The sequence below is a fragment of the Rhincodon typus genome, chromosome 28 (assembly GCF_021869965.1).
Source record: "Rhincodon typus isolate 14 chromosome 28, sRhiTyp1.1, whole genome shotgun sequence".
In the NCBI taxonomy this organism is placed as follows: Eukaryota; Metazoa; Chordata; class Chondrichthyes; order Orectolobiformes; family Rhincodontidae; genus Rhincodon; species Rhincodon typus.
The window spans coordinates 29,210,452-29,325,802 of NC_063359.1; the positions used below are offsets into that span (position 1 = coordinate 29,210,452).

The window sequence follows — 115,351 nt, forward strand, 5'->3', positions numbered from 1 at the left end:
GCATCAGAGGAGCCGGAAAGCTGACGTTTCAGGCCTAGACCCTGATTTCTGAAGAAGGGTCTAGGCCCGAAACGTCAGCTTTCCTGCTTCTCTGATGCTGCTTGGCCTGCTGTGTTCATCCAGCTCTACACCTTGTTATCTCTGTGTAGATTTTAAATCTGTCCTTTTTCTACATTCCACAGCAGACAGGTAAAGCACTTCCAGAACGCAGCATTACTTGTCTGGGAATGGGCCTGTCTTTTCCCATCTGACTGACCTGTGTTTCTTTCCATTATGTTCAGATATAATTGGGACAGTGAAATAACAGAAACTACTGAAGTTCTGATGGTGAGTTGTTTCATGTGTCAATTGTTCAAAATATGAAAATTATTTTCAGAGGTATTTGGTGTCAAATGCATCACCTCATCCTATGGAGTAGGCACGATACATAAACCTAGGACACACCAGTGGAGTTTTGCGTCAACTATTGTGATAAAGGATGAGATTGTGTATTAAATACAGTATTCAACAATTGGTACTCTTTTTGGGAATTGTTATTTGAAAGCTAAGCTTGTAAAATGTTTAGTAACGCTGATGTAATTCTCTGAGCATTAAGTTTACAGAAGAAAACCATTTTAAATCATTTTATCCCATCTTCATTTCCTATATACATAGAAACAAAGAAAATAAATAGGAGCAGGAGGAGGCCATTCAGCCATTTTAGCCTGCTCTGCCATTTTAATATGATTATGGCTGATCATCCAATTCAGTACCCTGTTCCCACTTTCAACCCATACTCTTTGATTCCTTTAGTCCTAAGAAATATATCTACATCATTGTTGAAAGCTTTCAAAATTTTGGCCTCAACAGTTTCATATGGCAGAGAATTTTACAGGCTCACCAGTCTGAGTGAAGAAATTTCTCTTTGTCTAGGACCTGAAAGGCCTATACTTTGTCTGTGACCCCTAGTTCTGGACTTCCCAGTCATCGAGAACATCCTTTCTGCATTTGTCCTGTTCTAATGTGGATAACTATCAAATTAGTCCACACCATGCTGCATCTGTCAAGTCTTTGCTCACTCACTTAATCTCTCCAAATCACACTGAAGCTTCTGTGCATTGTCCTCACAGCTCATCCTTCCACCCAGCTTTGTGTCATCTGCAGACTTGAAGATATGACACATGTAGTACTTCAGAAGCATATTTTGTACAGTTGTTTTAGACTAACCATCTCTTTTTACCTGGAAAAAAAAACTAAACTTATAAAAATGGCAGCCATTTAACTAGCCACCTCCATTGAATTCCGACTTCTGTTTTTGTCGCTGGTTGTCTTGAACTGACTGACTGACTGGGCATTGTACACCCCCAGACTTCATGTATGGGAGATCTGAGTTTGGTACTTGGGGTTTTTGGATTGCAATACTATTTGCTACACACTTGACCAATTTAGGAAAGTGTCCCCAGCAGACCTTCTGGTGTTATCCCTCATGACTGTATAAGTTAAGCTTCTGGCTTGGTTTGGGCCTGTAGGTAGGACCTCCCAAAAGGCTTATGGAAATTCTAGATCCCATTAGTCTTCCCAAGGTCACTGAGTCAAGACTAATTGCAAGATATTGCTATTTAAAATATTCTAAAAATTCTTTTTCAGCTCCATTATACAGGAAAAAGATAGATATGTGGCTGATGGTATCCAAAAGAGAGCTAAATACATGGGGAGATGGGCAATGGATGCCATGGACAGGCAATGGAATGATGAAGCATCAAATACCCTTTAATGGATGGTAAAGTATAGAAGCAGATGTGTGTTAAGACAAGATAGGCTGCTTGATATAGTGCCCCAGGGTGTCATAGAATCATTGAATGCCCACAGTGTGGAAACAGGCCATTTGGCCAACAAGTCCACGCAGACCTTCTGAAGAGCATCCCACCCAGACTCAACCCCCTACCCTATCCCTGCATTTCCCATGGCTAACACACCTAAGCTATACATCCCTGAACACTCCTTCAGGAAAGCAAGAGAACTCCACAGTACAGCACAGTGGCTCACTGGTTAGCTCTACTGTCTCACATTGCCAGGGACCTGTGTTTGATTCCACCCTCGGGTGACTGTGCAGTCTCCACACAGACGTTCTCCCCTGTTAGTGTGTGGTCCAAAGATGTGCAGGTTAGGTGGATTGGCCATGCTAAATTCCATTATTCGAACTCCAATGCAGCAGAGGGAAGCAAAACGTAACAGCACCAGTTCCACCCTCTAGACAACTATTCAACTATCACAGCTAGAATACCAGGTACAGAAAACAGATACCAAGGATGGAATGTAATTAATGGCCTATGAAAGTTACTAAGTGATTTTTAAAATATCTCCACAGGTATTAAAAACAAGAACCTCAAAAATCCACAGACTCTCCGAATTTATCAGGTGAGTGTATTAATTACTCTCTGAATGGCAGAATTTATCCCATCAGTGTGGGTTTTGTTTTAATAACTTAAAAAGAATGAAGTGTGAAAAACATTCAACCCCCCCCCCCCCCCCCCCAAACTCATTCCTTCCACAGACCACATGCAATCTATCTTGTCCTGAACTTTGACCCATTTATTACCTTGAGAGATTACTATTTAATTTTGAAATGACCTGCAAAGGAAATCAAGCAAGAACTCTAGAATATCAGCATGTACCTTCAATATTAATATCAAATTGGTTGTATTTGTATAAATGGATAAACCTTTCATTTGCCAGTAAGATAATGAACTATCATATGCCAGACTGTATTTTACCACCATTAATTTCATAATGAATAATTATTGTGGATTTTCACAAGTGTAGTTAGTTTCTCATTCACTCAATTAGATGTTCCATTTAGAGATGGAACAAAGAGTGAAGAAGAAAACTATCAGAATTTTGGGATGCCACTAAAGGACCTTTTAAAGTGTATAACCATGGGGGGAAAAGTCTGCATAACTTTTTGTTTTTATGACGAGCACATGATTTAGTTAACACTTTTTAGAAATACAGTCTGAAGTGAATCTTTAATGTTTAATCATTAAAGCTATTTTCAGCTGGACAGAACAGATTAACTTAATTCCCAAGTAAAAGGCTTTGGGCTTTCGATGCAGAAAGCTATACATCTTGTTCATAAATGTTTAAGTGCTTCACGAATCCATTCTGGAGAAGTCTGTAAATGACCATTTAGATTTCCATACTTCCATTTACTAAAGTGAATTCTCCATTTAAAAACATACTGATGCCATAAGCATTATCATGTATTGGTAAGCAGTGTTTTGAGCTGAGGTCCTGAAGTTACTGCCTCTCTTAGAGGATTTACTCGGTTGCAAATGGAACAGGTTTGGGAAGCAAATGGACCCGCCTCTGTTGTAAGGAAACCAGAGATTGGCCTCCTGAATGATCTGTTAGTTACACAGAACTTCAGGACCTAAATCATCCTCCCGTTTTGATGGTGAGCCTCTGATCACACATCTGCATTGTCACTAACACCACTTATTTCTACCTATTACAATCCTGCCTGACTCTCCGCTTACATAACGCTGCCTGACTTCTGGAGTACTTGAGAGGATTCAGAAAAGATGTCCCAGGATATTGCTGGGAATGAAGTGTTTGAGTTATAAGGAGAGGCTGGATAGGCTAGGACATTTTTTCACTAGAGTGTAGGAGGTTGAGATTTATAAAATCATGAGGTATAGATAAGGTGAATGGCAGGTGTCTTTTCCCTAGGATGGGGTATTTCAAGACTAGGGGGGCATATTTTTAAAGTGAGAGGAGAAAGATTTTAAAAAAGAAATGAGGGGTAACTTTTTTTTTAGTGGTTCACGTGTGGAATGAACTTCCAGAAGAAATCGTGGATGCGGGTACAGTTACAACATTTAAAAGTCATTTGGATAAGTACATGAATAAGAAATGGTTGGAGGGATATGGGCCATGTGCAGGCAAGTGGGACTAGTTCAGTTTGGGATTATGATCAGCATGGACTGGTTGGACTAAAGGGACTGTTTCCGTGCTGTTGAACTCCGAGTCTCTGCCTGTGAAATGCTGCCTGATGGTGCTGTTGTCTCAGTTTATCTATTGCTGAAATCCTTGTCCATTCCTCTGTTTCTTTGACTGGCTTCCTTTTACCCTCCATTGCCGATTATCCTTACTTGTACCTAAGCCCCTGTAAAGGTCACCCATGATATGCTGACCTACATTGGCTCCTGGTGAAGCTAACAGCCTGGATTTTAAAATGCTCAACCTTGTTTTCAAATTCCTTCGTGGTCTTATCCATTCCTATCTCCTGTAAACTCCTTGAGCATGCAGTCTTCCTGAGATCTGTGCTCCTTTCTTTCATTCATTCTTGCCTCGAAATCATCCCTGATTTTTAACTTGTCCAGCATTACTGCTGGACCTTCAGCTGCCTCAGCCCTGAGCTCTGCAATTCCCTTCCTAAACCTCTAGGTGTCTTTCTTCTCTTCTTCAAGAGACTCCTTAAGACCTACCTGAAGCTCTCAGCCATATGGACTGATTGTTGCCTTGTGTGGCGTGGTGTCAAACTTGCTTTACAATGTTCCGGTAATGTACTTTGGATGTTTCATTATGCATATACTGTAAACTCTTGCTTGCTTTTCTCTGCCAGATCAGTTCATCCTTTTGAAGTTCCTGAGGTCATAAGCATTTTGGTGGATCAAGGCAATCCTTTATACTTGAAATGGATAGAAGAAACCGTGCCTGAAGATTGATTGATTGATTGATTGATTGATTTTTACTCACAGCCTTAAAAACAAACTAGTTAGGCGTGGAAAATTACAGGAGTACGTGGATGGCTTGCCTCTCGGAGAGAAAGTCGATGTGGTCAGCTGATTGGCTATATAGAAGCCCCATCAAATGCTATGGGTAGTTGAACACAGCTCGTTCTGCCCCTGTTATTGAGGACACCCCCACCCACCCAAACAAAAGGTGCCAACAGGTCCCTGACATAAATCCATGAAAGCCAGTATTCTGTCACCAAGTCACCTTTCACTTACACATGCATAGTACATAACACTGACCCAGGTAGCACAGAGCCAGCTTCTAGAGTCAACAGAACCCCTGACCCTCTTGTTCTTATCAATCAGCCAGGGCTCCCTGATTGGGGCTGTAAACCTGGTCCAATCAGGGAACTCATTTTCAATGAATCTATGTGGCTGACCATATTCCAATCACTATATCCTTCCCCCTAACTCCTGGGATGTAGGCCTGTAGGCATGTGCCCAGAGCGTCTCAGCGGAAACTCCTCATCACCAGGTGGTAACAGTGTCAAGGCTGTGATATCTACCACGTGAATCTTGTCCTCAGAGGTTTCGTCAACACAAGGTGGAGGGGGAGAGCCCATGAGTTCTGACAGCCTTCTGGATGTTCAGAGGGGCCAGGTATGTTTTGTTTCTGGCCTGTTTGTGAGGTTGCAGCTTTCATGTAGCTCATGCGCTTGTTCAGGACCACCTCAACTACCCGAACTTTGTATGTCACAGGAACTTGCATCACCCATGCCTCTTACCCATGCAGGCCAATCCCATGATTTTGACATCAAATTTTGCACCCTGAAGTAAACTGCCTGTCTTGCTTAGAGGAGTTCTGTGGATGGCATTGGCATTCCTGATGCCATTTCATTTCCCCCTCCCTGTCCCCGGGTGTAGGAAGATCAGTTTAACCTGATGCGAAGTCTTATCCCCATCAGCAACTCTGGAGCTGTCCTTGTCGTTGCATGACGGGTGATCCTATAATTAAGCAGGAAATGGGACAGTTTGGTATCAAGTGAAGCTGTAGGCTTTCTTTAAGCGTTTGGACTGCTCTTTCCACCAGACTATTGGACGATGGATGGTATGGAACTCTTCTTATTTGAAGTCCGTTTGACTTTAGGAAATAGTCAAGTTCCCTGCTGGTACTCGAACTGCCGAGTAAAGTGGGTAGCGTTTCGGAATTAGAAGCGGCTTGGGATCGTAATACTCCTTAGCTAAAACCTCTTGCAAGACTTTTAGTATCTGGTATCTCGGGGAAAGTTAAGCTTCTAATAACTGAAAAAGCTGTGGATCCACAAGCTGTCAGGAGAATTACTCACTGCTTTTTGTCTGCCCCAATGCCATTTGCCCAGAAAAAGTAATGCATTCTTTCTACGTACTGGGCCCAGTCTTCGACAGCAGGATTGAATGAGTCAAGCTTCCCAAACAGCAGCATGATGCCAGAAATGCTTACCCCAATTCAAAGATGACTGTTGGAAGCAAATCTCTTCGGGGGCATGTTTTTCTCTTGTCGCCACTGAAATAACTCCAGGAAGGCCAGTATCCTGTCACTAAGTTACCCTTTATTTACATGTGCACAGTATGTGGCACTGACCTGGTTACCACAGCCAGCTCCTAGAGAGACCAGAACCCCTGACATTCCTGCTTATATCTGTCAGCCAGGACTCCCCAGTTGGGACTGTTAACCTGGTTCAATCAGGGAACTCCATTCTGTGTGCACCTGGCTTATTCCATTCCAATCACTACATCCCTTCCCCTTAAGTCCTAGGACTTGGACGATGGCTTAACCTCTTGATGTATATAACATGCTACCTCCACCAAAATAGAGTGCAGTGGGGACATGTAATATCAAGTTCTGGAGTTTGGTTTCTATTAGTTGGTTTTTTTTTTCTAAAATGGGTGTGGAAATGAATTCTTAGCTTGTTTTGATATAAAAATATCGTCGTAACAACCCCTAATGGTGAATACAAAGAACAAACAGCACAGGAACAGGCCCTTCGGCCCTCCAGGCCTGTGCTGACATGTTTTGCCCTTCCATACTAGAAACTGTCTTCACTTACAAGGTCTGTATCTCTCTACTCCCTTCCTATTCATGTATTTATCTGGGTGCTTTTTGAATGCTGCTGTTGTGTCTGCGTTCCAGGCACTCATTACCCTTTTGTGTGGAAAAACTTGCCTAGCACACCCCTTTTAAACTCTCTTTCCCCTGTTTTCCTTCAAATTGTTTATGTAGATCATGAACAGCAGAGATCCCAGCACTGATCCCTGTGGAACACTACTAGTCACAACCCTCCATTCCAAAAAGCATCCTCGCATGGTAACCCTCTGTGTCCGATGACTAAGCCAGTTCTGTGTCCATCTTGCCAGCTCACCCCGATACCATGTGACTTCACCTTTTTGTACCAGTCTGTCATGAGGGACCTTGTCAAAGGTTTTACTGAAGTCTATGTAGACATCAATCCCTCATCAATCATCAATCATCCTCATCACATCCTCAAAAAACTCAATCAAATTAGTGAGGCATGATGTCCCCTGCACAAAACCGTGCTGTCTATTGCTAATAAGTCTATTTGCTTCTAAATGCGTATGGATTTTGTCCCTGAGAATCTTTTACAATAATTTCCCTACCACTGACGAGAGACTCGCAGGCCTGTAATTTCCAGGATTATCCCTGTTACCCCTTATTTAACAATGGAACAACACTGGTTATTCTCCAGTCCTCTGCGACCTCACCTATGGCCAAAGAGGAGAAATAGATGTCTGTCAATGCTCCAGCAATTTGTTCTGTTGGCTCCCTCAATATTCTGGGATAGATCCCATCAGGACCTGGGGAGTTATCTACATTAGTACATTGTTCTTCAGGGAAAGGATGTCTTTACACTGTATAATGTTATGAATGACCTTGTCATTTAGCTAAAAGAAACAGAATCTAAAACCTCCTCTTTCACTGATGTGCAAAACATAAACATTGACTTTTCTCTCATTTCCAAAACTTCAATCAAACAGATAAGCTATGCCCTGGCTTTCAAAACTAAGATACTTGCACAACTTAGACACACTGAAATGAAAGAGTGCCTGTAAATGTAGCCAAATTGTCTGTAAACTTTCATTGAATATTGTTTAAAATATTCAAATTCACATTTGTGAGGTGAGAAAAGGTTTGTGAGGCTGTAGAATGGGTAAGACTTTTTTCTGTACTTAGATTTTAAAGTCATGCTGGTGACAGTTATAGTCAGACTTATAAAACAGTGAAATATCTTAATTGGATTGGTAATCTCGTTGAATTTTAATTTTCAATACAAAAATTCTTCTATATTTAATGTTTTTGTTTTAGAAAGGAGGTAACTTGCCAGAAGTTCAGAAATGGATTTTTTTTTTCAAAAGAGCTGTATGCCACAAATGCAACCTAATTAAAACCTTTGTAATTAAAATAAACACTGGAGTATTCTTTTCCTCTCAGCAAGATCATTTTGATTATTCACGAGTTTTAAAAATTAAGTTATCCAGTCTCCTGTGGCCTTGCACATAGCTATTGAGGTGATATTGCAGTACAGGGTTAAGAATTTGTATAACTTTGTGTGATGTTTGTTGTTCTCTAACTGATGTGTGTAACTGGCTTAATGTGTTGATTTAGAATATTTTCTATTGCTTGGGAAGGTTCTATGAAATCACCAGCTTTCTTTTAAAGTGCAACTTGGATTTCTGAAAATGTAACAGGATGAGACACATTAAATGTATGATTGAATGCAGCATCTATAATTGTTAATTTTTTTAAAAATACATTTTGTGTAGCCTGAGACATGGACTGGAAAAAGGGAACATCAATAGGAGCAGGAATAGACCATGTGCTGCTCCCTCCCTCGAGCCTGGTGTGTCATTCAATACAATCATGGCTGATTTTCTACCTCACTTTAACTTTCTCAAACATTCCTCTTATCCTTTTAATTTTAAAAGATTCCTTTTAAAATCTGCCTATTATAAGTTATCAAATGTATTCAACAATAGAGTATCCACAAACCCAGGAGACAATTCCAAAGGTTTACAACATTCAAGTGAAGATGTTTCTCCTTGACTTGACTCTTAAATGTTGACCTACTACTATGAAACTGTACTCCTGTGTTCTAGATTTCTCATCCCCAAGGGAAACAACCTCTGATTCCAGCCTGCCAAGCTCATTCAAAATCCTTATGTATGTTTCAAGATACAGGAATGCAAATCTGTGAGCAGGTAGTGCAGCAGGTGGGCAAAGTGAGGGGTGGGATGGTTGAAGCAGAAAGTAAAAACAGAACCAGATTCCTAATTGCTGGCAATTGAAAGCAGCACATTCTTGGATGGGGAGTGTTATTCCTGGGGCTGAGGTTTGTGAGCAGTCAGATTTCCTACTACCTAATGTAGCAATCTGCACCATTTGCGTCAATTATTTATTACCCATCCCATATCTGAAGATGCTTAAAAAGATACATGGGAGATTTGCCAACATCTTTTTAAAGGCATAGGTTATTCAACCCCAAGGGCCTGTTCCACTGTTCACATACCTCCTAGCAACCAATGTAGAATGGGTATTGGGAAGAGGTCCAGGAATAATTCAGTTGCCAACACGCTCAGCTGGAGAGTGCGTAGTAGAAACAAAAGAGGGAGAAAAGTATAAAAATATATCTGGAACTGTGATAATAAAAGCAAATTGTTTCCTGAAATTACACAGTAAAAGGTAACCGATCAGTCCACTCTAAATCACTGTAAAAATTGAACTTGAAGTGAAATGCTGGTTCTCAAATTGAGACAAAATCAGATAAATCTACTCCATCTTGTTCCTTAATTCTTGTTGATGTAAGCACTAGTATGATATAGAAAACTCTTTCCTTTTAAGCTAATCAAAACATCCTGAGTTTGTCGACGACAGGATCACTCTACCTTCAGTTAACAATTGGAAGCCTTGAGGCATGTGTACTGTTGTGAGAAGGCATGCCAGTAATTAGAGTGTGGTCGATGGTCCAGTGAACGAATCTGGGCTTTTAATTTTAAATAAAACACCACCATCAAATCAGAATCTGGCTTGCTTGAGGATATTGTCTAATCAGCCTATTCGGAGATACCTGGAGCAGGTAAGATAGGAACCTGGACCTTCTGGATTGGAGGTAGGGACATTACCACTATTGCAAGAGACCTGTGCGAATAAAAAATCTGGATTTGTTTTCTTAGATATGTAAAAGTGTTCTTACACAAAACTGAAGATTTTTTTTTTATCTCCTCCCTCTTTCTTCCACCAATCACTGACTTTTTGTTTTTAAACTACTAACTGCCTCCAGTAAATCACCATGTATATGCACAGGCTGTTAAGGGGAATGCAAACCACAAACGTGACAGAGAATGGGAAGGGCCTATGTAAATGGAAAATCTGGGCTTGTTTACACATTCAAACCTTGCACCTATCAAAGCCATTTGTTCTAATTTCTAATGTGAAGGTATTTTCTGATCATTACACACCCCCGGCAGAGGTGAGACTTGAATCTGGGTCTCCTGGCACATAAGAAAGGACGCTACCACTGTACACAAGTGCCTTTAATTTCCAGTTTGGACAATCCCAGAAAGCTGGGATTATTGCCCATTTAGCACATCCAATTGTCTGCAGAGTTGTGTTGAAATTCTGGAGATGGACAGCTCCTTGTTTCCTTTGTTTTATTTTAAGTTCGAACAACAAGCTGATCACCAACCTCTTGCCGTACACAGGCATTTCTGTTTTGTCGTGGAACCAGTATTGACAAACGGTCAAGTTGCTTGTATGAACACACAAAAATCTTTCGAACACTATAACAATTTCATCCTAGTGAACTACTATTCCAATGCCAAACACAGCTTCTCCACTGAACTCCTTTCTGTGATTGGTGGGTCAGCCCAAACAAAAGTAATTTATGTTGAGCTTCCAGCTCAAATGAAGGATTGCTGCCTGCTGAACTACAAGATCCTAATGACAGCTGCTGACATGGTCAAAATGTCAAACCTATTGCCCCCTTTTTTTTAAATGCAGATAATCAGCACAGCACATGCTATTTTTAAGAAATCACCTTTTCCAAAGCTCTTCTGGGGAAAAGTGTTGAAATTGAGAAAGGTGACAACAGCACAGGATAAGAACCCAAAAATTTATTGCCAATTGTTTTGCATAGCTGGATAATACAGAAAAGAATACTGACTGCTTAAGACAAGTACATGTTTCATTACAGGGAAAAGGGTAATTATATACTGTGCTCACTTACAAATGTACAATGTTAAAGTAATACTGTGAAACCTGTAATGGTTATGCAAATCACATTGTGTAGGTAACATTCGTACAATGATTGTCATGTCAGATTTTTCTCATGTTGGAATTGATTTTAATCAAACACTTTGGGAGGCGTAAGAGTACCAACAGCAAGATGGATTACAGTGCTGGAGACTTGGTACAATAACAAGCATTCACCATTTTAAGTTCCCCTTGCAACCTATATTGCTCCCAACAGTCATACTATACTAAAAGGTTATGGGGCCAAATTTGAAAGTCACAGCAATTGCTCAATTCTGGTTATTGTCAGTTTAATCCACAGTGCGATAACTGTTATGCCATAATGGTAAAACAAACTAAAAATGAAAAGTTGATTGTCTGCATGTTAAGCAATCTTGTCAGCAAAGTAAGTTTTACGTGCTGCCTACTCAGCAAAACATTTCGGTGATTATGGTTTCTGAAGTAATATTGCTATTTGCAAATTCATTTTCTTTCCCACAAAGATTATTAAAGCAAAGAGCATGGAAAGGAACTTTGTAAAATAGACTGAACATTTTATAGCCACAGTAATGGAAATTTCTGTGTGTTTTCTAAGCCAGGACTGAGCACTATGCAAGTCACACCATCACTGGAAAGCAGAATTACCCTTAACCTACAGAACCTGTAAAGAGAAAAGCTTTATTTCACCACAGCTGACAGGCATAGAACTTATTGGGTGAATTTCTGTACGTTTGGTGGGTTTCATTTCAAGTTGCAGTGGGATGCGCAAGGTGAAACAAGCAGACCTTACAAAGGAAAGACCAGTAAAACTTGAGAATGGTGTAAACTAGTCCAACTTGTCTTGTATACCTCAAAATTGAGGTCCAGATATCTATTTCCATGAACTATAGTTTTTTTTATACTGGTTTTTCCACGTGGCTCAGATCTCAGTCTTGCACCACTCAGCTTTTGAGTCTGATGGTAACAGTAAAGCGCTATCCACTCAACAAAGCAAACTATGAAAACTGAACGAGGAACATACAAGGGAGGAGAAACTGAATGTTTGTCTTTGTGAAATCAAACTAGAAATTGTGAGAAACAGGTGAAGCCAGATAAACGAGGCACTACTGCTTAAGCATATAATTCCACTGTTTGTTTGCTTTAGATTGCCCTCCTGGGCAGCTGATCTGAAAAGTGGCTGGGTTCATATGTAGAGTGCCTGGGATGCTGAACTGGTTTCAGCCCATCTTTGAGCATATATCTAGCAGCACGTTGTCAGCCCATATCCGAACTGGCACCAATTCTGGATCTGGTTTATCAGACATTTTGGCAGAGTAAGACATTGATCCATAAAATTGACAATTTCTAGGTGCATTATATCCACACAAACAGGCAAAATAAGTTCCAATTTCCTCCTCCTGTGTGCAAGCTCAAAGGTAAAGATTCCTACTGGTCTTCAACAGATAAATATTCCTTTCATGTCCATTACTACTGGGTCATAATACAAAACTGGGGATAGCAAACAGACCAAGTGTCTTCCATCACATCCCACTTATTAAAAGTGAATCAGGGCGTTTAGCTCAATCAGCTGTTTTACTAGCTCCTGTTTCTTTGTCTCCCTCATTTCTACAGAATTTATTGGTAATTTTATAACATCTTTTGTCAATTGGAAAATATAGCCACAAAAAACACCAAGTCTTTGGCTAGCAGGGCTTATTTTTTGGAGTCTAAAATCACAATCAAATTAACCTCCAAACTGCACACATGAAACAGCCACACAGATTATTGTTTTGTTTTGGCCACAGTCAACATTAAGAAGGTGATGTGTCTCCATTGGAGACTTCAGGCAAGATATTTTCAAGAACAGCATTTTTTGATCCACTCAATCAAGTTGCCAATTCTCTTGAAAACTGGATTTGAATGAACAACCACTAATGCCAATTTCAGTCCCACACAGATCAATTCAGAGAAATAACTACATTTCTCACAATTAAAATACATCTGTATTCATTGAGAGGAAATGACAATTCACTGACATTTTTAATCTAGTTAAAATATACCAGTTTGATTTCAAACTTACCTAAAAGAGTTCATAAAACCATTTTAATTTTAAGCTACATGGGACCATAACATCTTTAGCAACAGTTAAACATGACAATATATATTATCATACACTTTGATTATCAATAATAACTAAAATATCCAAGAATTGCATTTGCAACACAGGTTGGTACATTCAAAGACATTAAAGCTCAACTTCTGAGATCAAGCAGAATTTCTGCAGCTTTCAAAGTGCACACCCTTTCTTTCTGCAACTATCTGCAGAAGGGGATTATTGAAGCAGTATCAGATCCCATGATTGCTCTGTTAGTGCATAGATAGTGTGGAGCTGACTCCGGCAGAAGAGGGATGTCCCTAATTTGATCCTTGCTTCTGTGGGGATCTCAGCCAAAGTTGGCTGTGAGACATATTACATTTGGTTTTGGGAGATTCCAGGACTAGTTCAAGGGTCAAAATTAAAGCAAATCCAATCTGATCTTGCTCCTGATCACAATCCTGTGATTCCTGCTAGAAAGTGTACACATCAGCTGAGGTACATGCTGAGATCAATGGCTGGGATATTTGGACTAAGCAGGGGTTCTGCTGTCGGAGACAGAACAGGGGCCCGGTGGGTTGTGGTGGCAGGTTTGGGGTAGGGGTGTGCAATTTACTTCTCTGCTGTTCTATAAAAGGTGGTGCATTTGATAGAGCTGCACCACACACTCTTGATCGTTGACCGGTGATGTGGGAGCAGATTGCCAAGAGGGGAGGGGTAGGCAGATCAGAGGAGCTCAACAGAACTCTGCAGGTGGGTCTGGCCAAGCCACAGTGGAGATCATTAGGGATGACTACCTGCCTCTCCATGTCCAGATATCCATGAGAAAGAAGTGTGCAGTATCCACTCATACGCTTCAAGCTTTCTGTGCACACTGAGCATCACAGGGGCTGGAGTGTATTATCGCCCCCTGGACTGAGAGAGGTTTCCAATCCCAGGAGGACAGCACTTTTTACTTAGCTGTCAACCTGTTCACAGAGGTGGCTTCTGCTGCACCGGTAAAATGCAAACAGAGGCAGCTCCAGGCTGTTAATTCAACTACTTAAGTGGTTCACTGCATTCTGTGCAAGTGAGCTCTCTTTCCCATGGCTGGCAAAGTGGCAATAGAGCAAGAAGTCAGGGGGCACACCGCTAAATGGCCTCTTTTTGCCAGCAATCCTGCCGCTGGATCTGTCCTCAAAGGCTCCGTAAAACTTTGCTCTACTGCAAACTTTGCCCCCTGTGGTTGAAAGAAATTTATAAAATCATGGTCTTTTCCCCAGGGTAGGGGAGTCCAAAACTAGAGGGCATAGGTTTAAGATGAGAGGGGAAAGATAAATAAGTGACCGAAGGGGCAACTTTTTCACGCAGAGGGTGGTGCATGTATGGAATGAACTGCCAGAGGAAGTGGTGGATGCTGATACGATTATAACATTTAAGAGGCATCCGGATGGGGATATAAATAGGAAGATTTAGAGGATATGGGACAAATGCTAGCAAATGGGACTGAATTTATTTAGGATATCTGGTTGGTATGGACGATTTGGACTGAAGGGTCTGTTTCCATGCTGTACATCTCTATGACTCTAACAAACTGCTAAAACTCACCTGGATAAAAGGAAGATCACTGACAGTCCTGTCAGTTCCCCAAACAATGGATTTGTTAAAATGATTCCCCACTCTACCCCAGATTTTTGTTTTAGTCAGAATTACTGTTTTTTAAGCTGAAGTATTCGAAGTACTGTGTCACGACTTCACTTTCTTTTCAGCGTATCAAATGGTGGTGTACAGGACACTTGGTAAAGATGGGAGAATTGGACTTGGCCCCTCAAAGTCTGTCAAAACCCAACACAAAAGTTAAAGTGCCCACCAACATAACCTTTGAAGGAATAAAAGTGAAGTGACAAAATAAATTTCCAACCAAAGCAGGGCAACACAAGAAATAATCTAACACAGTGTGACCTGCACACAGTGTCACAGTCAGCAATTTGGAAGTAAAAAGAAAAAGGTTTGTTTCCTTTTACAATTCCGCTGTTGGCAGAGGATTGTCAAGCCTTTTCTTCAAAAGGGTAAAAACTGCAAGGCATGTGATTTCTACACAAATAAGACAGACCCACAGAGCAAGAGCAGCAGCTTAAATATCTGTCCGTTCACATTCTCTCAAGCATAATTCTATGTATTCTCATTTGAAATTCCAGTCCCAACAGGGAACATATTGGTACCCTGGCATAGGGTACTCTAGAGCAGCAAAACTCAACTAAATATTACATCATCCGCTGAAGCAAGATATTTCAATCTAATAAACAAAGTTTTCTTTTTGCCAAAAATAAAACTTTTAGCAAAGCTGGCTAATAGGAAGATTTAAGCAGTAGAGGCCTGTGAAAAATACAAAAGTCTTTCAAAAGCTACTTGTAGTTTGATCAGTTACATAGCAACTGGCTACATAATGAGCTAGAATAGTTGTAAAGCAGAGCTGTGCACGGAAATCTATTATTAAAAAGGAGTTAAGAGTGCAGTAGGTACAGTGGAGCCTACGTAAAATCAACTTTACGAAGGCTTAATCCCACTTTTCGCAACATTCTCAGTATACAATACAAATTTCCACTCACTGCAACATCAAACGTTGCAGTTTAAGTCTGTAGAATCGAAACATTCACATCTCAACCTGACACTTCAGTCACTTGCAACTGAATTGCCTAATGTCCACTCCAATGCATAAAACCTCCTTTATTTCACAATTTTAAGACTCTGAGGACTGCAAACCAACCCATTAGCCACTGAAATCAACATTAGCAAAACAATCCAAATTGAATATTGGAAGTTAAGAAACGGGAGCAGCAGTAAAATAAACAACTGTCGAGCCTGTTTCGCTGTTTACATCGATCATGACTGAATTTCTATATCGACTCCACTTTCTTGATGTAACAAAGCAGACGGTTTCATTGCTGTTGATTTGAGAGATAGCAAATTATATGCACAGCTCGATAACACTCGTGCATCACTCATTCTTTGCCACTGGATAGCTAGAATGGTCTGGAAATGTTCTTCAACCAGATATTTCCTACATAAAATTTAACTACCAACAGCAGCAGAAAGCCTCATCTGTACCATTCTTAAAAACAATATATTAGTACAGCAGGCACCTAATAAGATCTCAAATCTTCCACTGAATGTTTGTTTCTGGAAACTAAGGTAGCTCTGCTGTAGTTGATTGTAATTTTTTAAAAAAAAAACTTCAGGAGACAGTTTATAGAGGCTTGCTCAGCTCTGGTCTGCTGGTTGCTAAGCAGACTAAATGGAGTTCCCAATGTGATTCAATTCAATAGGGGGTGGCACCTTCCCATTCCAACAGGTACTGCACTTTTCCGTCCAAAGTCACTCTCCGAGCAAGCACCTGGAACTTTTCACCACAAGCCAGCCTTCCTGCAGCACCAAAGTAATTAGTAATCGAGGATTTAAGATGCGAAAGGGAGGTTTCATCATCACTCATACTATCAAAGGTGTGGCCATTAATGTAATTATTATCCATGGGTTGTTCTGTCTGATCCACTCCATTCTCTGGATGGCTGTAGATGCCTTTCTTCTGTTTGTTTCTGTTGGTCAGTGAATACTCTAATGGTGCTTTCCTTTTACGACTCCCCATTGTCTTTCTAAGAGCAAGAAAATAAAATAGAACAAGGAAAGTCACGATAATAAATAACAAAAAGATCACAGATCTGAAACATTACTTCTGTTTTCTCTCCACAGATGCTGCCTAAACTGCTGAGCAGCAACTTTTATTTTTGTTTCAGATTTCTAGCATTTGCGGCTTTTTTGCTTTTACTGCAAGCAGGTTAAGGTACAGTTGTGTAGCTCTTTAGGAATTCTCTCTTCAAACCCAATTGTAGCCGAGCTCTAATGCAATATGCCATTTTTGATTAAAATTATTCTTACTGCCTGTTTTCTATGGGTCAGAACTGTTCTTTTTGTAAGAAGGCACAAAAACAAAGACTCAGTGGCAGACTCATGCACAAGTAAACGATTGTAAAACACAACATTGAACTTACGGAGAGTCACAGGATAAGCTTGTTGAGGCTGAGCCAGATGTACTTGCAGCATCTGTTGAGTCTAGGTCAGAGTAAAAGGTTCCCTCAGAGCGATCACTGAAAGCAAGTAAACAAATGACAGAAGTAAAATCTTGAGAGGGAAGAAACAAACACAATGACAGGGGGTTTTATAATGTCAGGAGATGGTGATGCATCTCAGAGACTAGCCCTAATAGAACTTATACGGATGTTACTGGGAGGTGCTGATCAGAATCTTTCCCAGGACAGGAGAATATCTGAATAGCTGTAATACAATTCAGTACAACACAGGAGCAGGCCTTTTGGCCCACCAAGACTGTACCAATTCCAATCCTTATTTAGACCCGCTACTTCTTGCCCATGAGCTGTTTCTATCTCTCTGTTTGCTTCCCATTCATGGGTCTATCAAGATATGCTTTGGATGTTGCTAATGTGCCTTCTTCCACTACCTCCACTGGCAGTGTGTTCCAGGCACCGACCACGCTGTGTGAAAAATTTTCCACTCGTTTTTCCCCTAAACAATCCCCCTCTCACCCTGAACCTGTGCCTTCTAGTAGTCGACTTTTCCACCCTGGGAAAGAGCTTCTGACTATCCACCCAGTCAATGCTTCTCATAATTTTGGAGACTGCATCAGGTTACCCCTCGGCCCCTGTCTTTCCAGTGAAGACAATCCGAGTTTATCCAACCTCTCGTCATAACTAAAACCTTCCAGACAAGGCAACATCCTGGTAAACCTCCTCTGCACTCTCTCCAAAGCATCCATGTTCTTCTAGTAGTGTGATGACCAGAACTGCACAAATGTGGCCTAACTAAAGTTTTGTACATATCTTGCCAACTTTTATATTCAATGCCCTGGGTGATGAAGGCAAGCCTGCTGTATCCCATTTTGACCACCTTATCCACCTGTTATGGCCAGCTTCTCCTACCTATCAGTTGACTTCAGGGAAACAAGACTGCATGACCAGAAGCATCTTTGGAGCCTGCCCTCAGAAGTTTCATCCTGTTCTGTCACACCATGCGCATGTCTAAAACCTTTTCCAACATACAAGCTGTTAAGTTGGGAACTCACTCACCTTTTCAAACTCTGAATGTCATCTACAGTAAAGTCAAAAATGTTCGCCAAATGGTAGCTGGCACTTTCAGCAGTTGAGAAGTCATTCTACAAATGGAGAAAAGTCAAATTATGAACAACAATTGGAATATTATTTGCAAATTACTACAATTATTACTTATTAAAAGCCTCATTACTTGGAAATGTTTAAATATTTCACGCAATGCATTTCTTTATTGGCAAAATGACGAACACACGCATGTGAAGTCCTACAATTAGCAATGAAAGGAAGAGCCAATTTCTGGTACAATGAGTGAGGGAAGAAATTTAGTTAAGTCAATGGAAGTTCTTTGCAATCTTCTTCAAGTAGTGCTTTGGAATCTTTAAAGTCCACTTCACCTAATAGACAGGGACTCAGTTTAGCATCTCAACCAAAGGATGTAATCTTTCAAATAGATTTCATTGAAATTAAATCGGGGAGAAGGTCATTTGGCGCAAATGGGTAATGTTGGTCTGTAAGCTCCTTCTGACCCATGATTCTCTAACCACCTCTCTACATTGCACTCTCTCAATATATTTTTCTGGTCTTTTCTCCTCATTATGGGGTCAAATCTGGCAATATGAAGTCAGAGGCAGAGGCAACCACCCTATCACCAAGCTAAGCTTAAGTAGGAAAATCCATCAACGCATTCCCTAAAACGAAGGCAGGATACTAAAGAAACAGCAGAGTTTCAGACACTTATGTCTGATCATCAACATCTACTGCTTCCATCATTTAATCATGAGGAGAATATAGGTTGCCCACTATTCACCTTCCCACTCTTGATTTTTGCAAAGGCTAAATTCAAACTATGAAACTAGTTCCAGAAGAACTCCCATTTACTTCTAGAATAAAATCAGTTGTTGCTGCCATCACTGTCATTCCAAAAATAATGTAGTTAACTCTCATAAAAGGGCTTTAATCAATGACACAGATTTTGTTCCCTCCTGAAATTGTTTGAAAATCTTAGGAGGTCTGGCAGCAACTGTGGTGAGAAAGCACAGTCAATGTTTTGGGTCCAGTGACCCTTCTTCAGAGAGTTGTGAAGGAGGAACGCTGGAACCGAAACCTTAATACTGCTTTCTCTCCAAAAATGCTGCCAGATCTGAGTTTTTCCAGCAATTTCTGATTTTGTTTCTGATTTACAGAATCCATAGTTCTTTGGTTTCTCAGTTACTTTCAGTGCTATATTGGAAATGGGCTCCCATGGCTTCTGGAACTAGTTTACTGTGTATCCTCAATACAAGCCCCGGTAACAGACAGGAAAAGGATTGGTCAAAATTTGAAAACCAAGTTGCACGATGCCAACACACAGCCAATTCTTTGGGGGTGAATATTGGGTATCAAACTATCCCACCATGGAAAGGCAACAGATTCATTAATATTTTTAAATTCGGTTGTACTTTGCAATTAGAAGCAAATGTGAAATTGACACATGCTGTTCGGGTTTTCTGGGAGTCAGGAAATTTGGCAGTGAAACAAAGCAGGGACCTACCATCTTCCCAAGGTAAAAGGGGCTTTTTTAACACTCGGTTAAGGACAGGAGAAGCAGGAGTGTCCCCACTCAGGTACTCGGTCTTCCCCAGTCTGGATTTCCAGCCTCACGCTCCCTTCCTCCTGATCACTGGCTGCATCCCATCTCCAGGATGCCCATCGAGCTGGAAACTGAGTGGAAGAAGGACTGACCGGATGCAAGTGGGGGACTTTGAGCCCCCGGTTTTTGTCAAAGTTCTTTTGGCCTTGCTGACTCCCTTTCTGTAAATACTGAGGCCACTGTGTTCTCTCCTTTAAGTTTCTCAACAGGGCGCTTAAGTCTGGAAGGAGCCGAGGGTTAACTCAGGCTACAGCACAGAGAAGTGAAATTAACCATCAGCTGATTGCAGATCACAGACTAATTTATGGCAGCCACTCTTTTGCACTAAAGCCCAGGGTGATTTGTGGTGTCTGCATGCCAGCAATGTACAACAATATCCTTTTGCAAATAAATTTAGGGAAGTCACTTTCTGCAGGAGCACAGGCAATAAGATTTGTCAAAATGCTGAAAGAATTAAAACCACACAGTCCAGTACAAAGGATGACCCATCTGGCCCTTTGAGTCTGTGTTTGCTTTACTTGTTCAGGTGATCTGAGCATCACTGTCAAGGACAATATTTATTGTTCACCCCAATTGCCCTTGACAAGATGGTGGCAAGCTACTTGAAATGCTACAGGCCATACAGTGTAGGTATGCTCAGAGTACCATTGGGGACAGAGTTCCAGAATTTTGACCCTCTGACAGTGCAGATATATTTCCAAGTCAGAACAGCACGTGGCTTGGATGGGAACTTGGAGATGGTGGTGTCCCCATGCAGCTGCCACTCTCGTTTTTCTAGATGATAACAATCACAGGTCACCCAGAGAATGGTGAACCTGTGGAATTTGCTACCACAGAGACCAGTTAAGGCCAAAACACTATATGATTTCAAGAAGGACTTAGATATAGCACTTGGGGTTAAAGGGATCAAAAGACATGGGGGAAAGCAGGAAGAGGCTATTGAGTTGAATGATCAGCCATGATCATAATGAATGGTGGAGCAGGCTCATAGGGCTGAATGGCCTACTCCTGCTCCTATTTTCAATGTTTGGAAGGTGTTGTCAAAGGGGCGTTGGTGAGTCTTTTTTTGCAAAGAACAAAGAACAAAGAAAATTACAGCACAGGAACAGGCCCTTTGGCCCTCCAAGCCTGCGCCAATCCAAATCCTCTATCTAAACCTGTCGCCTATTTTCCAAGGATCGGTATCCCTCTACTCCCTGCCCATTCATGTATCTGTCTAGATACATCTTAAATTACGCTATCGTGCCCCCCTCTACCACCTCCACTGGCAACCCGTTCCAGGCACCCACCACCCTCTGCGTAAAGAACTTTCCGCGCATATCTCCCTTAAACTTTTCCCCTCTCACCTTGAAATCGTGACCTCTAGTAATTGAGTCCCCCAGTCGGGGAAAAAGCTTCTTGCTATCCACCCTGTCTATACCTCTCATGATTTTGTAGACCTCAATCAGGTCCCCCCTCAACCTCCGTCTTTCTAATGTAAATAATCCTAATCTACTCAACCTCTCTTCATAGCTAGCGCCCTCCATACCAGGCAACATCCTGGTGAACCTCCTCTGCACCCTCTCCAAAGCATCCACATCCTTTTGGTAATGTGGCGACCAGAACTGTACGCAGTATTCCAAATGTGGTCGAACCAAAGTCCTATACAACTGTAACACGGCCTGCCAACTCTTGTACTCAATACCCCATGCGAAGAATGAAAGCATGCCATATGCCTTCTTGACCACTCTATCGACCTGCGTTGCCATGTTCAGGGTACAATGGACCTGAACACCCAGATCTCTCTGTGCATCAATTTTCCCCAGGGCTTTTCCATTTACCACATAGTTTGCTCTTGAATTGGATCTTCCAAAATGCATCACCTCGCATTTGCCTGGATTGAACTCCATCTGCCATTTCTCCGCCCAACTCTCCATTCTCCGACAGTCCCCTTCACTATCTGCTACTCCACCAATCTTAGTGTCATCTGCAAACTTGCTAATCAGACCATCTATACCTTCCTCCAGATCATTTATGTATATCACAAACAACAGTGGTCCCAACACAGATCCCTGTGGAACACCACTGGTCACAGTTCTCCATTTTGAGAAACTCCCTTACATTACAACTCTCTGTCTCCTGTTGCCCAGCCAGTTCTCTATCCATCTAGCTAGTACACCCTGGACCCCATGCGACTTCACTTTCTCCATCAGCCTACCATGGGGAACCTTATCAAACGCCTTACTGAAGACCATGTATATGACATCTACAGCTCTTCCTTCATCTATCAACTTTGTCACTTCCTCAAAGAATTCCATCAAGTTGGTAAGACATGACCTTCCCTGCACAAAACCATGCTGCCTATCACTAATAAGCCCATTTTCTTCCAAATATAAATAGATCCTATCCCTCAGTATCTTCTCCAGCAGCTTCCCCACCACTGACGGTCTATAATTACCTGGATTATCCTTGCTACCCTTCTTAAACAATGGGACAACATTAGCAATTCTCCAGTCCTCCGGGGCCTCACCTGTGCTCAAGGATGCTGCAAAGATATCTGTTAAGGCCCCAGCTATTTCCTCTCTCGCTTCCCTCAGTAACCTGGGATAGATCCCATCCGGACCTGGGGACTTGTCCACCCTTATGCCTTTTAGAATACCCAACACTTCCCCCCTCCTTATGCGGACTTGACCTAGAGTAATCAAACATCTATCCCTAACCTCAACATCCGTCATGTCCCTCTCCTCAGTGAATACTGACGCAAAGTACTCATTAAGAATCTCACTCATTTTCTCTGACTCCTCGCATAACTTCCCTCCTTTGTCCTTGAGTGGGCCAACCCTTTCTCTAGTCGCCCTCTTGCTCCTTATGTATGAATAAAAGGCTTTGGGATTTTCCTTAACCCTGTTTGCTAAAGATATTTCATGACCCCTTTTAGCCCTCTTAATTCCTCGTTTCAGATTGGTCCTAATTTCCCAATATTCTTCCAAAGCTTCGTCTGTTTTCAGTCACCCAGACCTTATGTATGCTTCCTTTTTCCTCTTTGCTAGTCTTATAATTTCACCTGTCATCCATGGTTCCCTAATCTTGCCCTTTCTATCCCTCATTTTCACAGGGATGTGTCTGTCCTGCACTCTAATCAACCTCTCTTTAAAAGCCTCCCACATATCAAATGTGGATTTACCTTCAAACAGCTGCTCCCAATCCACATTCCCCAGCTCCTGTCGAATCTTGCTATAGTTGGCCTTCCCCCAATTCAGCACTCTTCCTTTAGGACCACTCTTGTCTTTGTCCATCAGTATTCTAAAACTTATGGAATTGTGATCACTATTCCCAAAGTAATCCCCTACTGAAACTTCAACCATCTGGCCGGGCTCATTCCCCAACACCAGGTCCAGTATGGCCCCTTCCTGGACTATTTATATACTGTTCTAGAAAACCCTCCTGGATACTCCTTACAAATTCTGCTCCATCTAAACCCCTAACACTAAGTGAATCCCAGTCAATGTTGGAAAATTAAAATCTCCCATCACCACCACCCTGTTGTTCCTACATTTTTCCATAATCTGTCTACATATTTGTGCCTCTATCTCATGCTCGCTGTTGGGAGGCCTGTAGTACAGCCCCAACATTGTTACCGCACCCTTCCTATTTCTGAGCTCTGCCCATATTGCCTCACTGCTCGAATTCTCCATAGTGCTTCAGCATAGCTGTGATATCCTCTTTGACCAGTAATGCAACTCCTCCACCCCTTTTACCTCCCTCTCCATCCCGCCTGAAGCATCTATATCCTGGGATATTTAGTTGCCAATCTTGCCCTTCCCTCAACCAAGTTTCAGTAATAGCAATAACATCATGCTCCCAGGTACTAATCCAAAGACCAAACCCTGCTCCTTCCCCAGAGCTCTGAATATTTTCACTCTTCAACAATATCTGGTTCCCTTTCAGACAATAAATTCTCAAGCTTTTCTGTTAAAAATAAAGTCTACACCATCTGTTGGCTAAGTTAACCTCCAATCAAACTGCTTTCTCCATGTATACTCTAGCAAATCCCTACATAATTATAAACACATCCATCAAGTCGCCCCACAGCCTTTCGTGCTCCGAGGACAGCAATCTCAGTTTCTCTTGACATATCTGAATTCTACACTCCTGGTAAATGTCTAGTATATCTTATCTGCACCCTCACCAAGGGATTGACATTAACCTTGAGAAAACCAAAATAAAAATCGTTTAAAGACTCCAGGTTGTTTGTGTTACCAACATTTCCACACTGCATCCATGGTTTTGCAGCAGAATAAACTTGATTTACTGGTTATAATTATTGGCTTTCATACAGAGGAGTTTTTCAATTCCCAGCTGAAGCAAGTGGGAGTGTAACTAACCTCTGGAACAGCATCCTGCAGAAACCAGTTTGACTTCCTGCACTTCATGCCCCACTTCAACGGGAGCCTCCGCCTGCGAGGTTGAGGCACTTCTGGTAGGGGACTATAATACAACAAACAAGACTGGGTCAAAGGAAAGATTAGATGCAACCATCTTAATCTCAGGTATAGATACAGACTGGCTATAATAAACAAGGTCAATCTCAACAGTTATTATATTCTCATGACTAAAGACACTGAGGGTTTACTCCAATCACTACTTTTCAATTATCTAACATATTTATTCGATTGACAAGACATGTAGCTACAATGCAGTCAGTCTGTAAATGTGCTTTGTACTCACCCATACTTAGGTGCAAAGACCAACATATTCTTTCCTCTTCTCTTGATCTCGTTAGAAGCACTATCAGTCAACTGACCAATATTCTCTGGTAAAATAATATTCGGAGGAACTGGAGGTACTCGAGTACGGAGACGAAAAATACATTTTTTCTTTTTAATTTCTTTACCACAAATAAACCTTTAACACAAAAAAGGTGAGTACATTAAAGCTCTCTAATCAACATCATCTGAGATTCCCTTTGGTTTGGAGTCCAATGCACATCCCAACATTACATACTTTCAACTTTAAGCCACTGAGTGTTGGTGGAAAGTTATATCATTGTAAAAATTGTGGTGTTTCTCATGTGAATAGAACTCATGAAATTCTTTGCAAGACAGTAATCCAGATGTTAAATAGTGAACATACAATAGAACAAAAACTCAGTGCTTGAATACAATCAATGTGAAGTTTCTTGTTAAGTCATTCATCTTTCTTCCTCTTGCTATGCCACAATTCTACCCCTGATTGTGAATGCAGTCTGCATGCTTGTCCTTAGACTGCTGACAATGTCTCCCTATTTATTTCCACAATAGAAACACAGATGTTGAACCGATAGACTTCGAGCTATGGACTGACACCTTCCCATCGGAGCAAGAACAGTCACCAACTCACTAAGCGTAGGCACGAAGCTAATTAAGATGCAATACTGTACCACTAAGTGCCTTCCACTGAGGATGAACTCAATTTTATAACATGCGCAAGTTCAGAAGCTGTAAATGGGTTTTGGATGAAGCCACACAAGGTGAACATATCTCCCTTCTCACACCAGATATTAATTGCAAAATTGACCTCTGGCAATTTGAACTCTAAACTGTCAGTGAAGGAGGCTTCTCGGTGAAACATCTACTTCATTTTTAAATAGCATGTTGTTTGATTTTTTTTACTGCCCATGAAGGGGAGGCAAGTGTTTCAAGATTAACCAGGGATTAGCAATAGCCTTAAATAACAACAAACTTAGCAGGTCTGGCAGCATCTGTGGAGAGGGAGAGTGAATTAACAGTTCAAGTCTGATATGATTGTTCTTCATAACTGAAGCACTTGAAGTGAAGAACCCGATTCTGAACAGTCATACTAGACTAGAAACGTATACTCTGTCGCTGTTTCCACAGATGCTGCTAGACCTGCTGAGCTTCTCCAGGAGTTTTTTTATATTTCAGATTTCCAGCATATGCAATACTGGGACCAGCCTTGCCAAAAACTCCCACATCCCGAGGTTGAATATTAAAAAAACACGAGGATAGGTTTAGTGATCGTGAGTCAGAGTGAAGGTCTTGGTTGTCATTTTCTCATTTTAAAGTTATGCATTATAAATCATTCATGTAACATGGAGGTATGTTCTAGAATTTAATTTGTTCCTTCAAATTCATATCCTCACATCAGTCACTGAGGTAAAATATAATAAAATTCCTCACAGGCTTTGATTCAGAATTATTTTTAAACTTATTTTCTCCACCCTCTGGTAAATTTAGTTGTACTACAACAATGCATTCTGAATATGAGAGAGAAGCATTAACTAATTGTTGCACATTAGGTCAGTGTTAACTAATTATTTCTCTAATCAAATATTCTAGTGTTTATGTGATTAATTGAATATTCAAAGTTGACCCACCAAGGAGAAGTGTGATTTACAGATAGTAGGAACTGCAGATGCTGGAGAATCCGAGACAACAAGGTGCAGGGCTGGATGAACACAACAGGCCAAGCAGCGTCATAGGAGCAGAGAGGCTGACGTTTCGGGCCTAGACCCTTCATCAGAAAAGGGGGAGGGGAAGGGGGTTCTGAAATAAATAGGGAGAGAGTGGGAGGCGGATAGAAGATGGATAGAGGAGAGGATAGGTGGAGAGGAAACAAACAGGTCGAAGAGGCGGGGATGGGGCCAGTAAAGGTGAGTGATTTATATTTATTTTGTATGATCATGATTAAAAGCAGAATTACAGAATTGTTATGGCACAGGAGGAGGCCATTCAGCCCATTGTGCCTGCACCAGCTCTTCAAATGAATATCATTACCTAATACCAATTCCCCTGCTTTTCCCCATATCTTTGCACACTATTTCTATCCAAATAATCATCCAATGCCTCAAATAGAAGAAATATAACATTACAAACAGCCATGGCAGAAGTCTTAACTTTCCATCATGACAAGATGCATTAGCAGCCCTGCGATAGACTGCTTATGCCATTGTGAAACAGTACAATGTAGGGAACTGGTTGCATTCAATTAAGCAAGTTCAGTTCAACTGACCCTTTCTCAACACTAGGGTGCATTTAAATATTTTACTACTTTGGTTTCCATTTTTTACAACCCTCTGTCAGTGCTTCCCAAACTGTTGTCTGATGTGACCCATTTTAACACTTGAAAATTACTGTGATCTCAGATGCCAGCAAAAACAAAGCACCATACGAACATTCAATTCAGAATTATTAAAGTTTACACAAAATAATACATCACATAAACACAAAATCTGTTTTAAAGTACATTATGAAATGTCATTGTTTTACATACTTGTGTGGGTCTCAGCTAAGTTCTCCATTTTTTCCAGTGGCACAGTGAATTCTGGCTCCCCCCAGTCCACACCAAAACAGCAATCAGCTACTTTTGCATCACTGCACCCCATCCAGGCCCATACCAAAAGTTACCAGGCTGGGACACAAGACTCAGAATCTTAAGGAACATACACCAAAGCATGTGCAAACTATTTCACAGGTTTGAATTTTTTATTGCAAAAATATACTTTATTCATAAAAAAACCTTTATAAGAAAACCTTTATGTACATACTAAAAGTACATACGTACTAAAGCACAGTATAGTCTTTGCATAGAAGAGAGAAAACAAACACTGGAATTTGACATTCTCGCATTTTCAAAACCCAAAAGGCATTCCTACTCATGCAAGACCCTATTTACATACATTTTGAGGCAAAGAGAGGGTCTGAGAACTGAATGGACTCTTATTACACTTTGGCAGAAAGACCTTAGACAGTGGTCTTCCCTATTGCGTCTTGGCAGCAGCTACCCAGGCTATAGTGTGTCCCTTAACATCTAGTCTTGGACGCTGGAATGTGCCAGTTCTGCAACACTCGATTGAGGTCAAATCTTTACACTGGAAGACCAACAAGTTTTGAGCAGACCAAACAGAGTCTTTCATCAAGTTGATGGCCCTCCAGGATGTTGATGGTTCTCTTGGTGTATGTCCTGGGGAACAGACCATAGAGCTCAAGTCCTGTGTCATGGTGCTATTCGGGATGAACCTCGACAAAAATCACTGCATCTCTCGAGACCTTCTTCACAAAGGCACATTCTGCTAAATGACTTTGACAGTCTGCTCAGGGAACCACACGACAGGACTAACCCCTTTCATTTCCCGCAGGGTCTCAAGGGCACTACATGCTGACCACTTCCTGATGGACTTGTGGTCAAAGCTTTTCTTTGCAAATTTTTCCATGAGGGACAGGTGATATGGAACAGTCTAACTACAGCGCTCCACGGCACTGAGGCCAGACCCATGCATCACAACATTGGGGACAGGCAGAATTTCAGTATGCAGCCACACACAAAGGTGACCAGTGTGAGGGCAATGTTGGGTTTATTCCTCCCTCTCCTTTGTTCAGAGTTTTGTACCTGGTGTCCCTGCAGACGCAGTCTGTCTTTGACCTCCAGGTGAAGTAGAAAATGGCTCATGTGACTGCTAAGGCGCAAGTTTGGGGAATGGGCCAGACTTGTTCTTCATGCAGTAATACCTACATATACATGTTTGAATGTCTCATGTCTCTGAATGGTCTGTTCTACAATCTATTCACATGAAGAAAATAATGCCAGAGGATAGTAGAGCTACAGCACCATTTAGTGGTTGCAGCAAGCAAACACTGTGTCAGAGGACCTGTTTATGTTCGAGAATTCCATATTAACTTCCAATGCTACAAAACGTCAAATGGACATTCACAGATTGGTGGTATATGCAGACAAGCGGCAGATGAAATTTAATGTAAATAAGTGTGAAGTGATTCATTTTGATACGAAGAATGAGAAGATCCTAATATATAAAGAGTACAATTTTAAAAGGGATTCAGTAGCAGAGGAACCAGGGGTATAAGTGCACAAATCAATGAAAGTGACAGAAAAGTTTGAGAAAGCAGTTAACAAAGTATACGGGATTCTGAACATTATAAATAAGGGCACGGAGTACAGAGCAAGGTGGCTATGATAATTCTGTATAAAACACTCGTTCAACTTCAACTGCAATACTGTGCCCAGTACTCTAGGAAAGAATTAGTGAGCATTAGGGAAGTGCAAAAAAATTTTACAGGAGTGGTTCCAGGTATGGAGACCTTCAGTTAAGGAGAACAGAAGTTTAGAAAGGAGATTTTAATATAGGTGTTCAAAATCATAAAGAATATGACCAAATTAGATATGCAGAAAGATTACAGAATCAGAGGACACTAACTTAAGGTGACTGGCAGAAGAAGAAATATCAAAATGAGGGAAACCTTTTTACGCAGTGTATGGATCTGGAATGTGCTGCCTCAGGATGTGCTGGAGAATTGAATAATCATCCAGAGAAAAATATAGCAGGGCTATGGGTGAAGAGTGTGGAAGTGTGACAAATAAGTCACTCCTGCACAAAGCTATCACAGACACAATGGGCTGAATTATACATTTATAATTTGGTCTCATTATACATCGTAACCATTATACGAATATATGTTTTTTGTATCAACATAACATCATGAAAAATTGTGAGAGCAGGTAGTGAAACAGAAACTGCATAGTTCTCAATAAAATATGTTAGTATAGATCTTCATGTTGTAAGCTAATGTCCTTCAGGAAAAGCAAAAGATATTTTTAACAATTACACATACTGCAGTTGGAGTGGGAGCAGGATTCATGCTTAGGACCCAAGGATGAGATATTTTTTAAACACCTTGTTCAGAGTTGTTATTAAACACCTCTGGAGCAGGTAGGACTTAAACTCGGGCTTTCTGGCTCAGAGAATGGGACACTACTACTGTACCACAAGAACCATCCAGATAAGATTGACAGTTAGTGGTTTAATGAACTGCATGTGTTTTTTTCATGATTAAGTCTCTCTTTAATTGAATTAATGAAATAAAGATGTGCCTTTGGCAATTGTGTTAAATGTTACACATAAAGCACAGATAAAGTCTTACCGGCTTTTGTAGCTGTTTAAAGCATTGAGGAGATGCTGCTTTCGTTCGAGCACTGTGGTTTCTGTCAGCTGAAGAGAAATAAGTGTTTATTCAGTACTGAAGCAGTGCAATATTTCAGCAATATCTACTGAGAGTTTAATCTGTAAATGGAATTTAATTGATTTTTTTTAAAAAATGCTGCAGAACTACCATAGAAATGTTTTTGTCCAAACTTGACAACAGAATTATTAACCACTTTGTTTTTTGTCTCAACAGCTTCCTCACTAACTCATGCGAGATGAATATATCACTGTCACCCAGCATGCTGGGTACATGAGCTAACCAAGAGCTGGAAAACTCAATTCAATACTGATGATTAAGATTAAATTTCATTCTAGGCTGGAATATAGACCGAAGGGTTCCAAAACAAAAAAGTATTGTTATCATCTAGTAGGATCTGTCAGGAATAGCTGAGACCAAATGGAACTAGGAAACAGGTGATGGTTATATATTAACTTTAGGACAATTGGGTGATAGCTGGTATATACACATAACATAAGTCTTTTTTAACCATGGGGAAACAAGTTATCAGTTGGGAGTTCGTGGTGTATGAACTAGAAATAAAATTGATGAGATAAGTATATGACTAGATTCTGTCTACCCACAAAAACATAGAAAATAGGAGGATAAGTAACTTATTCAGCCCTTTGAGCTTGCTCCACTATTCATTATGATCATAGTTAATCATCCATATCAACAGCCTGTTCCTGCTTTTCCCCAATATCCTGTTAGCACCAAGTGCTATATCTAACTCCTTGAAGTCATACAATGTTTTGGCCTTGACTGCTTTCTATGTAGCAAATTCCACAGGCACACCAATCTCTGGGCGAAGAAATTTCTCCTCAACTCAGTCCTAAATGGTTCACACCACATCCTTCCACTATCACTCCTGGTTTTGGGGACTGCCCTATCATTGGAAACAATTCTTCTTGTATCTACCCTAGTCTTGTTAGAATTTTATAGGTTTCCATGAAATCGCCCCTCGTTCCTCTGAACTCCAGTGAATACAATCGTAACTGATTCAACCTTACCTCATATGTCAGTCCTGCTATTCCAGGAATTGCTCTGGTAAACCTATAGCAAGAACATCCTTCCTCAGATAAGGAGACCAAAACCACACACAAAATATTCCAGGTGTGGTCTCACCGAGCCCCTGGATAAGTGCAGCAAGACAGTCCTGCTCCTGTACTCAAATCCTCTCACAATGAAAGCCAACATACCATTTGTTTCCTTGACCCCCTGCAGCATCTGCACGTTTACCTTCAGCAGCCGGTGTACAAGGACATCCAGGTCTTGTTGTACATTCCCCTCTTCTCAATTTACAGCCATTCAGATAATAATCTTCCTGTTTTCACTCCCAACGCGGACAACCTCATATTTATTCACATTATACTGTATCTGCCATGTGTTTTCCACTCACTCAATTTATCCAAATCACATTGAAGCATCTCTGCATCCTCCTCATAGTTCACCCTCCCACCTAGCCTTTGTGTCTGTATTTTAACCTCTGGAATTTAACACATTCAGCCTGGATTTCACCCTCCTTCCCTCATAGTCATTCCCTTTGCACTTGGGAGTCACCTTTGCTGCCATTCACTGCATCTTCCGATGCATTCTGTTCGCAACATGGTCATCAGAACTGAACCCATTACTTCACCTGTAGCATTGTAACCAAAGGCACTGCAAAACCTATTCCATTTCTCTGACCATTCATATCAACATTAGGTTTGTTTTCATTAACTGCTTTGGAACCTGGTTTTAATTTCATTATTCACAACTCCCTTCACAAAACTCACTGTACAGTATTAATTACTATACAGTTGTACAACTTCTGCACCTGGCAATTCAAAGTGACTTTTTCTGTGCCAAATAATTCAAGTTATCCTCTGTTTAAATGGTAGATTTTAAATACCACAGCAAAATGGGAATCAGTGGCCAAATGGAATAATAAGATAACTCAAATCAGGTTGAATGTATTTCTATTGCAGATTTTTCACCAAGTATGAAATACTTTGTTATTCTTCAATTTATTTTTCACTTGTCTCTCCAATTACTTAAATTTGAAGTATCACTGGGCGAATGTTTTAATTCTTCCAAAACCCAACCACTTAGGAAGAACTTAAATCAAGCCTTTTGTTTCTATTGTACTCTTATAGCAGGATGGCTGGTTTGCAATGCAGTGACATCAACAATATGGGTTCAATTCTTGCACCAGCTGAGGTTATCGTGAAGGACTCTCTTTCTCAACCTCTCCCTCAGCTGAGTTGTGGTAAACCTCAGGCTAAACCACCACCAATTGTCTCTCTCTAATGAGACAGTAGCCCTATAGTCTGGTGGGACTATGGCAACTTTACCTTTTACCCCTTATTTAATTTCAAGTTCAAAAATTGGCAATCTTAGAATTGATTTCAGTATCCAAGACATTTGTGTGGAGTATCCAGTTTTAGTGCTTCATCTTTATGCACCAAGTTTTGTAGTTTAAATGAATTAGGAGTGTTTTATCACCACAATTCTCACACTCTCCCAGTCCAGGGAGAACAGAATTAAAGCTTAGGGACTACATGCTTAGCTGATGTTTTTTTTTGGACTCCACATGTCCCAGCCTGATTCCCACCCACAGTTAAAACCAGGGCAAAATCCAGGAGATAACTAGTCAAGCTGTTCCACTTGGAGGGTTCTATACAAAGCAATAGGTTAATTGACAGACTGAAAACATCTTAAGAAAACTAATTTGAGGGTTCACAAAGCAATTAAACACTTGTAACTTTAACATTAAGAACTGCATTAATGTTCTCAATGTCTTTTCCACAGTTACTGAAACCAAGCCATAACCCCTGATCGTATTTAGAAAGTCCTGGCAATTATGATTGTTTCTGCAGAGTCTGAATTTTACATTGAACCTCACATCCTTTTGAATATTTGTTCTTCTGATTTCACATTTTCATTCTAAGGGCTAAGAGCCTGAAATGAGTTGGTTTCAAATGACAGTAACTAGCAGTGAGGTCCACTACTTAACACTTATCAAACAGGCTTCAAATCAAAGATTATTTCAAGTATTTCTCCAACTATTGCTCGAGACAAGCCAGTTTTAATGTTATAAAAATTCTTTGATGTAGAATATTATTTGTACTTCTGTCAGAGCAGGCAAGTGTTGCACTATACAACAGCTCAACAGTAACATGCAGACCCACCTTTCCAAGCTGGAGGCTCAACCAGTTTTGATTAATAAATATTAATATTTCCTCTTCAAAATCAAAGTATTTCTTTTTTCCACGGACCCCTAAATTGTATAAAACAAGGTGCACGACATCTACCCTAAAAACAAAAGGACAAGATTTTAAAAAAATAACTAAGTGCTTCCAAATATTCAAATCATTTACTGACAGTGCAGTTATCAGAAGTATGGAAATGGGGCATTTGGAGCTTGTGTGTGTGGCATCTAGATTTACCGCACTTTCATTTGTCTCTGCAAAAGGAGGGAGAGAATGGGGTGTCTGGTGTGTCTCTTTGTCCATTTTAATGCTCTCAGCCATCACCAGGATACCATTTGCAACAACGAGAACCTAAAAGCTGCACAGAGATGGACTGGGCCTGAAAAATTCAAACTTGCATTCCAAATACTGTTGACCACAAAATATTGCAACATCTTGCAGTAAATGATAATATGTTTGTGTAAATATACACCTGCAGTACATTTATCCATATTATGTATGCAACACATGGCTAAAATGTGGTTTCCATGGCCACATCTGTGGGTGGTCAAGAATTTCTACTGGACAACACCTCCATGGAATATTGGGGCTTATACATCGATCATAATGAAAATCATAACCATCAGCAAAGTTCAAAACTTAAACATAGGCAACATATTTTTGAAACAGCTTTTAACAACAACTAAAGTCATAATTTTGATAGGACACAGCGTTGCTATAACTCACGCAGCTTTGAGAAAAAATTGGTGTAGAACGTGATAAGCATCAATCAGATTTCATTACACTGAAATATCTCTGTGGCCCATCAGTGCCCATCTTAGGGGAAGGGGAAACTACAAAGGTAGCTTTAAAAATATTAATGATGTCTTTATAATAATTCCACTGCTTAACGGTGATTCTTATTTTATGGAACTACCTTCTTTCTTGGGAAAATACAGAACTATGGTAGCTGCGGAAACCGCATCCTTACCTATCTGTCAGCAAGCCTGCCCTGATCTTCTCAGAATCAAAACATTCCTATTTTTGTTCAATGTTTTCCATTATCCTTGAATGTATTGTCTCATTTTATTAGTAATTTTGCATTGTGGTTCACTGTGAATGATTACCTCCACCTCTGCCTCGTCTTCACGAGGAATCTGGTTTTTACCAGAGTGAACTTGCTGTGGTCAGATTGAGTTAAGGGACTTGTTCATAACTTGCTAAAAGGCAGCTCTTTTTCTCCCTGCGAAATGACATGGCATCACAGGAATAACTACATATGCAGATGGATCATGACAGCCATTTTTAACAGAGGCACCCATCACCTACATTGGGAACACGCACTCCGTTTTTATAAATAACCTCCATTTTAGAGAAGATTTTCACCTGCTCCTCAGTTTTATTTTTGATGAGTGAATTTTTATGTTAATTAAACAATTTGCTCCTCCCCTCTACCCCCTCCACTTCTGGGAATGTCTGGCATAATTTAAAATGCTAGATCAGAGTACTTTTTTTATCTTGAATTGATATTGTGAGCCAGCCTAAGCACAGAACTTTCAAAATCCATTAGTGCAAATTTACACTCCTCACATCTGAACGTCATTCCTGCTCTGCACGAGACTGCTTGTTTACTGTCAATTGGTGCCGAGTGTGGTTTCATTGTCAAGCTATGCCTACTTGAAACTGAGCTAGGTTTCGCAAATTTAACTGATACAAGATCAGCAGGAAAAAAAGGCGTTTATCCCAACTAACTTCAAACACGAGTAAAAGATGACATGCTAACTCATTGTAGAAATCAATTCACCATTTAACGATCTTTCTAACAATACTCCATACTGAAAGCCAAACATATTTTTATACAGTCATACAATATTAATAAAAGCTAATTAAACAGGGAACATTAACAAAGACAATGAACATGGTTTTCCTTTGGTTGAACTTCTGATCATACCATTAATTCATTGGGTACAACTACAGCATGCAAATTGTCCCCATTACTTCTGCTTTATGTAAATGGATAATTCACACATAGCATTGTTACAGCCTTTAGCACCATTAATCTCAATCTTGATCTATGATTATGTCTATTTTTGTGCTCTTTGGGGATTATCTTTCATATATGACTGGGTCCTCAAACATGTACTATGCTGTGCTCACTCCATATAGCGAGAAACACCAAGAGACAAATGAGCAACAATGTTAAGACGCAACAAATGGAACTTGCCTTGTGTATTGTGAATCAATCTTTACATAATTCTTTCAAAATACCTTTGCATTACTTGCTGGGTTCAGTTAGCTCAGTTGGCTGGATAGCTGGTCTATGATTACATACTAACACCAACATTGTGGGTTCAATTCCCATACCGGCTGAGAATATCATGAAGGACTTTCCTTATCAATCTCTCCCATCAATGGGGGTGTGGTACCCTCATGTTAAGCCACAATCAGTAGTCTCATTCTAATGAGAGAACAAGGCTATGGTGACTTCACTTTTCTATTACTTACCATCTCAGGGGCAGGCGTTTTATATATTCGGGTCCTTTATTGCACACTGAGCAGACAAATAAATAAAATCTGAAAACAGGAGAACAGAAAATGCAGTCGTTTTAATAAGATACATTGCACCTTAGGCCTATCCATGAAGTTTTCACAACATACAAAACAAAAAAACGATCCGGAACAAAACAATGCTGCCAGACCTGCTGAGCTTTTCCAGCAACTTCTGTCTTTGTTCCTGATTTACAGCCTCCGCAGTTCTTTTGATTTTCAAATAAATGATCTGAACAGGTTGGCCTTGGTGCACCCTATTTATGAAGTTGCCGATAAATCAAATCTTAGCACACGTGGAACTGTAGGAATCCTGATGTGCTTATTTAACTATGAAGGTGGTTTTGCAGCAGGCAATCGTACAGTACTCTATGGCTGATTTCTTAACTATGTCGTCAAGGAAATTAAGTTAATTTGACTGAAGAATTTCTGAAGAAGGGTCCAGACCCGAAACATCAGCTTTCCTGCTCCTCTGATGCTGCCTGGCCTGCTGTGTTCATCCAGCTCTACAACTTGTTATCTCAGACTCCAGCATCAGCAGTTCCTACTATCTCTAAATTAATTTGACTGCTCCTTTTCAAAGTTGAACTTAAGCACAGGATGAAGCCCATCAAGATGTGTAAGAAAATATGCAGGGGGTAGGAAGATTAGCTGTCATCTATTGAAGTCATGTTTCTCACAGAAGATATTTGAAAGACAAAAGTAAAATACCATGGGTGCTGGATATCTGAAACAAACACAGAGAATGCTGGAGAAACTCAGCAGCCTAGAAGCATCTGTGGAGAGAGAAACAGAATTAACATTTCGGGTCTCGTATGACGTCTTCAGAAGCGCAAGGTGTTGGAAAATGAATTAATTATATTCTTCTGACAGAGGTGGAGGAGGAGCAAGGATGCAAATAGTGTAGAGGCTCAGTGCAAAAGACGAAGAACTGTTTACTAGTGGTGGAACAGAAAAAGAAGTGTAAAACTGGTGTAAATTAAGGTGTGAAGAGGACAATATACAATCACAACACAGGATCCAAAACATGCCTTATCTAGCCTACAAGCTATTAACAAAATTCACTGCACCACGGAATAAGGTGATCTTTCACAGACTGCCAATGGCCAGGACAATTAGAAAGTTGACATATTTTACAGACGATCACAAAAGGAACTAATACTGGACAGCAACAAAATCTTGGCAATGCTGTGTGATGAGGCAGCCACTATACACAAAAGGTAAAGAACCGTGATTGGATAGGTTATTTTAGATCTGGTGCCAAGTGGATGCAGACACATTGCTGGTTTAGCCTCTGTACCCCAGACGTCTCAGCATCAGGGTATGTTCTAGGTAAACTGCTAGTCAAAGAATTTTGTTCCAGCCATAGTTGGTGTCTCACAAAACGGGTGTGATGGTACCCTCTTATTAAATATGTCTGAAATAAACATTTGCTCATTCATTTATAAAGAAAGTAGTGTAGTGTTATAAAGCAGAAGCCGACCCCTCACTCTGATAACTAAAACCAGAGATGCTCGCCTCGCCCTATAATCTATTAAAAGAAGTATGAGAAGTGGTATAACCTGCCTCTCGCTCCCAATCTGTTATAAAGGAGTTGTTAAATGAAATAAACTTCTGACACTCACTCTACAACCAACAAGTAACTATTTATCTAACTCTTAACAGTGAACAAATTAACTGAACTATTAGCAAACCAAACAATTCCCCTCTAACTACCAACTATTCCTGAATAAAACAAAATTCTAATGGCATGCTGTTTCAATAAATACAAGTCCCACTTATATAAAACGAAATTTAAAAAAAATAGAAGTTCGTCTCTCGAAATTGCAGCCAGGTTACGTCTTCTGGTATGTTCCGTGTCTTCTCCATTGAATTTAGAAGAAGATCATAGATCTTCTGTTAGGAACACTAACTAAGAGTGCCATGATACCTTTATTTAGATGATACTTTCTCTAAGAGCTGATCTCTTAGCGGATGGCAGTTCGCTCTCGCCGATTTTGCAACTGTCCCCGTCTTTTATACCCTTGGTAACATATCAATTTCTTACAATAGGATTGGTCCTATGTTGTCAAAACCATTAGATACTAAAAACCAATGACATTTAAATCTAAGTGCCTGGTTTAAATTAATTGGCTAAATCAAAACTTGATGTCTTGATAACAAAACAAAACTGTGGCTTGGCCTGCTAACCATCCAACCTTTTGATATAAATGTTACAATTCAGGTGCTCCATGTACCTGCAAACCCACAAACTGCCCACACGGACATTGTTTTTTAAATCTCCAAGCCTAGAGAAAGCACATCATCTTTTAAAAGGACCACACACTGCTTTCCCCCCTATCATTTTATAAACATCAATATTTTACAAACACCAAATTCCTGCTTTCAATCCACAAGTACTCTACCCGACTTCGCAACAGTAGCAACAAGGAAAGAAAAAAACATGCCAGTTTTGTGACCTTGAAGTAAATGTGGATGTGCCAATCTCAAGAGTGTACTGTCAGCAGAATGCATTTCATTTCATGGTGTGGCAGTGAGTCAAAGTATAACACTCAACAAATACTTTCTCCCAACCCAATTGTGAGATTTATCATGTATCACTGTATTAGGAAGTTAAATGAATGTGAACCAACCTGTCTCCAAACATCATGGCCTCATTCAGACACTGGGTGCAGGCTTCATGGAACCACTGCTTACATCTGCAGCACTGGAGCATCTTCAGGTACCACCTGGTGTTAACAGATAAGAGGAATCACATTTACCTCAGTGCGAAGTATCAACACACTTACACTATAACAAGGCAACACATTTTAACCTTTCCTAGCTGATACCACACATCGTCAGTTATAAGCAATTTCTGACAACAAGTAAACTGCTGAAGATGAGGTAATAAAAACTCTGAAGTTTCAAAGCAGGTTTTCATGTAGAAACATCACATTTACCATTTTCCTGGCATTGATTTCAGAAAAATTAATGAACTACATACCCCCAGTCTCTTGTGAAAACTGTCCTTGGATGTATTTCCATGGTTCTGGCATTGCTCCAGTACCTCATCCAAATGGTTACACTTTGCAAATAAATCAAAGTGTAGCAGACCATGAACAGCATCACGGCTAAGCCAATCCCATCATTATCAAACATCATCACACTCTAGATCTTTCCAGCAGCAAGCATGAATCCCTAGTTAACTCACTGTAACCCCTTTAACGCAAGGCTAAGTGCTGCTCCTCAGTGTGTTTGCCCACTTGCTCCGAGTTCACCAGACTACTATAACAAAAGATTGACGTGGAAATATGATTCACTAGACCTTAGCACAAATAAAGAATTGTTAAAATGTCACAACACTATATGATATAGGACAAAACTGGTCTGTCCGTTTCTCATTATAGAGAAGCGGAGTGCTAGAAACAAGGTGAAACTACATTTAATGCTCCTTCCTATCCAATCATTTTTGTTATTGTGTGTAAAGGTTCAGTTTTGGAGCAATAGGTAGTGATCAATGCAAGCTTCTGCTTGGTGAGCTCTAATCAGTTAATCAGTTAAGGAGGGTTGTGTGAAGGTAACGTATTAATTGATGTCATTAACATTTATGACTTATGAATGTAAACATTCAGAGCTACAACATGTCTGTCACTGATTCATCCAACATGGAGGAAAAAAGTAAAGAAGTGGACATGCAGGCAATAGAAGAAGCTAATCTGATGGTTCAGTTCATTGATGGCTATCACATGACATTCTCAGATGAATGCAGGATCAATACCTCTGACATGGCCCAAACAGCAGACACAGAAAGTGAGAGAACGAATGTGAGAGAGAGAGAGAGGGCAAGAGTGAGAGAGAGGGCAAGAGTGAGAGAGAAGGCAAGAACGAGAAAAAGTGAGAGAGAGGGTGAGAAAGAGACAGAGAAATCGAGGGCGAGAGTGAGAAAGAAATTGGGGGGGAAAGAGAGAGAGGATGGGGTTGATGAGGATGATGATTTGCAGAACTGAAATAAATAGTATAAGGAATCAAGGACTGACTTTCGAAGTGATCATGAGCTAACAGCACCACAGACCTTGCCATACTCCCACAGCAATGATTAACAATTTGATTTAAAAATAAATCAAACTGTACTTGGGCATTGTATAAATTTCTTAAAAGCCAATCCGTTCTCCCTTCCCCTTCCCTCGAACAAACTTTTCATTTTCCTTCAGTAGTCATGCTCTTTATAGCCTATGCTGGATAGTACTTGCCATGGAAATTCTTGTCAGGAAAGAAACATATTCTTTAGGCCTAACTATGCAAGGGCAGCGGAATAAGAAATATTCAAATTGTTTTTCTTATAGGTGGCAGGTAATATAATGGAATTCATTTAGCAGTGAATTGTAGCTCTTTTATAGTCAAACTTGGCTAATTCACAACTTTTCAGTTTAATAAGAATTCTTGAAATGTAATAAATGGGTTCTACCAAAAGGAACAGGGGAGGGTCAGAAGATCTAAAGAGAAGTCTCCCTGTTCCAGTCACACTGGATGTCCCCAAGCAACCATTCAAAGAACAGGAACGAGCACCAAAGGTGGTGGAAGAAAAAAGTTTGGAATGTGTGAAACTAAAAAAAAAAATCTATAGTGTAAATCTTACTCTCCAGGTCCCCCACAGTAGCAGTAACACTGCTGTAGGTTGGTTCTGTGCAGAGAATCCCAGTTAAGTTCATCCATGTTGTACGGCAAAACTCGTTTGACACTCTGCAAAGCTTTAGCAAGCGGTCCCTTTTTCAAAGCACCTCCTTTCTGTTATGAGGAGACAAAAACACAAATCCAGTGTTATCACACAGGCATCATAGTACCTCAGTACTCACTACAATTCCATTAGAAGCTGTGTACAACAATAGTGCTCAATATGAGGACAGTGTACATCATTGTTCCCTTGCTGTCTAATGACCAAGCCAACCCAAACAGACTACTGTCTTTCTTCATTGTCTTTTATTCCCGCATTGATCAGTAGGTATCTAACTTAAACTCAGGTTTTTCCTCAATCTCGGGTTCTTGGTACAAGCAAGCTATCTGCCATCACTCATTTTCATCTCTGCACTATGTGGGTGAATACAGGTTATAGGTGAATCAGCTTTGCTGGGAACCAGTTTCCAGCATTTATATTTTACTTTGGAATTTAGATTTACTCAATTCTTTTAACAATTCATCATTTGCACCAAATTCGGTGCTTTATCAATTGTTTTGGTTTCTTTCGCAAGTAGTACATCAGTTAACTTGAGTTTCACATTTGTTCCTGATTTATGAATATCATATTTGCTATCAGTTAGCAGCAAATTACAACTGACTGGATGGAAAACTAACCAAAAAATGAAACAATTTAATAAAAGGCATGGACAAACAGGAATAGCAATTAGCCGCTATTTGAACTCAGGATGTAAGTGGCACAGTGGTACAGTGGTTAGCACTCCTGCCTTACAGTGACAGGGACTGGAGTTCAATTCTAGCCTTGGGCAACTGTCTGTGTGGAGTTTGCACATTCTCCACAAGTTAGCATGGGTTTCTGCTGGGTGCTCCAATTTCCTCCCGCAGTGCGGATTAAGAACAAAGAACAATACAGCATAGGAACAGGCCCTTCAGCCCTCCAAGCATGCATCGACACATATTTCCCTTCCAGGCTAAACTGCTGTGTAGTGTCCAGGGATGTGCGGGCTAGATGGATTAGCCATGGGAAATGTGAGGTTCAGAGATGGGGGTGGTGCTAGGCCTGGGTGGGATTCACTTCAGCGGGTCGGTGCAGACATGATGGGCTGAATGGCCTCTTTCTGTACTATAGAGATTCTATGTATCTAACCTCAAATTCCCTCAGATCTCAGGTAATACCTATTCAAAACAGCTATATTTTGTGACATAAAAGGGAAATACAGCAGAATAATTTATATACATTACACAGTACATGATTGCCTTTGGATGAGAATCATACAATTTGTAGTGCACAATTTCACTGGAGAAGTGTTACTCACTGAAAAAACAACTGAACATCACAGCAAAGTTGTTTCATCACATCTTGCACTGTACAGCCTGGCATAATACTGGGTGTGGTGGCAAGTGCTGTGTTTCAGGGTTGAATATTCAGATTTTGTCCCGGTCATTTTTAATACCAACAATAGCATTTACACTAAGAACCATCAATAATCAGGCAGAGAAAAGAGCATTTTCACGGTTTTTCAGGGTTCAAAGAAATAGGAAGTTGTCTCATCCAACATCCTTCCTCATTCCAAATGAGAGCGGAAAAGAAAGTAATTCACTTCACTTGATTTTTGTGGGATCTTGTTGTGCAATAACTGGCTGCTCTGTTAACGTCAAAACCAATGGTGACTATGACATGCAATAGTAATTCATCAGCTCTGAAATGTCTCGGAACATCCTGAGGATGCAATAAGGCATAATTTAGGTTCCTCATTGAGGGAGTTATGATAAGCATATCAAGAACAGTGTCACATTGTCTTTGTAAGGTTGATATACCCTTCACACGTGCACTGAAGATCACAGAAAATCACCAGCAACTGGGATTATAAAGGTCCGTAACTCTTGGCCAACAATGTATTATTTACTTCTTTGTGATCTACCATTTAATTCCTTTTATCCAAACCACTCTTTTTGAATTTTATAAATACACACCAGTAGTTTTAAGCTCTTTCCTGAATCCTAAATATTAACCAGATTATCACAAATACTCTTCCTTCAGCACTACTTTTCACTTGCTAGACAACCTGAACAAGCTTATAAGCATGCACTTATAGTTTTAATAGCACACAGACAGTTTTTCCCCAAGATGTCAAACCCACTAGTTACTTAACCAAGAATTGCTCTTACCCTGACAGCCAATGCAAATATACACTGCCGACAAAACCAAGGTGAAGTGGATACATTTGTTGTGCTATCTACTTTTGGATTGTGGCATTGCTGATGGTAACCTAAAGAGAAACAAAGATTTACTATTCCAGTTGAACTTAAATTACATTAGACAGCAAGTGACAAATAACCTGCAATACGGTACCATATGTGAAAGTGTAATTGCAACAAGTAAACCAGATTCATAAGATATTAGGAGACAAATAGGAACATTTTGTGCTCATTAAAATGAGGTGTTTTTTGTTGGGAATTAAGTATCTTTCTATTTCAGGGATCCAGGGTCAAAATTGTGCTAAAGGCATAGACAACATATTCTTATCGGACCATATGTTATTAGAGAGAGACAGAGAGATGATTGGTGGTGGTTTAATCTGAGGGTCACCACACCTCAAGCAAAGTTACAGGTTGAGAAGGGGAATCCTTCATGGTATCCTTAGTCAGCACAGGAATTGAACCCATACTGTTGGTGTTACACCACATTGCAAATTAGCCATTAAGCTAACTGAGCTAAATCAACCCCACTCACTAGTCAAAGGGATATAATTAGCTGTGAGATGCAGTTCATTTGTACAAGATATTTCATCCTCTGAGGAACATCCCTTTCTGTATCAGTGTAAGTTGTTATTGTATACCATAGTGTCATATTACCTCATGCTGAATAGCGCTGAATTAGAAGCAGTTCTGAGCTGCAGACCTACGTAGGAGTTGTTTGAAGTGCCCAAATTCATTTCACATATGACCCTGAAATCAGCTTTCTATTTTACTAGTTTCCAATGTGGATTCATTGTTTGGAAATAAGGCATTAACCTCCTTTAATCTAATCAGTTCCTTCTCCCCTTAGAGTATAGTTACTTTATTCGAGCATTTATTTCTGAATATACTAGTGCAGAAACACTTAAAATATATGAACATACTTAACAGTGGAAAATAATATCCTTTTCTAAACAAAGTTAGCAAGAACTGCAGGTGCTGGAGTCAGAGATAACACAATATGGAGCTGGAAGAACAGCTGGGACCCAAAACATCAACTTTCCTGCTCCTCTGATGCTGCCTGGCCTGCTGTGTTCTTCCAGCTTCATACTTTATCTCCTTTTCTAAATAGACTTTTTTTTAAAATCAAAATGAATTATTTTCAGCAGACAAGATTGGTATGTCATCTCCACATAAAATTGGAACATTTGACATAAAAGTCAAGAGTTTTCGATAAACTGACTTCATTAGTTAAAATATTCTCTCATGTACAAGATAACAAGATTGTCCATAGAGTGCCAAGTACAGTGATCGTCAGTTATTGACAAGACTAGGGAAGCTGGGATTGTTCATCCTGTTTATATCCCTCTATTCCCTGCCTGTTCATGTGGCTGTCTAACTACCTCTTAAATTTCACTGTCCTATCTGCTTCTATCTTCTCCTCTGGAAGTATGTTCCAGGCACCTACCACCCTCTGTGCCTCGTACATCTCCTTTAAACTTTCCCTCTCTCACCTTAAACCTACGCCCCCTAGTATTTGACATTTCCAATCTGGGAAAGAGAGCCCAACTATCCACCCTATCTACACCCCTTATAATATTATATACTTCTATCAGATCACCCTCAGCTTCCTATGCTCTTGTGGAAACAATCCAAGTTTGTTCAACCTCTCTTTATATCTCATATACTCCAGTAATGGTAACATACTGGTAAAGCCTTTTTTACACATTCTCGATCCTTCCTATAGTGTGGCGACCAGAACAGTGCAAAGTACTCCACATGTGGTGTGACCAAAGTCTTATAAGTTGCAACATGACTTACCAACTTTTATACCCAATGCCCTGAGTGATGATGGCAAGCATGCTCTATATCTTCTTTATCACCTTATCCACTTGTGTTGCCACTTTCAGGAAGCTATGGACTTATGCCCCAGGATCCCTCTGTATATCAATGCTCCTAAAGGTCTGGCCATTTACTGTATACTTTCCTCTTACATTTGACCTCCCCAAAATGCGTCACCTCACACTTATCCAGATTAAACTCCATCTACCATTTCTCCACCCAACTTTCCATCTGATCTATATCCTGCTGCGTCTTTGACATCCTTCCTCACTACCCACAATTCCATCAATTTTCATGTCATCTGCAAACTTACTAATCAGACTACCAACATTTTCATTCAAATCATTTATATGTATTACAAACAACAGAGGTCCCAGCACTGATCCTTGCGGAACACCACTGATCACAGATCTCCAGTCAGAAAAACAACCCTCCACAACTACCTACTTTCTTCTACAACCAAGCCAATTTGTATCCAACTTGCCAACTCATCATGGATCCCATGCAACTTAATCTTCTGGACCAGCCTACCATGATGGACCATGTCAAATGCTTTAGTAGAATCCACCTAGAAAACATCTTTCTCTTCTCTTCCCTCCCACAGCAGCAATAGGGACCCCTGGTCCTCACTTACCATCCCTCCAGCATCCACATCCAAAGGATTCTTAGCCACCATTTCCACCACCTCCTTTGGGCTGCCACTACCAGACAAATATTCCCCTCCCCTCCCTCATCAGCTTTCCACAGGGACAGCTTGGTCCACTCCCAACATCTCCCAGCAACCCCACAGCATCTTCCCATTCAATCACTGAAGATGCAAAACTTGTCTGTTTACTTCCTCCTTCCTCACTATACAAGGCTCCAGGCACAACTCCTAGGTGAAGCAGAAATTCACCTGCATTTCACTCAATTCAATCCACTGTATTTACTGTTCACAATGTGGTCTCCTCTATGTTGAAGAAATGAAGCGCAGATTGGGTGATGGCTTTGCTGAACATCTATGTTCAGTCTGCAAAAATGACCCTGAGCTTCCTGATACCTGCAACACACTTCCCTGCTCCCTTGCCAACATCTCTGTCTCAGGTTTACAGCAGTGCTCCAGAGAAGCTGGAAGAACAGCACCTCATTTTCCACTTGGGGGACCCTGCAGTCTTCAGGATTCAACAACAAATCAATAATTTTAGGACCTCAGCATCTTCTCCCATGTCCTTACCCCAACCCCCATACACCAGACCTTGTCATCACATGGGTTGCTACCACACACAACCTGTTGTCAACTAATAATAGTCCCTATTAGCAGCTATTGATTCTCCCAGCTGTCCCTTACCCATTCCTTTGTTCTCTCACTCTCATCTCTACCTATCATTTATTCCTTGCCTGCTCTCCCCACCTCATCTTCAGCATATATACCATACTTTTCCTCACTAAAATCAGTTATGAAGAAAGGTCACTGGATCTGAAACGTTAACTCTGCTTCAGGTGCTGCTAGAACTGCCGTGTTTTTCCAGCAATTTCTGTTTTTGTATAACATCTCCCATCATCCAAGGTTCCCAAATCTTGCCATCCTTCCCTTATATCCTCACAGGAACATGCTGATCCTGAACTCTGGTCAACTGACGTTTAGAAGGCATCTTTAGGAATCCCTTACGATTTACTTTCAAACTTCCAATCCAATTTTTCCAGTTCCTGCCTAATACAATTGTAATTAGCCTTCCTCCAGTTTAGCACTTCCACCTGAGGTCGAGTCTTATACTTACCCATAACTATCTTAAAACTTACGGAATTATGATCACTGATCCCAAAATGCTACCCCACTGAAACTTTGATCACCTGGCCATGTCTAATATGCCTCCTTCCCTAGTTGGTTTATCTACACAATGTTTCAAGAATCCCTCTTGGATGCACTTAACAAATCTGAATCCAAATATCATCTCGACATAAAACATTTGCTCTTTTATCACCACAGATTCTGCCTAACCTGATGAGTATTTGGGGCATTTCCTGATTTTATTACATCAAAGAAATAGTTTCAGTTCAGTTCTAATGGGAGGAATGAATTAAAGAATTGTGTTATTTCCTCTGCCAAGGTAGCGCATGGCATGAAGTGATGTGCACTTGTAAGTGTTCACATGTCATGCCACTTTTTCAGCCCGTATTTCTTATTCTGAAGACCCCACTAATCCCTGAAACTGTCCGAGGAGTACTGGATGAGACAAGAAACTCATCCTGTGGAAAGCAGGTTGCCATTGTGACAATGCTTCTAATCAACTTTCCAGCATATCTCTAGCTGGGCTTGGGCATTTTCAAAGGAGATTATTAACAGTGCCTCTTACCTAGCCCACACTTGCCACAAATCAAAATTTCATTAGGTGCTGCAGATGCTTTCTCCGAGCAGATGTTACACCTCGGCTCTTCTCCAGGAACACCAGCTGTTTAAAACAAAATGACCTTTAAATGCTAATTTTTGTTTTTACAAAGAATCAAGCATTAGAAGAAAGAGAAGGACAAATAAGAATGAAATAATGTCGATAAATAAATTCGCAGAATAAGGGAGGGTAAAAATTTAACTAGATATCTGCCCTGATTGCAATACATCAAGGTACAGCTTGACTTTGTGTGATTGTATAAAATGTGCATTTGGTGAATGCTATACATCTTTCATGAGGTTTATCTCAATTAAAGTCAACAGGGAGAAGAGAAAGAACAGAAAGTAAAATGAGCCACTGATTCATTAACTTCAACCCAGCTGTCAGCATCTGCCCCACTGACAGCTGTTGGTCAGCACTTGTGTCAATTTCAGGAGAGGAGCTGGATCAGCTCAGCTGTGATATGTCCCCTTATTCAGGTAGCTCATTGACACTCACCTTCGAAGTCACTTGAAGCAAACTGTATTCTAGCAAAATTCACTGTCTTCAGGAAAGTAGGAAACTGTCAGAAGAAGCTTTGTTTGCAGGCTTCAATGTCACTAATTACAGCTGAAATAAAAGTGAAGGGCACTTGGAACTGAATATAACTATTATTCCATTTGATGAGGTAAATACCGTTAAAGCCTGTTTCCGTGTGAATTTGAGTCAGTGCGAGAGGGAGCAGGAGTACACTAGATATCTACCATGTGGATAAGATGAACATCACAGCTAGGGGTGAGACAATGCAGTGGCACTTTCTACTGTTCATATCTCTGAGCCACGAGACACAAGGTTAAGTCCACCTGCTCCAGACGTGTGTCATAACACTCTGGAACAGGTTGATTAGAAAATATCTACCTGATATTTAAAAATAAATCACCAAGAACCTCCCATCAGGTAGAGAACTCAAGAAAGAATATAAATTAAGGAAGGGGAAGAACGTCAAAGGGTCCCCATTTCTGACTGTAATCAATGGACAATGTGGGGCTAGTAACATAAGAAGCATAATGCAACAACCTTGCCACTATTGGCATTGGTGAGACCATTTTTGGAATACTGCGTTCAACTCTGGTCTCCCTGCTATAGGAAGGATGTGGTGAAACTTGAAAGGGCTCAGAAAAGATTTACAATTTGTTGCCAGGGATGGAAGGTTTGAGCTATGGGGAGAGACTGAATAGGCTGGGGCTATTTTCCTTGGAGCGTCAGAGGCTTGGGGCATGACGATATAGAAGTTTATAAAACATGAGGGGCATGGATAGGGTGAATAGTCAATATTTTTTACCCAGGCTAGGGAAATCCAAAACTAGAGGGCAGAGGTTTAAGACGAGAGAGGAAAGATTTAGAAGAGACCTAAGGGACAACATTTTCACACAGAGGGTGATGTGTGTATGGAATGAGCTGCCAGAGGAAGTGGTGGAGGCAGGTACAATTACAACATTTAAAAGGCATCGGGATGGGTATATGAATAGAAAGGGTTTAGAGGGACATGAGCCAAATGCTGACAAATGGGACAGGATTAATTTAGGATATCTGGTCAGCATGGGCGAGTTGGACCAAAGGGTCTGTTTCTGTGCTATATATCTATGACTCTACACTCTGGGCTTACTCTTAAAGAATGGCTTCTGACACCTGTACTACCATACCTTAAGGTGGGGAAACTGTGAAATAATCAAAGAAAATATGATCCAGTTCCTCCTTACATTTCTCATTTTATTTTCAATAAAAGTGGTAGAAACAATACTAACATTAGTGAGAGAGAGTCAGAATATTAACCTTTTTAAACACTGGAATGGTTGTATAAATGAGAAGGTAGTGAGCCTAAACTCAATAGGTATTTTGAATTGTACTCACCATGCTGTATATCTTTCCACAGAATCCAAAATTCAGAATTATCTTCAAACACTAAAAGGCAACTGTGTTTATGCTTGTTCACCTGAAAAGATTTTTAAAAAAACTCAACTCACTAATTCAATTCCAAATGTATGATTAATATTTCAATAATGATTAATAACAGAGATGATAATTATCTTATTTTAATCATCATAAACTTTTTTTTTCTTTTTCTTTATTTTATTTGTCCATTTTCTCTTTGATGCTCTGCTGTACCTCCAGTTCATCAGTGCAAAATACAATTAAAGCAGAGACCAGGAGAAACAATCTTTACTCAATGAACACTAAATGTTTAGAATTATCTCTCAAACAAAGTAATGGCTTTAAAGAAAGCACAAATCAAAATAAGATTAGAGACTGTGATGAGGGAGTGAATTTATTGCAAGAATGAACTCTGTAGAACTGAACTGTTTTTTTTTTCCCTCAACACTGGGTAGGGTAGGGGAGTCCAAAACTAGAGGATAAATATTTAAGGCGAGAGGGGAAAGATTTAAAAGGGACCCGAGGAGAATGTTTTCACATAGAGCGTGGTGCGAATGTGGAACAAGCTGCCAGAGGAAATAGTAGAGGCAGGTACTATTACAGCAGTTAAAAGACATTTAATATATGGATAGAAAAGAATTAGAAGGATATGGGCCAAACTTAGGCAAATGGGACTAGTTTAATTTAGGAAACCTGGTCAGCATAGAGGAGTTGGGCTGAAGGGCCTGTTTCTGTGCTATATGGCTTTCTGGTATTCATTTCTCATTATGTAACATGAATTATACAAATATAAAAATAGCCAATTAAGATCTTCAAAGTTAGTCTATCAATCTGAATCTCAAGTTCAGTTGAAATTCACGTATTTTCTGGGTGTGGGGTGTTGTTGTTGGGTTGGTGGGGGGCAGTGGGGAAGACAGTGAGAGAGAGAGAGAGCATCTGTTTGGTTGGGAATTGTGACATTCCTTCCTACATTGGCCAAATATAATCTATTGGAAACTTCATTAAGGAAAATAGAGATTCACACAATCTGGGATCTCAGATGCTCACAGCCTGAGGGAGCAGTGAATAGAAAAAGAGGAACACACTTATAAATAGAAATTTATATAGAGAGACATTTTCAAATTGAATTAGGAATTTCAGGAATGTTCATGCCTTCTTGATTTTTCCCAGGTAGACCAAACCATCTGTCCATCTGGACAAGACATACTGCCCTTCAGTAAATGCACAATTTTGTTCCATATGTATTGTTCCATTTTGCAGAGATTTGTTAGAAATCTTCGGGATGCATTTGGAGACGGCACCAACATCTCTCCGTTGTGGTTCCAATGTGCCTTTCTCCATCAGCTCCTCCTAATGCTGTAAATCAAAGTAAGAAAAATCACATCTTAGTAATATTAAAAGAATATCAGCCAATTAACAATTTCCACTGCACTCAAACAGAGTGATAATTTTGTTCCAGAAGATATGGTTGCTGCAGTATACGTCTACTAAGTTCTGAACCACTATCCACTATTTCTGAAGACCCTAAGCAACCTCCAGAAGTTTAGTTCGAAGTTACTACAAATGTAAATCACAGCAAAGTTTAGTAATATTCCAAAGAAACAACAGCACAGAAAATAGACCAGTCAGCCCAAACCTCAACTTTGTGCTGTTAAAATCCGGCCTCTTGAACATCTCTCACTCTAGTCCCCCCTAGCCCCCACCCCTCCAACCAGTGGCCATACCTTCAGTTACCAAGTTTTTAAGGTCTGCAATTTCTTCCCTTAACCTTAACCTCGACCTTTCAGACACTCCATCTAACTTATCACTGAACATGCATTTGGCCATCGGTCATAGCACCTGGCATGGCTTGGACAAATTTTATCTGATTACATTCCTTGTGAGAACTTCATTTAGGCACTTTATTAAAAGCAAGTTCTTGTTATACTTCTCTTTTTTTTCTAGCAACTGAGAATTTTATAGTCTGGTTGTCAATGCTTTGGCACTGCTGCTTTTACATCTAAATATTATGCCTCAGGTTTCTCCTCTCTACCGCCTTTCAGTATCTGTGATTGCAATACACCTGGATTTGGGGTCTAGATCTCCTCAAAATTGGATTGCTTGCTTTGCATGTCTTTCCTTCCTTTCTTGACTTTCTGTTCCACGTACGTTCTCAAGATTTCGACTGTTCTCAATTTTTCTTTGGTAGCCTCTTCAGAAAGTATCTATAACAATTTCAGTCTTGAGACTTGTCAGTTTAATACAGTGACAGTCAATTGATCCTTGTCTAAATTCTCCTTTTGTTACTAATATGCCTTTGCATGTGTATTGTACATGTTGTACGTTAACTGACAACGTTTTGACATTTCTCTGTAAAAAATTGCAAATTTGAAATGGCTTTTATGTATGTCATATTATATCAGTTGAAGTCAGCAGATAGCATCCATGTATTGGTGTCAAAATGTTGTTAGATAAAACTGCACAGCAAAACGTATGTGCCTAATTTAAGTTAGCACAACAATGCAACATCAGGGGATGTGATGTTGATAGATGTCCTTTAAAACAGATAACTAAAGTTCTAGCTCAGCACTTCCCAAATGTTTTCCCACTGTCACCATTTTGAAACTTGAATATTAACACACCTCCTGAGCGAGAACTGTGGAAGCAGGGGCCTGTTAGATTGGGAGCGTAGTTGTTGTAACTCGGACAGAGCTCCACTGTCACCTCAGAACTTGGGACCCCAAAATTTCAGTTTGCAATCCCTCTCAGAGTGCCAACCATCACCTCTGGGAATCCTGCTTGAGCTGTACTGCAGTATTGTTTGAAAACAAGAAGGAAGTTCCCCTAACATCCTGAGCAACATCCTTCCTTCAATTAAAGCCAGATTTACCTCCATAATAGTGGTCACCACTCCCTAAAACATGTTTTGAAACACTGCAATTATAAGATACTTTAGAAATCTTTGTTGTCTCTGTTACAGTTCCCTTCCTTTTAGCATTAAATATATCTATATGAGAGTTTGAATAAAACAATGTAACAAGTAAGATTAAAACAAGATAATGCAAAATCCGCCCACATGTATTTACATTTTGAAGAAAAATATTAAATGAATAACAATTATTTTCATATTGAAACACCCAAGATTTAAATCACATCCAAGTTGTGAATGAAACAACTTTAAATTGTTTTTAAAGTCAATTTGCTTGGTCAGTTAAATCCAAAAAATAAATTAGTTTATGCTGTTCATTGTCTCTGGGATATCAATCAATATACAGTGAATTCTGTAGCCTTAACTGAAATTCACAGAAATGGTGGATTGGTTTGCAATTTTAGTTCAACGTTATTCTTCTTTTAATATCCACTTCCTTGTTACTTGCTGAATGTTTATTTTTGTCATTATATGATTGTTATAATGTTACATATTTTCAAGCTGATTATTTAGAATCAATGGATTTTTTGTAAGTTGCTACAATTCAGCCTTTGGGGCTGCATATATGTTTCTCAAAACAAATGCCATTACAGATGTAACAGAGTTGCACATTTTCTTACTACATCCTCTGACATAGTAAGGAAATGCATGTTGAGGATTTCAGACTTAGATGCCAGAAATATGATTACCTTATTTTGCGATCTAGATAGATTGTCAGGGTAATATCAACGTGACCTGAATTTTAAAATATCCGAATTTCATAATAGTTTGGGAAATGAAATTGTTGCAGTGGAACCTGGCATTCCAGTACCTATTTATGCTGGACTTGTGATCTTCTGAACTCCCTTACATCAACAACGTTTGTTCATTAATTATTCAATTTTACTAAATAAATTTATTCTTGCAATGCACATCACAATGTGGACAATTTAGGGGTCATTCTAAACAAATGCATTTAATCCTCTTAATCCATTTTTTAAAAAAATATTGGTCACGATAGTCCAAGTTGAGAATCAAGACAGCACCATGAGTTCTTTAAGCACCAATTACATTGAAAGAACTCCCAGGCAATTCTTCAACTGAGTTACTGTGGATTCAAACAAGGATTTTGAAAACAGCATGATCTGGATATGAACACTGGCGGTATGGTTAGTAAGTTTGCAGATGACAGCAAAATTGGAGGTGTAGTAGACAGCATAGAAGGTCTCCTCAGAGCACAATGGGATCTTGATCAAACGGGCCTATGGGCTGACGAGTGCAGATGGAGTTTTATTTAGATAAATGTGAAGTGCTGCAGTTTGGAAAGGCAAATCAGGGCAGGACTTATACACTTAATGGTAAGGTCCTGGGGAGTGTTGCTGAACAAAGAGACCTTGGAGTGCAGGTTCATAGTTTCTTCAAAGTGCAGTTGCAAGTAGATAGAATGGTGAAGAAGGCATTTGGTATGCTTGCCTTTATTGGTCAGAGCATTGAGTACACGAATTGGGAGGTCATGTTTTGACTGTACAGGACATTGGTTAGCCCACTTTTGGAATACTGCATTCAATTCTCGTCTCCCTGCCATAGGAAGGAAACTTGAAAAGGTTCAGAAAAGATTTACAAGGATGTTGCCTAGATTGGAAGTTTGAATTACAGGGAGAGGCTGAGAAGACTACAGCTATTTTCCCTGGAGTGTTGAAGGCTGAGGGGTGACCTTATAGACATTTATAAAATCATGACAGGCATGGATAAGGTAAATAGACAAGTTCTTTTCCCTGGCATGGGTGAGTCCAGAGCTAGAGGGCATAGGTTTAAGTGAGAGGGGAAAGATTTAAAAGGGACCTAAGGGGCAGGTTTTTCCACACAGAACGCGGTGCATGTATAGAACGAGCTGCCAGAGGAAGTAGTGGAGGCTGGTACAATTACAACATTTAAAAGGATCTGGATGGGCACATGAATAGGAAGTGCTTGGAGGAATATGGGCCAAATGCTGGCAAATGGGACTAGATTTATTTAGAATATCTGGTTGGCATGGGTTTGGACTGAAGGGTCTGTTTCTATGCTGTATTCCTCTATGACCAACTCTTACTTAGCAACATAACTCTTTATCACGGTGCTGCTGGTATCAAGGTACTCCGCAGGAAGGATATAAATGTTTTAGAGAGGGTGCAGAAACTATTTAGAAGATTGGTTTTAGTTGAACAAATTCAGTTATGTAGAATGGAGAAGCTGGGGTCGGACTCCCTAAAAAGGCTTGACAGGAGATATAAAGAGATATTTAAAATCATGAGCGGTCTGAGCAGAGTAGCTCAAGAAAAACTGTTCCCATTGTCAGAAACATTGAAAGCCAGAGAACACAGATTTAAGATGATTGTTAAAAGGACCAAAGGCAAAATTAGTTTTTTTTTTAAACGTAGCAAGTGTTCAGAATATGAAATGCACTGTCTAAAAATGTCAATTCAATTGTGGCTTTCAAAAGGGAATCAGATAAGTTCCTGAAGAGGAAAGAAATAACAAGACCACAGGGAAAGAATGGGGGCACTGGAACTAACTAAATTGTTCTTGCAGAGACCCAGCACTATTTTGACAGGCTGAATGGTCTCCTTCCGTACTAAAGTCATTCTAGGATTCTATAAACTCCTTAGATATTTTCAAGAAAGAGTTGGATGTAGTTCTTAGTGTGAAAGAGATCAAAGGATTTGGGAAAAAATGAGTACTGATTTGGACGATCAGTTACGATCATGCTGAACGCAGGCTCAGAGGGCTGAATGGCCTACTCCTGCTCCTATTTTCTATAGAATCATGGAATCCCTACAGTGCAGATGGAGACCTTTTGATCCATGAAGTCTGCGCCAACTCTCCAAAATGCATCCCGTCCAGACCCACACCCCCACCCTAACCATGGTTAATCCACCTTGCCTGGATATGCTAACCTGCATATCTTTGGACTGTGGAGGAAACCGGAGCACCCAGCAGAAACTCATACAGATATGGGAAGAAGGCTGAAACTCGGTATAGCCAGTCACCCAAGGCTGGCATCAAACCTGGGTCCCGGGCACCGTGAGGCTGCAGTGCTAGCCACTGTGCCACCATGCTGCCCCATGGTTACGTTTTAAACATATTAGAATTCAGTTATTCTTGAAAATAATGACTCTTAATTTTACCAAAAGATGTAAATTTCAAGTAACAATTTCATACTAAGACAGAATGATGTTGATTCGTCACATTCATTCATGCCAATGTTTCAAATACAGCACTTATGCACTAAAATAAAACCAAGAACTGCAGATGCTGAAGATCTCAAACAAAAACAGAAATTGCTGGAGAAAAACAGCAGCTCTGGCAGCATATATGGAGCGAAAGCAGAATTAATGTTTCGAATCCAGTGACCCTTCAGAACTTCAGTTGAATTTTTCCAGCAATTTCTGTTTTTGTTACAGCAATTGTCCAGTTGGGTTACTTCAAAGTGGTTATCTGTTAACTTATCTGTTGACTATTTCACTTGCTGAAAGTTTGATTTCACCTGTTGGGGGCAGATCAGACAGTAATGAAGCTAATGTCAACCGAGGTGAGAGAGCCTGTCATCTGCTGCGATATAAATGATTGTCTCGACAGCAAGCACTTCCTGAGAATGTCAAAGCGCGCCAATAAAGACCCGCCCCCTTGAATCGCAACAGCCAATGAAGTTCCGCAAACACAAACTCCAGCCACGCCCCTGAAGGTTCCGATTGGCCCAAAGTTTACAGTGGCCGTTCTAGAGATTGTGAGTGGTTCAACTCGATGTCAATCAGAGCCGGGGCAGTCACTGGCGGCCTCTCTGCGTCCCTGACATTGACAGAAGCGCCGTTACTTTCTTTTCGCAAATTTTACCTCACTCACAGCTAAGAAAGGACCGAGCTCATACATAAAAAAATGTACCTTCCACCCAAAACCAACCTTGACACTGTCTGAGAACACTGACTCAGATCCTGCTCTAATTCAGTCCGAATTGGTCGGACACGTTAAGCCAAAAAAAATTCAAAAGATAAAATCGCAAATAAAATGCAACTTGAGCAGAGCTAATTCCAGAGCTAGAAGAGTTACATGTCAAACATGGCCGCTTGTCAGGCAATAGTTTTGTGCAAATTTGAAAAATATACAAAAGTGCGTTCATCAATATACATTTAGTAATAACATTTTTTTTATTGAATCAAAAAATAAATAAAATCCAGATGCCGGCAACGGAAGGCTTCTGAACCGATAAATACTTCGGTAGATTTCTAAATGATCAATTTTAATTCGCATGCTGACACTGTTTGCGTCATCGAGCAAAATTATGTTTTACATTTTTTGCATGGAATTTCAAATGCATCTCTTAAATCATCATCGAGCGATAGTTTACATTTAGGGGAAAAAAAATCAGCTGGAATTTTCAGAGTTTCAGCAAGTCAGTTAATTGCTAAAAAGAATACTTCAGACTGCATTCCAAATCTCCGAACACTTTGATCCGAATCACAGTTAACTTCACATCAAACAGCAAAACACATTTCTGCATTTTTCAAACTCCTTCCCCGCCTTCTCTCTCTCTCCTGTTTTAGGACAAACCTGCTCCAGCTCCAACCTTACCCTTTCTGTCTCTCTCACACACACGTTTCCACTTCACTGCAGTCTTTCTGATGAAAGTGACGCTTCCTCTTGGATCGACAAAAGTCCTTTCTCAGAGCAATCAGTCAAGCGGGGTCGCCGCTGCTGCTGGGGGGCACAGACACGATGTGCAATCACACTCACAGCTCCCTGCCTCATCAGCCGCCATTTTTTTTTCTCTTTCCCGCGATTTATTTTCGTGTGCTTATGTGATTAACACATCATCATCATAAGGAAGTTGAAGCGATGAGTGTGTGCGGGCTCCGGGCAACACGCATCCTCAGCACCGCCCAGTGCAAATCTAAACCCACAAGAAGCAAGTTCACCGACCCGCAACCTCACCCACAAATCCCAACTGTGTGGAGATGACATTCCACATGAACTTGCTGTCGGACAGAAGGAACCAACTTCTAGATTATAAATATGCAGTTATAAATCAATAGCAATTCATGAGGCTCGTATGTAAGCGTTGGGGAGAGGGGTCTTCATCTTTGTTCTTTTTGATGTATTTGCATTCTGAGCGATATCTGAAAAACGGCTGGAATGTGGCATCATCTCTAACACCTTCATAATCGACGCGATGCTTCACGTGGTGTTCGTGTGACAACGGGTCCCAGCCCAAACACTGGGTGCATTATGTATTCCACGAGGAAGAAAAAAAATCAGGGTTTATTTTACATAAATGCCCCGATAAATGCGACTTCATGATTCAACATACACGTGCACTTCATGATGCACTTTGGAATGAACTTTGTACGGTCTGATTGGTATTACTTTGAGGTATTACTCAGTTCGGTAGGACATCAACATACATTTTCACAAATCTTTGACCATATTTGATAAGATGGTTAAGAAAGCATACAGGAAATTTACTTTATATATAGTGGCATTGTGTACACAATGAGAAAATCAAATCAAAATTCAAGGATGTATATGGTTATCCTTTGTAATTTCCGACGGAAACTGAGTCTTTCTCCATTTCACGAAGTATGTTCCAAATTATAACACCCAATGTGAAATTTCCACTCTGTTTCTTTAGCTGATTCTTTTAAATCTACCATATGTGGCTACTGATCCACTTACCAATGGACCCTTTCAAATCACCGGTTTGATTTGATTTGTTCTTGTCACTTACTAGATACAGTGAAAAGTATTGTTTTGCATGCTAACCAGACAAATCATACCTTACAAAAGTACTTCAGGGTAATAGAACAGAATACAGAATGATTAGGCCTAAGCTGGAGATTTATATGCAATTTTACACGCCATAACTTGGTTTGGATGTTAAATCTGAAAGAGGGTACGGAGAAAATGTACTAGGCATAGAGTTTTTCAGTTCAATAGAGAGATTGCAAAAGCTGTGACTATTCTCTTTAGACAACAGAAGGTTAAGGGAAGACCTAGGAGAGAAAATCCATATGATAGGTTTAAGGTGAAATGGGAAAAAGGGACCTGAGGGGCAACTTTCGCATGCAGAGGGTGGTGCATGTAAAGAAGGAGCTTCCAGAAGAAGTGGTGGAGGTGGGTACAATTACAACATTTGAAAGGCATCTAGATGAGTACATGAATAGGAAGGATTTAGAGAGATGAGGGCCAAATGCTGGCAAATGGGACTAGTTTAGTTTGGGATGTCTGAGCAGCACGTATGAGTTGGACCAAAGTGTCTGTTTCTGTGCTTTACAACTCTATGACTCTATGAGATTGGAGCCAGCAGGAAAAACCTGTTTCTGTTGGTAAGTGGATCAGTAACCACAGATCATAGATTTAAAAGATTTGGCAAAAGAAGTAGAGTGGAAATGGGAGTGATTTTCAGATTGGGTTTTATAATTTGGAAATTACCTCAAAAAGTGGAGAAAGACTCAGTTTCTGTAGGAAATTACTAAGGATAACTGAACACATTGTTGAATTTTCAAGATTTTGCAGGTAAAGTCTTGATTTGATTTGATTTTCTTATTGTCACATACTGAGACACAGTGAAAGGTATTGTTTTGCATGCCATCCAGGCAAATCAGATCATGCATAAGTACAGCAGAGTAATAGAACAGAATGCAGAATATATTGTTACAACTAGAGAGAAGGTGCAGGGAAAGATCAACTCAATATATGAGAGACCCATTCAAAAATCTGATAACAGTGGGGAAGAAGCTATTCTTGTCTGGAGTGTTTGTTCTTGTCTGTCTGGACAATTCTTCGAAAGAGCCATCAAAAACTAAACAGGCTGAACAGCTTAATCAATGCAGTATGTCTGTTATTCTGATAAATATGTACTATTTTGTATTTTCTACATTTAAGTATTCTTTTGAAAAGACTATCATCCTGTGGAATTGTGTTTTTGAATTTCACGTAAAATGAAAATTACATTTTATTTTTTGATTTTATTCAAAGCTAACTGGAAAGCAGGAAATATTGAAGGTGGGGCTCACTTTTATACCCAGGCTTACAAAATGTAAGTAAATGCATTAAAATGATGTTTGAGATATTAATGATTTTCACAATAATATGGGCCAAACACAGGTTTGATTTGGGAAAGCTGGTCAGCATGGATGAGTTGGACTGAAGGGTCTGTTTCTGTGCTGAATGACTCTATGACTCTAATAAAGGTCTACATTTCACTAATTACTGGTTTAACAGTTACTTAGTCCAGGCCCCTGTAGTACAAATATTATAGTAAAACTAGACTTTCTATTTAGCAACCTTTGAATCAGTAAAATAGTGCAGCTACATGATGATGGAATGAACTTTGATGTTACAATGCAAGGTTTTGTGAAGATTACACAGAAAGACACACTATTTTCTGAACTGACACTATTTTGAAATATGAAGAAGCATTTCTTGTTCAGAAATGACAACATCAATTTAAGACTTCCTTTTAATATCCCCATAAACATAAATAAATATTTCTTGAAATTTCATTCTAAGCATGATGCAGTCACTCATCAAGATGTTGTTACTGATAATTTAAAAATGGAGCTTAAAACAAACCATTTGCAAATTGATTTTTAAAAACTGCTAAGTTCCTTCACTGTATGATATTAAATGAAGACACAAAAGTTATTGAATTTTTGATTACAATATGTTTAAGCTGGTTTACCCACCCATGATGTTCAGTAATTTCTCTATGTTAGTGTATTCAGCACTATGCATGAACCTGAAATAACTTCATGAAGGCCAGTATCCTGTCACCAAGTCACCCTTTATTTACATGTGCATAGTACATGACGCTGACCCAGCTAACTCAGAGCAGGCTCCTGAAGTGAACAGAACCCCTGACACTCTTGTTTATGTCTGTCAGCCAGGATTCCCTGATTGGACCAGGTTAACAACCCCAATTAACCATCTAAGTACATCTTCTCACACATAGTATGCTGACATATAGTAGTATATTTTTAACTTTACCCTGTACTCATTGCAGTTGTGTTTTGTTTCACAGTCAGAATGTCAGCATACCTTTAACGGACACAATATGTTAATATATCTTCAAAAGACATCTTCATGGTATCATCACTGTATCATGACATATGACATAAGGGCATAAAGTCCACATACTCCATCTTAACCTAGATCACTTGAAGCATGATAAACTAATGGAAGCATGCTGTGTAACTTCATAGCTTCATGTTATGGTGATTAGAGACCGATGTGTCTGTAAATGTAAAAAAAAATCAGTGTCAAAATTAAAAAAACTCAGTGATGTCTTCATTCCCAATTGGTGTAAATACAACCCAGAGGCAGAAATCTGCAATTTGAAGTCTTTTTAATCAATCTGTTCAAGGATGTTATGACATAACCTCTGGAGCAGGTGAGTCCCAGAAGAAATGACACTACCATTGCACCACAAGCACTCTCAAGCCTGTGACTTCAAACTTACAAACTTGTACTTTTCAAGTTAACATGCATAAGGGACCAGCAACAAGAAAAATAAAGGAAAGCAGTGACACAAAAGGGAGAAAAGAAGAGAGAAACAAGATCAGTAAATGAAACAAGCAAACATTGCATTGCACTCTACTTCTAAATAAAATACAAAGACCCTCCAAAGAGAAATGAAATGCAAACAATTATGGAATGGATGTCCAATTATACCTTTACTGAAATACAATGATGCAAACAATGTATACAGTTCTATTTTGAAGATTGAACAACAGATGATTCCAAGAAGAGCTCTGCAAATCATGCTTGCCATTAGCAAGGAGGAGCTTTGCAGAATTAACACGTGCTGTTTCCATCAATGATCAGAAGGATCAAGGAAAGACATGGAAAGGTGTCCAAGATGAAGGTATGAATTAAGTGAAGGAAGAACAGACTCCAACTCGTCACACAGACAGCAACCCCAAGAATCTGTTGACCAGTTTGTCAGAAGATGCCATAGCAAAACAACTTTTCTGGAGAGAGGCTTGTGGAATTAGTGACTGCTTCCACACCAGTTATTGTCTTGAGGAAGGATATTTTGGGTAAGAAAAGGGGCATTCATTTGATACATTGCTTGAGGATGGAATTAAGTATGAAGACATAGTGCAGCCAACATTATTATTACAATCTGCAAAATGCAACAAAACAACAAAATCTGTAATTGATGCACTTTTTTCTCATCTACTTAAAAGCTGTCCAAGCTTTTGTGATACTTGGGACAGTGGACATGCACATGCAAAAATTATAATTTCTGTATTATTGCTTAAACTGCATGCACATTGACATAGGGTATATAAAATTAGAGAGATGAATAAGTGGCTTAAAGACTGGTTGGGAGAAATGAGATCCAGTTAATGGACCACTGACAACAGTACTGGGGAAAGTGGTGGCTTTACTATTGGTCAAAACCTGAGCTGTGCTGGGGCTAGTGTTCTTGTGAACCACATAACTAGGGAAAGAGAGAGGGTTTTAACCTAAATAGTGGGGCAAAGGATCAAATGTCAAATTATATGGTATATCAAGAGTAAGAACAAGGTAAGAGAAGAAAACATTAATATGGGAAATTAAGGTCAGAGAATATTTGCCAGGAAGAGGCAGTGGAAAAACAACCTACAGATACACAAAATACACCAACAATCAAAACTAGACTTTGCACAGATAACAAAATAAATGAAATAATGCTGCACATTGACGTAAATAAATGTGATCTGGTAGTCATTATGGAAACATGGCTTCAGGACAACAAGGATTGGGTCCTGCATATTGAGGACATTTGAGGAAAATAGGAAGCCTGGTAAAAGTAGAAGGATGGTACTGTTAATCACAGATGATGCTTGTGCAATAGTTAGACATGACCTTGGTTCAGAAGATCAGGATATAGATTTATTTAGGGGAAGAGGATAAATAGTATGGAAAAGAGGTTACTAGTGACAATGGTCTCCAGGTCTCTTTAAAGTAACTACAATGCAGGACAAAGAATCCAAGAATCCATGTTTACAATGTATATTTATGACTTGGAGGAAGGATGCAGTTAAATTTGCAGATGACACAAAAATAGGTGGAAGGGCAGGTGAGAGAGGGATACACACAGTTTACGAAGAGATATTGTTAATTAAATAAGTGGGCAAAAAGCTAGAAATTGGAGTATAATATGGGAAAATGTGAAATTGTTCTTTTTGGAAGGGAGAACAAAAGAACAATGTATTATTTAAATAGAGAAGACTGTAGAAATCTGCAACACAAAGGGACTTGGGGGTACTTGTGCATGAAACACAGAAAGCTCGCACTCAGGTGCAGCAGGTAATCAGGAAGGTTAATGGAATATTGGCCCTTATTTCAAGGGCATTGGAGTACAACAGTAGGGAAGTCTTACTGCAACAGTACAAGGTGCTGGTGAGACCACATCTAGAGTACTGTGAACAGTTTGTTCCCTTATTTAAGAAAATATATTATTTCATTGGTGGTAGTTCAGAGAAGTTCACTAGGATGATCACATGTATGGAGGGATTGCCTTATGAGCAAAGGTTGAACAGGTTGGGATCCACTCATTGGAATTTAGCAGAGTGAGAGGTGATCTCATTGAAACATACAGGATTCTAAAGGGGCTTGACAGGATAAATGCTGAGAGCATGTTTCCTCTTGTGGGAGAATCTAGGATCAAGAATATATTCTGAGAATAAAAGGACATGATCCTACTGAATAGTGGATCAAGCTTGACAAACTGACAAACTGGTCAACAGATTCTTGGGGTTGCTGTCTGTGTGACGAGTTGGAGTCTGTTCTTCCTTCACTTAATTCATACCTTCATCTTGGACACCTTTCCATGTCTTTCCTTGATCCTTCTGATCATTGATGGAAACAGCACGTGTTAATTCTGCAAAGTTGATTGGCCTACTCTTGTTCCTATGTTTATGGTCTTATTGAATGACCTGTATCATATTGTCACGTCACTGTCCACACACCCCAAAGAGTCTAAAAGACCATTTGGTGCATGCTATCAAATCAATGATCATTAAGCGTTGAGTGTAAAAACAAGATTTTTGTATTGCATTACTGCATTTTCATACAACAGCAATGAAGAAGAGAATATCATCCCCAGCACATGTGTTCAGTGGAAATGACCTTGCCCAGTAACCAATTTCTAACTATTCAGACGTAGGACACCTGGTGGATAGCCACCCAGGTGGATAGAGTTGTTAAGAAGGCGTATGGTGTGTTAGCTTTCATTAATAGAGGGATCGAATTCAAGAGCCGTGAAGTTATGCTCCAGCTATACAAAAGCCACATCTGGAGTATTGTGTCCAGTTCTGGTCGCCTCATTACAGGAAAGATGTGGAGGTGTTGGAAAAGGTGCAGAGGAGATTTCCAGGATGTTGCCTGGAATGGAAGGAAAGTCTTACGAGGAAAGGTTGAGAGAGCTGGGGCTTTTCTCTTTAGAACGACGAAGGATGAGAGGTGACTTGATAGAGGTGTACAAAATGATCAGAGGTATAGATAGAGTAGACAGCCAGAGACTTTTTCCCAGGGTGGAGATAGCTATTACGAGGGGGTATAGTTTTAAAGTGAGTGTAGGTAGATATAGGGGAGACGTCAGAGGTAGGTTCTTTACTCAGAGAGTGGTAGGGGCGTGAAATGCATTGCCGGAGAGGGTAGTGGAGTCGGCCTCATTAGTGGCATTTAAGCAGCTATTAGATAGGCGTATGGATGATAGTATAAGGTAGGGGTGGATGTTAGATAGACCTTAGAATTAGGGTAAAAGTTCAGTACAACATCGTGGGCTGAAGGGCCTGCACTGTTCTATGTTCTAAGACATTCTTCTTCAAAGACAGAGAGATACATGATGATTAAGCAGGTTGATAACCACCAAAACTAGGCAGTGAGTGCAAATAAGAAGCCCAGATATAAATACCTAGATACCAGAAAAGGTTTCTAAAATGTGCAACAAGCTCAGATCATGTGAAGTCATCACTGATCATGGTGCTACATTGCAAAAGAATGAAAGTCAGTTTGGGCCAATGTACGACATACCAATCATCCATGAAGAAAGGGAGGACAAACACTCTGATGTTGACTGACAGCAACTAGCAGCCAGATAATTAAGTCGAACAATCATGAGAGAGAACAATTTGTACTCCTGCAGGTGGCAGTACAATCACCAAATCACCAAAGCAGGACAAATTGTCAAACCTCCAAAGAGGTTCATGTACTCCATCTTAACTTTGTTCACTTAAAGACTGACACACTCATAGAAGCCTGCACTCTTTATAACTTCATAGCTTAACTTTAGCCTGGACACCAATGTCCCTGTGAATATTATAACTGTAAATAAAGCAGCAATAATAAACATCTGTTGGATCATTCAATGCCCATTATCCACATTCAATTTCTTATGTTATGAAGGGTAACATAAGCATTGCCACATCAGGTAATATCCTTTGCAGGGGGAAAGCCCACATGAGCGGGGATGGAATGCAGAACAGGAATGCTGGCAAAGGATTATATATTTCTTACAGAACCAATTGAACTTTCCTTCTATTAAAATTAATGGAAAGTAAGTCCAATGGGTTCTGCCAGCAATATACAATCCTCCCTATTGTAATTTGTTTGCTGCCTTCTACGCAGGTGATATTTGACATTCAGATAGTGAAGAGGAAACTCTACCCTATTGTCTCTAACCTATCTATATAAATAGAATTTAAATGCATAGTTACCTAACAGTTTTTATGTTGTAAATATATTTGTTCCTGATAGACGTAAACTACAATTCACTATCTTATCAATCACATTAAAAAGGAGCGATTAAGGAATTTGTCCTGAGGTGAACCCTTTTGGTCTAAATCTGCTTGATATGCATGGTATGCTGTCTAGTTTAGGACAAACAAATTCCTAACTTTGGATGTATTATGTTATGGCTTAGCCACTGTTCTTAAATTGTAGTCAAATACAATTTTTTTCTGTTTACAGAATAATTGGTTTATCTATAAGTGAATAAGAAATTTGGTTCTATTGCTGCTAGATACTGCCAGAGTTTCTGAAAGCTTTACACCAAGTTTATTTTTGCTTTCACTTATTGTAAATAGGAACTAGTACTAAACGTAATTTGTATTTTCAAAAGAAATTATGTCAAGCAATATTGTCAAAAAGAACTGGTCAGTTGTGCTGTATCTTTGTACAAATAACTATTTGCATTTTAGTTACACTTGAGATACATCAAAATGTATCACATGGAGTAAAAGACAAAAACTGAGTGAACTCATGGTTAACTTTCTGAAGGACAACCATTGCCAGATTGGGAATGAAGAAAGGAGTGCTCCAGGAGAAAGAGTCAATGGGAAAGACCACAAGCTTTGATTGTGTTTATAGTATCTCTATTGCAGCTTAGTATCTGCCCTTTCTACCTCAATGCTGAAATGAATATTCAACTTCAGCAAAAATATCTTGTCCTTAGTTTGTTTTTATGCAATTAAAGAGAAAAATATGCTGATTACAATGAAATTTGCTCACTGTGTCTGCTGTACAAGGGTAGATGAAATATAAAAAAAAATCCAAATTAGGCCATTCAACTATGATTCCATATCTATTATTATACCTTGTACACGTTCCCTTCATAAGGACCATTTGTGTTCATTACTTTGCCCCCTCTTCTGCACGTCAGATGGGGCTCCTGAATGAGAGAAGCAGAAGACTGAATTTAGTATTACAATTTGGAGAACACTGTGATTGTTATCAGCTAGGAAGGTTATCCTAGAATGGTTATTCCAGAATGGTCCTGTACTTTGCAAGTGGTAATGACTCCAAATTGTCAATGTGCTCCATCATTGCTCCACTGAAACTGACAACAACTTTGGGAGTCCATACATGTGCAGGACAATGTCGAAATTCAGAAGTTGCTGGCATTACATCAACATTGTTGGAGACAGTAAGGTCCATCCCAGAGCAGAAATTCTTAAGCAGTCAGAAAATTGAGGAAAATTTACACTTTCATGTTTCAAATTATTGCTATGCATCCTGACTGTCCCAGAAAAGCCAATTTTATACGAAAGAATGTTTTACCATTATATTAGAAAACTCCACATTTAAAAAAACTATTTTAGACTTTCTTTTAATCCATGATAATCATCTATTTGTTATCTGCAAATATAAAGCAAATATTATTAGTTCTTCTAACTTCTTCTGTTTTACAGTGAAAATGTTTCAAAGTGATTGGCTGTTTACCCTTCCTGCTGATGTCACTGTCTTTGGATGCAAATTGTGACGTAAATGTCTGAGAACAAATCAAATATAAATAATTTCAGTGTGTCATCTCTTTGGATCATTCAAAAATATTAAGTTTTGGCTTATTTATTGTGGTGAAAATGTTATATTCCTTCATTGACTTGAATTGTTCTTAATTGCCTTCTGACTGGTGTTAGCCACTGCAAAGCCCTATTGCAAAATTAAGGTACAGTCAAACAAAATCTATCAATTCTGACCTCTGAGAGGTAACCCAATGAAACATCTTGTAGGATGCCTTCTGCTACCAAAGTCAAGCAGTCCTGAAAACATAAAGGTCTTCAACTCGAGTCAGATTTCCACAGAACATTTATAGCAGTGAATGTACTTGAAAATAAACTACCAGAAAATTCAGGGTTGATGTGCTAAGTACCATGTACTTTGTTTGCATTTTCATCCATATGCATCTAGGTAGAGCCCTAGCCACAAGAGAAAAACTGCTTTGGATTGATGATTTGGATTGTTTGACAGAATCCTACTAAATACAAGAGACCAGAACGTTATTTTAACATTTCATTAAATCACTGCTTGAAATCATTGCTGAGTTTCAATTCATGTTACTCCCTGTTTTCAGAGGTGCAGGTGGGAGGACATGTTTGATAATCCTGCAATTTGAAGCAGAGCTGATGTTCTCTTTATGACCTCCATAGGCTATGTCTACGTGCCCTGAGCAATTTCACTTAAATCATCAAATTTATTATTTTTCCTGGTGTGTCAAGTCGAAAAGTGTTGGATGGTTGGACCAAAGCAAACCATGGAAGTACAAATGACAGAAAGCTCTTTCAGTGTAGGTTCATTCTCTCTAATTTTTATTTCCCCTCTGTGAAGTATCTGGTCTCTGTTTAGTTGCACTTTTGCTAATAAACACTTGCAGAATAACACGCTTAAACTCATTTATATCACCTTGTAACCCAGTTTACTAATCAATGTGGCAAGTACAAACAAAGTATGCTATTTAGCAATAGGATGGAGAGAGAATATAAACAAAAATGAAGCAAAAGTTCATGATTTAATGTAAACTTTATTTATATTGGAAATTATTTAAATCAGTCAAATTTTATTCACAGAACTGTAAATTGTTACAACCAAATGAGAAGTGGTGAGCTGAATCTTCACTTTTTAACCTTCTCAGTTGGCCACAAAGTTCTTTGTAGAACTAGGCCACAGGTCTCTCCAATTAAAAATGTGGTTAACTGTTCCAAGCAACAAGGAACCAATCACAAGGTTTTCCTGAGTTAAAGAACCAAATTTGTTGCCTGCTAACCCCGAGGAAAATATTAAAGATATGACATCAAACATACAGGCAGTCATTTGGACCCTCACATATACAGATACAAAGTCAAAAGGGGATAGTACAAAGGAAAATAAAGTAATCTACAGTTTAGAATCCTGTATGTGTCCTTGATGGATTGGGGTAATATATTAAATTGGATTCAGGATTGGCTAACCAACAGAAAGCAGAGTCAGGATAGATGGGTCTTATTGTGATTGGCAAAATATAACTAGTTGGGTGCCACAAGGTTCAGTCTTTGAACCCCAATTACGTACAGTCTAGATTAATGATTTGGATGCAGGAATAGGAAGTACTATAGTCAGATTGCAAATGACATTAAAATAGGTGGGAAAGTAAGTTACAATGAAAAAATAAGAAATTCACATTTGGATATTGAACATAAGAACGAGACTAGGCCATTCAGCTCCTTGAGTCTGTTTCACCGTTCAATAAGATCATCGCTGATCTGTGGCCTAACAACATGTAATGCCTTTGGCCCATATCCTTTGATACATGCAGATATGGATAGGTTAGGTGAATGGGCCAAAATTTGACCGATGAAGCTTAGCATGGATAGTGTGAGGTTATTAATTTTGGTCAGAAGAATAGAAAGTCAACTTATTCACTAAATGGAGACAAAAATCAGAGTTTTTCATTGCAGAGGGATCTGGGTGTCCTTGTGCATGCATCATAGAAAACTAATATGTAGCTACAGTATGTAATAAGGAAGGCAAATGGAGTGTTGGCATTTATTGCTTAAGGAAAAGAGTATAAAAGCAGGGATAAGTTGCTGCAGCTGTACAAGGTATGTGTGAGAAAGTACCTGGAGTATTGCATGCAATTTAGTCCCCTTACTTGAGGAGGATGTAGTTTTCTTAGAAGCAGCTCGGAGGAGATTCACTAGATTTATTCAAGAGATGAGAGGTTTGTTTTATGAAGAGAGATTAAGCCTATACTGTCTCCAGTTTAGAAGGATGAGAGGAGAACAAATTGAGGTACATAAAATGCAAAAAGGGCACTGACAAAGTAGATGTAGAGAGGATGTTTCCTCATCTGGGGCAATCTAGACTGACAGGTTTTTTTTAGGATAAGGGCTAGCAGATTTAAAACAAAGATAACGAGAAATTACTGCTCTCAAAGGGTTGTGAATCTGTGCAATTCACTACCCCAGGATGTGGTGGATGCTGGGACATTGAGTAAATTTAAGGAGGAGATAGACAGATATCAAAATAGTAATGGCTTGTAGGGTTATTTATAGCAAGCAAGAAAGTGGAGTTGAGGCCGAAATGAGATCAGCCATCATTGTATCAAATGGCAGTGCAGGCTCGAGGGGCTGAATTGCCTACTCTTGCTCCTGGTTCTTATGTCCTTATAAGGTTTTACCTGAGATCACAGTTGGTTAGTTGGCTTCTTAGGTGCTGTCAGCTGAGGCATATATTGCAGTTATCTCTTAAATTGTTTGTTTTTTGATGCTTCTTTCAAATCTGTGCTGCCAATCTGTCAAATGTCTGTTCTTGAGAAGGGAGAGACAGACTTCCCAGCCCATGTTCAGGTCTGCATTACTAATTTCATCAACTTTTCATATTCTAAAAGAGTCCTTGAAATAGCAGCTGTTTCTGGATTCTCTGCTTGCTGAGGTTATGGTTTCCAGCAGGTGATGTTTCATCTCCAACATATCAAGATTTTCTTAATGGTATAAGTCTAAAAGGAGATGGGGACCTTTTCTCACGCCCTATGTGGTCTAACTAACTGATTTCTTACCCTTGAGAAAAATGTTAATTTCAGCTCACTTTATTTAATCCACTTTAGTTTTATGAAACTTGGCTAGCCGCTGTTAGTCAGGTGACCCTTGTGGTACTTTTAAGTCAATTTTGGTCTGTTTAGAAAATTATTTCCATTCATGAAAGTACCAGGTATTAAATCAGTTGATCAAATTTAAAGATGAATAGGCAATATTTAATACTGTCATGACAAAATATATACTTATTCCAGATAGTGTTGAGAGATATTTATTAATTTAGCAATAGAAATTCAAATCCAGCTGAGTTTTACACTGCTATTCATCTGTAGTAAAAATGTACTTTTGAAGGAACATTGGAGTCCAATATGATTAAATTTAGAGTTTCAAGGTTTCTCAGTGCAAGAAGTGCAACAACGTAAATATATATTAGCAATGGTAATAACTAGGTAATTGCTATAGTTAGCTTGTATGTGTACATACAGAAATAGAGCACAGCTCAGGATCTGGTTAAAACAAAGTTAAGAAGAGCACAAATATACAGGAGAGGCAGATTTAAGTCAGGGAGACAAATTTAAAAAAAAACTTTAAAAATTGAAAGATTTAATTTTCTGGCGGGATGTGACAGGGTATATTTTCCACAGTTTCTACTGTGTGAATATTAACTTACATAACTTGAGGTGTTAAGTGTGAATCTAAGTTAAGTCTGGGAGCATGAACATTCAGCAAGAAAAGTTGCTTACAGAGAAAATGTATGCATTCTCCATCAGGAACAGCAGATGCATGGTCACAGGCTGAATTTTAAATTGGACCATTGGCAGATAAGTTGGTTTCATACCTGAGTTACCACTTTGTGGCCCTAATTGACTACTACTTGCATTTTTCTTGAGTCATAGTCAGATTAACTTACAGCAAAATGAAAAAGTCTCTTAGCCTATTGAGTCTCTGTGTGAAGCAATGCTATCAATTCCATTCCTCTGCCTCCATTCACCAGCCATGCAACTTAAAGTACTTTAAAATACCCATCCAATTTTGTTGTGAACTCATTGTCTCCATTTCCACAACCTTCATGGGCAGCAAGTTCTAGGCCATAGTAAATATATACCAAGTCACTTCAGAAGAGCATTATCAAACAACATTTGAACCAAGGAATATAGTAGGACAAGTGAGAAGTTTTGAAACAGGAAAGAAAGGAAATATAGAAATGTGTAAGGAGGGAGTTTTAAGTTTAGGACCCCGGCAGCTGAAATTACAGCTGTAGCCATCAAAATGATGGAATTTGGGCAAGAGGCCAAAATTGAAGCAATGCAATGATCTTGGGACATGTAGGGGTGGAGAAGACAATAGAGATAGGGAGGAGTGATGTTTTGGAGGGCTTTGAAAACCAAAATAAGAATTTAAAAATTAACATATTGGCAGACCAAGAATCATTGAATAACAGGAGCACTGTAGACCACTGGTGTGGGTCTTCAAAACCAATTATTTGGCAGGTATATGCAGTGTCTGGAAACAGAGTTGTGGCAAATGCAAGATATGAGGGCTTTGATCCTCTCATTGTTTGAGGGCATTTTGTCTCATCTAGGACCAGCTAATGGTGGATAAACCAACAGTCTAACAACATGGATAATGGAATGGTTAAGAGAGGTAAATCTGAGTGTCATAAATATACCTGTGAAACCTGATTTATGTTGTGGTTGATGTTATTGAAGAGCAGCATATGAATAAGAGGTAGAAAGGTCAAGGACAGATACTTGTGTGACCTCAGAGGTCATGTGGTGAGGTGGGAACAGAGACCATAGCAGGGGATTCTCTGCACTTTTAATTATCTAATCAAGTGATGAGAACCCTACTCAGTTGATGGTGGAGAAGAAGTACTGAAGAAGGTTTGTGTAATAGTTGAAACGAGGTCAGCCAGGTGGACCTAATAGAATGTAAGTTTCCTGACTGGGGCTGTTAAACTAGTCCAATTAGAGAGTCCTGGCTGACAGATATAAACAGGAGCATCAGGCTAGCTGGGTCAGTATCATGTAATATGCATGTAAATAAAGGGTGACTTGGTGATGGGATACTGGCCTTGTGGAGTTATTTCAGTTTGTGTGCACAATTGTTTGCAATGGCTGCTTACTGATTGAGAAGAATGAGTATAGATTGTGTATCATGGTCAGTTAGCAGGATAAATCTGGTATGGTACTGATTGTTACTGGACTCATATAATACAGAAGTATGAAGATTGCCATGGTGGAAATTCACAATGTGAGAACTGGAATCTAATCTTTAAAAACAAATCTGCCAATAATATAGCAAAATTGTCCATAAAGTTGTCAGACTGTTGTAAATGCTCAACTGATTCAATTATTTCCTTCAGAGAAATAAACCAGATGCCCAGCCTAAGTGGGACATGCATGTCATACTGATGTGGGTGACTCCTAACTTCCCTTGAGACCAAGCAAGCCTGTTCGCGATCAGCTGAGTAATTGTGTTTCTCTCTGTGAACATCTCTCCTGGAACTCATTATTTAACTATATTGTGGGTGCTCCCACACCTCCAGGCTGCAGAAATTCAAGATGGCAGCCCACCAACATCTTTTCAGGATGACCAATGTCAACCTTGTAAGCCTTGCTTGCATCCTGAAAGAGGGTGAGGTGCCGGATGGCTGGAGAGTGGCTAATGTTGTGCCTTTGTTTAAGAAAGGATGTAAGAAGCCACCTAGAAACTAAAGACCTGTGAGTCTGACTTTGGTGATTAAGTTGTTGGAGGTGATTGTGAAAGATCAGATTTGTATGCATTTCGAGAGGTAAGGAACGATTGGGGATAGTCAGCATAGTTTTGTGTGAGGGAAAGTGTCTCTCAAACTTGATTGAGTTTTTTGAGGAAGTTACCAAGAGGATTGATAAAGGTACAGCAGTAGACATTGATTACTTGGTCTTTAGCAAAGCCTTTGACAAGTTTCCATAGGGTAGACTAATTAGTAAAGTTAGATCTCATGGGATTCAGGGTGAGCTTGCCAATTGGATGCAAAATTGGCTTAGCGGCAAAAGACAGAACGATGGTGACGGGTTGTTTTTCGGACTGGAGACCTGTGACCAGTGGTGTTCCACAGGAATTTGTGCTGAGTCCACTTTTGTTAGTCATTTTATATAAATGATTTAGATGAGAATATGGAAGGCATGACTAGCAAGTTTGTGGATGACCCCAAAATTGGTGGTACAATGGACAGTGAAATTATCTATGATTACAAAGATCTTGATCAATTGGGTCAATGGGCTGAAGAGTGGCAGATGGAGTTTGATTTGTATAAATGTGAGCTATTGCATTTTGGTAAAACAAACAAGGGCAGGACTTGTACAATTAAAATTAGAGCCTTGGGTAATGTTGTAGAACAGAGACCTAGGGGTTCATATAGATAATTCTTTGAAATTTGCATCACCTATAGATAGGGCGGTTAGAAGGTGTTTAGTACACTTGCTTTCATTGCCCAGACCTTTGTATCTGGGAGTTGGGACATTACATTGAGGTTGTACATGATGTTGGTGAGTCTGTGTCCAGTTCTGGTCACCCAGTTTGAGGACAGATATTATTAAGCTGGAGAGCGTTCAGAAGTGATTTACCAGGATATTAACAGGAATGGACAATGAGTTATAAGGAGAGGCTGGGACTACTTTTTTCCCCACTGAAACATCGGAAGTTGAGGGGTGATCTTATAGAGGTTTATAAAATTGAGGGGTATCGATAAAATGAATGGCAGGTGTCTTTTCTCTAGGGTCGGGGATTTCAAGGCTAGAGAGCATATTTTTAAGGTGAAAGGAGAAAGATTTAAAAGGGACCTGAGGGGCAACTTTTCCACAGGGTGGTTCATAATATGGAATGAATTGCCAGAGGAAGTGGTAGGTGCAGGTACAGTTACAACATTAAAAGACATCTGGACAGGTACACAAACAGAAAAGGTTTAGGGGGATATGGGCCAAGCACAGGCAGGCGGCACTGGTCTAGTTTGGGATTATGCGTGGACTGGTTGGACTGAAGGATCTGATTCCATACTGTATGACTCTATGGAACTTAGATTTTCACTTTTATAATCATTAGTACTATGACTTGCACATGCAGTTTAGAAATATCATAAAATGCAGATGTGATCAGTAGAAAATGAAAAGACACCAGACAAGACTCAAGTGGAAATTCAAAAACTAATTTTATTAGCATAAAATGAACTTGGTATGGATGTCAAGCATTTGCCCCCAAATTTACATGGCCTAGATCCACAGTGGGGAAAAAAATCACTTTATATATTTCTTTTCAACAAGTATGTAGTCTAATGTTCAAATGCACTAAGGAATACATTTTGCGACTGTTAGAACATATGGAAATGGTGTGCAATTCCTTAATTGCACACTAGAGGTCCCTCTTTAAGTATGTTCGCAACAAAGTTTAACTTGTATTCATCATCAATAAGGTTTTAACTAACTACAGGAATTTGTCATAAAGAACCCAGATGCTCAAGACAGATGTCTCTACTATATTTACACCCTTGCGTGGACTAACTTGGTTATAGCCAGACTGTGAAGCATGAAGGAGTTATTGGATACCTAGCTTCTCCATCAGCAAAGTGTGATTTTTCAGCTTGGATATAAGACTTTAATACTTTTGGCCAACTCAAGGTGTAAATAAATTCCAGGTAGATTCTATATTACGTGAGGCTTGTTATGAGAAGTTCCTGTAGTTAGCTAGTACTTTCTTAGGTTTCTGACACTTCCACACTATAAATCATATGACATCAAGTTTGTTAGAGAGGTACTGATGCATATTCAATTGTGCAAATGTCTGAAGATTCAAACGTACCAGGTTACTTTGACTCTTTTTCTAATCAATAATCCTGTCTATTTCTACCTTAAACATATTCAATGGATCTGCCTCTATCACTCTTCAAGGAAAGCGTTGAACAGACTCTAAACCCTTTGAGGATTCAGGGAGCAACTACTTCTACATGCAACATATTTCATATCTTAATTAAAAAAAATTATTTCATGCTACCTGATAATAAAATGCACCTCGAATGACTTAAATAGCTCTAAGTAAATAATCTTCTAAATTTCTAATGCAATTTCTGTGGAGTGGTAAAAATCAAGCATCTCAACATCAACCAAGTCACTGAATTATATTTCAAACACCAGCGCACTCAAATTTTCTGGCAATACAACTTCCATACAAATATTGGTCCTTTCAATTCCAAATGATCTGTTTCAGTTACTTATAGAATTTTAATTAGAAAACCAACAACTAGTGTTGTGTAAACAGTCATAACACATGAAAGGAGGGGCCCAGTCGCAAACATTGTTTTCAAAGATCTTGCATTTGTAAATACTAGATAATGTTCTGCATCTAAAGTCTCATTACTTTCTTTACAATTTTTGTAAGATTATTTATATACTCTCCAGTTTCTAATTAATTTTTCAAACTTGGCTTTAGTTTAGCTAAGGAGTCAGTCATGTCCAGAAGGAGTCAGAAGCAACTCATTCATGCACAAGCTAAATATCAAGAAGAGGTACAGTTAGCTTTATTCTGGTGGGTGGCAAGCAAGCATATGTATATGTTACCGCTGTTTGCTATACTGAATCTCAAGGTGCTATGTTTTATAGAAACTACACAATATTGAATGTAACAATATTGAAGACTAGCAATCTGACTTGATTTGATGGTTTCTTGCTGCAGTGCTTTAAATGCAAAGAAATGTTAGGTTTATAATATGGTGTGTATTTTGTCACACAATCAGACTGGTAACTGGAGTTGAGGTACAGATCATATAAGATCTAAATGGATGGTAGAATAGACTAACAAGCTAAATGGCCTACTTCTGTTTCTATGTAAATTACACATTTAGATTCAGTACATTGCCCATCCTGCACCTCGTGGAGGTAGCGGCAGCCAGGACAAAAAAATTTGAAAACTCAATCTGAACTGAATTAATGGCTCAAGAATAAGTTAGATCTTTGGATATTTTTAGTTGTTTTAATCTGTCCCAGTGCTCATTTCTTTCTCACAGTGCTGTTAAGTAAGTTAGTTATACTAGTTTGTTTGCCTTAAAAAGACAGTCAATATTGACTAATAAAGTCCTGTTCGGTAAATAGAACTGGTTTGTCCAACCATACTTTCTGCAACAAATCTCATGTCAATGATGTTCCTAACAAATTTTTAACAAGGCACTACAGAATTGCAAGTTCATTACACTAATGAAAATTTGTTCTAATATAAACATCTAGCTTAAATGAAATCAAAAGATACATCAAGGAACAAAAAAGCTTCAATTAATGTTAAATAAATATAAGAAAATTACACCTACACAAAATTTCCTAAATCATAAATCTTAAGCACTGCCACCACAATTAGTGATCAAGCGTTATCAACGATTAACACAGAAAATTACATTGTCAGCAGTCAAAATGTTGTTCTGAACTCTGATCATTATGTTTATCAAGTTTCTGAAATCAATCCCATTCAATTAGTATTCTGTATATTTAAAAATGTACATCAACAGTTGATTCATAATTAATACTAGTGTTACATAGAAAGCAAATGATAAAATCAATGGTGAAAATGGTAACAGGTTGTGACGGAGGAGAAATGGGAGAAATGAGAGCACAGGAAAACAATTAAAAGAACTGGATCATCTTCAAATATTCAAAAGAACTTAACTCATTTAATGGAAGAGACCCGTTCAAAGACTTTCACTTTGAAACATAGAAGATAAGAGCAGGAGGCGGCTGTTCGGCCCTTCGGGCCTGTTCCACCATTCATCATGATCATGGCTGATCGTCCAACGCAATAGCCTAATCCTGCTTTCCCCCCATAACCTTTCATCCCATTCGCCCCATGTGCTATATCTAGCTGCCTCTTGAATATATTCAATGTTTTGGCATCAACTACTTCCTATGGTAATGAATTCCACAGGCTCACACTCTTTGGGTGAAGAAGTTCTGGTCACACCCACCATAGGGAACATCCTCCCTGCATCAACCCTATGCACTCCTGTTAAAATTTTATAAGTCTCTTTGAGATCCCCCTTCATTCACCAGAACTCCAGCGAAAACAATCCTAATTTAGTCAAATCTCTCCTACCTCAGTCCCGCCATCCCCGGAATCAACCTGGTAAACCTTCGCTGCACTCCCTCAAGAGTAAGAGCATCCTTCCTCAGAAAAGGAGACGAAAACTGCACACAATATTCCAGGCGTAATCTCACCAAGGCCCTGTACAACATTCTTGCTCCTGTGCTCAAAACCTCTCGCAATGAAAGCTAATAAATCATTTGCCTTCTTTTGCACCTGCATGCTTACCTTCAGCGGCTGGTGCGCAAGGACATCCAGGTCCCACTGCACAGTCCCCTCTCCCAATTTACAGCTATTCTTGTTTCTGCTTCTGAAGTAAATAATCTCACATTTATCCCGATTATACTGCATTTGCCGTTGATTTGCCCACTCACCCAACCTGTCAAGATCATGCTGAAGGATCTCTGCATCCTCGTCACAGTTCACCCTCCCACCCAACTTGGTATCATCTGCAAACTTTGAGATGTTACATTTTGTTCCCTTATCCAAATCATTAATACATATTGTGAATAGCTGTGGTTCCAGCACCGATCCCTGTGGCACCCCACTTTTTACTGCCTGCCAATTTGAAAAGGACCCATTAACTCCTACTCTGTTTCCTCTCTGCCAAACAGTTTTCTATCCATCTCAACACACTTCCCCCAATCCCATGCGGTTTAATCTTGCGCAATAAGATTATGATTTGTGCACAGTATGCCATAGCGATATTTCAAGTTAACATTGATTGACAAATGCTTCCCTTATCCATGGAAGCATCTATTCATACAAAGGGAGACTGCAATAAAGGTTCACTAGATTGACTCCAGAGACAAGTGAGTTGAATAGAGCAGAATGGTCCTGCATTTTCTGGACTTGAGAATGAAAGGTGAATCAACTGAAATTTATTAAAATTCTTAAACAACTTGAAAACTGGGAGGCTATTTCCTGGCTGAAAAGTCTAAAACTAGAGTCACTGCTGGGCCATAATGGTTACGGCATTTCAGACAGAGGAAAGGAGGCATTTGTTCACTGGAAAAATTAGGGAATTCTCACAGAGCAATATATGCTCGGTAGTTGAGTATATTCAAGACTGAGTTTGATTACCTTGTGGACATGAAGGTAGGTAAGAGATAGGAGGTTAGGATAGGAAAGTAAAATTGAGTTAGAAGATCAGTCACGGTCTTAGTGAGAGGATGAGCAGGTTTGACGGGTCAGATGCCATTTTTGTTGCTATTTCTTTTGTCCTTTGAACCTTTACTATGTTACTTTCTACATTTATTTTAAAATTTCCCTTAACTAGGAAATAAATTAGAAATAATGTGTTGCACTGTAAACTTGTATTCATCAATGCCCATACTAAATTAGTGAAAAATTCCATAATGTCAGTTAATTGAAGTTGACAGTATCTTTTGTGTGAAAAGCAACAAAAAAAAACAAACTTTCATCGAACCACATACAGAGATCGATTACTATTAGTCACATTAATGGGTGGCAATGAAAATATCATTGAAAATTAACTAGATAAATACTTTCTGTAATTGCCATCCATTTTAAATTTACCCTTATTTTATTTCTGCAAAAAACTGACATTTCTTTCAAATGTCCTTTCTGTAATGATATTTAGATCCTTTAGCTTTTCTCCAAATTTGTGCTAGTAATCTTGGTCAATATAGATAAACCAAGCATAGTTGTGGAGAATGTAGGCTGACTGATGGACAAATTAAAATGGCACAAACAACTATACATGAGGACAAAGTAATGAATGCCTTTCAGATGCCAATCTAGGGGCAGTACAGTGGCTCAGTGATTAGCACTGCTGCCTCACAGCACCAGGGACTTGGGTTTGATTCCACCCTCAGGTGACTGTGCAAACGCCACACAGATGTTCTCCCTGTGTCCAGGGGTGGGTTTTCTCAGGGTGCTCTGGTTTGCTACCTTAGTCCAAAAGATGTGCAGATTAGGTGGACTGACCATACTAAATTGCCCATAGTTTTGAGGGATGTGTAGGTAGGTGGATTAGCCATGGGGAATGCAGGGTTACAGGGATAGGGTAGGGGTGGGTCTGGGTGGGATGCTCTTCAGAGGGTAGGGTCAATGTACACTCGATGGGCTGTAGGGATTCTACGATTATAATGGTTTTTATCTTCAAGCAAACAGTAGCAAGAATTTGTGACATAAAAAATGTTTCCATATTTAGCATTGCTGAAAAGGCACAGTTACAGATGTAGACCACAGAATAGAATAGATCATAGAAACTCTATAGTAGGATTTGGAAATCCAATTATCTTGATTGCTGGTCTCTAAAGCTTAAAGAAATATTTACACATTTGGCTGTACTATTAACAAAAAGTACTTCTGAAATAATGAGAGATGACACTGCTATATTAGAAAAAAGGAATATTTTGCTGTATTTGCTACTGTTTTCTGCGAACAGAATGTGTGCCTTATTTTCCAGGAGCACAAAATAATGTAGAAATATTGCGACTTCTTTTTCAAAGGTTCCAGCCCTCCTTCCAATTAAGTAGTAGCATCTATAATACATTTAATGAACAAGGTGTCATCCTTCACATAGGTCTGTTTGGGATAGTCAAGTTTGGCCAGTGGGAAAAACAGTGGACAGCCACTTGCTATATTCATCTCCTTTACTGGTCTTTGAAATGAGGAGGAACTAACATCTGGACGAAAGGCATCAATTACGTGTTCCCGGTTGTTCTGGTCCAGAAGCATGAAAGTGACCTTAGAAGGGGAAACAAAAGACATTTAAAAAAAAAACTTCTGGAAAACATTGCAATACCAACAACAAATCTAGCAAAACCCAGCTTGCAGAACTCAGCACTGGATTTGAGGAAATGGAATAGCTTTAGAAGACATTTTAAATCAAGTTGAATTAAGAATTATGGGTGACACAGAACTGAACACATTACTTTGATGAGATCATTTGCATCTGGTTCTGCATAAAGATTAAATGTTTCCAAGTCTAGTTTTCAATAAAAAGAAAGAAAGATAAATATTCTACTCCACGCAAAATACGAACAACTACATTTCCAGCATCATAAACAACTTTGAAAGAATAAGCTTGAACAAAATTACAAATACCGCTTGGAAGTAAAAAATATCCACCAAATTTTCATCTTAAGTAAATTCAGTTATTTCAACTGAAATCGCCAAGAATCTTAAAAAAAAAGTTGACACATTTTAGGAATCTCTCAATTAATTTGCTATTGAACAGTTCTTGTGATGCAATGTATTTACTGAAGGTAACCATTATTTTTTGCTTTCTGTAGGAACATGATGCTAAGTAGCACAGACAAGGAGAGGTGATGACCTAGTGGTATCATTGCGAGGCTATTAATCCAGAGAGACAGGTAATGTTCTGAGCACCCAGGTTTGAACCCTGCCAAGGCAGATAGTGGAATCTGGATTCAATAAAAATGTCAAATTAAGGCAGTCTAATGATGATCATAAAACCATTGCTGATTAAAGTCAGGAAAAACCCATCTGGTTTACTAATGGCCTTGAGGGAAGGAAACTGCCATCCTTACCTGGTCTGGCCTACACATGACTCCAGACATGTGGCAATGTGATTGATCCTTAACTGCCCTCTGGGCAACTAAGGATGGAGAATAAATTGCTCGCCTGGTCAGTGATGCTCACATCCCATGAATAAATAAAGCAAGCAGACACAGAAGGACTACTACAATTATCTTTTCCATAACTACATCATTAAACTGAGGACCCCAAAAACATGACCATCATACCAACACAGTATTGGTAGTAATCTTAACAGTATTTCAAATGTCTGAGATGGAAGGATCGCAAATGGCAATGGAATACTGGTTATTTCACCAATAAAGTTTCTATTTCCAACGGTGAATTAATGTTCAATGGGCTGAAGGAGTCCACTCTGGATTTAGAAATGTAAATGGATAATATCTCCACACCAGAGATTAAAATGGAAACCAACTGCGCTATTATTCCCATTATAAGTAGCTCTGTAATTCCACATATTAAAATATTCAGCATCAAAAGGGTAAGGAAAAACATTACTGTTCCAGGACAGTTAAAAAAAATTACAAAAACACAAAACAATCTGTACACCAAACATTGGGCAGCATTTTGGAGGAGACGGAGTTTGTCCAAATTGGCTCTCTTTGGGAATGCCTGCCACATCTTGCTCCATTCAGGTACTTGACAGGCCAGCAGTGGGCCTTCCTTCAGGATCGAGAACCCTGCAGTGAAAGTCCCATTCACTCATAGGTCCTAGCCAGAAGCTAGCAGCTCTACTGAATACCAATATGATTGGGGAGACTGGTTCTGGTATGATGCCCAGCTGACGCCTTGAATCATTGCTGAATCCCAGTTTACAGCTGAGTGATGGCAGGAAGGGGGCTGCGGGGGAGTCAGCAGCACATTTCATGATGCCAGTTCCCATGATCAGGCATCGAATGCCTTTGATTGAGGCACCTGGCCATGGGAACCACTGGAAAAGTTTGTTTGTCCTTTTCTCAGCATTGGGTCAATATGTACCAATGGGATGAAGTCCTTAGGCAGGCAACGAGTACTCATTTCATAACATCAAATGGTAATGGGATAGGAAGCCATTTACCACAGACTTAATGGGGACATAAGGAGGACGGGTGCAGGATCCCCATCTGCCTACGTAAATACTATCAAAGGTTCTTTAAGATCTGATCAAAGTGAATACAAGAATACACGTGTGCACTGATATAAAACAAATTTATTAGTTTAATCGAATTTTGATATATGCAAACTAGGGAGTGAATCTATTAGCTTAAACTACTTTGGACATTTTCCAGAAGCGAATCTCCCTGTCTTTTGCCTGTCAGGGACTCTTGGGTGATCGCTGGCATTTGGAGCTCTGTCTCAGTTTCTACTGCAGCAATCCGCAAACCTCAGTCTAATGGTGAAAAGTCCACAAACCCCAGTCTTGCAAACCACAGTCCAATGGTGCAAGATACCCCTGGGCTGGGAAATGTCCCCATATTAATACTGTACTGAATCTGATATCATGTGCTGTATTGCCATTCATGAGTACTTTCCCAAGCAGTCCCCTCTGTGCTTGGCAGTCAAGAACAAATCTAGGTGTCGCTGCAAAATAAGTTGTTCCCAAGTCAAGGCAAGGTCTTTGCAGTTAACTTCCAACCAAAACAGTTTTTCCATGTATTTTTCCTCAATTGCTTATTGTCTTGTCCAATTAACACAATGATCTGGTTTGGAGAGATCATTTTTTGAGCTTAACACCACAGGTGAACCCCCTGCATGCAATTCTGGTCTCTCTGCTATAGGAAGGACGTTGTGAAACTTTAAAGGGTTCAGAAAACATTTTCAAAGATGTTGCCAGGGTTGGAGGGTTTGTGCTCCAGGGAGAGGCTGAATAGACTGGGGCTATTTTCCCTGGAGTGTCAGGGGCTAAGAGGTTAATAAAATCATGACAGGCATGGATAAGGTGATTAGCCGAGGTCTTTTCCCTGGGGTGGGGGGAGTCCAAAACTAGAGAGGACATAGGTTTAAGGTGAGAGGAGAAAGATTTAAAAGGGACCCAAGGGGCAACTTTTTCACACAGAGGGTGGCGTGTGTATCGAACGAGCTGCTAGAAGAAGTGGTGGAGGCTGGTACATTAACAACATTTAAAAGGCATCTGGATGGGCATATGAATACGAAGGGTTTAGAGGGATATGGGCCAAATGGTGGCAGATGGAACTAGATTAATTTAGGATATCTGGTTGACATGGACAAGTTGGACCAAACAGTCTGTTTCCGTGCTGTATGACTCTATGACTCTAGGTGGTGGTCAGCTGCATCTTGAACCATTGCAATCCATTTGTTTTAGTAATTTTGCTCATCATTTCTGTAAATTCTGCCAATTTACATAGGTGATTGTGAACACGGATCATGAAGTATTAATATTAAAATTTCAGCTGAATATTCCACGTACCTTTTGTTTAAATGGCCAATGGAGCATAGCATCATATTCGCCCCTCATGACAACAAAGAACAAAGAGATATGAGTTCCTCTGCCTGTTCCATCTCCATTTAAATAAATTCTCATACACACCTTATACCCATATTTGCTGGTGTAGAACGCTGGGGGGAGAAATAAAGAATCAAAAACTAAGTAAAAATCTTGCTGAGAAACACATGCAATCACCAAAATAAAAACAAAATTTGCTGGAGGATCTCAGCAAATATAGTAGCATCTGTAGAGTGAAGGCGCGAGAAAGGCGCAAGAGAGACAGGCGCGAGAGAGAGAGAGACAGGCGCGAGAGAGAGAGGCGTGAGGGAGAGAGGGTTAAAGGGCAAGTACTACAACTTCTTTGACTGCATGGGAAGAGATGCGAGCTCGTGTGTTTTGTTGGGGTTGGGGGCGGAGGTGAAAGGAGATAAGGTGTTATGGTGATAGCGGAGTGGACCAAGGTGTTGTGAAGAAATTGCAGAAATGAAAACAAAAAGGACAGCACACAAGTATATAGTAGGCTGGGAGATTAGTGTGGGATGACCATTGGTTGATGCTTCAGGGGTTAAAACAAAATACAATGACTGCAAGCTTAATTCACAACTGCACCAGGAGACATAAGCAATTTAGCTACACAAAGAGAGACAACCACACCTATGTATGTAAAAATAGAAACTCATTAACTAAGAGATGATTGCTGCAAATGGAAACCTGTTTGCATTTTCAAGGGACATGGTCACTGGACATGGGCACAGCAGGAGTTGGACTAGCCTTGCAATAGAACGCATTCATCTTAACTGGGACCTTCTAATGGGAAATCGACATTGTAATTATCTTGAACTATGATCATGTGAAAAATGGTATAGTGCAAAAGTGTATAAAAAATGTAAAAACACCTTCATTTATTGAAGTTTCTCTCTCAAGCTGTATCCTTGTGTGCAACCAGTAGAATAAAGCTTTTGCCTTGATTGGACTCCTACATGCCTGCACTAAAATAATCCTCTATATATAGAAACTGGTGTTGGAAAGTAAAAGTGAAGTTGTTGTGTGGTCTTCCTTAACACATAATCACTATTCTCACACTGGATTGGTATGTGGCATAGGTTCAATTTACTCAAAACTCAAAAGAAGTTTATTTCACAACTGCTAAATTGGTCTGTAACTGCAAGTTATGCCCATATTCTTAGTTTAGCATCTTGCTCTGTGGGCACCTCATTGCTGCTGATCATCTGGCAATGTGAACCATATTGTGGTTCTGGGAGGAAGAGAAGTGCAGGAAATGGGTTGGACAAGGCTAATGGCCCTGTCAATCAAGGACAACCACCATTTGTTCTACAACACCTTTAATATTTAATCTCCTCACACCATCTAACCTTTCTTTGACCTTCGTTTCTGTTTTGCTTACCTCTTTCTTCACCACCTCTCTTTCTTAACAGTATAATACCCATTAAACATTCAACTCTCTTCAGTCCAAAGCAGACAGCAATATTGGCCTGGCAATATTATTTTGGTTTCTCTCTCCACAGATATTGCTAGCCCTGCCGTGTTTCTCAAGCATTTTTGTATTTACTTCAGGTGTTCAGCATTGACAATATATTGCTTTTGTAACACAGTAAACACTAGTTGCAATAAAATGAATTTAAAGATTCAAAGGAAGTTTGGCACTGAAAATGCAATTTAATTCAGCTTCATCGTTGAAATGTACTGACTCTTAACTGCCTTCATATGGTCTAGCAAACCACTCTGCTTAAGGACAATTAGGGTTGGGCAACAGATACCAGCCCAGCCAGTAACATGAATCTATTACAAGAACACTGCTGTCAGCTTCATTGCGTCTGTAATCAATAATAATAAATTCACCATTGCTTATAAATTAACATCCTTGAAAAGGACGCAGTGATAATTTAAAGAGAGTAGAAAAGCAAAATGTCAGGACTGAGAAAAGCAGATGAGTAGTCTTAGTCTCAGCATAAAGCTTTTGAGAAGATTTGTAGCTCAGGTTGTGAATGAGGATGTAGACTTGCTCGCCGAGCCAGTGTGTTTGATTGCAGACGTTTCATCACCCTGCTAGGTAATATCGTCAGTGCGCCTCCACTGAAGCATTGGTGTTCTGTCCCGCTTGTGTTTTTTTTTTTAAGTAGGCCAAATTGGAAGAAAACTGACAATAAGGATACTCAAACACCAACTAGCCACCAAGAGATACAACTAATTCTCACTGGTCCCAATACACACGGACAAAGAAGGACACGAATTTGACTGTGACAACACATCCATAATATCACAAGCCAAACAGAGACACGCCAGGGAATTCCTAGAGGCCTGGCATTCCAATCGGAACTCCATCAACAAACACATTGAACTGGACCCAATATACAAACCACTGAGAAAAAGAACTGGAAGTGATGCCAACCACCCTGGAAAACTGAGGCATATAAACAGAACACCAACGCTTCACCAGAGTTGCACTGACGATGTTACCTAGCAGAGTGACAAAACGTCTGCAATCAAACACACTGGCTTGGTGAGCAAGTCTTCAACCTAGTCTCAGTATCATAAGGTAGGTACAGTCGAAAAGGAAGCTTGAGGAAAACAAGGCTACTGATGAAGTGAACCGAGAAAATTTTCTCTTTTCATTGATTGGTAACCAGGAACATCCCAATTAATGGAATACCAACAAACATGTCCTCACCTTCAAATACTGCAGAACTTATGAGTAAAGTATGTACCTGGAGAGGAGAGGTTGGTTATTTTGCCTGAAATGGCTTCCTGGCGTTTCCTACTGACATCAGTAATTTTCCACATCAATATTCCCTCATAAGAGGTTTGTTCCAAAGCAAGCATTTGCAAACGGAATTCATTGATAATCACGTCTTTCAAAGCAAGGAGATGCTGTTGATCAGAAACCTAGAAATAAAGTGTTAAACAAAATTTTAAAAACTTTATTGAAATTATATTTTCACAAACACCTTCACATTGTTATTGTAGTGGATTACTTTTAACTGTGATTAGTGTGTTGCTCTCTACTAATGTTACAGTTGAGCCTCGTACTGCTCAAACAGGAAGTCTTGTGGTCCATTTGGTAGCGTCCCTGCCACTGGGTTCAACCTTTGCTCCTACAGCTTGTTGTTCGAGGAAGGTACGCTTGTAACTGGGTTGAACAGCTCGAGTATAAACTTGTAAATCTTTCCAACATACTCCAATGGCATGCAGTAGTAAGAGAGGACAGATTCCTGGTCAACCCTGTGATAGAAGTGAACTAAGCTGCTACTGTCATATCTCCACTTTCACTTGTATGTTGTAGTCTGGAGCTATGGAATAAATTTAATTATTTTGGGGGTGGGGGGGGGTTCTCACTGCACCTGTTCAGCCAATTTATATATCCAGCAGCATAGCCAATGTTTTGTAATGCTTATTTTTCAATTAAATTTAAAAAAGGTATATGAGGATCCAAAGCAATTTCTAGGGTTAAGAAGTTGCAATGTTATAATTTGTACATCAAACATAACTCCTAATATGTGGCCTGTAACTGTGCCCAGACAATGGTCAAGAAAAAAATCTGAAGTTAAGGAAATGTGGTCAAGTTATGATGTCTTTCCATATCCTTGGTTAGATCAGAAGGTCCTGAAACCAGCATCAATTTTAGGTTGTTAACAGATCAAAAGATTAAGAACACTAGATTGCAACTTTTCATGAATTTTCCATCCAGTTGCACATCAGATTTAGAGGGTTTTTTTTGCAAAATGGTTGACTATTGTTTGCATACAAGATAAACATACAGGAAAATAGATTCTATTACCTTTCGCTCCAAGGCTCTGATGGCATCCTGGTCAATCTTGCTTTGTCTCTCAAATGCATCCATAGTAGTTTGGGTTTTTTCTACTTCTCTGTTCAAAACAGTCACAATGTTTTCAAATGTCTGAATTTTCCGTTCAAGAGTATCAACTTTATTTCGACACTCTGTCAATGTCTGACCAGAATACGGGACTGTCTGCAAATCTGAAAACTCACTAGAACAGGAAGGTCCTTCAAAATGATCAGTTTCTAAGTCACCATCTGATTCTACAGCAACCTGGGTGTGCAAGGAAGCTAAAGACTCTTCGGAGGTCAAAGACAGCACATTCTTCTCTAACTGTTGGATTTTGAACTGTAGTTCAGCAATCATTGATGGGAGAGAAATCACTGATGAATGATCACTGCGACCATTAGCAATGCTGGAATTCTGCAGAGGGCTGGTTTTCAAAGTATTGACAAATTGAAATACTAACGCAAGATGTGCAACAACTGAAGAGTTTTCGTGATCTTTGAGACGCTCTTTGCCGCCCTGTAGTTTTATTAAAAAAAAGTTGGCTTAGCTGAAAACTGCTAGTTAAATGAGATATTTAAAAAAGATCACAAGAATTCACATTTTGCATGAAACCTGAGTGACAACCTGTTTAATGGTCACCATTAGACTCAAATTTTTAATGAATTCAAATTCCACTACCTGCCATGGCTAGATTTGAATTCAGGTTCCCAGGACATCACCTGGGTCTCTGGATTAATATTCCAGCGATAATACCTCTCGGCCATTGCCTCCTCAGTCCCATTATATCATTGCATGATGTCCCTTAGACTAGGCCCAACAATCTCCATCTGTTTCATCAATGACTTTCCTTCATCATAAATCAGTAATGGGGATTGTTGTTAATTATCACAACGTGCAACACCATTCATGACTCCTTGGATACTGAAGCAATTGATATCCATGTGCAGCAAGGTTTGGATCATATCCAGGCTTGGGCTGATAAGTGCCAATTATCATTGGTCACGTAAGTTCCAGTCAGTCAGTCAATGGTTATCTCCAACAAAGGATGTTCACCTTGATGTTCAATGGCATCATCATTTCCAAATACCCCCTTATCTTGCGGTTACCATTGACAAGAAACTGAACTAGCCTTATTCATACTGTAGCGACAAGATCAGGTCAGAGGCTCGGAATTCTGCAGTAAGTAACTCACGTTCCGTCCCCCTAATGACTGTCTACTAAGTAAAGGACACAAATCTGGAGTGAGATGGAATAATCTTCCTTGCCTGAACAAGGACAGCTCCACAAAACATTCAAGATAGTTAATGTCATACAAGATGAAGTAGTCTTCTTGGCTGGCACCCCATTTGACATTCAAAATTCATTCCCTCCACTGACTACCAAGACCCAATGGCAGCAGTGTGTACCATTTACAATATGCACTGCAGTAAATCACTACTGGTTCTATAACAGCACCTTGCAAACCTGATCTCTGTCAGCTAGAATGAAAAGGGCAGTAGACGTGTGAGAACACTACCACTGCAACTTCACTTCTGATCCGCACGCCATCTTGACGTAGAACTCTATCACTGTTCTTTTACTGTTGCTGGGTCAAAACCCCGAAACCTCTTGTCTCATAGCACTGTGAACATACTGAGACTCCTAAGGACTATAGTGGTTCAACAAGGCAGCTCAGCATCACCTTATCCAGGGCAATAAGACAATAAACACAGGCCTAACCAGTGATACCCACAACCCATGAACAGATAAAAAACAAAACTTACACTGTTACATTATTAGTATGATATCGGACAGAGCAATAACGTAATTATGTCTTTAATTTCATTTTCTGTTTTTCAGTTCCATATTATTGTCCTTGATCTTTAACTTATGGTATTCTCACAGCTTTTACATGAAGTGTCAAGAAGCTTGTGGCCTTCCTCATGGGGCCAATCCATATTGCTGCACTATTTTACATACAGTGCTCTCATTTGCAGGTTTGAGAAATTGAGGGAGCCAGGCTCAAGAATGAAACTTCAGGAAGGTTAGATTCACATTGTGCAAATCATTATATTGTGAAGAAAACAGGATATTAATTTAATTCAATAATTCAGATTATATAAAAATGTGGAGATTATTCATCTCAAAGATGAAAGACCAAAGAAGAAATAAACTTTAAAGTAAAACATTTGACAAATTTCATGTTGTTGAAATATCATAAAATGGAAGGGAAGGAAACCAGGTTTTTGAAGAGTGACTTTAAGACTAGTTAATACTTTTGCTTTCAAGTTCACAAAGAATTTGAAGGTAGTAAGTCAGATTCTTTACCCTGTCTACAGATCTTTACAGTATAGTTGAAATTTCTTATTTAATTTATCCTACAAAATGGTAAATGAATTATAAGAAATGTTAAAACATTGGTCTCAGTTCCTGACTTAGAACTGCATAGAAAACATTGTCCAAAATATTTATTTCAGGGATATATTATACTATGAAAGATATACAAGATTTCTTTTAAAAAATCAAACAAGGTTAAGAATCCAATCTTCACAGCACATGCAATTCTAGGCAGAAGTACCATTTTCTCCCCCCACGTTCATTATTTCCTTTTAACATTAAATCCCAGGTTGGGAGAAGTGGAAAAAGTTTATAAAAGGAGATCAACTTCCATAATTCCAACTAAAGCTTTTTTAAAAACAAAACCTCTTACCTTGAAATTGCATCCCAATTCTGCAAAACGACAGCTATCACGGGTACGGTTTCCTCCAGGAGGCCGAAACTGTAAAAACAAGTAAACAACACAATGAAATTACATTAATTCCTGTTTTTACAAACTTGAATAAATGAAAGAAAAACATTTCAATCCTTCTCCTTTGAAGTGAAGAAGAACAGTGACATTTCGAGGAATGATATTTTCACCAGTATTGCAACTATTAGGTGTTGTGTAATTCTACCAACTCTACCACTCACTGTATAGAATACAGAAGCAAGAATTATACATTTGAGACCAGCTCTAATGTCTTCAATGAAATTATTTTATGAAAACAAGGAAAATGTCTCCTTTTAAAGTTATAAGAAAGTAGTCAGATTGTTTTTTTAAAATTAATTAATGGGATGCTGTTGTTGACTAACCACCATTTATTGCTCATTCCTAACTGCACTGGAGAAGGTTTTGGTGAATTGCCTTGTTGAACGGCTGAAGTCCTGTAAATGTTGGTAATCCACAGTTCTGCTAGAAAGGGAGCTCCAGTGACAGTGAGGCAAAGGCAATGTGTTCCATGTCACGATGGTGTGAGACTTGAAGTGTATCTTGCAGGCGGCGATGCCCACATGTATTTGGTACTGTTGTCTTCCTCGGTTTTACAGGTCAAGAGATACATCCTCGTCCAATTACAGTGAATTAACAAAAGTCTTACCTTTTCTTTACTGGCTGATTCACCTTTCAATGTTTTCTTCTCATTAGTAGAAACTTCCTCACAGGCGTGCATCTGGTGTTTGAGAGGGAAAAATATTCAGGGTGAATTTTGTTCTACTTTCTCAAGCAAGCAATGAGAAATAAAGTTCCAATATTTAACCAATCTTGATAAAATATTCCACTATTTAAGACAAACATTTTTTTCCAAACAAAAAGGTATTTGGGATTTTGTTGGGATGCAGAAGAAAATCACAATTATTCTTTTAAGTAATAAATGAAGATGCAATGAAAAAAAAATTGTATTAGGAGGTATTCTGCAAATTTTAATAGTCCTTTAAAAAAAAAATTCATCTGCAAAAACCAGTCAGGATAAAAAGCCCCTTTCTGTACTGTAGACTTGATGCAACTTTACAGAAATAAATGTCTAGCATTTTAATAGTGCAGACTTCTGAATAAATTTCCCTCCAAAAGACTTTACACAAGGGTTTCAAACTCTTGCTTAAATTAAGGTTATTAGAAACTCACGATGAAAGTGCAAGTGTTCAATATTACACAAGAAAATTATTGGAAATTATGTGAAATACCAATTATGAAATTCTGATAAAATTACATAAAAATTAGTTTCACTTGAAACATTATTCTACATTAAAGAAACATTGCCAGCCAACCTGCAAATCTTTCAGAAACATCTTTACACCACATCGTTGACATTCTGTCATATTGTTTTTACACTCTTTTTCCAAATGATCTGCCAGCTTTCTCCTTAAAATCATCGATCCACAACCTGTACTACAAGGAATCAGGGAAAATTCGCACTGTGTTATGTGATCCTAGAAAGGACAAAGAAGTTACTGATGTCAATATACAAATATTTCAATTACATAACAGAAATGGAATTTACAGAGAAGCTGCAACATGCACCTCAAAATCTAAACAAAAATCTTAAACAGTTATTGCTTTTTTCAAAACTAGACTTTAGGTATAAGATGATAATTAATGCTTAGATTCCAAAAACAACATAGTTTACACCTTTAAAACATTTGATACAATAGCTCTCATGCTTCCATTAAAGGAAAAAGAGGCAAGAAAGTAGTGGAAACCTCTAGGTAAAAAAAATCAAAAAACAAAAGTCTAACAGCCTTCAGCAGGTCCTTTCTTTGAAAAATGAATACCAGATTCATGACTAGTTTTTTAAAAATCAGATAACCACTGTTCAAGCCTTTGGATTACCCATTACTCAAATTTACCAATCATGCCTTATGGCGTTTGATAAGGTTCCCCACGGTAGGCTCATGCAGAAGGTAAACAGGCATGGGATAGGGGGAAATGTGGCAGATTGGATTCAGAATTGGCTGACCCTTAGAAGACAAAGGGTGGTAGTGGACGGAAAATATTCAACATGGTGCTCAGTTATGAGTGGTGTACCACAAGGATCCGTTCTGGGGTCCCCTTCTGTTTGTGATTTTTGTAAATGATTTGGATGAAGGAGTGGAAGGGTGGATTAGCAAGTTCGCGGACGATACGAAGGTGGGTCACGTTGTGGACAGTGCGGAGGGCCGTTCTAGGTTACAAAGGCACATTGATAGAATGCAGAGCTGGGCTGAGAAGTGGCAGATGGAGTTTAACCCTGAAAAGTGTGAGGTGATTCATTTTGGAAGGACAAACTTGAAAGTGGAATACAGGGTTAACGGAAAGATTCTTGGCAGTGTGGAGGAGCAGAGGGATCTTGGGGTTCATGTTCACAGTTCCCTGAAAGCTGCCACCCAGGTGGATAGAGTTGTTAAGAAGGTGTATGGTGTGTTAGCTTTCATTAATAGAGGGATTGAGTTCAAGAGCCATGAAGTTACGCTCCAGCTGTAGAAAAGCCTGGTTCGGCCACATCTGGAGTATTGTGTCCAGTTCTGGTCGCTTCATTACAAGAAAGATGTGGAAGTGTTGGAAAAGGTGCAGAGGAGATTTACCAGGATGTTGCCTGGAATGGAGGGAAGGTCTTACGAGGAAAGGTTGAGAGAGCTAGGGCTTTTCTCTTTAGAACGATGAAGGATGAGAGGTGACTTGATAGAGGTGTACAAAATGATCAGAGGTATAGATAGAGTAGACAGCCAGAGACTTTTTCCTAGGGTGGAGGTAGCTTTTACAAGGGGACATAGTTTTAAAGTGAAAGGAAGTAGATATCGGGAAGACGTCAGAGGTAGGTTCTTTACTCAGAGAGTGGTAGGGGCGTGGAATGCATTGCCGGAGAGGGTAGTGGAGTCGGCCTCATTAGGGGCATTTAAGCGGCTATTAGATAGGCATATGGATGATAGTATAAGGTAGGAGTGGATGTTAGATAGACCTTAGGTTTCGGGTAAAAGTTCGGTACAACATCGTGGGCCGAAGGGCCTGTACTGTGCTGTACTGTTCTATGTTCTATGGTTAGACTGAAATTATACTTTGCAGTTAAAATCAAAACACTGATATCTTTTTAAAAGCAGTACTGCATACTTTATCTCAAAGAAATAATACAATTTTATATAGTCTTAGCTATCCATGAAGCAAACGTAAAGCAGTGCTAATATTTCACCACAATGCAAGTGGCAAGCATGCTACAAGGTAGGACTACGAAAAGCCAAAGGTAAGGTCAGTAAAAGTCAGAACTTTAGATAATTTAAGTATATGAACCAAAATTCTTACTGTTGTGAAGATTTAAAATGTTTCTATCGAATATCTTGGGCGGAAACAAATTTTGGATCTCGACCAATAAAATATCCTCAAGTCAACAACATCTATTTTGGAAAAGAACTGCTGTTGCAGACACATTTAACCCCAACACTTTTCTTATCTATATTAAATGTTGGTGTTAAATGTTGGACTTGGGTGTGCAAGGCATAATAAAAGTATGCAAGTGACACAAAACTTGAAAGCATTATCTCTATCCTGCCTGCAGTTGACAGACTTCAAGAGGACAGGCTGTGAAATGGGCAAAAATGTAGGTGATGAAATTTAATGCAGAAGTGTGAAGTAATATAGGAACAAAACAGAAGTTGCCAGAAAAGCTCAGCAGGTCTGGCAGCATTTGTGAAGAAAAATCAGAGTTAACATTTCAGGTCCGGTGACCCTTCCTCAGTATGTTCTGAGGAAGTGTTACCAGACCTGAAATGTTAACTCTGATTTTTTTCTTCACAGATGCTGCCAGACCTGCTGAGCCTTTACAGCAACTTCAGTTTTTGTTCCTGATTTACAACATCTGCAGTTTTTTCAGTTTTTGAGAAGTAATACAACCTGGTATGGGGGAGAAAAGAAAGATGCAATATAAAGGATACAGTTCTATGGTGGGTAGAACAAAGAAATAACTGAGGTTACATCTGCACAAATAATTTGAAAGTGGCAGAAAAATTAGGAAAGTGATTTTAAAAACCATTTAGGATTCTATGTTTGTAAATAATGAATTAATGACTTTAGTGCCACATGTATTTTACAGTAAGAAGAACAGTAAAATACAGTGAAAAGCTTTTCCACTGTTGCCAAGATCCTGCGCTATTTTGAATAGTTTTAAGAATTAGAAAAAGTTTCAAGAAAAAAGGTCCGTGTGCGATGCTGTTCAGAGGGTTGGTGTGGGCTTGTTGGACCAAATAGCCTGTTTCCACACTGGGGATTCCATAAGATTCTATTCTATAAGAATAAAAGAACAAAAGATGTAGCTTTAAAGAGAGTCACAGAACCATAGACGATAGGAGCCTGCTCTGCCATTCATCACGATCATGGCTGATTGTCCAACTCAATAGCCTAATCCTGTTTTCTCCCCATTACCTTTGATCCCACTTGCCCCAAGTGCTATATCTAGCCGCCTCTTGAATACATTCAATGTTTTGGCATCAATTGCTTCCTGTGGTAATGAATTCCACAGGCTCACCACTCTTTGGGTGAAGAAATGTCTCCTCATCTCCATCCTAAGTGGTCTACCCTGATTCCTCAGACTGTGACCCCTGGTTTTGGATGCACCCACCATATGGAACATCCTCCCTGCATCCACCCTGTCTAGTCCTGTTAGATTTCTATAAGTCTCTATGAGATCCCCCCTCATTCATCAGAACTCCAGTGAAAACAATCCCAACCTAGTCAATCTCTCCACACACAATCAGTACCCCCATCCCCGGAATCAGCCTGGTAAACATTTGCTGCACTCCTTTGAGGGCAAGAGCATCCTTCCTCGGAAAAGGAAGGCCAAAACTGCACACAATATTCTAGGTGTGGCCTCAGCAAGGCCCGGTATAACTACAACAACACATCCCTGCTTTTGTACTTGAAACCTCTCGCAATGAAGGCCAACATACCATTTGCCTTCTTTATTGCCTGCTGCACCTACATGCTTACTTTCAGTGGCTGATGCACAAGGACACCCAGGTTCCACTGCACACTCCCTTCTCCCAATTTACAGTCATTCAGGTAGTAATGTTCTTTCTCGTTTTTGCTTCCGTAGTGAATAACCTCACATTTACTTAAATTATACCGCATCAGTCCATCATTCCTGAATCAGCTCATCATCAACGGCTGTGCCACCGTCCCTCCTTCACCACCATCTACACTGGACCCAACCAACGGTGTGGTCACCATCTTTTGCTGCTTGGCCGATTCTCCTCCGTCTCTGCCACCGCCACCTGTGTGGACCCACCAATGTCAGAGTAGCATCTCTCGCTGCTGGGTCTAGCTTGGCTGATGCCCTTCCACCACCGTTTTGCCACCCGTGTCTGATCCAACCAACGAAGTAGCTGATCCTCAGGCGCCATCGTTTGCCACTGGGCCACCTCGCCAATGTCGCCTCTGCTGATTCCAAAGCTTGCTCCTGTGCTCGTCCAAAAAAGTAAGTATGGGTTTGCTCGTTGTTGCGAGGTCCACGTTAGACCAACTCAAATCCACACTAGGTTCCCTCGCTGCACAGGGTCTGTACTGGGCCCCTTGCCGTCAAGGTCCATGCTGGGCCCATTCAAATCCGCGCTGGGATTCTTTGCAATCACTGATACTGTCCAAGCTCAAAAAAAGGGGTGAGTAAAAAGAAAAAAAAAAAGTGCTCGGAATGGATGAGCTTCAGCTTAGGAGCCCCACTCCAGCACCATCTTGATGGTGGCATGGAGTACAAAAGCAAGCTTCTGATGAAGCTTCCAAAACTCTGGTTTCACCTGTACTGGAGTATTTTGTCCAAATTTAGGTCCACATTTTAAGAATGATTGTGAATACATTAAGGAGGGTGCAGAAGACATTTACAAGAATTATCCCAGGGATTAAAGACTTCAGTTACACGGATAAATTGCAGGTGCTAGGTTTTCCTCAGGGAAGATTTAAGAGGAGATTTCACATCTGTTTTCAAAATCATGAGTGGTCCATAAAAGAGTAGGGAAAAAAAATCCCATTGTTGGAAGGGCAGCAAACCTGAGGACACCGACTTAAGGTGAAAGACAGAAGAACTAACAGTGACAAGAGGAAATTTTATTTTTAAAGTGAGTGGTTCACATGTGGAATGCAGACCTTTGGACTGTGTTAGAGATTGATTTAATCTGAGTTTTGATAAGCACCTAAAGAGAACACATTTACTTGTCTGCAGGGAAAAAGCAGCGGAGTAGGGCTAACCATGTTGCTCACACAGAGAGCTGCCACAGAAATGATGAGCTGAATGGCCTCCTTCTGTATTAAAATTGTCCTATCATTGTATAAATTTAGACCTGATTTCACTCAAAGGAATCCATATATTGATTGCCTTGTATGTAAGGTATTGGGGATTCAAGTATTTGAAAAGATAACACTGTGGGGTCTTTTTAAGAGCATGAACCATGCTGTGCTAACTTGCCATCTTCACCATGTGAAATCCACCAAAGTTGTAGAAAGGTGGAAACGAAAATAATTATTTTTCCTATCAATTGGTCCTGTTTTCATGTGACAACTGACACATGACAATTACTTTAAATTTTAAGATTGGAAACTTTTCACTAATTAATTAACCCACCTCATAGTTTTTCAATATGTTTTTCCAGGTACATCCAGGATTGATACAATGTACTTTCAAATCTAAAATCTCTTTAGAAACTGCAGCATCACTGAAAATCTAAATAAAAAAAGTTAACAGAGTATTAGTTCCAGTACCATAAATTAAGATTTCTAAACAGATTTGAGAAGGTCAAATATAGATACTTGGAATGTTAATATTGAAATTAGCCATGAAATTCTTGCAGGTTACAAATACCTCATTTTACTCATGATCATGATTGTTTATATGATTATAATGGTTTATCTGTGCTGGTTAAAAAGTCTCTTTAATGAAACAAAGTGGTTTTCTCTGAAGTCTGAGCGCTTAAACCTGGTGGAAACAGCAATTAAAAGTACAAAATGATCAACACTTAAATATCTGAGAATACATAATTGAACAATGTTGTTTCAAAATCACAATACTTTTAATTGGAATCTAAGTTAAAGAACAATACTCAACATCATGTTATGCAAAACTGTACTGTACAATACACATTAACATGGTAGAGTTTGATAATGAATGAAACCATATTTTGTGCATAAATGCAATGACTAGAGAGGAGACAGATTTAAAATACAAACGTTAAATTTACAGCAAGTTATGCAAAGATATGAACACTTCTCACGGTGGAGTTTTAAAAAGAAAGGTAGAGTTTCCATCTCAGGCTCAATTGAAAAATTGTGTTCAAAATTGTGTGGGTTTTAAATCATTGCTAAAAATCCATTCAGTAATCAGACGTCAAAAATCTTCCATTACCCACCACAAGTGCATTGTATAATGGAAAATAAACTGTGTTCTCTTTCCATTAACATGTATTCTTTGATGTATTTCAGAGAGGTAATCCAGTGCAGTTTTATGAATATAGCTGAACATTAATTTCAGCAAAATTAAGCATTTTGACTAGGTGTGTCCAGTAGACCACTTGTAAGCAACCAGATTTAAAAATCATTCAAAATGTGTTAATCAAAATTGTACTGAACCATCTACTATTTTCTTTAAAGTACACTATTCAGTTTCTTAGCAATTAAAATATTTTTTTCATTCCAGGACAAGAGTGGTGGGTGGCTAGTTTTGTGGTTAAAGCCTTTTCTGGACAGAACTGAACCTTAAACCTCTGTCAAAAATCGCAGAAGCTTACGTGCAAGGTTTTTTGGGGCATACCTCTTAGGTTTGAATTTTTCTCCCCTATCTTTGGGGTTGGTTCTATCAGGATCGTACTAGATATTACTAGTGTTACAGGGAGAAACCCAAATCACATAATCTTGAGCCAGCAGGGCCCGCGACCGTTTTTGAACCTGCATTTGGGGACTTATGCAAAATATTGATATGCTGCACTCCTGGAAATGCAGCAGCCTATCTTTTGAGACCAACTGTCATCAACACACATTCACGGAAGCCATGCTTAAAGAAACAACATGCTGGTGAGTCAAATATAGAAACAGAACAACCCTGGGGAATCCTCTAGTATCTTACAGATCCAGTTCTAAAATACACGATATACCTCTACATGTTACAATTGTCAACACAGGTTTCCCATAAGAAAAGAGAAAAATAATTAAGCCTAGCCCTGAACTGTGTCGTGGATTTGAGAATCCACCTCTAAGGGTTCAAGAAAGATTTAAGCCATAAACGAATATCCTGTTTGAATTTAATGATGCACGAACTCTTAGTGAAGTAGCCACAATATATCCGGTCTTCATGAAGAGCTGTTAGAATATGTCAATGTGAAACAGCAATTTCCGTATGTGAGGTATGAGGTCTTAACATAACCATTCACCCTGGTTATATTTTGATATGAGAATGAGTAATTTCTAAAATACAATTAATTTATATTTGTATGGTATTTAAATTTTAACATTAAGAATTTTAAGATACTTGTTTGAGTTAATAAGGGAAAATTATGATCAGTTCAATCATTTCTTAACGCAAGCATTTTCTTAATATAACCTGAATGTTGGTGGCCTCTAGGTTGGTGCCTGCAATTGGCCTGTAGACAGCATAGCGCTAGCTTGAGATTATGCTTAAAATTACGTAATAGAGTAATATCGTTTTCTGTATCAATATTGTTTTATATAATATTAAATAATGCTAAATTATGTAGACTACCTTTGATAAGGGGCTATTCACAAAAATGCCAATTTCACTGGAATGTTCATTGAGATAGAAAGTTATAATTATTATCCCTTGCATTGTACCAACAACAAAAATGAAAGAATGAATACTTGGTCAAGGTGGCTGAAAGTTGTAGATATCCATGGAATATGTGCATGTGCATGCGTGTTGTGAGGGAATAGCAAAATCGTTTTGATGTCAAATATATACAAATTAATTTTTGTTAGCCAAAACATCACAATAGTTTGAACTTTATTGTTAACATTTTGTATTTTTTAAAATCTGTATTCATGATTTCTTAACAGAATATTTCACATTATCAGAGACTTTTTTTAAAGAAAGAGGTCCCTGTTGGTTTGTTTTAATAGGCTATCCAGGCAGATTTTCAACTTTACCTAAGGGAAAGGGAACACAGAATTAAACTGCTAAAACATGAATCACTCCTCCTATTTATAATTACTTTGAAGGCTTCCCAACATGCTAGTCAGAAATTGGTTCTGACACATTTGTGGGAGAAACAAGTTACAAGGAAAATGTTATCCCAGAGCTGTTGCTAGGATGGGATCCAAATGTTGAAACATTATTTGGGTGTTAAGAGTATCCCAATGCAATATCAAAAGTGAAATTCAGAAGTAAAAACTGAAAATGCTGGAAACAGTTCAATATAGAATATTCATGACATGTACAAACCTAATATATTTAAGATTACAACTATTCCATCTAGTTTTATATATTAAACTGTAGCTGTTTTTTTTTTGAAAGTGAAAAGTTTTACTTTACTGTATGCCTCTCTATATAATCACATACCTTTGCCAAGGCCAAAATACTATCTTCATTTATACTCGGAGGTTCATCTTCCTTACATTTTTGACAGATTGGAGTTTTATTGTATCTGTTCAATACAGTAAAATATTTCAAGATCAATATCTTCATTAAGCCGGTCACAGATGAATTACAATTATTACCAAGAAAAAAAATACACAATTCCCCTTTAAGTTTAGGGGACACAGTGGCTCAGCGGTTAGCATTGCTGCTCACAGCACCAAGGACCCAGGTTCGATTCCACCCTTGGGTGGTTGTCTGTGTGGAGTACTGTTCATGTTTGTGTTGGTTTCCTCCGGGTGCACTAGTTTCCTCCCACAGTCCAAAGATGTAGAGTCTAGATGCATTGGCCATGCTAAATTGCCCATTGTGCCCAGGGATGTGTAGGTTAGGCGGATTAGTCATGGGAAATGCAGGATTACAGGGAATAAGGTTGGGGAGAAGTGGAGGGGAAGGGTCAGATTGGTCTGGGTGGGCTGCTCTTTGAAGGGTTATAACAGACCTAATGGACCCAATGGCCTGTTTCTGCATTGTAGGGACTCTACGATTCTAAGTTTTAGTTGTATCAAATAATATTCATGGATTGATATAATTGTAATATAAAGATCAAAAATTATGCCTAAATAAAGCCAATGTGCAGATGCCACTAGTTAGTTTTACCAGAGCTTTCAAGATCAGCAAAAATATTTTTGTGGTTACTAAACTCTGTGTACAGGATTCTCAATAGAGTTAGAGAATCATGTGTACTATAATCACATTTCTCAACTTGGCAGAACGCAAAAAAAGTTAGATATTTCTTTTTGGTAATAAGTGAAAAAATAATAGGAGCAGCTCAGAAAAGTTAAATCAATTAAATTTAGGTACAATTCCAAGTTCTACTGGATTTAATTTTAATTTTAAAAGATAGCAATTTCGTTTTGTAATATACAAGATAGACAAAACCAAAATTTCACTTTTATTTAAAGATGTTCAATTTTTATTCCTCTTCCCTTTTTAAACACACAAGACTAAATGACAACTTTCCTGTTCAAAAAGGTACTGATCCTCGGTATTGAACAATTAGTAACCCAAAACTGCAAAACCAATAATTGTCTCCTTTTTAAAGGCAACCTCTACATGCGTTTTTGTTTTAAGCAAAAGCACCCAAATTATGTAAAAAGACAGCAGACAACATAGAAATGTCTTACTTGACAATCCACTCGACACATGCCCAGCAGTAACGATGTCCACACAATGTTTGGCATGCTTTCCTCAAGATGTTTTTACAAAAGCTGCACAGGTATTTTTCCTCTGGTACATCATCACAAATATTTTGTGGAAAGCCAGAAGGCAATTCATTTTCGTCGGGTGAAGAAGGCAGACCATTGCACGCAAATCCAATGAGCTCTTGTGCCATTTAAAACGGTTTGTAAATCCAGGGTTTCCTTTCAAAAGTGTATCAAGTTTCTTTCAGAAGAGTGTAGACAAACAGAGTCACAGATGAAGAGAACAAGTCAAGCTTGAAGGAGAAATTATGAAGATTTCTAACCAGCAATACGCTTTTTATAGTCCAGCTGTAGATTTCTTTTTAAAAAATCCACGATGACAAATCTGGAAATTCTCAATGACTCTGCAGTGTCACACACCTACATTAACCAAACTGACAGGGTTACCAGTAAATCTTATTTGGCTTGTCAGACAGTAAAACAAGTTTCTATTTTAACTTAATTCAAAGTGAATATAAAATAAAAGCACAATCAATGGATTTTTATCATTGATGGAACAATAAACACAGCAAATTTGCATCCTTATGGCCTCTGGAGTTGAATTTCTAGTTTAAGTAAAATAATATGTTACAACCAGTACAAACCATATATATCAACCTTTCTTTTAAGTTCAAAAATAAACTAGAAAAAGGGCTGCATAGATCTTTCAGGATCCTCATGGTATTGTCACCAATATACTGCAATAGTGAACAATTTGAAACGTTCATGCTGTGTGCAGTGGACTTTGAGAAACACCCATTTAATTATGCGGTTACAGGTTTTGTCCATCAAAACATGAAAGAATTTATTGAGTTTTCCAACTGCAATTCCTGGTGATTGATTAGATCCTGGTTTGTAAATTTCTTCACGGGTTTATGAATTGCATCCTCAACCCTGTGTCCCTGAAATCTATCCTCTTGGATAGGTCTTCTTTCACGGAGTCCTAGAGTCTGAAGATACCTTAGAGTCAGAGATGTACAGCATGGAAACAGACCCTTCGGTCCAACTCGTCCATGCCCACCAGATATCCTAAATTAATCTAGTCCCATTTGCCAGCATTTGGCCCATACCCCTCTAAACCCTTCCTATTCATATACCCATCCAGATGCCTTTCAAATGCTGTTTTTACACCAGCCTCCATCATGTCCTCTGGCAATTCATTCCATACATGCACCATCCTCTGCATGAAAAAAAAATGCCCCTTAGGTCCCTTTCAAATCTTTCCATTTTCACCTTAAACCTATACCCTCTAGTTTTGGACTCCTCTATCCTGGGGAATGGTCTTGGCTATTCACTCTATCGATGCCCCTCATGATTTAATAAACCTTTATAAAGATCATCCCTCAGCCTCCATTGCGCCAGGGAAAATAGCCCCAGGCTATTCAGCTTTTCCCTATAGTTCGAATCCTCCAACCCTGGCAACATCCTCATAAATCTTTTCTGAACGCTTTCAAGTTCCACCACATCTTTCCTATAGTAGGGAGACCAGAACTGAATGCAGTATTCCAAAAGTAGGGTCGGCACATGGCTCAGTGGTTAGCACTGCTGCCTCACACTGCCAGCAACCTGGGTTCAATTCCACCCTCGGGCGACTGTCCGTGTGGAGTTTGCACATTCTCCCGGTGTCTGCGTGGGTTTCCTCCGGGTGCTCCAGTTTCGTCCCACAGTCCAAAGATGTGCAGGTTAAATTGGCCATGCTAAATTGTCCATAGTGTTCAGGGATGTGTAGCTTAGGCGGGTTACAGGAGAATGGGTCCTGGTGGGATGCTCTGAGGTTCAATGTGGACTTGTTGGACCAAAAGACCTGTTTCCACATTGTAGGGATTCTATGATCTAGTAAATAGTCTAACTACTATCCTGTACATCTGCAACTTGCTGTTTCTCTCATTCCTTTATAGCCCTTTAATAAAATTAACTCCTTCAACCATGTTTATAAACTTGATTTTACTATGACTTGACATTAATTTCTTCTTGGCTGTATCTCGGGTGTTTACCATATATATGAACAATATAATGACTATCTTCCAGGGAATCCTCCAGACCATTGCAATCATCTTCTACTCCTCCTTCAAAAAATAAATAAGGAATTCCAATTACCCCAACACTGTAGACATACCAATACCTTGATTGAGGGCATTAAATGGCACAGCAAGCTCAAGGGACCAAATGGTCTTCTCCTGTTCCTATTTCTCATTGTTCTTATGGACCCTGCATCGGGGGCAGGTGAAAGTCACCTCCTGTCCTTGCTTTTCATTTCTATAATCTTCATCATGCCTTCACCCGCCTTTAGGCTGGGATTCCATGATGATTTTGGATCTCTGGTGGATGCAGTGTCACCAGCATCCACCACTCTTGCTGATCACAAGAGCCTCTGATTGAGCATTTCCTCGGAGTGAGTGAGACATCGTCTACAGAGGACTTCAATTGTGGGGAATGGTCAATGGGAGCCACTTATTCTATCAGACCTCTCTCACTGAACTAACAGGGGTTCCTGCTGGTTCTACAAATGGTAAGTGAGACCCACCAACCCAAAAGAATCCTGGACTAAATGACAGCTATACTTTCGTAATATGGGAGTTTGTGTCTCTGTATCAAATACATAACACATGGATTCAACATTCTTTGAAGATTTGCGTCCAGTCACCGCCGTTGGTGGTATTAACTCTTTGTTCAGTTACAGATCCATGGATAGCAACACTGTTCATTATCCTGCCAATTAACTACTGTATTTTTCATGTAAATAAAAGGCAGTGAGTGCTGGAAAGCTATTCAACCAGCAGGAATTGCTGAACAGAGACAGCACGGGAAATGCTGGCTGTTTTTCCCCTCTCTAAGCTGAAGGTACTGAGATGCTAAACTGTAGTACTGTAAATATAATCCTAAATAATTCAGCACAGACTTGGAATCAAATCCAAGTCATTCCTCTAGTTATGGTTCAGCTATTTTAAATTAAAAACAAGATCTGTAAGCTTCATGTACACCTTTGGGATAGGATCACACAACCATGGGGACTTGTGAACCAACATTGCAAAAAAAAATTCATGCATGGAATTTTACTTTAATTCTAAAAAATGGAAGTACCAGTTGGTATACAGTATGTATAAAAATACTGATTTAAAGTTGAAGAAAAAAACCAGCACAGAAATTCCCAACTTCCATAAAGTCACAATTTCATCCAAATCCCCCTGCATTTCTCTCAAGATAATAATTTTGACAACGAAAAAGTAAAACACAAATTCTCATGCTTTGACAATATTAAGACATCAGTTTTCTTTTGTTAAGTTTTTCTTTTTAAATAGAGAAAGGACTTGCACGGCAAAGTAACTTGGTAGACTGTTCTTTTGTTTCATTAAATTCCAGCCCAGAGACTGGAGAAAATCTCTGATGATTAAGAGTCTACTTGGTTAAAATGTAACTCAGCATACAAGTAACAAAACAGAACATTTTGTGTTACTATCCTAGACCATCACTTAGTAACACCTTGCTCATTTTGTGCACTAAATTGTTTTTCAGTCACCAATAGACAATAAAGCGAATTCAGTTCAATACAAAAGAATTCAGTGTGTTTCACTATCATCACTACTCATTTTTACATACTTAGGAATATAGCACATATCTTTATAACAATGGGGAAGTACTTGATGGAGTAAGTCATAAACTCACCATTTCTGCTTTTGAATTTAGGCTCAAATCTAGATCATAGTCATGGAATCAAACTGTCCCACTTCCTTTTTGTCAGGTTTTAAGTGAACAGACCTGCATTCTGAATGTTATATTGAGGAAGACTGCTAAGCAGACCAAATGGCTTACTCCCAAGTGTTACAAAGGTAGCTGAATACAGAGGATTACAAAGCCACGTTTTTGTCTAGACTGCAAGTAATGGTTAGGTGCCAAGTAATCTTTGTAGCAAGCATTTCAATGAAAAGGGTTTAAGCCAAGATTCTAAAAAAACCTGGAGCAGTTTGTCCTGCCCCTCAAATCACAGAATGATAGCAGAATTTTCACCACTATTTTAATGATGTGGGATAGATGGCATTGCTTTACTGAGGTTGTCTGATCAAAATTACACCAATGATTAAGAAATTCAACCACAGAGAGCTATTATTAAGATGTAAATTGCTTAAGATAGTCTGAAATCTCTCTCGCATGGCACCTAGCACAAGGAGCTCAAGGATGTCTTTTGCACGAGGACAGGGGAGAGGAGAGACAGACAGAGACAGAGAGAGAGAGAGACAGACAGAGATATGAAAGGGGTAGGTAAACAAGGAGATAATGGATCACAAGCTAATAATTAGGAGCTAAGAGTAGGACAGCATGGGTGAGTTTTGCTATATAATGTGATAACAGGACTAAGAGTATGTCAGAATTGGTTACTGTGCTAAAAGCAACCTATGTCATACAGTTCTGGGTATGGGGTGGGTATAAAACATGGAAAGATGGAATCAGGCTCTAAAGTTATTGAACACAATGTTGAGTCATGGAGGCTGTAGGGTCCCTAAGCAGATAATGAGATGTTGCACTGAGGTTCACTGGAGCACTGCAGCAAGTCCCGACAGAAATGCTGGCATGAAAGCATGGTGGTGTGTTATGAAGTGGCAGGTGACTGGAAGCTCTGGGTCATTGTTACGGATAGAATGTAAGGGTTCTGCAAAGTGGTCACCCAGTCTGCATTTTGTCTCCCCAGTATAGAGGAGACCACATGGTAAACAGCAGTACAGGAGACTAGATTTAATGAAGTACAGGTAAATTGCTCCTTCACCTGGAAGAAATATCTGGGGTCTAGGGTGGTGAGGAGGAAGGAGTTAAATGGGCAGGTATTACACCTTCTGCAATTGCAATGGGAACGTGCGAGAAGATGTTGGGAATGGAGCAGTGGACCAAAGTGTCCTAGAGGTAATGGTCCCTGCAGAATGCTGACAAGAGATGAGAGGAGAATATATAGTAAACAAACAGGAGTCTGGAAGAACACAGCAGGCCAGGCAGCATCTGGAGGAAAGGAGCAGTCAATGTTTCGGGTATTACCCTTTATCCTGCAGATAAAGGGGATGAAGGGGTAGGGGCGGAGTGGTGGTGATAAGTGGACACTGGTGGTAGATACAACCTGGTTCGTCGATGGGAGGGATGAGTCTGGTTGGTGGCTGGAAGGGAGGGTTAGAAGGTGGAATGGAAGGGAGGACGTGGGGCTGGAAAGGGAGCTAGGGGATTGGGTTAATAAGGTTATTTGAAATTGGAGAACTCAATGTTGAGTCCTCTGGGCTTTAGGGTGCCCAGGCGGAAGATAAGCTGTTGTTCTTCAAATTTGCGTTCTGAGTTGCTGTGACACTGGAGGAGGCTGAGGATGGACATGTCGGAGGGGGAATGGGACGAGGTGTTGAAATGGGCTGTGACCAGGAAGTTAGGTTGGCCATTATAGGCCAGGCGGAGATGCTTGGCTAAACGGTCACCTAGTCTACGTTTGGTCTCACTGATGTCGAGAGACGACATCAGGTGCACTGGATGCAGCTGACCAGGTTGGAGGCAATGTAGGTGAAGTCGGTCTCACTTGGAAGGGCTGTTTAGGGCCTTGAATGGAGATGAGGGAGGTGGTGTGTGGGCAGGTGTATATGCCTGGTTGTGGCATCCATTGGAGGTGATAGAAATGGTGGCTTGCAACCATTATATACAGACGCCTGTGAGGTGTTAAGTGAGGAGTAGGATGTCTCTATCACTGTTGTAGAAGGGAAGGGATGAGGGCATAAATGCAGGACCAAATATAGCTAAGAGCCCTGTCAACCAGTTAGGGGGAATCGCTGATTGAGAAAAAAGGTGGAGATTTCTGAGGCCCCTGTATGGAAGATGGTATCATCTGAAAAATGTGATAGAGATGGAGAAACTGGGCGAATGGGATGGAGTTTTTACAGGAAGAAAGGTATGAAGGTGAAGGTCAAAATGGTAACTGTGGGATCAGTGGGTCTGTGGTGAAATTGGAAGTGAAATTGATAAATGGTTCCAATTCCAAACGGGAGATGGAAGTAGCACCAATGGTGTGATTGATATATTGGAGAAAGAGTTGTAGGGAGGTACCCACAAGTAGGATTGGAACAAGGAATGTTCAATATACTCCACAAAGAGAAAGGCATAACTCTGCCCATGTGGATGCCCATGGCCACACCTTTGATCTAAAGAAAGTGAGAGGAGTTAAAGAAGAACTCCTTGAATGCTCTTTCCCACCCTAACCCTGAAATCACATCTTTCAGTAGTTTCTTATCCAGCTTCTTTTCCTCTCCAAAGTCCTTAAAATTTATTATTACCTTTCATCCTCCATTCCCAACTTTTCCAGAACTACATACTTGAATCCCTCCAGTAAGGTTTCTACTCTCCTTCAGTCCGAAAACAGCATTTATCAAAGTCACAAATGGCATCTTATGAAACTTTGACAGAAGTTAACTTTCCTGCCAGATCCTTCTTAACTTGTATGCAGCCTCTGGCAGTTGACTACACCACCTTCCTTTCATGCCTCTCCACTTTTGTCCAGCTGAAAGAGACCACAGTCATTTAGTTTCATTCTTGTCTATCAAATCAAATCCACAGTATCACTTGCAATGGATTCCCTTCCTGCTCCTACACTGTTAACTTTAGTGTTACCAGGGATCTATCCTTGGTCCCCTCCTATATCCTCATCCACAGTCATTCTGTTCCCGAGAACCCCAACAAATGATCAAACTTGTCAGTGCAGAGCTTGTTTGAAAATAGATTAGAAACTGTGGATATGTGATTTTCCCCCGCATACGTTGATACTTATTTTTTGGCATGGACAGGCGAATTCATGATTCATGATTACATGGATACAGAGGATTTACTGTACAAGCTGCCACATGGCAGTATTATTAAAAAGCACAGCATCAGTTTTCATATGTACACTAATGAGACCCAACTCCATCTGATCATCACCTCTCTTGATCTCTCACTGTTGGTCAATTATCACACTGTTTGTCTGACTTCCAATACTGGATGAACAGAAATTCCTTCCAATTAAATACTGGGAAAACTAAAACTGTTGTCTGCCGTCCCCACTTCAAATTCTGTTTTCTAGGTACCACTCTATCCCTCTTCCTGGCAACAGTCCAAGATTAAAATTAGCCTGTATGCAAACTTGGTGACCAGCAATACCTCTAATTTGAATCTGCCAGTGTGGTATACTGCATCCGCTGTACCCGTTGTGGCCTCCTCTACATCGGGGAAACCAAGCGGAGGCTCGGGGACCGCTTTGCAGAACACCTACGCTCAGTTCGCAATAAACAACTGCACCTCCCAGTCGCGAACCATTTCAACTTCCCCTCCCATTCCTCAGATGACATGTCCATCCTGGGCCTCCTGCAGTGCCACAACGATGCCACCCGAAGGTTGCAGGAACAGCAACTCATATTCCGCTTGGGAACCCTGCAGCCCAATGGTATCAATGTGGATTTCACAAGCTTCAAAATCTCCCCTCCCCTACCACATCCCAAAACCAGTCCAGCTCGTCTCCGCCTCCCTAACCTGTTCTTCCTCCCACCTCAAGCTGCACCCCCATCTCCTACCTACTAACCTCATCCCGCCCCCTTGACCTGTCCGTCCTCCCTGGACTGACCTATCCCCTCCCTAACTCCCCACCTACACTCACCTTTACTGACTCCATCCCCGCCTCTTCGACCTGTCTATTTCCTCTCCACCTATCCATCTTCTATCTGCCTCCCCGTCTCTCCCTATTTATTTCAGAACCCCCTTCCCCTCCCCCTTTTCTGATGAAGGGTCTAGGCCTGAAACGTCAGCCTTTCTGCTCCTATGATGTTGCTTGGCCTGCTGTGTTCATCCAGCTCTGCACCTTGTTGTCTCGGATTCTCCAGCATCTGCAGTTCCTACTATCTCTGATTTTCTTCCTGGTTGCATGGGCCACTGAAGTCCACATGCAGCAGCACCAACTTCCAGAATCAACGCTGTGATCAGCATGCTGGTTGCTGTGCACAGAACCTTGGAAGGGCTGTGCATGTGTGCAGCTTAGAGAGCTCATTGGATTAACCAAAGTGAGCCACTGTCCCCATATTTGTGTCATTACTACTACTCCCTAGTTCCACTTTTGTACTATCACCTACCTAGTCCACCCAAGCTTGTCTGCTGCTGAAACCTTCATTCAAGCATTCGCTATCTCCGGACTTGATTATTCCAATGCATTCCTGGTTGATTTCCACATTCCTGCCTCTGTTGCCTGGAAGTCATAAAAATGTGCTGCTCACATCTGAATTTACACCATGTCTCATTCCACTATCACTCCTGGGCAAACAATGTTTTTATTTTAAAAATAAATTCCTCCCTATCCCTCCCAAACTTGTCTTCCAGCCCCATCTCACTTCAAGATATCTATGCTCCTCTGGTTCTAGCCTCAGGCTTCTGGTATTGATTCATACCACCATTGGATTGCATCTTCAGTTGTCTATGCCCTATATTCTTTATATGTTTCCACTTTCTTACTTCACTTTCCTTCTTTAAAGATATTCCTTAAAATTTACCTCTTTGATCAGGTTTTTGGTCATCTGGCCCACTATCTTCTTATTTGTTTTAGTGTTCTAAGTTCCGTTTAATATTTTCTTGCTGCAGTGCAGACTGGCGAGATCCATACACAGCATCAACTTACAGAATTGAGTGGCACGCAAGGACCCTCTAAGCTGTTGAGCAACCGTAATGCTTCTAGGGAATACGGTTAGGGTCATAACTTGTTTTATAATGTTTGTGTGAAGCACATTGGGATGTTTTGTTACAATTAATGCTGAACATATTATAAAAAGCTGTTTTGATTTAGATACTTGGAAAGGATCTAGATAGAGATTTAGATACTTCGAACAGATCATCTCCCACCTAACAGGGCTCACCAGTCTGATCAACCAAGTGCTCTTGAAATCTACAAGGTGAGACACACCCAATCAGTTGGGTGTTATTTGAAATGGTAAGTAATCAATGGTTACTATATGAAAATAAAGGTATGCCCATGGTTCTGCTAAGGCGGTTTTAGGGTCCATAAAACTATTCTCTGTAGGAGGTGCAGAGTTTAAAAACCCCATAGACATGTTGCTGTCCAGTACCATGTTTCATCATCTCACACTTGCACCTCTTTAGAATCATAGAATCCCTACAGTGTGGAAACAGGCCATTCGGCCCAACAAGTCCATACTGACCCTCAAAGCATTCCACCCAGAACCCATCCCCCTGTACACCCCTAATCAACTAGGCAATTTAACAAGGCCAATCCACCTAGCCTGCATATCTTCGGACTGTGGGAGAAAACTGGAGCATCCAGAGGAAACCCACACAGACACGGGGAGAATGTGCAAACTCCACGCAGACAGTCACCCGAGGGTGCAATTGAACCCGGGTCCCTGCGCTGTGAGGCAGTAGTGCTAACCACTAAGCCACCGTGCCACCTTGCCAACAACTGATGTGGCAAACTTGCTGCATATGCATCAACCAATAAGACAAGTGTCAAAGTCTAAGGGGAATAGTCCACAGTTAGGCCAAGGCAGACAGGCTTTGGTCAGGGTGTCCTAGCACAGTGAATCAGTCCAGAGGTTTGGACACTGTCAGTTGGCCACTTGGTTAGGGTCAGCAGGGACTGTAAGACTACAGTTTGGAGAGTGAGCCAGGTTGGTCCTGCAGGTCCAGTGTAATCAGTCCAAATATTAATTGTACGTCAGTTGGAGAGCTGTACAGAAATCAGTCACTCATCAGTTAGGACTGTATAGCCAAGTCGATCAGAGTCAACTCGATGAAAGTTAAGGGGGATTATCAGGAGTCACTGCTGTGGTAGTGAAGGTGGGGAAATCAACTGCAGGGGTGGGATTGGAGGCAGCATAGTGGACAATAATTATGAAGGCAGGAAATTCAGCATGTGGGGTGTGGGGGTTGTGTGGAGAGACAATTATGAACTGGAGCATATGGCTTACTTGGGGCAGGGTGTTTAATTTATGGTTATGAACATACTGGCTTTGACCAGGGGACAGTGCAGCATGACAGTTAGCGTGACTAGGCTGTAGGGCTGGGGGTAATGTTGGAAGTCATAAATCAAACAGGTATGTGGGAATGTGTGGAAACCCAGTACTAAGGGGGTCAGCAGGGAATTCAAGGAAGGATCAGGGAGGTTCACTGAGTCGGGTGGGAGTTGATTACCAAGCTGAGCTTCTGACTCAAATGTATCAAGTGCGATCTGAGTTTCCATACTGATGCAAATCCTAACTGCGCAATGGAAATCGAAAATGGCTGTGCCTACACCTCAAGTGGGTGCAGCAAGTATTTTTTCTACTTGTGAGGCTGTTGGGAGTTCCTTCAATGAGCAAATTAGGTACTTATACATTATAGGTTGTAGTCGTCCATAATAATACCCAGGATATGAAATACGTGCAATGTACAATTGTGCAATACAAATTCTGGCCACAAGCAAATCTTGATCATGTCATCAGTCATTACAGATTGATCATAGCGGCATGGTGGCTCAGTGGTTAGCACTGCTGCCTCACAGTGCCAGGGACCCAGGTTCAATTGCATCCTCGGGCGACTGTCTGTGTGGAGTTTGCACATTCTCCCCGTGTCTGCGTGGGTTTCCTCCGGGTGCTCTGGTTTCCTCCCACAGTCCAAAGATGTGTAGGGTAGGTGGATTGGCCATGCTAAAATTGCCCATAGTGCCTAGGGATGTTTAGGTTAGGTGGGTTAGACATGGGGAAAAATATAGGGCTAAGGGAATGGGTCTGGGTGGGAAGCTCTTCGGAAGGGCGTTGTGGACTTGTTGGGCCAAATGGCCTGTTTCCACACTGTAGGGATTCTATGATAGAACTTTCTGTAAAGCAGAAGTGATCAGAGGTGACCTTAAAGTGTCACTTGCAGGCTACAACTAACAAAAAAAGTCCAAGATTTCAGAGTCTGCACAAGGACACTGAGCTGATTTCCTCTCACATTGAGCTATATGTTTTCATCAATATGCAGTACTGCCTTTCTTGGGTGATGTGAGAGGTGGGGCTGGGGAATAAGTATGAGTAATTATACAACACTTGAAAAAAATTCTACTGTGACATGGCGTGTACTGTATTCATTGAAAGAAGGTCCGCTATGTCAAAGATCTCCGGAGAGGCATTCCATGGCCTTCCTGTTAGAGTTCTCTATGTCCCCTGAGTAGAGGGCTAGCTAAACCATCATTTTTGTGTGATGCGAATGCGGAGTATTCAATTACCGAGAACCCGGTCCGTCTCGGATATTCCCCACACAGACTCATTGGATCTGGGAACAATGGATCCAGACACAGCACAAGGTCATAGAGGAATAGAGATATACTGCACGGAAACAGACCCTTCGGTCCTACTCGGCCATACTGACCAAATAAATCTAGTCCCATTTGCCAGCACTTGGCCCATAGCCTTCTAAACCCTTCCTATTCATATACCTATCCAAATGCTTTTCAAATGTTGTAATCGGACCAGTCTCCACCATGTCCTCTGGCAGCTCATTCCATACACACTCCACCCTCTGCGTGAAAAAGTCACCCCTTATGTCCCTTTTAAATCTTTCCTCTCTCACCTTAAACCTATGCCCTCTAGTTTTGGACGCACCACAACAGGAAAAATACCTTGTCTATTTATCCTATCCATGCCTGTCATGATTTTACAAACCTCTATTAGGTCACCCCTCAGCCTCCATTGCTCCAGGGAAAATAGCCCTACCCTATTCAGTGTTTCCCTATAGCTCAAACCCTCCAACCCTGGCAACACCCTCGTAAATCTTTTCTAAACCCTTTCAAGTTTCACAACACCTTTCTAAAGCAGTGATAACAGAACTGAATGCAGTATTCCAAAATGACCTAACCTATGTCCTGTACTCAATGCACTGACCAATGAAGGCAAGCATACCAAATGCCGTCTTTACTACCACTGTCTACCTGCGATTCCACTTTCAAGGAATTATGAATGTGCACTCCAAGGTCTCTTCGTTTGGTAACACCCTCCAGGATCTTACCATTAAGTGTATAAGTTCTGCCCTGATTTGCCCTACCAAAAGATATCATTGCAGCCATGGTGTTATGAATAAAAGAGAGATTGAGGAGGAACAGGTATGCCAGTAAACTCAGGACAAGTTGCAATCTCCAGTGGTTGCTGAACAGTCTCCGCGTTAAATTAGAAAATGGAAAGTCCCCTTGGGTTGTGAAGGTAGAGGAGGTCCCGAATCTATTGTCTCAATATAATCTTCTCTAGATGAGTGAGACACAATGTTGCTGTAGACTACAGATGTCCCAGGACATTGTCACAGAACTATGCCAACTGCAGTCCACAACGTGCAACATGAAGGAGTGGATGGTATCCCAGTGGTCATCAAGGTGACAGCTGGGTTAAACTTTTATCTCACTGGCTGCTTTCAAGGATCTATCATGGGTCCATGGGGTATCTTTCAGTCATCAATCCACAAGGCTGTATCTTACAGACACAGTTTGTGCCAGATCGCACCAATCCATCTCATTTCCCCTTGGCAAGTTCAACGCTGCAGCCATTAGGCTTTGCTCGCATAGCTAGCAACCTCCATTTGCAGGGCACTGTGGATTATATACACACATTGAGTTGAGAGCTCCCTATCATAACGTGGAAAAGGGTTCAAATCCATCAACGTACAAGTTATCTGCGATCATTGGTATTGCATCTTCGAGGTCTGAGCCAGGTATCCTGATAACTGCTATGATGCTTATCACTCTCATGTTAGAGAACTCTCATTTCCCACTTTGTTTCAAGGGCTAAATGCTTTACACGATACTGACAGACAAGGGCTACCCTCTGCAATCATGACCGATGACTCCGTTATGCAACCCTCTGACTGAAGCAGAGCATAAATACATGGCAGAACATTTTTTTTCTACCAAGTCAGTGTGGAGCAGACAATAGGAGATTCGGACACTTGAACTGATGTGGAGTGTGCTGCATAATCCTAGCATATTGTGCTCCACACTACTGGAGAGGCAAAGAAGGATGGATGGCGAAGAGCTGGGAGAGTGGCAGCAGTCTTCAGATGAGAAACACAAGGGCATTGAGCAGGAGGAACATCACCTTCTGCATGATAGAGTCCTGCAGCATCAGGTACAGCAAGCCAGTTCAGCAAGTTGAGTTCTGAGGAAGGCTCACTCAACCCAAAATGTTAACTCTGATTTCTCTCCACAGACGCTGCCAGACTTGCTGAGTTTTTCCAGCAATTTCTGTTTTTGTTTCTGATTTACAGTATCCGCAGTTCTTTAAGTTTTTATTTAGGATTTAATTGATACCAAGTTCCAATAGATGTGAACTGGGTACAGTGATCACTGACTGTAGACTTGTTCTTGATCAAAAGGCATATAGTCCCTGTCTCTTTCTAGAAGCAAATGCACCTCTTCCTGTTTTTACATTATTTTGTTTCTGGTGAATACAAATGGATTTTTTTCAGCTGTTTGAAGACTTTCCAGTATGTGACGCTCCAACATTGAGCAATGAAAGATGTTGTGCTATGCTGGAAATTACAGAAACAGAATCCTGTTGAAGAGATAGCAACTAAGTGGGAATAACCACCGACGATGGATAAGTTGTGCAACTTGATTCTTGTAGCTGCAGTTACAACTGTCAATCAAATAGACAATGATGTAAAAATAACACACTTACAAATGTCTGTGAGTATATATTTACAATAAAAAGTGTTAGCCATGCCTCAAGGGCTCTCAGAAGTGTTTCCTTTTCATTCCCCTGCCACTACATGCATCATGAGGGGTAGTGCTCAGCTGGCAGCACTTGACCTGGTATACGGCTAGGCTTTAAAAATGGTATTGGTGCTGAGAATGCCAGGAGATCCCCGCAGTGCTGATTGGATGACAACAGGAGAGGGTGCAAGAGACATTAGCTATGCACAATGAGGCAAGCTGCAGAGATTTGTGCAAGAAAACTTAGAACAGCTTATGCAGTGAAATCTCGACAAAACTCCCCAATATTGACAGTCAATTTCTGGCAAAATACACCCCCAAGTTTACAACAGTGCAACACTTCAAAAAGTAATTATTTGGCTCATCTCAAAATGTGATTTTATTGCAAGTCTCTCTTTTTAATAATTAACATCCTTATTGCCATCTCTCTGACAAATTAGGCATAAACTGAAGTTTTTCATTCTAATTCCTAGACCACAAGGCTTGATCTTAATTGTGCCATAATGAGAAGGCATCATTCATACCCTTCATCTGTTCTGACAACTGGAGGCAATGGTTTTCTGTTACATTCTCTGCTCTACAACGTCTCACACAATCTATCAGCAGACACCTAAATACAGGTCATGTTGCTCAAGTCCCAAAAGAGAAAGGAACAAAATAATATTCTAAAAATAAATGCTTTGTTTCCTCCCATCTTAAAGAGACAGGCCTACTCAAGCTAGATAAATTTGAATTCTAAACTATCCTCCAAAATAATCACTGCAAGTATGTACACATTTGAAGTAGAAATATTTTCCAAAGTATTTCTATGAAATCCGCACAGAAAATAAAATGTCTCTACAATAATACAGCATCATTCAAATAAATATGTTGTTCTGAAAATCTAAAGCAACAAAATTTAGCTTGATCTGAAATACTTGCAAATAATGTTGGGTATCAGCTTGTTCTCTGAACTACCAAAACAAATCTTAGCATCATAAAACAAGAAAATCTAACCCGATACGAAATGTTTGCGAATGTATTCCAATTGCAAAGGTTCAAATGAACGTACAAGACCTCAGATGCTGCTTTCAGATAAAATCGTCCATATAGAGAGACTAAAAAGCGCATCATTGAATAATGAATGTTATATGGACATTTATTTAGAAGAATAAAGGAAGGGGGCTGGAAACAGGAAATAAAACTTCAATTAAAAATGTAACAAAGAAAGGTCAGACAGGAAGGAACACAAATTTCCAACAGCATTAGTTTAAACAAAAAAAATTAAAACTTTAATTATAAAAAGCAGCTAATCCACGACAAATTAACTTGACACATTATATTCTAATATTATTCAAGATTTATGATAAATTCCAGGCCTGGTTTGGCGACCGTTGGTGATTGGAACACTGCATTTTTTCAATTTTTTTTAAGAAAACCGACCCTTCGTCGTTGGAAACCGGGATTAATGACAACAGTGATCAAATTTCAAGATAAAGAAACATCTCTCTTACTATTAAGTCTGAGGAATTTTTTTTAAACGAACGTTAGCTTGAAGCACGGCGGTTTGTCGCTGGCATTTAACGTTGGACAAAATTTTTGCCGTGTTTATTCCCGAGGCCTAAGAGGCCGCTCTCGACCAAATTCTTCTGCACTCCACAACTCTCCATAAAGAAAACTTTCGGGGAAAGAGGTTAAAAAATAAATATCACACACTTTACCTAATATGTTCGTTCCACAGTTTAAAGTACTTCCGCTTCCAGTGTTCAGCCTGTAATTTGAACAGGAAGTTCCTGTAACTGTGGAAAAAAAACAATGTTGCCACAAATCTGCTCTGATAAAAACAACGTGCATTTCTCTAATGCTTATCACCACCTGCAGGGATGTCCTGAAATGCTTCACAACGAGGGAAGTACTCTTTGAAGCATTTCATCTTTTGCAACTTGGGCTGCCAGTTGTCACAAAGCAAGTTAGAGCAGATATCAGATAATTTTTATTTTACTAAGTAACCTTTAATTGATTGGGGGATAGATATAGGACACGATGGGTAATCCCTTCTTCCTTTCTGAAATAGGGCCAATGCATTGTTTGTGTCCAGCTCGTCAGAAAGACAGCATTTTCTGGAAAGAAAACCTCCCTGAACTTCTGCCGGGAACTGCAGTGTCTGGAAAGTGGTTGTCTCCAGCAGGAGCTCTCCTTCATGCCAGCCATTCTGATGCTTCTGCTAACTCGAAATCCAAACTTCCATTAAAAATAGTATTTGATGACATGGCAGATGAGGGCGCCTATGGCTCTGAATGTAACCAAGAGTCGAGGATATGCTCCATGTGGCAGAACTGACTGGATGTCACTGGTGACCAAACCTCAAGTCCTGGAACTACATCTAGCTGGATGTCACTGATGACTAAACCAGATGTCCTGGCACTATATCTGGACATCACTGGTGACTAAGAGATAGTAGGAACTGCCGATGCTGGAGAATCTGAGATAACAAGGTGTAGAGCTGGATGAACACAGCAGGCCAAGCAGCATCAGAGGAGCAGGAAAGCTGACGTTTCGGGTCGAAACCCTTCTTCAGAAAT

The 115,351-nt window shown here is 39.8% G+C and overlaps 3 protein-coding genes and 1 long non-coding RNA gene across 7 annotated transcripts in view; 2 read left to right on the forward strand and 2 right to left on the reverse strand.

The window, feature by feature from the left end:
* The window catches only part of zgc:63972 (protein CutA homolog), a 21,276-nt gene extending 15,164 nt beyond the window's left edge, over positions 1-6,112 (forward strand). Inside the window, exons 4-6 of the mRNA XM_020511608.2 lie at positions 282-327; positions 2,348-2,397; positions 4,604-6,112. Coding sequence (XP_020367197.1) covers positions 282-327; positions 2,348-2,397; positions 4,604-4,706 — 199 coding nt within the window. The 3' untranslated portion in view covers positions 4,707-6,112. The remainder of the gene's footprint in view (positions 1-281; positions 328-2,347; positions 2,398-4,603) is intronic.
* Positions 6,113-10,865: 4,753 nt separating this feature from the next.
* phf19 (PHD finger protein 19) lies at positions 10,866-56,132 on the reverse strand. Its single transcript, XM_048613732.1, has 15 exons — positions 55,956-56,132; positions 49,616-49,819; positions 48,443-48,524; positions 46,520-46,615; positions 42,336-42,436; positions 40,111-40,259; positions 38,126-38,221; positions 35,451-35,519; positions 32,946-33,069; positions 29,716-29,783; positions 24,509-24,685; positions 24,166-24,268; positions 18,190-18,275; positions 17,098-17,193; positions 10,866-16,701 (listed from the first exon to the last, which is right to left on the reverse strand). The coding sequence occupies exons 2-15, from the start codon at positions 49,802-49,804 to the stop codon at positions 16,371-16,373; spliced, it is 1,767 nt and encodes a 588-aa protein (XP_048469689.1). The 5' UTR covers positions 49,805-49,819; positions 55,956-56,132; the 3' UTR covers positions 10,866-16,370.
* Positions 56,133-72,832: 16,700 nt separating this feature from the next.
* Positions 72,833-115,163, reverse strand: traf1 (TNF receptor-associated factor 1). 4 transcript variants are annotated; one of them, XM_048613329.1, is made up of 12 exons: positions 114,491-115,163; positions 105,379-105,602; positions 99,032-99,469; positions 97,830-97,914; positions 94,890-94,988; positions 89,581-89,742; positions 88,914-88,985; positions 88,208-88,276; positions 85,510-86,034; positions 84,440-84,617; positions 81,696-81,844; positions 72,833-78,475 (listed from the first exon to the last, which is right to left on the reverse strand). In XM_048613329.1, exons 3-12 carry the CDS (start codon positions 99,238-99,240, stop codon positions 78,257-78,259), a joined length of 1,767 nt encoding a protein of 588 aa, XP_048469286.1. In that variant the 5' UTR covers positions 99,241-99,469; positions 105,379-105,602; positions 114,491-115,163; the 3' UTR covers positions 72,833-78,256. The 4 variants fall into 4 exon arrangements, with proteins under 4 accessions (XP_048469286.1, XP_020367198.1, XP_048469285.1 ...); XM_020511609.2 differs by lacking the exon at positions 105,379-105,602; XM_048613328.1 differs by lacking the exon at positions 105,379-105,602 and having other exon boundaries at positions 99,032-99,483.
* LOC125486335 lies at positions 96,279-112,801 on the forward strand. Its single transcript, XR_007265019.1, has 3 exons — positions 96,279-96,331; positions 107,904-108,047; positions 112,544-112,801. It is a non-coding gene; the product is annotated as an uncharacterized LOC125486335 (long non-coding RNA).
* Positions 115,164-115,351: the final 188 nt, after the last annotated feature.

Coding starts and splice junctions, on each gene's coding strand:
- phf19 (XM_048613732.1), bottom strand. CDS start 49,804: ATGGAGAAAGGCACATTGGAACCACAACGGAGAGATGTTGGTGCCGTC. Junction 40,260..42,335: donor TATTTGCATTGGCTGTCAGG/GTAAGAGCAATT, acceptor TCCTCATAACAG/AAAGGAGGTGCTTTGAAAAA. Junction 35,520..38,125: donor GCCATGATGTTTGGAGACAG/GTTGGTTCACAT, acceptor TCCTGTTTTCAG/ATTTTATTTATTTGTCTGCT.
- traf1 (XM_020511609.2), bottom strand. CDS start 99,240: ATGGCACAAGAGCTCATTGGATTTGCGTGCAATGGTCTGCCTTCTTCA. Junction 84,618..85,509: donor TCAGAGCCTTGGAGCGAAAG/GTAATAGAATCT, acceptor CTTTATTTCTAG/GTTTCTGATCAACAGCATCT. Junction 81,845..84,439: donor AACCAACCTCTCCTCTCCAG/GTACATACTTTA, acceptor TTCTCCCCCCAG/CGTTCTACACCAGCAAATAT.